This window comes from Brienomyrus brachyistius, chromosome 23, assembly GCF_023856365.1.
Source record: "Brienomyrus brachyistius isolate T26 chromosome 23, BBRACH_0.4, whole genome shotgun sequence".
NCBI lineage: Eukaryota > Metazoa > Chordata > Actinopteri > Osteoglossiformes > Mormyridae > Brienomyrus > Brienomyrus brachyistius.
This window is the reverse complement of record NC_064555.1, coordinates 4,948,121-5,084,411: the sequence shown is the minus strand read 5'-3', so window position 1 is coordinate 5,084,411 and position 136,291 is coordinate 4,948,121. Positions and strand designations below refer to the sequence as shown.

Genomic DNA, 136,291 nt, shown 5'->3' with positions numbered 1-136,291 from the left:
TTGGGAAGATACTGTAGGTATTTTCTTTCACTGACTGGAATCCATTCAACACAGTAGAATGCAGGCAATATTATAATAATAATACCATAACATAATATAAGAATATCATATAATCATTTGTAGGATGGTTCAGAGGGAAGATGGACATTGTTCCTAAGACAGGGAATACTAGGGCTCACAGTCCATCAGCATCAGCATCCATCAGCATCACAATTCATCAGCATCTCCATCAGCATCGCCGCCTCCATCAGTATCACTGTATCTATCAGCATCACTGTATCTATCAGCATCACTGTCTCCATCAGCATCAGAGTCTCCATCAGCATCACTGTATCTATCAGCATCACCGTCTCCATCAGCATCACTGTATCTATCAGCATCACCGTCTCCATCAGCATCACCGTATCTATCAGCATCACCGTCTCCATCAACATCACAGTCTCCATCAGCATCACTGTATCTATCAGCATCACTGTCTCCATCAGCATCACTGTATCTATCAGTATCACCATCTCCATCAGCATCACCGTCTCCATCAACATCACTGTATCTATCAGCATCACTGTATCTATCAGCATCACCGTCTCCATCAGCATCACTGTATCCATCAGCATCACTGTATCTATCAGCATCACCGTCTCCATCAACATCACCGTCTCCATCAGCATCACCGTCTCCATCAGCATCACTGTATCTATCAGTATCATCGTCTCCATCAGCATCACCGTCTCCATCAGCATCACTGTATCTATCAGCATCACTGTATCTATCAGCATCACCATCTCCATCAGCATCACTGTATCTATCAGCATCACCGTCTCCATCAGCATCACTGTATCTATCAGCATCACCATCTCCATCAGCATCACTGTATCTATCAGCATCATTGTATCTATCAGCATCACCATCTCCATCAGCATCACTGTATCTATCAGCATCACTGTATCTATCAGCATCACCGTCTCCATCAGCATCACTGTATCTATCAGCATCACTGTATCTATCAACATCACCATCTCCATCAGCAAAACTGTCTCCATCAACATCACCGTCTCCATCAGCATCACCGTCTCCATCAACATCACCGTCTCCATCAGCATCACTGTATCTATCAGTTTCACCATCTCCATCAACATCACCATCTCCATCAGCATCACCGTCTCCATCAGCATCACTGTATCTATCAGCATCACAGTCCACTAGAAACACACCCAGTGCCTGACCTCAAGACTGAATGAGACATTTCACAGGTGAATTACGGTGCCCACATTCACCACCATGAATGAGAATAATCGTAGAAGTAAGTATGAGCTGAAAATGGGAAATGGAATGGCTCTGCTAACAGATGAAGGTCTGACATCTGTAAGCCACTAGGAGAGATCACTAGCACCTCTCTGTCCTGGATGTTCCTGCCGCATTTCTAAACAGCAACGACAGATGGAACCCGAGTCTTTTGTCTTTAGGTGGATCTGCGGGTGATCCGTGACACACGCTGAATCTGGATGCGGTCACAGCGGCGGCACCGCCGTTGCAGGTAACCCCGCCCACGCCCTGCCCCGAATATCAGAGCCACTTGTGCACAAAATGGCAGGCGGCGCAGGATACGTTGGCCGGCGGCGCAGAGGAGCTCCATCTGCGTCCTCCAGGGCCCAGTGGTCTTGGACTCCTGCCACGGGAGCCGTCGTGCCGCACGAGGACACAGGAGAACGAGGAGACAAGCTGTCTCTCTGCTTTTTTTAAATGTGGGACGAACGCATGGAGCTGAACAGCTGCTCGCTCTGCATCGGTAGCACTTATGTTTTCAGTTTATTTGTTCTCTTGCTTTATTATTATGGTCTCCCGCACCTGGGAGAAGAGTCTTTTTCCGCTCCTGACGTGGCTTTGACTGGCGATGACGGATGGCAATGTTCATGTGCCATCATAACGAACTCCGAACTACCAACCAAATAAAGACGGAGTCACAACAACGAATCCCGTGACATAATTAAATGATAGGTGTCATTTAGAGAATCCCACACAGCAATAGAGAGCAGCTATGTCCCAGTGGGTGAAATGTCGAGTTTGATGAGTCAGAGATTTTGTTTTTTTTTTTTCTTCCGTTTTGTACATATTGAGTGTTTTATCTGGTCAGAGACAGGAGATTCCTCACAGCAGTACCCATGGAGCCGCTTGTCCAGCCTGCAGTTTACTGGCACAGTAAGTGAACTCAGTATCAAAATCTTGGCACAAGGGGGTGAATGTGCTTCTAAGTGACTGATTCTGTATTCCTGTTTGTGCTGTGATTCGAAATCTGTTCCCTGTCCAGAGGAGACGATGAGTAGAATATGGTTTCCCTGCCCTTATTTATCGACTGTCTTGGTTCTGTTTTCTCACTGCTATTTCTGCTGCGTGAATTTGCTTGTTGTAGGACTCCCCACAATGGTGTTGCCTGTCCTCCATACCCATGCAATCTATAGTACTGTAGTATTTACTATACTGTAGTGCCGGTATAGTACTATCTGGTTGCTCTCCAAAACATAAGCACCAGTGAACGTCTCTCAGGCAGTATATATACATTGTGTAGAGCTTATGCTGTTCCGCATGGGAATGCTGAACGCCGGTCCAGAATTGGGCACACGGGCTAGGTTCCGATCTGTCTCGGAGAAAAAGTATCTAGTTTTTCCAGGTCACATGACTTCTAGCTGATAATGTTGAGACTGGTGACAGTAAAATGAGACTCTCACATTGTTCTTATGAGAAATTGTCCCACAAAAGGCTCAGATCGCTTCTGGGTTTGGACTCTTACTTTATCTCCACTTCCATTATTTATGGTTATTTGAGATTATTAGATTATTATGTTATCGCATCTGCCACATCCCCAGGGACTGCCTACAGTACATAGACCTCAACAGTATCTCATGTGAATAATTGATCTATCATCTTTGAATCTCCTGTTCATTAGGTTTTTTTAGTCTAGATTTAGGGCTTTGTGCTTCCTGTTTACAGGGTTTCTAAGAAGGTCAAGGCTTTGGTTCGCATGCCTGTTGAAGTTGAGGCCACCTTCATCCGCCCACTTTGCCCGTGTGATCTGTTGACATGGTAACAATCACTCAGTATCGATACGCAGCCGACAGAAAATGACCCACTAACACAAGGGTCTTTAAACCAGGACCACAGTGAGACAATATTCACCTCATCAGTCCAATCAGGGATACTGGTGCCCCTAAGCATGCTGGGAAATCATTAATGTGATGACCAGAGAGTTTACATGTGCAATGCCCAGTCCTCAAGGTGGAAACTCACACCATTGTCCTCCACAACAGCTGGAGTTAAAGCATGTGATTGTTCAGTAGTTTAGACCTGGAAAGCATCAGATGAAGACAAACCAGGACAATCATGATTCGCCCATAATTCTGTCCCCGTTTAGTCTTTAGAGCAGAAATCGTATTCTGTCAATACCAGACGCAGGACGTGATGCTTGGAAAGGGGACCAAGCGGTATTAAGGATAAAAATGAGGTTGCATATTAATAGCTTACAGTTCTAATCAAGTGTTGGGTATTTTATTAATTATTCCACATCCTTTAATTACAGTGACCAGCTGCAGAAATCCTCCTGCCAGCAGCAAGATGATCTTCATTCTCAAACTGTTTAGCAAGCCGTCAAAAATGCACAAGAATGGCTTCAGAGAGCAAAAGAAGCCTTCAAACACCGGAGGAGGGTCTTCTGTGTTACACAGCTTCATCCTGCACAAATTCCCTCTTAATTAAAGTGAATGAATAGTGAGGTTTGAAGTCGGCACGGGGCATCGGCTCAGGAAGGTGATTGTGTTGGGGCTGAATAGACGTTTTGCCGTCTGCACGGCCAGATCTGACGGCACAAAGGTGCCGTGACCTCATGGACTGCCTGAGCATTGCAGTCCGGCATCGGCTTTTCTTACTGAGGACGCCGGGTTTTAAAAAGGCTTCATACCAAACGTGTCAGAGGTGTTTGGTCCTGGGAGACGGGCCACGTCTTTTTAATGAGGGTCAACCGGTTGACGTATATGTGTCATGGTTTTGAGGGACTGCGATGTCACTCATTATATTTTCCCCGCAGTAAAGGCCTGTATGAATGAACGTAGAGCCTCTTCTTGAGAATCAGTGTTTATGGCCTCAAATAAATAAATTGGCGGTAAGAACAGATTGATAAATACAGGCAAGGGGAGGAATTTCAGAGTGTGTGCAGGGCAGGGGAAATGTGGTCAATTAGCAAGCTCATTATGCATCAGAGGAGCTGGGACATGGAAGGAGAGGCATCTGTGTGCTGTGATTGTCAGTTGCTTGAAAGCCCCCCCCCCCCCCCAGGGCGTCCAATGTGCCCTCTGTACACAGTGGTTGCGGCCAAGTAGAGAAATAAAATGGTGTAGAGGGGACTTTATAAAAGTAAGCCTCTCGACTGCCCCCCTGCCCAAAGTGTCCTTTCTCATCTTTTGTCTCACCCTCTTTCTATAACCCCCCCCCCCTTTGAATTTATCTGTTTCATTTTGGTTGGGGTTGAGGTTAGGGTTAGGGTGCAGGTAAAGGATGGCCCTTTAAAACAGCCTTCTAATGTAACCCTCTGCGTTTATGATGGTACCGCCGTTAATTACAAAGCACCTTTACCAAAATCGCACCGCTGTACTGGTGCTCAGTCCCCCCCCCCCCCCCCCCCCCCCCCCGCCATCAAACTAAAGTGAAATCATATTTGCTTGGATGCTTTATATGCCATCATTTGATAGATTTGATAAACACACAGCCAGCCTCCTTTGTTTAGGGACGCTAACAGGACATGTGGGGCAAAATGCAGAGACACCTCTGACACATACATCCAGCATTTTTCAGCAAAGACTGAAACAGGAGGTAAATTTACTCCTGGGGCATCCAGGAGAGGAAACAGCAACTTCCCCGAAAACACAGCGAGAGCGGAAAGCGCCCTGCGCAAGGGGCCCTGGCAGAGACCTCACAGACAAACAGCACAATGACCCCCCCCCCCCAACACCCCGAGTCCCGACAAGCTCCCTCCCCCCGCCAGGACGACCAGCCCAACAATGTCCGCATCAACACAGAGATGGGATCTCGGAGAGATCATACATAAAGCGTGCTTAGAAATTACATGCAGTCACATCTATCCCGCTCGCCATTTCATTCAAGGAAGATCGTGTAAATGTTGGCTTTTTCCACTGTTGAATTTACACTGATTTAAACAACTTGTGGTGCACATAGTGGAGCAGTAAAAAATGTCACAGTTAATATTTTGTAAACATCTCTCATCCTTCTCTTTTCTCTTCCTTGAAAAAAAAAACGCTGAAAAGTCACAAAGTGCCCAGCAGGAAAGTGAGTTTCCTTTTCAGGAAAAGGAGGCCTGCAGCTTGTTTTCTTGGTTTTTTTCCTGCTTTTTCTTACACATCCAGATTTTCACACACAGCCTGTTGTATGTTATGCTGTCAAAACAGTGCGAGTCTCGGTGAAGGGGAATTAATTGCGGAAAAAGCTTGAGAATGTGGCCCCGTGTTCTGCTGGAGCGGCGGCTTGGCAGATTGGAGCTGGAGACAGCTGTGGGGGAGGACAGCCAGCCAATCCATCCTTCTGTGAGGCGGAAGCGCAGCCACACACGCGCCTATAGCTGCAGAACAACAAAGGAATTCTCGGAAATTTGGAATTCTGAACCGCTGAGAGAGAGAGTGGGAAAGCATGCACTTTGGGATGAAGACGAATAGATATCTGTCTCACTGCTATTTGTTTCATGATATTTTGTAGTGCGTTATTTGTGTGTTTTTATTTTTTGGGGGGGGGGGGGGTATGTATTTATTACAAAAACCTGTTAGTTTGACGTTGTGGGGACCATTTTCTCAGTTCCCACAAAAGGGAAATTCAGTTTTATAAAAATCTGCCACTGCAATCAAAAAACTAAAAATGGCGAAAGTGTTATATTTTGCTTGGTTGCATACGGTTATGTTTAAGGTTGGGTAGGGGTCAAGGTTGCCATTTTTGGGAATAGGGTTTTTCCCATTGAAATGAATGGATGGTCCCCACAAAGATATGAATACAAATGTGTGTGTGTGTGTGTGTATGTATAAATAAAATGGTATATTTAATGGTATGTTTATCTATTAATATGTATTTAGTGTTATTCATGTACAGAACTCACATGTCCCCTATTAGATGTTTAATTTGAGTGCCCTATGTTAGAGCAGAACTTAGTCATGCTGATTATGTTCTGGAAATTTGAATAATGATTTTGCCATTGTTTTTATGTTGTCTTACAGCCAGAAGTTTGTCCTTTTTTCGTGCCTCTGTTGATGTGATAGTTTCAGACCTCAGATCGGCTCGTCACACTGGGGATTTGTCGCTCGTGTGAACTCGTAAGGAGCTGATGATCTCTCCGTGGGGAGACATGCTGGCTCAGGTGCTCCCTGAGGAACCTGCTGCAGATCCGCATCCCGGACTCTGAAAGTACCAGGTCCTGCCGCTCGGCGTGACGCTAAATGTTAACCGGTTTAACCCTCATCGTCAGCTGGGCAGGTCTGCGGTGAAGCTTGTCATTTCCGTGTCATGGCAAATGTGTCGGAAACGCGATGGCTGGTGCCTGGTCTGCTGGCTGCAGTGACCCGGCTCGTGTCGCTGCTGTGCACCGCCTGTGCGTGTGGATGAGCGTGTGCCCTGCAATGGACTGTTTTTTCATCCAGGGTGCCCCCCCCACCCCTCCCGCCCTGGGATAGGCTCTAGGCCTCCTCATGACCCTCCACTAAATACATTTTTGGATAATATAATAATACATTGAGAATTTAACGAATTTATTAAAATTATTTGTGGGAGAGAGCACATGCTCACCTCCCAGCATGCACTGTAGCCCCACGCAGGAATCTCAGCCTCAGTGACACGGGGATCCTCACCTCCCAGCATGCACTGTGGCCCCAAACAGTAACCTCAGCCTCAGTGACACGGGGATCCTCACCTCCCAGCATGCACTGTGGCCCCACACAGTAACCTCAGCCTCAGTGACATGGAGATCCTCACCTCCCAGCATGCACTGTGGCCCCACGCAGGAACCTCAGCCTCAGTGACACGGAGATCCTCACCTCCCAGCATGCACTGTGGCCCCATGCAGGAACCTCCCCTCCCAGCATGCTTAGCAAACAGTGTGAGACTCACAGTGTTCTGCAGGGGGCTCCCAAAGATCTCCCAGCCATCTGACCTGAAAGGCATGGCCCCTTAGGAGCAGCTCTTGATATGAACTAAGTACGGCACATTGAATCCATCTCCATCATCTGGGTCCACTGTGTGAAAATTGCGACACACAGAGTACGTATATGTACATATATGGAGGATGGTCACATGGCAAAATGGCGGCGTGAATGGATGTGGTTCTTAAAGTGAGTATCACATGAAATCATCAATATCAAATAATATTATTAATTGTTATTATCATTAAATCATTAATATCAAATAAATATTGAAGGGATCTGATATTTTGAAAGTGGAAGCCTGTAAAACTGTCACAAAGCTACGGTGAGAAGTTTTAAATGCTGGGGCCCTCTGTTCTTTGGGGGGGGGGGGGGGGGTGTTGCCACAGAGATGGACACACGCCCTGCCTCAAACCCGGAAACCCGTTATTACACTGTTCACTGCAACACAAGTATGGTTACAAGCCAGCAGAGACACGGCTGCTGCAGGGACAGGGTGACTCACTGCTGTTTGCGGAGTTAATCGTCTCCTGAGGGGGCTGCGGGCAGCAAAAGTTAACATTTGTACTTTCAGAGGTTTTCAGCACCTGCAATGAGCCGTGAAATTGCTGCATGCTGCTGAAAGCAGCAGCTAATGAAAGCGGGAGGGGCCCAAGGTCCTGCAGGCGGGCAGGGGGCCAGGGAGACAGGGGGCCGGGGGCCAGGAAGGTGGGGAGCCGAGGGACAGGGAGGTGGATGGGCAGAGGACCAGGGAGGTGGGCATACAGGGGGCCAGGGAGGTGGGCAGGCTGAGGGCCCAGGAGGTGGAAGCCAGGGAGAAGGGCATGCAGAGGGCCAGGGAGGTGGGGGCTAGAGATGTGGGCAGGCCTGGGGCCAGGGAGGTGGGCATGCAGGTGGCCAGGGATGTGGGAGCCAGGGAGGAGGGCATGTAGGGGCCCAGGGAGGTGGGGGCTAGGGAGGTGGGCAGGCAGGGGGCCAGGGAGGTGGGTAGACCGAGGCCAGGAAGGTGGGGGCCAGGGAGGTAGGCATGCAGGTGGCCAAGGAGGGGGGGCCATGGAGGTTGGGGCCACGGAGGAGGTCAAGCAGGTGGCCAGGGAGGTGGGGAGCCAGTGTGTATAGGGAGCCAGTGTGTATAGGGAGCCAGTGTGTATAGGGAGCCAGTGTGTATAGGGAGCCAGTGTGTATAGGGAGCCAGTGTGTATAGGGAGCCAGTGTGTATAGGGAGCCAGTGTGTATAGGGAGCCAGTGTGTATAGGGAGCCAGGTAGGCTGGGGTCAGAGCAGTGGGGAGGTGGGGTCTGCACCCAAAGCCCGGTGAATGAATCGTGGGTGAGCCGCGCTGCAGACCTCATTCTGCTATTCTCCTCCGAAGTGTGAGGACAGAGGTGCAACCGAAAGTACATTACAGAGCAGAGCGCACATGCTGAAACGAGCATTAAATCTGCTCCCCCAAAGCGAGAGAATGAGACCAGCATGGAGCAGGTGGCTGTCTCAGTCTGGGGACGCAACTTCATTAAGGCTGCGGAAAGTCAGTCGATCCGTATGGATCCCTGCTTCTTTACGGGCTGAGTAATGCTTCCTCAAGCCCGGGGTCGGCCAGAGACGTCACCTGTCATCGCTAATGGACGCGCTAATTGGGTCTGTTGATCGCGCTGTTAATGTGTTAATTGCTTTTAAATGCGCGCAGCTCTGAGAGGGAGTATAAACACCGTCGTCGGGTCGAGCCGGGAATGAAGAAGTCTGGGATCAGTGGAAATGAATACGGAATGAGTTCGAGGCATGATTTAGCGGACGGCACCGAGTGGCTCATTAATACAGGCTGCGGGGGGTCTAATAAATGCTAATAATTTGAGAGACAGGCTACGGAATCCTCTCTGCACGGCTCCGTCGTGCTGAAGGTGATTGATGAGTGACAGAGCAATTACTCACCGGGGAAAAGAGGCGTCATGTTGGTCTCTGCAAAGAAACGACGCCCGTTTCGAACGACTAAATAATGTGCTCCGTATCTTTTGGATTCATACTGCAGCGACTGAGCCCATCGCCTCTTGATGAGGGCTTTCACCGCGCTCATTAGTGCGTGTCCCTCGCCGCTGCGTAATTATCACCGGCTCGGCCCTCACTTGTTAGTGGTACCCCCCCCCTCCCCACACACCGGGGTACCCCCCCTCACCAGAACGTTGACTCGGTATGGAGGACCCCCGGCTACGGGCAGCTGGGACTGGACAGCATCTCACCGCCCAGAAGTAGCAGCTCAGACTGTTTGCATTCACAGAGATGCATCCATAGGCTGTGCTGGAAGGTTCTGGTTGGTCCAGGTTCACTGTAACTATAATAACACAGTTAGACAGATGGAAACAGCATGAGTAATAGCAGCAGAATTTTAGAATGTCTGACTAATTAAGTCTAAATTTAAGCCTCGTCATACTGGGACATAGCATGCCCTCTTCTATGCAGTCCCAAGATATTTTTTGTGTAAATGCTGCTTTTATAAGGTGTTACATATCGACATAACACAGTATAAAGGAGAGACAGCACACATAGGGAGTCACACTTCAGAGCACTGGACCTGGCCCAGTCTGGCTCGGTGTGGTCTGGGATGGGTCACATCTGTTCTTGAAGGTTCTCAACGCCGATAAAGAAAAACTGATACCCTTAAAAGGGCTAACAGGGGAGATCACAGATGACGGATTCACCCATCAGAGGACTCCTAATATTTATGATGTAATAAAGGGATGACGATGCAATTAAGGGGTGATGACAAAATAAAGGGATATTGATAAAATAAAGCGTGGTGACGTGATAAAGGGACTGTGACATAATAAAGGGACAGTGATGTAATAAAGGGACTGTGACATAATAAAGGGACAGTGATGTAATAAAGGGACTGTGACATAATAAAGGGACAGTGATGTAATAAAAGGACAGTGATGTAATAAAGGGACAGTGATACAGAGGGACAGTTGTTAAGGTACAAGCCGGGGAATCAGGCACAGGAGTCGTGATGTTGTGTAAACACAGGATTTAATACGGACATACGCACTTAGAAACATCCAACGTTAATGACCGGACGGGGAAATATACTCGAACGCGGACTTAAATATACAGAACTAATTAACAAGACAGGAAACAGGTGGTGACATCGGGATTCCACACGACGTAAATGAGGGGGAGTGGTGCACGGGAGGAGCAGACGATCGGATCATGACCGACAGTGATATATTAATGGGACAGTGGCACGATAAGGGGCAGTGATGTAATAGTGGCACAGTGTCATGATGAAGGGACAGTGATGTAATAATGGGACAGTGACATGATAAAGGGATGATGATGTAATAATGGGACAGTGACATGATAAAGGGACGGTGATGTAATAATGGGACAGTGACATGATAAAGGGATGATGATGTAATAATGGGACAGTGACATGATAAAGGGACAGTGATGTAATAGTGAGGCAATGACATGATGAAAGGACCGTGATGTAATAATGGGACGGGCACATGATAAAGGGATGATGATGTAATAATGGGACAGTGACATGATAAAGGGATGATGATGTAATAATGGGACAGTGACATGATAAAGGGATGATGATGTAATAATGGGACGGGGACGGCTGAATTGTTGTGAGAAGGAGGGCAAAGGTAGCGGCAAGGTTTAGGGACACCTTCCCTTCTGCTGGGAGGATGCTGTCCGTCGTGGCGTCACGTGGATGTAAAGCTCGCTGACCGGGTGTGTATCTCCGGGGGGGGGGGGAGTTACCGTGCGCCGTACCTCTCAGCGTGTCTGCTGTTAGTAATAATGCATTTGTGGCGGCCTTTTCCATGGTGTGAGAGCAGAGCCGCTCGCCAACGGCGCGTCCTGGGGACACAGTCACCTCTATTCCAGCCTGCGATGTACCCTGGCAAGATCGAGGGAACATAACAACAATGGGCTGCCAAGGAGAGAGAGCGAGGTGTGAAGCGTTGCTGTTTTCTGAATTAAGTGCACTGTGACTGCGGAGGCTGCGTTCATGGCTAAATAGCATGTGCTAATAAATTAACGGCGCGGAGATGCCGTGTTCAAGGAACGTGATTAAGATCAGGTTCACCGTGCCAGATTCGCAGATTAAACCAAGCCGATGGGAGGGGGCCGGGGGGGGGGGGGGGGGCTGTGGGCTCCTTGTGGAGACCGAAACATTTATCATTGCACTTTAACTTGGCTAATAACGTCGCCACGCGCTTTTTATGTTTTATTTTGTGTTATTTCTTAACAGGTTTTTGGAGTTTAACATCTGTAACACATTTCTGCGTATCTGTGATCATGTTAATATCGAGAAGTTGCCCAAGGCCCCCGGAGGAATCTGAAACAAAGATTCTGCACATGTGACGAGGTACAAACAATGGCTTTTTAAAATGCTTTTTTTAAACAGGCAGAAGAGGCTCCTCTCTGGCCAGGGATAACGTGGCTTCACAGTGACATTTCCTAATGTCTTTTTCTGTGTCCTGGAGCCGTTGCGATCGCCTCCATCTGTGCCTGATATGATCATTTGGACGACTGTGATCATTTGGACTCTGCTCTGTCTGATGTGTTAATTCAGAGGCCAGAGGTCGTCCCGGGAGCCACCGCTCCAGCGTGTGAAGTGTGTCTGTCGCCTGTTACACGCCTCATCTTAAAAACGCCTCACATTTTCATTTGAAGGTGCTTCTGTTTTTTTCCCCCCACAACACTGATGATTAGAATTCCTAAAAATGTATTTTTCTTGAGAATGGGTTATTTTTTGCACTAATGAGCAAATTGTGATTTGCGTTTGTGTTTTGGGTATATAAGGCTCCGGAAGGGTTGCACGTCTATCGCACGTGTTTTACATGTGGCAGTCGAAGCGCCCCCCAGTGGACAACTTGCTTCACTTCCCTCTGAGCCTGAGTGGAAGCTTCCGCCACATAGAGTGACACTTCAGGTCATGGTCTCCATGGGGGCCCCTCGGGGGGGGGGGGGGGGGGGTGAGGCCACGGCACGGTGCCATGGCGCTGGGTGGAGCCGCGTTCCGGTCCGCCACGTCCTGAGCGTCTCTAGCAAGGTCCCACTGGGACGCAGTGAGCATTATCTCCACTTCCTAATGAAGAACTGTACAGTTTCTATCAAAGTCAGATGGGGGCGCCGCCTTGGCGGACGTATCCTTTTCGAAAAGCTGTCATGATAACGGGATCTCTGCTGAGGGAGGGGCAGGCAGCTGGCAGGAGGGGGCGTGCGGGTTCGCAGATCTGCATGAGGACTCCCTCTCGCTTTATCTGCCGCTTCCCGCTCTCCTCCTGACAGCCCTAATGGTCCAAGGCGGCACGTGACCGCAGACGGCAGGCCGGAGATCAGCTGCAGATGACTACATTTCAGCTTCCTGTTGCTGAATTGGGAATATCCTCTCAGCATGTCGGAACACGCCAGGGTCATTCATGTGGACTTTAATCACTTTCACTAGTCGCGTTGATTACTCAGAAGCTCCAAAGTGGCTAATTAAGTCAGTATTAAAGCCGCTGGCCTTTCTCAGCCCTCTTAACCTGCTTGCTGGGTGATGTAGATACACATCCCCCAAAAACACACAAGACCATCCATTCACAGGTCATGCTGTGGAGAAACAGGAAAATGGACATAAATAAGCGTATGGGATTTGCTGTGGCTCACCCCTAATACCCAATCCAGTTACAGTGTAATACTCAGGCAGGTTACACTGTAATACTTGGTTTGGGGTAGTCTATAATATGCAGTAATACGCATTTGGATTACACTGTAATATGCAGAAGTACCTGATTGAGTGACTTTGTAATATGGTATAATAATTCGTCGGGTTACACTGTATTATTCTGTAATACCTGCTCAGGTTTCACTGTAATATGTAATGGCCTTTTGGGTTATGCTGTGATATGCTGTAATACCTGGCCAGATTACACTGCAATATGTTGTGACATCCAATCCGGTTACACTGTAATATGCTTTTATACCTGGTCAGATTACATTATAATATGCTGTAATACACTGTAATATCCAGTCCGGTTACGCTGTAATATGCTGTTATACCTGGTCAGGTTAGGCTGTAATATGCTGTTATACCTGGTCAGGTTAGGCTGTAATATGCTTTAATACCCAGTTGGATTACACTGTAATATGCTGTAATACGCAATCCGGTTGCACTGTAATATGCTGTAATACCAGTTCAGGTTACACTGTAATATCCTGTAATACCCAGTCGGATTGCACTGTAATATGCTGTAATACCCGATCTGGCTACATTGTAATATGCTGTAATACCTAGTCGGATTACACTGTAATATGCTGTAATACCCGATCGGGCTACACTGTAATATGGAGTAATACCCAATCCGGTTACACTGTAATTTGCTGTAATACCCGATCAGGTTACACAGTAATATGCAGTAATACCCGATCCTCTTACACTGTAATATACTGTAATGCCAGTTCGGGTTATACTGTACTATGTTGTAATACCCGGGCTGGTTACTCTATATAATGCTGTAATACCTGGTCCAGTTATGCTGTAATATGCTTTAATAGCAAGTTTGGGTTTCACTGTAGTATGCTGTAATAGCTGGATCAGGTTACACTGTAGTACCCGGTTTGGGTTACGTGGGACGTGGGAAGGCAGCTCTCTTGCTTTGTGCCGTCTGTCAGGAGCAGAGCAGGTCTCAGGCCTGGCGTCAGTTTCAGGCCCCATCCTGTCCCAGTGACGGACTTGGCATCAGTGCCGGAGCAGGCTGCCTCTCAGCGGATCAAAGGGGCTCCTAGCAGGAGGATCGGTCAGAGAGGAACACCGGTCACTGTAACCGAGGCCCGGTGGCCTGAGAACAGCGCGGTCCAGTGCATACACGCAGCCGGAGAGCATCGATCAGCCTAGGCCGTGTAGTGTCGGGAAGTGTTTAAAAGATTATAAAGTCCGACCCAGAGAGGCAGGATGGGGGCATGACCACAGTGACGGGGCGAAGGCTAACGGACCAGCAGCGCAGTAAATGCGCGTCTCTGAGCCATTCCCTTGCACGCAGTTCATGCGCATTGAGCACATCATGCCCACTGAAGCGAGGGCAGTGGACCGACTCCAAGCAAAATTCAGGTGAGGAAATGAGAGGATGAGGAACAGGAGGGGGAGGAATTTCATACCCCTACATGCCCCCCCCTCGCCCGCCCCCCCCAGTTTGGGATTAAAAAGCATCATCCCTCTACCCTCCATTTCACGTCTTTTCTGAATGCAGAGACACCAGTACAAAATAACCTTTCCCTTCGGCCCTGCCATCAGCCGACCTGCTCCCCCCTCCCACTATTGCCCGGCTGCTGGTTTCATTTCTGCACTGGAATGCACTGTCCCTAAACACGTGACACCACTAGATAGTAAAAAGAGACTTAAGTGGAAAATGGCCTTCGTGCACATTTTCCATGTTCTGTCAGATCTCTCTGCCGGTGAAGATGAAGGTCAGCTGATCTGCTGGTCTGGTTCATCACCCCACCCATCCGCTTTCCTTACATGCTCCAAACCACATGGTGCCAGAGCATCGCCCCGATTGGACGAGCCACCCTCCCAGCACTGAAGCCAACTGACACACCCCAGCTGACTGTCATGACACGGGGAAGATAAATTCATCATCTGAGGTGCAGCTAGAAGCTTTCGGAGCTCAAAAGGCTGCCTGTCAGCCCCGAAGCGACCGATCGAACCAGAAATCAGCTAACGGTTCTTGAAGCTAATGAAAAACAGACCCCCCCCCCCCATGAGCTAAATACTGTACAGTGAGGTCCCAGATCCTCAGCTTCCTAGGATGGGTGAGGCGAGCCCCTGGCCCAAGGCCCAGCGTGGGCAGTGTGGCTGATTGAGGAGCCTGTCTGAGTCAACCATGACGAGAAGCTGGTCCCACAGCAGTGTGAATATTCATGCATCCGAGCCGCCCATGTGGACGCACACGTATCACATGGATAAGCGCCAGCGTGGACATAAACGCATCCATTCTTTCATTTGCTAGAACCGCTCATCCATATGAGAGCCGTGATGAGGCTGGAGCCGGTCCCAGGCGGCGCTGGGCACACGGACATCGGAGGGCGCTCTTGCACACACGGAGGCATGAAGACGCACAGAACCCGTGCAGAGAGAATTTACAGATGCCAGTTTGACTAGTTTTGGTCGTCCATTTTGGTCAGCGCCCTCTGATTGGCTGATAGCACCGCAGTGGGATCAGCTGTGTTTACGACAGGCAGCATGGGTGTGTCATGGAACTTGGGCAGGGTGCTGTCCTCCTCACACACCCCCCCGGAGTCCGCAAAGTGCCGCCTCGTCGCTGCTCCTTCTCGTATTTCTTAAAAACTGATTGAGCCCTTGTATTATATGAAGCTATTTGTTTACCCAGGATGGTAATTAGTTAACGTAATTACAGCAATGACAGTTGCTAAATTGTTTTTAAAGCATTACCCTGTGTCTGTGCCAGAAGATTGCAGCACATTTTATAGGATTTAGGCAATTTGCTGGGAAACTGCCCACCCTGGGGCCAGTGTAGGATTTTCGAACTACAAAGCAGCCATTTTATGCACGAGAGCTCTTCTGAAAATGTCTGTTAATTTGCACTAATTGCCGAGGTGGCGGTCTTTGGAGGGGTTGCTACCGATAGCAATTCTAGGAGGATCAGCGTGAGGTTTGAAAACAGCGTCAGTGTTTATGCTTTGTGTTTGCGGAGGACAGCTTGTGTAGCAGGAATCCCCGCTTCGTGTTTCAAGGAAGCAAAACGCTAGCGACGACGAGCCGCTAATCACGCAGACGATGCGCATCTGAGCGCATTTTTAAGAAGTCAGGAACACAGCCGTGAGCACAGGGCTCACTTTGTGTGTCCTTTTGCAGCCTTTCTTACTAACTGATCCATCCATTTTTTTGTAACTGATTTTCTAGTTGAAATCATGAAGGTTCAGGTAAACATAGGAAATAAGGAACAGCGCCCCCTGGAGGGCCCGACTGTAAACACACTCACTAGTAATAATGTTCTATTATTTCCAAACATCATTTGCTGCTGAATTCTGGGAGCTTCCCTTGACTTGGCGTTTCCGGCGACACCGAGGATGCGAAACTGTAAATAAGTGAGCCTGTAAAAATGCCCTTGTCCTCCTCACATTCTCACTCAATGCACCCTCACGTAATTGCTTAATTAGCACCTAGCAATTATGCAGAGATGGTTTTTTTTGTTGCCTGAAATCCCCTTGAAATTATGCAGGATTAAATAAAGTTTAGCCGTCTTGGAGCAGGCATGAGTAATTTAATTGCATCTCAATCCATTAATTAGCATGCAACCTACTTATTAGATGCATGTATTAATTAAAGGGCAGCTCTGATAAGGTGAGCGAGACACAAACGAAAAACAATGAACGCAGGAGCGGGTCTCTTGATACTGCCTGCCGGCACAGGAGAAGGGTCGTTACGATGTGATGTGTCTTTATACTTTCATCTGAAAGAAAGTACATTTTTAATCCACCAGGGAATTACTACAGTTTGCTGACTGAAATCTGCAAACTGATTTCAAAGGAGCGGATAATGTGATCGTCCTTCTGTGCCGAGATGCATTTGAATCGCTGTACTTTCAGACAAATAAGCCTTAGTAAGAGCAGGCAGCCTGTCAGTGCGGCTCGGCTGTATGGCTAGTAGTCATGGCGTATCTCAATCAAATCCCCCCATCAGACACCATAAGACTGTCCCTGACTAGCGTCTCTAGGCGGATGGGCATGCAGAACCAGGGCTGGTCGAAGCCCACAAGTGATAAACCAGTGCAGACTGCGGGAGAGAGACGCCGTCGTCGTCGTTCCATAAACGCAGGTGTGGCTGAGAGAGAAAGAGCTTCGGTGTAGCGTGTTTTCAAGCGACGTTTTTCACACGTGCAGAAAATCTGCGCAGGCGCGCATTTCCCGTGACACAGTGCAGACAGCAAACAACCGGTGGTCCGACCTGCCGGTGAAGCGGGGAGAGAGGACAAGTGACAGGTTGTACCGGCTGCTCGTCGCCAGGCATCTCTGTCAGCGCTGAGGCACGTTTCTGTGGTCTCACCTCACTACGGCGCGCTGCGTAAACAGTGCAGGTCGGAACCCACGGTGCGTTTGGCGTAACCGTGCGTTTTGGACAGCGTAATCCTTCGTGATTCCATCAAGCAGCCCCATTTCCACTCTGATACCTCCATGCCTAAAACAGTCTGAGCTGGAGATGAACACAGTGGCATGTAATATGCATGACAGTCCTTTGAAAGACCAAAGTATACGGTCTGCATTTTCGGTGCGGGTTGGAGGTGGACACAGGGTCATGCGTATTTGAGTCCCGCATCAACTTGACAAACCGTCAAAGCACAGCCTCTTTACCTCCAAAGATTTTCACGGACCTTATTTTATTGCAGTCCTGTAAAGATAGATAGAGTTTTTCCTGTATGACTGAAACGTCCCATGTCTTTGGACCAAAGGTTCCAGAAGGTGCCGTTTATTTCACAGTGAAATTTAGCTCCAACACAGGTGTCTCGCGGTATTTCAGCGGGCAGAGCTGTAGCCTCACAGTTTAATACCTCCACTCACTGAAGGAATGTCAGATCACATGATCCTGCATGTCCCTCTTTGGTGATCCAGAGTGAATTACCGTTTACACTGCGCCATATTACCTGAAGGTTTTCCAGCACAGACATCCTGCTTCAGGACGCCCAGTGCGGCTTCCCTCTGCCGCAGGATTTCATCATGTTGCATCTTACAGGTCCTTAGAGTATGGAGAACTGAGCTGGCAGGACTTTCCAAACCCACCCGATTCGTCATACACAGGAGTATTCGGCTCCCAGCGATATATCAGCAGGACACTGCACAGCGAGCCTCTGTACACACCCCACACTGCACGCCTCGATGATCCAAGGTGCGCGTATCCAGCTCCTGTGTGGTCTGTCTGACATGCCCACGGTCTCTGCGTAATCCAGGTCTCTCCTCACTCTGATCGGCTTTTTCTTCCCAAACAAATGCAGTACATTTGTAAGTAAAAGGTATAAAGACATACACAGATAAGATCTGCTCCAAGCACTGGAGGTCTGAGATAACACTGAATGCTGGAGTGGATTAAGAGCAATAAACACTACAGTGTTTACTAAGCATAAGCTTGTAGAGTGATTGCTTCAAAAAAAAAGGCATTGGAATAATAATTTAATTAGAAAAGAATGAGGTTTCTTTGTTGACGCGCTCCTCTCGTGAGAAAACCTCCATGAAGCTTTGACAAGAATCCAGGCCTCGCTCTTCTCCCAGAGCAAAACTGACTGATTGTGTCCCAGTGCGATCTGAGCTGCTGCACTTCTAGCCGATGGATGTGATGATTTTCAACAAAGGTGACATTAATAAGGGAAACGCTTGCGCCAAACTCCATGTAATCAGTAAGTGATCCCGATATTTAACCCTCAGAAATGCAAAAACTTTAGCTTGATATGAAAAAGTATTTATTTAACGTTTACACTGCAAGCTTTTCTAACACACGCTGAACAGGCCCCAATAATAATGTTTTAATTGAATTTTAACTTAAGATCTTGGAAGAAAATTAGAGACACATTTTAATTGAATGGCTGGATCATGCAGCACCTGGACCATTATAAATCATTCAGTATCACTTTAACAAAAGTGCCTGTGCGTTTGAGCACTTTACCAATACAGGGGTTAGTCGCGTCTGCCTTCTGATAACTGTTAATAAATTACCCGAATTTCACAGCTAATGGCTACCCGCCTGCTTGAGGGAGATATCATTGTGTGTCATGAATATTTTGATTCTGTGATTAGATTGAAACGCGCTGAATTCCTAAACAGCCACAGTGATCATTAACAGGCCGCTTCTGCAAATAAATGCCACGCCACAGAAACCCACTGATACGCAGCAGCCGCCGGGAGTTTGTCTTCATTTCCCCCCTAATATTTCCCTAACATAAAAAACTGAAGATGATAAAGATAACAATGAGTGTAGGTTTTCAAAGACTTCACTAAGCATATACCTTTGCAGTCTAGACTGCGATCCATGCTGCAATTTCATTGGATGAGGGTGCGACTGAAGGCGAGGTCACTCGATTCATTTCATTTTGCGTTACATTTTATTTAATTACGAGACAGTTTTATCCAAAGTGACATATGATTGAGAACACAGGGTCGTTCCCAGTTCCTGGAGCAATTGTGGGTTAAGCATTTTGCTCAAGGACACAGAAGTGAAAGCATTCAGCCTACCCTGGGATTTGAACCAGCAACCTTCCAGCTACAGTCACACATTACCCTACCATGCATATTGTGTTATTCGATTCCACAGATAGTTCACTCATATTCTGATGTTGTACCCCAAACTCTGTCACTTCCAAGGAAAATCTGGTTATGTTTTCCCGTCTGACTCCGCCTACTCTGACCTAACTCCGCTCGGTGGTCTTAGGCTTGGCTTCCCCATATGGATCTATTACATCAACAGGGGAGGACTGGCAATAAAAAACAGCCAGGGAATTTGCTGCTGACTGTAGCAGAGGTTCCCCTGGGTATATTTTGCTGCTCAACCAGTTGCTTATTTAATATAAATTAATATATAAAATATATAATGCATCAATTAATTGGTTGGTCCTTACAAGACCAACACACTGGCAAAAATTCCCCAACTTCCTGATGTCCTATTTGTGTCTGTATACCAGTCTCCACCCTGATTCCCAGTGAAGCTAATGATTCCCAGTGAAGCTTTTGATTCCCAGTGAAGCTTCTGATTCCCAGTGAAGCTCCTGATTCCCAGTGAAGCTTCTGATTCCCAGTGAAACTCCTGATTCCCAGTGAAACTCCTGATTCCCAGTGAAGCTTCTGATTCCCAGTGAAACTCCTGATTCCCAGTGAAGCTCCTGATTCCCAGTGAAGCTCCTGATTCCCAGTGAAACTCCTGATTCCCAGTGAAGCTCCTGATTCCCAGTGAAGCTCCTGATTCCCAGTGAAGCTCCTGATTCCCCTTTCCATCCCTGTATTCTGTGCTTCTGTCTGGCATTCGACCCCAAGCAGATCTGACTAATGTAAAACAATTAAAAATAAACTAAATCAAAGCATGTACCTTTCCTCTGTTATAGTCGGCGATAGGATAGGAGGTTGTGTTGCTCATGAAATGTGCGTTTACGTAGAAAAAAACTAGATGGACGCAATTAACAAACTAAAGAGGGCTGAAAGTGAGACACACAAACACAGGCATGTAGAAACACAGAAGGTAGATTTAATTATTTAGCATATGTCCCAGTGGGGCTCTTGACGTATACTTTGTTCTAGAACATAGGAGCCCCTCGTTGGACTCACTGACACCACAATCACATTGTTTAGATGCTCTGTCTTTAATCAGGTGTGCATGTGAAGGCCAGGGTGATCCATGAGTCCTCAACTATATAGGATGGGTGGCATTCCTGGGGGGGGACACTGCCGAGGGCCTGGGGGGGGCGAGGGGAATGGCGGGCCGTCTTTCTGAAGCCTGGGCCTACTTCACGAGTTGCTCATTAGTGAACGGTGAGAGGAGAGCCTGCAGATGGCTGTCAGTGGATTACAGAAAACTACCTCTGTGAGGCACATCACTTGAGCTCCCAGTGTTCTTACATCATCATGCAAAACACCCATTATGCATCTCTTTGGGGGGGCGAGGGGGGGGGGCAGATCATTGAGGTCTGTAATCGAAATAATCACCTGTACAACAGTAACAGCATTTCTGTATTTTTCTGTTTCACGTGATGAATACCTTGGCGTAAAACAGGAAGTCCAGCTGCCACACACAGGAAGTGAGGTCAAAGTGCCTTCTAGGCTACATTAATAGCATAGCCTCCATCCACAGGAAGGCTCACTCACTCAGGATAGAGGGTTCATGTCCAGCCATTGAGAGACTAGTAAGCAGTTTGAAATAAAGATTGAAATGAAGCATTTATTAGGGTTAAATAGGGCCAGCTGGGCAGTCTCGGAGGGGTTTGGTGAATCTGAGGCATGCTCAAGGGGGCATAATTCTTTAAGTTTGTGCTTTCTTAGTACGGCTTTTGTGTTTTCTGTGTGTGAAGAGGGCTATCCCAGTCTCATGATTGCTGTTTTCTTAATTGCCATCTCATTCTTTCTTGCCAATGCAGTGGATCGGCAGCCCCGAACTGGCACAGTGACACACAGCGATGCCTCATTGCCGAGCGCAGTCCGTCTGCTTCCAGTTCAGTGCTGCATTGTGATTCCGCGCTCACTGGGCTTGTACATACGGAGCCTCAGAGGAAAGAGAATGTTCACCTTTTAGAACACACCGATTAAACGTGACAGATTCATCAAAACAATGACAATTTCTTTTATAAAAAAATGAAAAGAGAAGGAGAAAAGAGCACTTTGGGATAAAGGGCAGTAGCTTTAAATGTTATCAGCGTGCTTTGAGAATGGATCATTACCAGAGAAACTGAGAGGAGAATCCATGCTAGATCAGAAGAATGGGAGGCGTCCTGCAGACAAAGTGTGTCAGTCAGCCCTAAAATGTAGCTGTCACTGAGACATGTTTCTGCAAGACAGAAATACAACTTTCATCAAGCTAGCAGACAGGATACACCAGCATTCATGAATCTGCCTTCGCCTTTGCGTTCTGTAACACACATCGCTAATGGCGACAATTTGTTACTTTGTAGATGACAGGTGAATGATGCCATTGTGTCTGTTTGGCCAGAGTTTGGTTCATAAGCTCTAGCTGTTCAGCACCATAGCTGCCAAATTGCTTGCCTCATTAATTGACACATCTTCCTACTACATACTACATTCTTCTTGTTATGCCTATAGCCTAAATAGAGCTGAAGGGGTAGTTAATTTCCTGAAATGTTGAATATTAGGATATCTAGAGTAAATCAGTTTGAGTTGAAAATGTTCAAAGCACTTATTCTGCTGAATGATAGATGGAGTCTGTCCAACGTGCGCCCCTAGTGGCGGGTGTGTGTAACAGCAGCAGTGAGTGTCAAGGTGAACAGGTGGGGAAGGTTCCTGGGTTTTTATCCATTATCCCGAGGTGTTCCTGCCAGGGACAGGGAATGCCCCCCCCTGTGTTTTGCTCTATGTTTTTTTATTATTATTATTTTTGCCGATTACGAATACAGGAACCTATAAAGCGCAGTTCGATGCGGATCTGGACGCTATTTCGGCGAGTTGATGTTACAGTCAGAACAAGTGGACCGAGATGATGCGGAGACGTTTTGATGAATGACTCGCCGCGCATCCCTCTGCGGGAGCGGGCTGCAAGCTGCTCTCCTCCATCACGCTTCCTGAGTGGAGCGGCTCCAGAGCCCCGGTCACCGGACGGCAGATCCGCGTACCGCGCCGTGCGGCGAGCCGCTGGAAGGCGGCGGACGCCCGGTGAGATGTTTCCCCGAAAGCTGTTTGAGGGGGCGGAGGAGCGCAGCGCAAAGCGCCCGTCCTGCTGCTTGACGGCCGCATCCAAAGCTCCCGGCGCGCGTCCCCCGCTGCGTTAATACGTTTGACCCTAGCTTAATTGAAATAAAACATTATCATCCGCCAGACGAGAAGAAAGAGGCAGTTTGAGAATCATTCCAACTAATCGCTAATTAAGACTCGGAAAAAAACAACGATAAACCCGAGGAAAAAAAAGTCCTGTTTGTGGGAAGAGAAGGCAGGCTGATGATAAAGCGGATGACCGAAGGAGCAGGGCGTGGAGGACGCTACAAGCCGGGCTTCCCTGCAACCTGCCTGGCCTTCAATAAAAATACATGCTGCTGGTCTGATAACACATCATAACACTTTTATGTCATTGTGTAGAACATAACATTCCTTACAGAGTAAATACACTGAGTTCTCCCACAAGACGGGCAGTTTAAGGACAGCATTAATGTATATGATTTCCTGCTTGGGGGCACGGACCAGGCATATTTGGATTTAAATGGCTCTGTCTTTAAGCCCCGTTATTGTATGAAGCTACAGAACAGGGGCTGTCCGGTGATGCATTCTGCAAAGTGCAAAAGACTGCATGGCGTGGTTTGCCTTTGAAAGGGGCCCTTTGTCCTGTTGCACGCACGTTCACTCTCATTCTCTCCGGGGATGACAGGAGTGGTCCTCAGGATTTAAACACTGGAAGTCCCTGAAGTTTGGTAGAGGCTTCGGGCCTAGTTCTGTCTGTCAAAGTAAATTTTCCATTTGTAGTCTTGGTTCTGTGATACATTTGCACAGTTTTGTCTTCTAGTGCTGTTCTCATGGTCCCTGTTTCTTGAGTCCTCTCCTAACACTCCACAACTGCCAGTTATCGACACTCGAGTCCTCTTCCTGCACACTTTGTTCTGGAAGCTCCCCGCCAGTCAGCAGCCCAAAATCCCAGAGGTCACATGTTTCCTGCACTGTCCCGTCCAATGGACTCGGGGACTATGGGGCAGAATCCTGGTGTGTCAGTTTGGCCTGGGGTGGGCTTTGCTTCTGTGCTTTCTAAAACTATGGAGCAATGAAGCATCTTTATTGATCTCTCTGAGCCCAGCTTGCCAGCAGTCCATTAGAAATACGTGACATCTTGAGACTGCTGGTAATTTACATTGAAAAAAAGAACCCACACAACGGGACAGAATTTCGACTGTGGGAAACGATTTACAACATCAAATGAGAATGTATATATAGATTTAAATCGAGTTACTGAACTAATTGTATAGTGTAGTGTAAAATTTGAACACGGTTTATGTTAAATCTTTGGAATTTTGCTCTTACATCAGCCTGTGGTTTTTAGAGCAGTCGCATATATACATGTGAATGAATCCGGTAAGAACAAACAGCCCGCAGGTCTCTCTTGATGACTGTACCTCATCTGCTAATGAATACAGTGAATAACTATCCTGAAATTCTGCGTGTCTTCAAGGGAAAAGAGTAAGTAAAAGCTTCCAAAAATACGTGCAACACAAACAGCGTCTGGAAAGATGAAGGCTTTGCTGTTGTCCAAATTTTCAGCACAATGTAGATCGCAGCAAAACGATGCAGGAGTTTAAATAAAGCCCGCTTAAGAAGCCGGTGGCGGGACTGAAGATCAGAGTCCATTTCCTCAGAGAGTGTCTGTCTAGCTGGGAATCTGCTGTCTTCGGTGCCATGCATTAACTTATCAGTCTTACTAATTAGTTGGACTGACACGTTCCTCTGGGGATGTCGAGTCGGTATGAGGGTGTGAAACATGCTGTTCCAATGAGCGAGGACAAAAAATGTGCATTTTCCTTTCTTCCTAAAAACCCTGCGGAACCAGGAAGACTGAGCCTGTGGACTGTGTAACACAGCGTGATGCTGAGCTACCATGCAGGAATTACACTCCAGACCATCTTCATTACTGTTTCAGACTAATATTTGTGTTGTGGAACAGATTAATTAAATCATTTTGGATCGTTATCCTCGTCTTGTTGTTTTTATCATCAGAATAATACTGTAGCTGTAAGCATTTTTAATATTTTCAATACATACAGTTTTGTAGCTGACACCTTCTGGTGTCTGTGTTTCAAGATTTTGGCAGTAATATTAAAATCCAAACAAAAATCCTTCCTTAGTCGCGAATCCTCCTACAGAAATCTTGTAACAGTACTTGTAATGTGTATCTATTTCTTGGCAAGAGTTTTGTCATTTATTTTGCATAAGTTACAGTTAGATTGGAATGTCACTGCAAAATAAATAAATAAAACCTTTTATTCTTCCACGTTGTATTTGGACAATGAGCTCCAAGGACATGTCACCGCGATCATTTTGTTACTTGTTATGTAGAGCAGGCTGCAGTATTGCCCAATTTTTAGTTTTTTCTTCAGATGTACGGATTTAACACTCTCCAGTTCCTACCGATGCCAGATTTGTGATACGATTTTTAACATGTATTTGTTTCTGTACATATGTATTTTTTATTTGTAATTGTAATAATTGGCCGATTCAGTAAATAAAAATTAATAAGAATGTTTTCCGTATTTTGGAATTTCACAGCTTGAACTGAAACCTGAGTTCCTTTTCAATAATGCCATCTAGTGGTGATACAAAATAATTCCATTATAAATTTAGTTTGTAGAACGCAAATCAAGAATATCAGGAGAAAAGCGTTTGTCATGAACGTGAAATAACGTGACGTGAGAAACTCTTTACATCCGTGTGTTTGTTCGTTTAGAGCCCTCAATACTTCATCTTCACAAGTTATTGGAACAGTATTTATCATGTGTACCAAACCCGGAAGAGTCAGGCAATAGCCTTATTTTTAAAGTATACAACCGGAAATGAAACTTTCCTCAAGATACGGGGAAAGCTTTTTACCTTTGTAATATGGTTCCTGGCCTTGTGCATTCAGGACACTTCCTCCTTCAGAAAGGGGGACATACAGACGCTGAGAGAACGTGAGGTAAAAGAAGTCACCACTGGGAGTGCGCGAGTTACGCGGACACTAACAAAAACACGCACCCTGGAGGCCTAGACTGACCCTTTCTTTGTGAGGTTTAAAGGCGTAAAAAGCTGCCCATCTTGAAAGCCTAGGTTTGCCGCTACTACATAATAAACCATTCTAAACACAAGCAATCCTCACAGCTTATTACTGATGTTCCGAACACTTCTATTATTCTGAAATGTAGATCACACGCTATCTGATTAGATTTTCTTCTGTCAGTGCAGCACAGGGGCCCAGTGGGGAGGTCTGGGGTCTCACTACTCCAGCTATGTGTGGAGTTCGGATGTTCTCATCGTGCTTCTGAAGATAAAATGGTGCAATAGTGATAAAAGACCTTCCAAACTACAAAAAAATGTGTCTGTGTGCCATTCGGAAAAGCATGTAGATTGATCTACTTTTGTAACATATCTAGTTGTGCACATGTGCATAATCGTTGTCTTGTTTAAATTGACAGCTAAAATGAATAACTTTTGTTTCACAGACTCAAAACTCTCATTCAGCACTAAACAAATGCTATAACTTGTTTAACTTTAATTGCCTGTTGTCAAAATTAGACAGTTACAGGAATTTACTTTTTATTTGTTTATAAAAAAAAAAAACCCTCTCACCGCATGGTTTTGTATCCCACCTTCAATTCTGTGTTTGTGGAGTTTGCTTCTTCTCCGAGTTCTGCTAATTAATATCTTTAAATTGCCTATAGTGAGTGATTATATGTATGCTTGTTTTTACCCTGCGATGGACCTGCATCCTTTACAGTGTGTCCCCTCCATTTCCTCCTCTCGGATAGGCTCCAGGCTCGCTGTAACCCTGTGCCGGATAAGTGTTTATGGAATATGGATCGATTGATGTAGATTAATTATCTTTGAAAGGACCGAACATATTGTTAAAATGGTGTCATTTGAGTTCCAAACACCACCATTACCCAGGGACGGATTATGGGTTGTGTGGGCCCCTGGGCAAAACGTTCGCGAGGTCCCCCCCCCCCACCACCACCAGCACCACCACCACAACCACCACAATTCAAGGGCCCTTGGCAGCCAAACGCCCTCCCTATAGGTTCAGGAGCCCTTGTAGGCAGAGGATCAAAGAATGTAGGCCCTCTAAAATAGACAAACGAAAATACATTGTTGATAAGCATTGCAAATTGTTTTGGGCTAGGGGCCACACGGGCCCCCTGCACCCCAAGGGCCCCTGGGCAGCAGCCCCGCTGGCCCGGTCCGTAATCCGTCCCTGCCATTACCCTTTATAGAAATTAGGATCTATGATCTGTGGGTAGCTTCGGTGGGGAACCTACCTTATGATCTAGCCTATTGTGAGCTGGATATAATTTCAACTGGTTCGGTAAAATAGCTGTTGAAATTGATTAAACCGTTGTAATGGCTTTGGCGAAAAGTATTAGCATATTGTTGTGTGAAATAAAGTCCACTAGGTGTCAGTGTTTTGCCTAGAAATGCGTAGTGCCATGTGAGTAAATTAATTGCTGTTTTTGGGGAAAAAGAAAGATTTGACAGGAAATACGTATTTTAAAAATCATGACAGATGTTTGGTGCTATTTTTTGGCAACAGTTGTTATATCATTAAACAGTTCTCATTGTGGGTCACCGATATATTGCTCTTTTCTTTTCCTTGTTTATATAAAACAAATGATTTCCCCACGTTTTATGCACACTTTACCGATCGGAGTTAAATTATTAACTGAATCTGTCGGTGGAAGCTGTGTGAACAGCAGGATGTTTTTCAGTATTTAAACTGCCGCATGGTCCGCAGTGTGAATGGCGAGATGTACGCATCCCACTCACCTCCTTACTGTCTCCAAGACAACCGGCTATTTGTGCCGCTGAGGGCTTTTCGTCACACTCACATCCTGAATTTGTCACGTATTTGCTGGCCACATCTAGTCAATAACCTGCTGTCCCTAAATAACGTAAGTACTGTATCAGCCTAACCATTTATGCATACTGAAGCCATAAGAGGAAACGCCGACCCTCTCCGTGTATAAAAAGTAACTGCTTCATGAAAGACGCAACAGTTAATCCAGTGCTTTATTAAATAAGTATAAGTACACCTGAATATACTTGTACACATTACTACAAGTGTAAGATACTTTGGATAAAAAGTAAAAGACAGTAGCAACATTCTCAGCATCTGCAGAAGACAGTGATGCAGTTTTAATCATACCCCTAATGTAAACACTTACTGCGCTCTTAATTGCTCCGTACAGTGCGGATAAAGCGTTCCGACTATCATTCATTTAAAAGACGTGCCATTTAAAACGATGCTTAATATAAAACACCTTTCATTAAAATGTCTCTTCCTTACTGGTTCTTGTTTCACGTTGTTCTAAAGGTGTGACAATGCCAGAATTGCGACAAATAATTCCCATTTTTCTGATAAATGCATCATCACTGGAACCGACCACACACAGCTAATTAAGTGCAGTTTCTCCGCATGCCTCGGAAAACCTCATCCGCACTACGTTCTTCTTCACAACACCCCCACCGGGCTTTTCATTGTAGCTGATTTTTCTGATGATGTGCATAGTTTCCATGTATTAGGGTGATGTGAATCTATAGATTGTAATACATTGGTTCGATAGTTACGCAGCGATATTTACTTTGTTCTCAAAATGCTTAATAAAATAATTTAAATATAATAAGACATTTGGACGTTCTTGCTTTTATTTAAATGAAGACAATTTCATATTTGAGAAGTTATAATTATGGGCGACGTTTTTCAAGTGGTAAAATATCGCAGTTAAAAGATGGATAGTTTCAGTTACAACGCGACTCAACTTAATGTTCGTGTGTCCATTAATAATTAACATTACGCTATATACAACATTTAATACACAGTAAGGTTAAATGTTGCTACCTCGTCAAACAGCATATATTTGCTTCTGAAGACTTGTGGCTCTAGCTGTGAAAACACATTTTACTTTCATTTTCATCGAAAGGGATACGTTTGAAAATAATCACACAACGCCTGCACCTCACATAAATAAATTATACAATATTAATTAGTTTTCATTGCTAACTTTATTGTCTGCTCCATGCCATTAACACAAGTTCTGTATGTCATGCTGAAAGGTAACAACATCTGTCAGAACACAAAAGAGCATTATTATAGATGTGTATATTCATTTATTGGAAGAAAAATGCGTTGTCGCAAAATATTGCACATTTTTATCCGGCTGACGTCAGGCAGTCAGAAATTATTATCGACCGTTATAGACACAGATACACCTTGAGATGCTTAAATGCTAAACGTCTTTGAAACTATTATTAGTGAATATTTTATATATATATATATATATATATATATATATATATATATATATATATATATATATATATATATATATATATATATATATATATATAATGAGAATACTGTACCATTTCTGCGTTCATATTAATGGAGTCACTGTTTGTAAGTTTAGCAGCCTGTACGTTCAAGGTTTTCTTAACTTTGTTTCTGCACAACGTACGTATTCACAACTTACTTTTCCATTAAAGTGAAAAGAAAATACGAAAGAGCATTTTTATGCCACGAATCAACCAATTTCTATCGATTTACTTTATGTAAAAGATTGCATAACCCTTCAGCGTGTGTATGTGTAGCTGTTTGTCGAGGAAAAAATATTATCTGCAAAAGACAGACATTTTTGGATATTTTACTCTTTTTTAAATCTGGCATAACAGAAATCATACGCTGAAATAATAATAAAACGGGCTTTTCCTTCATGCGTCGTGCCTGCGTGCGTGGAGCCCCATGGGCCCGCGCATTGGGGGGCGCATGTCTGACGTCGGATGACCCGCCGCCCCCGGAGTGCGGAGGGGGCTGAGAGGCAGTCGGGCTTCAGGTACCCGGCTGTAACAACACGCAGCCGCGCGGCCCCGGTTACCATGGCTCTCGGTCCCGCGCCCGGGTTCTGAAGCGCGAGCCGAAGCGGGCTGAATCCTCGCCGCCGTGAGCCGCACAGCTGGCGCGTTCCGGTCGCGAGCTGCACGACCGCTTCTCTCCCGTCGCCGGACAGGGCTGGTAGACTGCTAAGCGGCTAACTGGCTAACCGAACGGCTAGCTAGCTAGCCGCGTAGCCGGCGAGCCGTGTGGACCATCTCCGAAAAACGAAGAAAAGAGAGAGAGCTATTTCGTGGTTGGCGGTTGCGAAAGGGGGGGTTCAGTCGCAGGCAGTCCGTTAGCATGCGGCTCTGTGTTTAAAGGTACAGCCGGCTAGCCGCTACCCGTCATGGTAGCTCAGACCGAGTGAGGGAGCAGCGAGTAGCCAGCCGGCTAACACAAAGAGGCTGCGGAGCCTTTGTCTCTCCTCACTTCGAGCTGGCCGCAGTTGGAGGACTGTAAACCTGAATTGGTCTGTCGGTTCGTAAGGTTCGCAGATTGTCTCGATGCCGTTAAGATCGTCGTGATAGCTCCGGTCAGTTTTATCGGCGTTACGGTAGTTTGTGCTCAACTAGCTGGCTAGCTGGCAGTCTGCGGGGGTCTTTGTGTGAACAGCTGCGTATTTGCCAGCTGGCGGGGCTAATAGAGCATTGCTCCGGATAAATACGCTCTTTACCACATAGACACACTTGCTGGATACATGTTAGGTCGGGAAACACGTTACAAAATTGACGTTTTTTCTTCACAGAAATATCGTGTCACAGTAGCTCAAAAACAGTAGCATTAGCCCAGCTAGTGGGCACCCGTGCACGGTGCGTAGGACTTGGTGTTTATACCAGGTCCAAAAGTGGGTCCTGCGCAGCGTCGCTCTCCCCTTGCCCTTAGCACTACGGGTTTTGGTCTTAGTGCGGTCTCACTCCCTGGGTGCTTATCGGTTCGCCTGGAAGTTCAGGTCTCCGAGCAGACCCCCCCCCCCATCTGTTGCTGTCATGGCCTTCGAGCGGAGTCCCGTTCGGGGCTGTGCTGGGCACCTCTGGCTCCTGATCGCCGCCGCCACCACCTTCGCCGGTAAGCGGGTCTCTTTTCTCAGTGAATAGGGAAGTCACATCGTGTAGGTGTGTGAGGAAAATGTTAGGATAGAAATTAGCTTCAAGTTTCTGTTAGATATTCGGTTTTTGGTTAATTACAACGATCGTTTTATGTACCGATTTCCTTCTGATAGTTATGCTTGTGTGACCTGGTTGCTGTGATTATTAACACAGCTGAAGTGCTCCCGTATGTAGTAGGTATGGGACGGTGTCTCTTACAGTGGTTATCCCTGTAAAATTAATACAACTTCTGTTTTCTCAGATGAAATGTAGTTTTACGTTGTGAAGTGTTGCATCTGGCTTGACTGTCCTTGTGGTTTTCTGGTCATATATTTTTAAGTGGTATTACCAGTGACCTGATTAAAGGAGACGTTTCCTGTCCAGAAGACTGCATTCAGCCAGCGGTTACAGTGTGATCCTCTGTGTTCGTAGTCTGGAGTATTTTGGTCCCGCACAAGTTTTAGATGGAGGCAGGGAGTCCTGAATTTAAAAAAGTGTGTCAGCACTGCGTTGATCCCTGTAAGACAATGGCTTTTGGGGCACAGAAAGTTGTGCAGCTTCTGTGCAGTACAGAGAGCCTCACCACTGATGACACAGCTCGCCCCGACAGTCACCCATCATGCATAATTGAGGGTCCAATGGAAAGCCAGCGTCAGGGGACAGGCTGCAGCTGCTGCCCACTCTCAGATTTGCAAACTAGCCTGGGGAGAAAAACTCATTCCGTTATATGTAGGAAGAGCAGAAAAAAAGAGACCATCATGTAACAAACATCACACCACAGTACTTATTAACAACTGAAACGGCTCCACCCCTTTTATCTGAAAGACAATTAATTGTCTTGCTGTCAGCATGTGACCACACTAATTTATAGTAGTTTTGGTGGCAGTGTACCTTAAACCAGCCTCTCCTATTTGGCTGAATAAAAAGGCCCAGTAATAAAGGGTTTTGGCAAGCAGAGCTGGCTTTATGATAAGTATGAAAAGTGAGCTTGATGGAGCAGGCTGCAGTCTCAGGCCTGCTTTGTGGATTGCCATCTGCTGTCACATGTGGAAGAATCTGAGGTCAGTCTCCCCGCGGGGGGGCAGTATTAGTGGCGTGTGCCTGACCGACGTACCGCGGCTACAGCGCCTTGCCAGTCCCGCACTGAAATAGGTGTCAGAAATATCAGACACCTAATAAATTCACAGTAACTGACACATCGGAAGTGCTTCATGGCTGTCCAGAATTGATAAAAAATGCATCCATCGGAATTCTTTGGTATCGGCAGTGATGCAGATGCAGTTCTGCAGTGCATGTGTGGTTTCTCTTACAGTTCTGCACCATGTCTGAGCCCAAAGGGAGCAAACACAGGTGTTCTGTCACGTGTAACTGCATGCGATCTCATGCCTCTGTGTGTCGAATGCCAGGTGTGCTGGTATTTTAACTTTTAACTGAAAATGAAGCCTGAACATGCTTTGTTTAGATGTCATTTCTCTCTCTCTCTCTCTCTCTCCCCCCCCCCCCCCCCCCCCCCCCAGGGAATGCCATTTGTGCTCAGCACAATGACAACGTGTACGTGTCAGGCCTCTCCAGTGGTAAGTGAGACTCACAGTGTCTGTCAAGCTAATCGAGTGTTACATGACGAAACACCAGTCCCAACAGGCATGTTTTGGCTAATGTGTACAGGCATTATCATTGTTGTGGACTTTTATGATTTCGCAGAATTTAGTTTGCACCAATAGCGACCCCATAGTTTTCCCTCTGGTGCTGCTAGCTGAATCAGACCCGGCCTAGTTTACCTTGTAACCTGGGCTTAAGTACAACAGTAGCTCACTCGAGATGTGGGTACCCCTTGAGCCTTATGTGTTTCCCTGGTGCTGTGTGTCTGTCTGCAGCTTGCGGAGACGTGGCCGAGCAAATAAGGGCTTCGAGTGGGGTGATCACGAGTCCAGGCTGGCCCTTCGAGTACCCATCCAGAATTAACTGCAGCTGGAACATCCGTGCCAACCCTGGGGAGATCATCACCATCAGGTGTGCTATCGGTGGGCCGTCCCGGTCAGCCAGTCATCTCGCCCGCTTGCTCAGCGTCTGGTGTCCTCACGATGTCCTCTGGAGACTGCACTGTGGCCAAGGCGTCTGTTACATATCATCTGGGCTGCGTATTGACGCTACCCGTCACTGATATGCTTCGTTATCCCTATGTTGTGTCCATGGTTACCACCACAGAAATAGTGCCTTTGCGTCGCAGGAAGTGATTTTTTTTTTGGCATTGAAAGTGTAATTGAAAGCATGATGTAAGTGCAGCAGTAGAGGGTAGATTTATTTAATAAAGTCATCTGCGACGTGCACTAAGTATATTTTCGTGCTGTTGAGCGTAATATGAGTGTGACGTGCGTCTGGCTGCTGTACTCTAGGACAGAACATGCGTCACCTTCTGGCGGACATGCTCACGCTTGAATTCTGGTTCCTTCCGCAGCTTCCAGGACTTTGAGGTCCAGAGTTCTCGCCGCTGCGGGTCTGACTGGGTCTCCATCGGTACATACAAGAACCTGGACGGCTACCGAGCTTGTGGCTCCTCCATCCCGGCCCCATACATCTCCTCCCAGGACCACGTGTGGATCAAGTTCCACTCCGATGACAACCTGACCGGGAAGGGTTTCAGGCTGGCTTATGTAACAGGTGGGGAGGGGGCACTTGGTGTCAGCAGGGTGGCATCGTCCTATGACAAGTGGATGATAGTCAGGTCCTTTATACTCCTGCACTCGGACTAGGCCTCATGATTACAAAACAACAACACGTTATTTCATGCCGCATTTGTGAGAAGTTTACTTCATTTGTGAGTCAGACAAGAGAAAAGGTCATTATTCTTCTGAGGTGGGAAAAGTAAGATGGAGAATTTTACAGCTGCACAGCCGTTTAATCTATTCCTGGCCTGGGCTGCTGAGGAGGCAGAGAATCCTTCATCTGCCTGGCAGTTTGTGGCCCCTTTTCCTGCTGAAATATCATTAGCACCACAGATTTACTGTTGGTGTCGTTCTCTGTTTCTTTGCACATTCATTAGGCTTAAATAAGGGCCTTTTCCTTCCTTATTTGATAATACTGTGCTAATGGTTTCCCCCTCCTCACAGCTCCACTTGAGAGCAGAGTAAATATCTCCCAACTCCTGTAGCCTCAGCCAGATGTGAGCTGTGCTCTGACCTGTCCTTAAGCAGACAAGAGCAGGCGCTCGCTTACCAGTCATCCGGGGAGAGCTGGCTCTGTCAGCACACGCGGTTTCCCTGCTAGTGTACAGTAACGTACTCGCTGTCCTTCCAGGCCGCCCGGAGGAGGTCAGCTGTGACTCGGATCAGTTCCACTGCGCCAACGGGAAGTGCATCCCGCAGAGTTGGAAGTGTAACACCATGGATGAGTGTGGCGACGACTCCGACGAGGAGCTCTGTGCCCCCACCGACCCGTCGGCCACCTTCTCCTTCCAGCCCTGCGCCTACAACCAGTTCCCATGCCTGTCCCGCTACACGCGCATCTACACCTGCCTGCCCGAGTCGCTCAAGTGCGATGGCAGCATCGACTGCCAGGACCTGGGTGACGAGATTGACTGCGACGTGCCCACGTGCGGCGAGTGGCTGCGTAACTTCTATGGCACCTTCAGCTCGCCCAACTACCCTGATTTCTACCCACCAGGCAGCAACTGTACCTGGCTCATCGACACGGGCGACCACCGCAAGGTCCTGCTGCGCTTCACCGACTTTAAACTGGACGGCACGGGCTACGGCGACTTTGTCAAGATCTACGATGGGCTGGAGGACAACCCGCGTCGTCTTCTGCGGGTGCTCACCGCCTTCGATTCGCGTGCGCCTGTCGCCGTGGTGTCATCCTCCGGACAGCTACGTGTCCACTTCTACGCGGACAAGATCAATGCAGCGCGGGGTTTCAACGTCACCTACCAAGTGGATGGCTTTTGCTTGCCCTGGGAGATTCCCTGCGGAGGTGACTGGGGATGCTACACGGAGCAGCAGCGCTGCGACGGCTTTTGGCACTGCCCCAACGGCCGCGACGAGCTCAACTGCAGCTCCTGCCGGGAGGATGAGTTCCCGTGCTCGCGTAACGGCGCCTGCTACCCCCGGTCTGACCGCTGCAACTATCAGAACCGCTGCCCCAATGGCTCGGACGAGAAGAACTGCTTCTTTTGCCAACCGGGCAACTTCCACTGCAAAAACCACCGATGTGTGTTCGAGAGCTGGGTGTGCGATGCGCAGGATGACTGCGGCGACGGCAGCGACGAGGAGAGCTGCCCTGTCATCGTGCCGACGCGTGTCATCACTGCCGCTGTTATCGGGAGCCTCATCTGTGGCCTGTTGCTGGTCATCGCCCTGGGCTGCACCTGCAAGCTCTACTCACTCCGTATGTTTGAGAGAAGGTATGCGCAGGCGTACACCCATGTGCACACGTGCATGCACACGTGGCCCGCCAAGTGCATCTCAGGCAGCAAGTGACTACACCATAGACAGGCCCCTGAAATAGAAATACTAGGTTTATGTAACGCGTCACTCCGGGTTAAATGATCCGTGCCATCCTCCGCATGTCTGTCCTGGGGATTTACTGTTTGTTTCCCTGCTCTGCTCTAAGATGCACCAAGCCTCCAGCCTGCTGCTCTTCTTTTTATTTATCTGGATTGAGCCTATTGTACTTTTCTTGTCTGGTTTCAATTTAATGGAAGCTAGCTGTAGACCCAGTCAGCTGACCCTGTGACTCTCTGGTCATGTGCTCAGGTCTTTTGAGACCCAGCTGTCGCGGGTGGAGGCGGAACTTCTGAGAAGGGAGGCTCCACCGTCTTATGGCCAGCTGATCGCCCAGGGCCTCATCCCTCCTGTGGAGGACTTCCCAGTGTGCTCTGGTAACCAGGTGAGCTGGTCGCGTAGGCCTTCCTCCTCCTGCTGTGACCGTGTCTGGGGCTGCCCCTGAATTTCTCCTTTCTTCCAGGCTTCCGTCTTGGAGAACCTGAGGCTGGCTGTTCGTTCTCAGCTGGGCTTCACCTCCATCAGACTCCCCACCTCTGGTCGCCATGGCAACCTCTGGAGGCGTCTGTTCAACTTCACCCGTTCGCCGCGCTCTGGCTCTCTGGCGCTGGTTTCGGCCGACGCAGAGGCCGCCGCCGGGAGCTCGGCCCGTGAGCCGGAGCGGACCGGGCCCCTGCGGAGCCTACTGCCCCTTGACTCAGATGACACAGACACAGAGAGCGACCGGCGGGATGCTCCCGGCGCTGTGGGTGGCCTCGTGGCTCCACTGCCCCATAAGACACCCCCTGTATCTGCTGTGGAGGCCATCGTGTCTGTGTCAGCAAGCACTGCTGACCCCCCGAGGGTGGCCGGCCCAGGGGAGACTGCAGTGGAGAGCGGCCCCGCGGAGCCCCCTTCTGGCATCCCTGGGAGGAGCCAGCTCAGCAGTGCACTAAGCCGGGTCACGCGCAGCTTGCGCTGGGTCCGTTTCTCCTTGGGTCGTTCCGGAGGCGGCGGCCAGAACCGCAGCCCACTACGGCACCTGGACCACGGCAGTGGTGCTGGCACCGGCCACGAAGAGGAGGACGACGTGGAGATGCTCATCCCCGTGTCAGACGGTACCTCTGACAGTGACTTGAGTGAGTGCTCCCGGCCGCTGCTGGAGCCCGGGGCCCTGTCGGCCCCCCTGGTGCCCCCCGCTGCCACTGGCATGCAGAGGGTAAGGCCGCCCGGTCGTGACGGGCCCTGCGAACACTGTGGCATGGTCCACACCGCACGTATCCCGGATGCCTGCCTGCAGGCCATCCCCAAGACTGAGACAAGCGATGATGAGGCGTTGCTGCTGTGCTAGGGCACCCCCATCGCCCCCAAAGTCCCCCGCCGTCAGGGAGGCATCACGGTTTCTGCCTTTTGAAATTTTACGTGCAACGTTCTTCACAACAAAAGCCAGCGGTCCCTAACGCGACCGGTACACATCACACGCGGTACGTTCCTGTCCTGAGATGCCCCCACCCCTGCAGAGGGCCCACTGCCTGTGCGGTCGCACACACCCGGTCACAAAGATGTCATCGACCGGCTGAGAAATGTGCCACACAGATAATGTCAGATGAAAGCAGATCCCCCAATTTCTCACCTTTATTCAGTTGATTCATGGCTTTTATTTCTTGCCCGTTATTGTTTGGAGAGTTGCCAGCGAAAGGGATCCGAGGGATAATTGGGGAAACCCTCGCAACGTGTGACGTTCACTGACCTTTATTGTATTTATTGTTTTGTTACTGAAAGCTTTGGTAACCTTGATGTTTTGGTACGGAAATGATTTGTGTGCGTATTTATTTGTTTTAATTTTGGTAGCTGTTATTTGGGAAGCATGTTAAATTGTCTTGTGCATTTTCGTTAAGTGATATATTGAACAAATATATATGTGACTGTTTACTGCACTAAAAACAGCTATAATAAAACGTACTCTGCCCGTGTGCCTCGCGGTGCCTTTCTTTGCTTGCGCGTGACGTTATCAGGCCGGACGCACACATGCGTCACTGTGTGCTGTTCCACTGCTTTCAGAACTTAACCCTCCTCATCGCTGCGTCTGACTTTTTTTTTTTTCCTGAATTTTCTTCAAGCTGCGTATGCTCAAAGTTCCTTCTTTCCGAGAAGGCAAGCTTTTGCCCTCTGGAGGTGGAAAAAAGAACTGTAACATTTGGCTGTAGCGGCGGTGTTGTGGATTCAGGGCTTCGAGTGTGTGCTGAGGCAGGGGGGCGGTCACTCTGGGACAGCAGCCACACCCCCCCCCAGCTCTTCCTCCCCCATGTAAAGAACGGAATGCATCAGATTGCAGGTTTCTGCCCCTGACTTTTAATAAGCACTGTCTTGCGTCAGAGGTACAGATGGTCCGTTTAACTTCCAGTTGAGTAGCTGTGCCATAGAGGGGCAGTAAGAAACAGGGTTTTACACTCCCTGCCCTATGGTATTTTCTGAGCTCAAGTGCTACGGACAGCAGCCTTCGACTTGGACCTGGACTTGGACCAGCACTTGTCACATCCAGTCTGTATGATGGGTACATTTTGATCTCATCCAGGAAAACATCCAGCAAGGTGCACTAATCGGATTAAGAGCTTATGGAATGTTATGTGGGACGTCAGGTGTGCTGGGGACTGACCTATGCTGCCAGGACTTGCTCACAGGTACCTGAGACTCCTTTTACGCTCGTGAAACACCTAAACCTATTCATGAAGTCCATAAACTGTGTGTGTGTGTGTGTGTGTATGAGTAAACGTAAATTCCAAAAAACAAGCTTCGCTGTAAGGTGGCTGATAACATCTTAGCCAATGAGGCAATGAGTTTACAGCAGTGATTTATTTCCTTCAGCAGTAAAATGTCATGAGAGCGTATTCTACACTGTTTTGGGCCTTTTCTGGATTCTCTAACTCTCTCTCTCTCTCTCTCTCTCTCTCTCATGCCGTAGCATATCGCGAGGGACACCCGATCTCTGCCCGCTCTGTGTCCCGGTCACACGGCTGTAGGATGGGCGTGTGGAAGGCACCACGTGTTACAGGCTGCACCGCTTGTCCGCCGCAGCGCGGACACAGGTAGGTCAAGGCTGCTGCGTGGGCACATCTTTATACTTCATTAATATGTGGAAGAAGAGCTCAGCAGACGAGGGACCAATAAGACTTTGAACACAGAGAACAGACCAATTGGGTTTTACCTCTTTGCTGAAGCCTCGCCTACCTTGCCATGTAAAGTCCTGCCTCAAGTCCAGGCTTCCAGAGATTCATCAATATCTTTTTCACTGACTGTGTGAATGAGTCAATTAAAGCATCCATTCGTCCATCTTCCAAAGGCCTTTCCTGGTCAGGGTCGCGACCTGGAGCCTATCCCAAGTGACACAGGGAACAGAGTCTATTGCTGGTCCACATAGATGCAGACACAAAATTGTACGCTGGAGGCAATTTAGAAAATTCTGACTAAACTAACTGCATGTCTTGACTGGAGGAGGAAACCGACAAAACAAAGGCTGAACAAGCAAGCTCACAGCACAGAGCGGAGGCAGGATTTGAACTCCAAAGCCTTGAGGTCTGAAGCCACGGTACCAGCCTCCCATTAAAGCAACTGATCATTACTGAGACAGAGAGCCATGGTCTCCATGGTTACAATAGCCCAGCACAGGAAGCCGGTGGAGAGCAGAGTGATGGATGTGGTCTCCTAGCACTCTCAAACGACTCACCCCAACAGCAGAAGACAGACAAGCATATTTTTATGGCTTGTTGGTCTGAACACGTCCTTCCTACTGAACACATAGATGTGCATAAATGTACAGATATTTACCATCAGTCGGGCTGCTTTATACCATTATTATATACACATCTGTGATAATTGCAGAAATGATCGTTTCCCCAGTGGAAATGGTTCTGACTGAAAGGCACTGTGGCTGCGAGACCCTTCAGCTGGACTTAAACAAGACCTATTTTACAGCTCAGTGTGTCTCAGCTTATCTACCCGGAACACAGCCTATCAAAGCCTTACTTATTCTTACTTACGGAATTATAAACTAGTTTAAGGGCAGATGATCTAAAACAGAATCCATTTATTTGCCGTAACTGGCTGTTCTCTCTCCAGTAGGGGACACCGAGTGCCTTAGTGTGGCTTGCCTCTGAGCATGCTCAGTGCGGCAGCATGATGGGTGTTTAGCTCAGTGCTGCCCTCTAGGGCAACCACTGAGTAACTTTTCTGCAGTACCAAGCAGCCTGTCTGTGGACAGAGCTGCTTAACAGAAATGTATGGTATGTGACTGGGAACACCTGTCCATTGCAGGGCACACACACTAATAGACTCCCCACTTCCCATAAGCACGTGCTTGGACTGGTACAGTGGCAGCTCGTGGTTCTATGACCTAAACCACACCTGCAGTCAGGAGCTGTGGGTGATGAACAAGGTCACAATTACAAGTGGCCAAAATGAGGCTTTTTGATGCCGTGTCAGGTTTCCGCAGCGTGGAGGCACCTCAGAATGAAGCTCCTGCTCCTTGTAGTCGTAGGGATTCCACTTGGTCAGCTTCCAAGGCAGCTGCTCCTGGCTTAGCCCACTGGGTGGAGGCCCCGGGGGCAGACCCAGCATAATGGAAGGATTATATCTCCCAGCTGGCTTGGAAGCCCATGAAGGAGTTAGAGTGTGGGACCTTGGAAAAAGTGGTCTGCTCTGACCTCCTCAGCATGATACTGACTAGCAGGGATGTAGGGATGGATAACGGCATGGCAGCATAGTTGGGTTTCCTTTATTGCTTCATGTTGCATATATCTAGTGAGGAGCTTGAATTTGTATTGATTTCTGTATACAAAAGATAGTAAATTTGTCTTTAAGGAAACTCACGCTAGATGGCAGCACTCGCACACATAATGCAAATGTGCACAAACTATAATGCTCGACATTGAAAGTCTTTCCCATTTTAATGTAAATATATGGTTTTAAGTATTCAATACCTGGTGATATTTATATTGTATTTATGCAGTAGCTATGCATTATGTGTATCTAACACACACTCACACACATACACACACTGTCTGAAGTTAATTCTTTATTCCTTATTAATTTTTATGTACGAGCGCATCTGGGCGTGGCCATTCAGACAATGAGGAAACTGTCGGCATGTGATCGATAAGGCCGACGAATTCATGCTAACACAGATGTGCATTTTGAGCTTCTTTTTTTGTCTTCCGGAAACCCTCTGACTTGTGTGTCACCATATTAGAACAGCATAAATCGTACTTACGCTTGACAACATCAGGGTCGCCACCTCTCGCGCATCTGCCGTGACACTCATTCTTTCAGATTCTCAAACTAAGAAATACGGCAAATCTGCATTGTTCCATTATAAGCCTATAATTACATCAAAACTGCTGGGGTAGTTTGCAAACCATACACATTACCTGCAAGGTAATGAAACATGTAAATGAGTGCACAGACTTCTCTCGAATTGAAAATCGTATGCCAGCCAGCTGACCAAAGTTGGCAACCCTGACAATATTAACAATCGTTTATCCAGTACAGGGTGGTAGCGGGAGGTAGCCTGGGACAGAAGGCAGTTTCTGTTATATTTCGATTTTTATTTGAATTTGAAAAATAACGTACATGAATATTTTTTATTCAGACATACTGTAGACATGGCCTTGGCGGGAACACATTTGTGCTACAAAAAGGCGTTTGAAATGGCAAATAACACTTCCATTTTCTCTTGAGTCATGATTCATATCCCAATAGGGAAAAATGCAGTTCATCACCAAATCACACTGAGAACGTCAGTTGATGTGCACAGTTCCAGACAACAACATTATTTTTAGAAGAACAAAGTTTGCAGTGTGCTTCCCCAAGCCATAACTGATTTTATTTTTCAATAAAGTAAAACAACGTCTCTGTTTTATTTAAAATGCTTTATCTTTTTCGGTGTTTGTATTTCCCATTTAAGGAAAGCTTTAATAAATACATTTCATTATGTAGTGGTTTTTCTGAAAAATAAATAAATAGCAAATAAAATTTATTTTTAAAATAAGGAACTTGAAGTAAATGTTTTGTAGCAGTTTCCTGTTTTGAAGTCAGATGTATGGCGTCAGTCTGAGCGGCACGAGACACTGCATTCCCTCCTGTTATGGAGGGTTTCACCTCAACCTGCCACCAGATGGAGCTGATGTCTCTTTCAAGACCTGTTTTACCATAACTGCAAGCCACAGCTCTTCAGGCTGACTTGGGTAAAAGGACAAAACGCTTCTCTTTTACTTATCTGTTTTAGACCAGAATGATATCATGATACATGGAGGTGAAATTAAATCAGGATGCATTATGGGAAAATCACGAGGTATGGAGATGAAATCATGATGCACTATGGGTAAATCATTAAACATGCAGGTGAAATGAAATCATGATGCATTGTGGAGAAATCATTACACATGGAACTGAATTGAAATCGTAATGCATTATGGTAGAATCATGACATGTGCAGGTAAAATTAAATCATGATACAATATTGTAAATCATGCTACATGCAGGTGAAATGAAATCGTGATGTATAATTGTCAAATGAAGTCATGGCATGTCACGCTGTAAATGATATCATGATATCAAACATAGAGTTAAAACATTTCCTTGGGTGTCTGAACTGTTTGCCCACAAACCATGAGCCACTGATTTTCTGCAGAATTTAATTCAAGGTGAAGGAGTGATGTAGCTTACATGCACTGTACACCAAACTGTAACAATGCAAAATATCCCCTCTATCAAAACATGCGGATTTACTCTTAGGGAGCCCAAGGCGAATTTCAAAGAAAAGAACAGAAAACATTTCAACATGCTTGTTAAACGAAACAAAGCCCATTTAAAAAAAGTCGTAACAGAGAGGTGTGATATAACATACAGCCCTGACAGATCTCTGCGTATCTGGGGGAAATTGATAGAGGGAGCCAGAGAGTCTGGGGGGGGGGGGGCACCCAGGGTTGGGGCAGGGTGTACAATTTGCACAATAGTGTTTGTGGTCATAAGGCTTGCACCTTTACAGTGAAATAAATACGTTACATTTATTTTCATCTTCTCTTTGTCACATGAACAAGTACTTTTTTTTTCTTGAATACAACCTAAGAAGTTTTCCTGCAGATTCCCTTAGAGGATCGCCTGTAAAAATACAGACTAACGAACGACCGCTAGGGCGACTGACGCGGTCCCTCACCCCGCTGCCGTGAAAACCATGCACTAGTCAAATTCATCTTTAAAAACAATATAAACGGTTGAAAATGGCTGATCTTTGTTTCCTTTTTCTGCAAGTTGCAGCTTCAAGAAAATATTTTTTTTTTCAGCTTCAGTAAATTTGTGTCCATGCAAAAAAAGGTCCTTTTCGAACACAGAAACTGAGATCAGAGGGTGACTTCAGCGCCGAGTCGGATGCCCTAGCAGCGCTCTTCATTGAGCTCGTGTGCGTGTGTTTGGAGGTAACGGGCCTCTGCCTCTCCTTCCTAACTTGGCAGTCTGCCGTTGGCCCGCTGTTGGTCGTTTATTGGCATGGCATCACCAAGCATCTGGTAAGAAACACAATCACCCCCCTCCCCCCACTGGGTACAGCGTGGACGCAGACAAAAAGGAAACAGACAAAAAAACAAAAACGAAAAACACAAACAACTGCTTGCTTTTGTTCAAAAAAGATCATCTGTAGAGTCACTTCTCAGCAGTATTTTATGCTATTTTTCTCCATGGCTTGAGATTGTGATGAAACTTCACTCTGGTCCGGGCCCCTTGCAGCCTGCTACTCGCTGTAAGGACGCTCAGAGCTCCATGTTCACCGAAGACACCCCAGCGTCCCTAGAAACAAGCTCAGAAGACATGACGTGGAGCATGCAGTGTGACACAGCGGCGGGCCGCCCGCTCCCATGCTGCTAGCCGCTAACGCTCTACCCGTCCTCGCACTGCTATGACCTGGCAACTGGCGCCAACGAGCTGTCCAGGGACGTCTGGGAGGCACCCCGGGTTAAAGGTGCCAGCGTCGAATCCACCAAAGACGACGGGGGGAAGAGTTTGAACCAGCCAATCACCATGTTGGACAGGTCTAAATCATCTAAAAGTATCTGGACGGCTCCCATGAATGATTTATGGTCCATGCGTCCATAGTCTCCCCACACAATTATCTGTCAAGAAAAACAGAGGAAGGTGTTGTATTTACATTTATAACACATACAGCATTGCATGTCCATCATGTTCAGGTGATTGATTATTTACTGATTTATATATAGCTATATTAGCAGCTCTCTTAGGTTCTGATCAGGCGCACTGGCCATACCTGCAGGACTTTCCCTGATGGGCCTTCTTGAAAAGACAGCTGCTGCTGGTAGAGCGGCTCCAGGGTTTTTCTCGCTGTCTTCGTCTTCTTTTTGGCAATACAGGCTCCGTTTAGCATCAGGTACACTTTAACGTAGGGCGCTGTGAGAGGAAAAACAAGCACAGAGACGGTGGGTAGATGGGTGAGATACAAGTGAGGAGCAGGGAAGAGATGTGTGAGAGGCGGGGTGAGGGGTGGGGTGGGATGGGGTGGGGCGGAGTTAGAGGCGGGGAAGTGATATGTGAGGGGTGGGGTGAGGGGCGGAGTAAAGGTCAGGGAAGACATGCAAGGGGTGGGGCGAGGGGTTGGGGTGGGGCAGAGTTAGAGGGGGAAGAGATATGTGAGGGGCGGGGTGAGAGGAGGGGTGGGGGTGGAGTTAGAGGCGGGGAAGAGATATGCGAGGGGTGAGGGGTAAGATGTGTGAGGGGTAGAGTAAGCGGTGCGAGAGGCATGGAGGAGATGGGTGAGGAGTGGCTGAGGAGCTAGCTGTCACTGGACAGCCCTGTAGCACATGGGTCACCGTTTACCACGAATCACCTCCTCGGTAATTTCACCAGGCGACTCCATATATCAACAGCACAGACAGAAAAATGCACACATGCACGTATACTCAGTACACTGACTTAGACAGGAATAAATTCCTAGAGGGAAGGTACCCATTTTCCGAGCAAAGACAAATGCTTATTACATACGTATGGCGATAACTCAATCATAATACGCATATATCCCTTAGTGCATATACAAGGCAGCTGACTCACCTGGCAGTGCCTTGGACCCAGGCTTCCCCACAAGCCCCCGAGCCCGGATCACCTCTACCTCCAGCATGCCGTTCTTCACCACAATGCCAATCTGGATGTCTCCTGCGGGGAACAGTGTCCGGCAGACATCTCATTTTCATTTGCTCTCAGCTTCTGCGTCCTATGAACTGTGAATTTCAGCACTTACCCATGGGGGGCGTGGCCAGTGTCTGCCTCCCGACAATCTGGGCGGGGCCTAACCCATCCAGGAAGTCGCTGAACTGGCTGTCGGATGAAAGCCTCACGTTGGGGAAGATGAGGCTGTGAGTGAGAAGAATGAACAAGATGTACCTTGGACGGAGACCACCAGGAGTAGTGCGGCAGGGTGGGGAGATGTGAAAGCGGTGGACTGGCACGCTTACTTTCCCTCAGAGCTGAAGCTGTTCATGCTTCCGTCGTTGGACTCACGGCTGGCCTGTCTGGTCATGCGGTTTCTCATCTCCACCGCAAGCCCCGTCTCCACGCTCCTCTGCACGTTGCTGTGCGACTTCTTCCCACCTTCTGTTGAGAGACAGGAGAGGTGGCTGAAATCGTCTGAGTCTCCACCCACATTCAGCTGGATAAATCACTGAGTCTCCACCCACATTCAGCTGGATAAATCACTGAGCCTCCACCCACATTCAGCTGGATCACTCACTGAGGCTCCACCCACATTCACCTGGCTATATCATTGAGTCTCCATCCATGTTCAACTGGATAAATCACTTGTCTCAGCTATCACCGAGAGGGAGGTTTAACTGCAAAAGCTTATCCAGATCTAAAAATCCATCCCCACATAATTAACAGACAACTGAAAATGAACAGTGAATAAAATGTCTGGGATTAAATGTGAAATTTTTCGTAAAAACGTCTGAGTGACCTTTGCATGTGACCTTCCTAGTCACTGCATCACTGGGAACCAAACTGGTTCCACTAGCTTCTACAAAGACAGATTGCTTACCGGGTCCTTTTTTCAATGCATGAACACATTTTGGAAGGAGGTCCACAATGAGCAACTTCTACTCTGTTATGACAGGAAATCAACAATGACGTTCTAATGAAAGCTGATAATGCAGCCATTGGACCTGGCTACCACCTGCTTGCAGCAGCTGCTGTTGCTCTCGGTTAGCGGATCCAGGAAGTACAGTACAGGAAGAGTTTCTTTACCATGCAGAACATGAGCTTCTTCACTGTTATTACTCTCAATCTCACAGTCAACACACTCCACATTCAGTAGTCTGGAAGCTCCTATGATTTATATAGACTGATGACCCAAACCGTTATGACCAACCGCTGTGTATTGAATAATGTTGATTATCTAGTAAAGAAATATCCGATTGTAAGCTAAGCTTCAGCACTCATAGTCAACAGCGAAGGCTATCCCGTCTGGGTCGAGCCAACAGAGGAGCTACTGTGCCATAAATGGCAGATAATTTTGATGATCACAAAAGTAATGTGTCACGACACACAGGGAGTCGAGCCTTGTTGTGGGACAGTCCTAATTCACATCTCACATTGATGAGTTTGGGATTGACGTCGCATCGATGTCGGGGATGTTTTTCCCTCCTCAGACCATTCTCAATAGGAACTCACCACGGCTGACTGTGAGCACGGCTGACTGTGAGCACGGCTGACTGTGAGCACTCTGCAAGCCGTGCCGTTTCAGAGATGCTCTGACGCAGTCGTCTGGCCACAATGATCTGGCCCTTGTCAGAACCTTGTTAGGTTACCATCTAATATATCCCAGAGCTTGATATGTGCCACTTTTACGAGATAGTCAACATCATTTACTTCCCAGGCGGGTGGTCATAATGTGTTTGCTCATTACTATATTTTATTAAACATGACTTTTTAAAAGATACCTTTAAAAAAAGATTTAAATGGTTTATTTCATAGTGTTACACACAAACCACACAGCACGCTCTGCCAGTGTTACACTGTAACCACACAGTGCACTCGCCAGTGTTACACACTAACCACACAGCATGCTCTGCCAGTGTTACACACTCCCTACACAGTGCACTCTGCCAGGGTACACACTAACCACATAGCACACTCTGTCACTGTTGCACACTCCACAGACAGAACACTCTGCCAGCATTATACACTATCCACATGACACACTCCGCCACTCTTACGCACTGCCAACATAGCACACACTGCCAGTGTTACACACTAACCACAAAGCACACTCTGCTGGTGTCCCATACTCCCAACACAACACCTTAATCCCATACAGTGGCAGTTAGACGTTGCTATGTAAAAGCACAAATTAGGCACGCATCTTGTCTTGTGTCTATGAAGATCATATTTATGCATCAAACATTAACACATGGTATTTCCGTTATGCGCTATTTCATGCCAAGAGCAACACAACGCAGGATTCTCTTGCCTTCCTCTGTCACCAAACCGGAATAGCTCCACAAAGCACAGCAGATAGCTGCACCCCTAACCAGAGCCCTGGGAGGAAGGAGGTCACAGGAGGGTTCTTACCTTCGTCTTCCTCGTCGAAGGAATTCATACAGGGAATGTAAACGGCAAGTGCCTCGAAAGAGGCAGACAGGCTGTGTCGGCTCGGGGTGCGATGTATGCGTGTGCCAGCGAGTCCCTGCCTGCCCATTCCAAACCTCCCGGGGACCTTGCAGAGCCGGAACGCTGTCAACTCAACCGAGAGGCCAGCTCCAAACTCTGGCGGTCTTACCGCTCTGTGTCTGTGCCGGGCTCCACCGCGCTCTGCTTACTACTGCCTCTCCATGCTCTGCCCCACTCCCCTCCCCCTCAGCAAAGAGATTGGCTATAGGTGGGGCTCTTGGGGCCGACGATTCCCTTCTCAGCAGCCAATCACACTGTGCTTAGCCAACTGGTAACCAATCAGCCACCACAAGGAGGTCTGCCTGGAGATATGCCTCCGTTCTAGCTCCTGTGGTGAACTCAGCTGTCTAACCAGAGATCTTCAACAAGTCCTGCACTGGTGGAGAAGTTTACATTTCCCTGTCACCAGTGAAAGCCCCCCTTTTCACGCTACCACCTTCTTTTTCATGTCACAGCAAACAGTCAACCATAAACTGAAAGAAAGAAAAGCTGGAAAGATGTTATGACAGCCAGTATCAAAAACACTGCAATTGATTTTATAGCATCCCCAGTCTGAATGTGATGGATCACCTGTGGTCAAATGGGTGTTCCTGGGATGGATGGGATTGAGCATCTGACACTTCTATGAATAATCACAGGGAAGTAGAGGTTTCTGCCATAATGGCTTTGATAAATATGTATGTGGCATTTTCAAGCAGTTTGTGCAACGGTCCCAACAGCCACACCTATCGTGCCCCAGCAGCCAAAAAGCCACAAAGTACTGATCAGGTCTCGCTGAAGAATGACAGAGAAGGAGAGAATAATAAGGTACTTTTAGAAGATGTGTGTTGATTTTCTGAATGAAAATGAATCGTGCAGGTGGAACAAATCAAAATGAAATCAAGGCGGGCATTTCACAGGAGGGATAAGGATCCACGGAGCACCAGAAAACGGAGGCGTCGTCTCAGTTTGCTCTCTCTTCTGAGATCAGAAGAACCAAAGCGGAAAGTTACTCATGTAAGTGGGACACGAGTCGATGTGGGGTATTAGAAGCTAAAAATATAACATCATCAAACAGGATAATCAAAGTGTATTTCACATGCTTTCACCTGTGTGCAGACCGGTGCGTTCCGTGGCCATGACGTTGGCATTGGTATGATGACCTGTGTGCAGACCGGTGCGTTCCATGGCTGTGACATTGGCATTGGTACGATGACCTGTGTGCAGACCGGTGCGTTCTGTGGCCGTGACGTTGGCACCGGTATGATGACCTGTGTGCAGACCGGTGCGTTCTGTGGCCATGACGTTGGCATTGGTATGATGACCTGTGTGCAGACCGGTGCGTTCTGTGGCCGTGACGTTGGCACTGGTATGATGACCTGTGTACAGACCGGTGCGTTCTGTGGCCATGACGTTGGCACCGGTATGATGACCTGTGTGCAGACCGGTGCGTTCCATGGCTGTGACGTTGGCATTGGTATGATGACCTGTGTGCAGACCGGTGCGTTCCATGGCTGTGACGTTGGCATTGGTATGATGACCTGTGTACAGACCGGTGCGTTCTGTGGCCATGACGTTGGCATTGGTATGATGACCTGTGTACAGACCGGTGCGTTCTGTGGCCATGACGTTGGCATTGGTATGATGACCTGTGAACAGACCGGTGCGTTCCATGGCCATGACGTTGGCATTGGTATGATGACCTGTGTGCAGACCGGTGCGTTCTGTGGCCATGACGTTGGCATTGGTATGATGACCTGTGTGCAGACCGGTGCGTTCTGTGGCCATGACGTTGGCACCGGTATGATGACCTGTGTGCAGACCGGTGCGTTCCATGGCCGTGACGTTGGCACCGGTATGATGACCTGTGTGCAGACCGGTGCGTTCCATGGCCGTGACGTTGGCATTGGTACGATGACCCATCTTTGTTGGGCTTCATGGGTCAAGCAGCTCCTCTCTCATTTGTAATTATGGACTTTTTTCGATGACTGCAAGCTATTTCTGGGCACATCTTGGGTGTCAAGGACAATACAAAGAGGATAATTGAAAAATAATGACAAGAAAGGGGAGACGATGATGATCTTCAGCGCATGTTAGGCAAGTTAAGTGGTTCAAGGTGAATGATGAGTTTGACAGCTGGGGGAGGAGCTGCCACAGATAGGAAAATTATATGTGACTGTGTGGCACAATTCCGTATGAAACGAGGCCCCCGCTCTCATAAAGATCACCCCACCATCGCTGCCATCACTGGGCAGCCAAGAGGAGCACGATGTTCCACATCCTTTCAGAAGAAGGGAGGGTCATTCTCCAAGGAAGCAAATGAATAAGGTCTTCAAGTGAAAGGTCTATCACTGCCAGCTAGTACTCTGGAGACAGGAAGTGAAGAAGAAGGAGGCAGACTGAACCTTTTGGGGCCACGTAGTGTTTTGCAGGTGCCAGTTCTTCACGCAGAGTGCTGGAGTTTGTCATCCATGGTCTCTCATCGACATTAAACAAAATGTAGAAATATATAAATCTACTACCTTACAGATAATCAGTCTAACGTTTCAAGTCATATTTCTGGAACACGGATAATGAATGGAATGTGAGTACAGAGCAGGACAGTGAGGTTGAAAGAAGGTTCTGAGTTTCTTCGAAGCGTATATAAGGGGAGTAGGCCCAATTCCCCAGGTTGCAGGGCCTCTCAAAGGAGATCCACTTCACCTTGCAAGGTTAAAATTATGCAGAAGTATTTAGAGAGCCAGTCGCTATCAAATGAAAAAGCATTTGGACCTTTTCCTCTTGAAAAGACTTCAAAGGACCCATTCCTCAATCAACAACCAACACGGCAGCCTGAAGTGCTTATAAGTTAAATGATTTTCAGTAAGAGGTGCTGCTCACTTACATCTCAGGTAAGCTGAGGAGCAAGAAAGTCCATCGGCTGCCCACTGCGTGGCCAATGCAGAGTCAAGGACTGATTGATCTAAAAGGTGTTTCTCTCCCACTTTGACACACATAAACCTGATACAATAACTGTTAGCACCGTCCCGGCTCAGCCGGCAGAACAATGCAAAGAATTGCAGCATCACACCCCAGAATATCGGAGAAGGTTCTTCAGCCAAAGTGTCATGCTGATGGACGGCAGCCGGGCCCCGAGGCGGGTCGGCTGCCACCGGCCGTATAAACACTGCTTTCAAATGTTTTACAGATGCTTGCACCATCAAACTCTTTTGACATCCTCGGACTAAGGACGTCCGTTTCCCAGAAGCAGGAGTCTTTAATGTTCACTTTTTTGTACATACATACCAGTGACAAGAAAATCCGTGTTAAGCGAAGTTGTCCAGCAGACATGGAGGCTGATATACAGACTCAGAAAGCCCTTAAGCCAAAGGCTTCAGATGAATTCACCTGTTTAAACATATTTTAGGGGCAGAACAGGGACCTTCCCGTAACAAAAACACTGGCAATTCTAACAGACCTTTGTGAGGATTCAGAGCACCGTGACCCAGTACTGGATAAGTGGTTATGGGTCAGGCAGGGCTGGCCATCTGGCATATGGGCCATTGGGGTTGGGAGCTGGCAAAAACCAGGGAGCCTCGCCCTCCAATAGGCAAATTTTATCATAGGTAGGCAGGGCAAAAGTCCAGGAGTTTTTAATCCCAGTCCAGCCCTAGTTATAGGATCCAGATGTACAGTAAAAGCACAAACTCAGTTAACGAACAGCTCTTTGACATCGCAGAGTGTATATGAACGCTGCTCCGTGCGTTAAGTTAAGGTGGAATTCGGGGAAGCTTGGTGCCCATGCATTTTTAACGCCGGCAGCACTGATCTCTCTTTTCATCGCAGGATACGCCATGGTTTTCACTTTCTCAGGAAAGACTGACCGTACATAATTAATATGTGTGGTGAAGATGCAGAGAAACATGCAAAAGCGCCCCCATGTTTTCCAGGCAAATTTCCCACAAGCTGCGCATCTGTTACCGGAAACATTACAATTTTTTTCCCTTCACGTTTCATTTCTTTAGCAGCCGTTTCTTCCAAAGCGACATACATTTGTTTGAGAACGCAGAGTTAGCCAGTCCGGGGAGTTACTGGGGGTTAAGGGTCTGGTACAGGGGTCCTCTGGCGAAATCACTCTGCCGACTTTGGGATATGAACCAGCGACCTGAAGCACACACCAGGATCATGGTCTGGCGGGCCTGGCTGTGATTAAAGGTATTTTATTAGCATTCAAAAGGAAGGTCCGCTTCAAAATCTCCAAACCCCAAGATCGGGGTCATTCTCAGGTCAAAGTCACTTATAGAGCCGCTTGCGTATTGACACCTCAGAATCACAGCAAAACACAGGCAGCTTCCATACTGTGCTGAGTAGGAATTATCCACCAGTATATTTACTGCCTACTCAAGCATGACTAACCCCAAGTTACTGCAGGTCTAATTAACACGACCGATTGTGCAGGTGTGCATCCTTTCTCCTCCCATAACCTAGATCCCGAGGACCTCGTCAAGCACGTATACAACAGTTTGACAAAGCTGAAGGCGACAACCTGAAGATCGCAGATATCACAAAGAGATATCAATGCAGGTTTACATTAAATGCAAGGCTGTCAGGTGGTCGGTGAGTGACACGAAATCCATCGTTGCAGTAGCTCGGCATTTTCAGACGGACATCCTGAAGATTGGTTAGAGTCCCAGGGAGACTACGGTATGGAATCTGTCAGAGTAAATGACTATACGGACATGCAGCAGGCTGGTGAGCAGCTAGTACATCAGCTTCTCCACCTAGCATGTACTTTCCAATGACAATGCTAAGTTTAAACAATGAGCAGCAAACATTAACAATACAGGGCGTCACAGACTTACTAATTTATTGACCATGGATGCTCTTGGTTGCTTAATGAACTTATTACTTATACTATTATTATTATCCTCTCTAGAGAAAAGGTTCTGCCAGATATCTAAGCATGAAATTGTGTATCTTTCCAGAAGAAATTTAATATTCAGGTTGCAGTGTTACCCTGGAAATGGAGCAAACGTAGCTCTCAAACAACCATGACATAGTTTTGCTGTAAATCGCAGCAGTTCTTCTTACTGTGCGGGTTTCTCAGCCCGGGATGAAGATCCTTATAGTCACTTCACTAGTGCTTAAATTCTCTCCCCCCAATTGCTCATACAGCCCATGGAAATTCCTGTCTTCCACGTATAGATCCTGCTCACATCCTGATGCTACATCTAGGCTGCGGTCTGTATAAACGATCCTAGCCCATGTTAAAGCAACCTCTCAGTTTACAACAGGAGATAAAAGTGATGTAAACATAACATGAAACACTGCACACTAAAACTGGACACCTGGTACGTGGCAATTTCATACATTGCTATTTATACAACTGTGACGTGAATCACAAGACTGAGCGAATGACTGTTTGCCCTCAGTGAATGTTAACATGGGCCCTTCATCAATCCCAGCCTGGAACGACACGGTGCGATGAAGTCACTGACCTGTGGGGCTGTGTGGGTCTGTGCACTGTCATGCAGGAGCAAGATGTATCACCAGATCTGAACTGTCCTTCTCTGGAGCTTTTCAGACTCACTAAGGGGTCAAGCATCATTAACCCAAAGTGCTCCTGTTTAATTAACAACATCACTCATTTTATTCGCATTTTATTCCGATCATATTAACGGAAACTCATACACTAAGAAAACTTGTAACTACAGCTCAAGGTAGCTAGACTGCCCGAAGAGACGTTTTCCCAGAGGAATTCCAGGTCTGGAATAATCCGATTAAATGAGACTGAGCGTGAGGATCTGTGCTCTCCGCAGACGGCTGGCCGGGCCCTCTGGGTGAAGCTGCTGAAGTAGGCCACAGCTCAGCCTGCTCTCACAGGCTCTGCTGGAACTTTTTCTGGGACAGACATTTCTGAGGTGACCCAGCTTCTACTTATGTGTCCGACAGCATCGGCGCGCAATCAGATTTTAAGGAGTGATAACGAACGAGAACAAGAGCAAAACTTGCTCTGACTACGGCGTATAATCATTTAATCATCTAATTTCAACCTCAAAACACATTTCCTGACATTATAGTTCCCTGTCTTTCATTCCGGTTGTTTTTCATGTATTTCATGCTAAGAACTCTGAGTAAACTACATCAGCTTACTGGTGGGCGTCGATTGAAAAATTCAGAAATTTCACATGAGATTTCAGATTTCATCACCTACAGTGTGAGACATGTCGTGTTGTACACTACAGGTTTAATTTTCCAAACAGGTTTCAGGTTCTACACCACCATCGCATTCTAGTGTGATCCTACTATCGTTCTCACAATCTATATCAGTTTCTACACGACTGTTGGCCTCAGGTTTTCCTCCACCGATGGTTTCATGTTCTAACCCACGGTTGTTCTCATGCTGGACACCACTTTTGGTTTTTGGTTCTACATCGCTGATGATTTCATGTTCTACATCACCATTGGTCTATTAGTTCTATACTGCTGTTGGTCTCAGGTTCTCCATCGCCTTTGGTCTCGGGTTCTCCAGTGCCTTTGGTTTCATGTTCTACATCACCATTGGTCTATCGGTTCTATACTGCTGTTGGTCTCAGGTTCTCCATCGCCTTTGGTCTCGGGTTCTCCAGTGCCTTTGGTTTCAGGTCCATCGCCATGCCTTTCAGGCTACCATGTGCACCCTGAGCTCGAGCTGTGCCGCCCCCTACCTGTTTGGCTGAGCTGCGACGTGCTCCGGCTCTTCCGCGACAGGCCCACCATCGCCCCGATTTTGGCCCCGAGGCTGGAGCGTCTCTTCTTCTCCTCCTCATCTGCGCCGCCCAGCGCCGTGTCTGACTGGCTGCCGTCATGCCGCTCCAGGCGGTACATGTCGCCACCGATGCTGGTGCTCTTCGTCATGTTGGCCCCAGACGCACCCGCCTGCCTGTTTTTCATTTTGGATGCAAAGTCACTGTCAGCAATGATGGGATAAAGGAAAAATAAAGGAGGGGGTGGGTGGGGGGTCAGAGGAAGAGAAGGACAGGGATATGGAGACAGATGGGGGAGGATAGGGGCAGGAAAGATACGAGATTTCAGCTGAAGGAGCGTGGACTACAGGATAGGCTGGTCATGGTGCAGGGGTGCAGGGATGCAGGGATGCGGGGATGCAGGCAGGACCGAGAGACTCTGTGGACATGCAGACTAATGTGCATCCTTTCAACATGGACCTCCTTGACTGAGCATTCCAGCACCCCCCCCCCCCCCCCAATAGCAAGAAGGGGGAACCATCCAGTTACTCAGTATTTACATACAGCTAGGAGTGAAACCAGCTGACGTGAAGCTAACGTAGAAACCTACATCATACCTTTAAGACGGACTCTAATGAGAACTTATGCCCAGGAGACAGGCAGGGTGAAAATAGGTTCCACTTATTATTTTTAAATCACAGGAGAAAAAGGTGTTAGGTAACTGTGATCACCTCCAAGCTGAAGGCCTCTACTGTCACAGACCTCCTCTAACAAGGAGGACTGCTGACTGATTCATTTGCACAGAAATAAGGTCCCTGTTAGGGGGCCCAAGATGGCAGGTGTGACTCTGACACCCCACTCATTACCGCAGAGATGCCAGATTGGTGGGAGGTGATGACGCAGCTGTGAGGAAGACGCATTCATATGGGAGAAAGACAGCTGAGAAACACAGACATCCATATTCACCTTTCCTGTGCAAGGTCATCTAATGGGAAATTGCACCCTGGACAGGATGCCAGCCCCCCACACACAGCACACAGCACATAATGCATGCCAGCGTTCCATATCCTCAAGATGTTTACACAAACACAGGCAGAACATGCAAACTCCACATGCAGACCTTGGGTCCAACGCAAAACACTGGAATGCTACTCACCCTAAGTGAAAGTACACAACACAAAACAGACAGGAAAGACATGGCTGCCCTTTTAGGGCCAGGTGGCGCTTTTCAGGAGACGGGATTCCCGATACGTGGGGAGAGACTGAAGCCATCTGATAACTATCATGAGCAGTCGTGTCTGAGAAACATCAAGGTGAGCCAGTGGTACTACAACAGTGGGCTGCAATTCTGAGTGGTACCAGAAGGTTACGGGTTTCATTCTCCAACACAGCAGGAAAACTTGTTTCCCAGCTCAACAAAAGGGAGAATTGTACGTGCACCATTCTCCCACCATCAAATGTGAGTTTCTGCAGGCCAGCAATTTGAAGGGCAGGGTTTCACTGGAAGATCTTAGAAATAACAAACCAAATGTCCTTCAAAGTATGGTAAAAAAAAATACTGATCCAGTCCTACTGAGAATCTGTGGAAAGATTTCTAGTCTGCTGCCAAGCACCTCCATGGACTCGAGCCAACCTGCTGGGCACAATTGGCGAGAAAGATTGCCTGCTGGACAGAGTGGAGACCAGGCATCTGTGCGGCTATGCTCTGCCTGGCTAGCATGGCTACCCCAAGCACCTAGGTCTAGACGTTCTGGCATTGCTGTGCTTGCATGAGGGCAGCACTTTGACACCTACAAACCACTATTCAGGTCAAGGTGTGCAGCATTTAAACAGCCTGCACACAACATGGGAAAATGGAATTGTTAAGCTAAAGGTTTTATTATGTATGGTATCTTATTGGTGTATTATTTGCTCTCATCCTGGTACCTCTTCCATCAGTCACTGTGACCTTGTTCTCAGGACCCAAGATCTGCAGAAGACAGTGACTCTGCTTTTTTCTGAAGCACTGCTGAAGCAGAAGAGCTGGTAACCATAGCCAAAGATAGTGCTGAGAAGGTCTTCATCAAAACCACAGTGATACGAAAACAAAAAAAAGCAAGACTGAGCCCTGCTCTGTATGTCTAGGTACGAGTCCCAAGCAAAAGGTGCTTATCTGGGACCATTAAGGACCATTGTGCTGTTCTTCAGCAGCACTGAACGGTGAGGAAAAGTTCATCTGACTCTGAATGGGGCAAGGTAAACATTCCTCTTTTTGGCACCGCTATCTTGCGGTTCCATCAGTAATATCACAATAGAGAGTGAAACAGGTGGGCGTCAGACTGGCAAGCGCTCATACACTATAGATTAAGAGTTAAAGCCATGAGGTTAACAGTCCGTTCCCAGGAAAACCATAATAAACACAGCAGCTAGACAATCCCTCAGTAATTCAACTCACGTAGAGGCAGTCAACAAGTCAAGCCAAAGACTATTGCATGTTTAAAACATGCATTTCCATGTCCAATGAGGAAGAGATGTCTCTGTCTCTCAAACCAGCGGTTTGCATTCATCCATCCATCCACCCATCCATTTTCTAAACTGCTTATCCTACTGGGTCGCGGGGGGTCCGGAGCCTATCCCGGAAGCAATGGGCACAAGGCAGGGAACAACCCAGGATGGGGGGCCAGCCCATCGCAGGGCACACTCACACACCATTCATTCACACATGCACACCTACGGGCAATTTAGCAAGTCCAATTAGCCTCAGCATGTTTTTGGACTGTGGGGGGAAACCGGAGTACCCGGAGGAAACCCCACGACGACATGGGGAGAACATGCAAACTCCACACACACGTGACCCAGGCGGAGACTCGAACCCGGGTCCCAGAGGTGTGAGGCAACAGTGCTAATCACTGCACCACCATGCCACCCCCCCTCACCCTAACCACTGCACCACCATGCCGCCCCCCCTCACCCTAACCACTGCACCACCATGCCCCCCCTCACCCTAACCACTGCACCACCATGCCGCCTGGACTGCATTCACTAAAGTTCAATTAGGCATCGAGAAAAAGAGAAACATGTGAAACCATTAAAAACCTCAAAGTTCTATTTCACAATAGAAGTCACAGGAAGTTTACTGGAATCTACTAATTGGGTTGCAACTGATGAAGATCAATGCAAGAGCCAGTTCTGCATCATCTTCTACTGTCCATGAGAGCTGTAGGGGTGAAGAATCTCTCACTGAGGAGAAAAGCCAAACCTACTGATGTCGGAACAGTTTGACAACTTACACGCCACAGGCAGAAACGATGCCCTGGCCTCCCTCGTGGATCAATGCACCTCATTTCCTATTACTGCACTTAACCTAAGAAGCACTGCGACAGCCAGTGGCATTCAGACATTCCCCAGGGCACTGACGCCAACCTCCAGACAGAAGATTAGTCTTCCGTTGGCGTGAGGGAACACAGTGTGATCTCGGTAGAGTTCTCAAAATCGGCCACAAATCAAGACAAACACAAATCAGCTAATTGCAAGCACAGGTCCCCATTGACACTTTCAGCACTTGCACTTGCAAAAATTGAGTCACATTCGGTACTAGATAGATGCACCTAACAAAGCTGGTCCTATCCAGTATTAGATAGGTGCACCTAACAAAGCTGGTCCTATCCAGTACTAGCTAGGTGCACCTGAAAAAGTGGGTCCTAAATGGTACTAACTAGGTTACTGAATAAAGTGGGTCATATCAAGCATTAACTAGGTGTACCTAATAAAGTGAGTCCTACCCAGTACTAGCTAGATGTAGGGTACCTAATAAAATGGATAAAATGAAGGGGCTGCCCTCAGATATGAAAATCTCAGACCACCGACATGTTGACCAGTGAAGCAGTGATGCACATCAGCGTTGCATTGGTGATGGCGAGTTTATGCAAGTAGGGAGTGCAAAGCGTGCGAGTAAGGAACTATGCAGGGCAGCTAGGAGGGTAGGGCACATTGGACTGTTTTGTTTGCAAGGCACAAAATCTGAGTTTAACTCATTTACAGGGTCCAATGAAATGGCAATGATCATTTTTAAAAAGTTACACTTCAATTTGAACTCAGTCATCTTCATGAATAAAGACTGACTAGCTATGCACCAATGACAGAGAGAAGAACTTATGAATCATAACTGGCCTTCAGTCACAGTTTTTGCCAAAAATAAGGAAACGCTGCAATGATTTGAGTTGGAAACTCATTGTCACATCATATCCTTTATGTTGCACTAATGGGACTTCAGTATATATAACACGAGGCCTTCAGTATATATTTTTAATTAAAATTGATGTTGCGGACAGGAAACGGGAGCCCAGTGAACACAATTTGGACTTACAGTCGTTTTCGTTCGTATGTCTGAAAGTTTGTAAGTTGAACATTCCTAAGTAGTGGAGCGTCTGTACTCAGAGAAAAGGTTGCTGGCTCCCTGTTCCTAAGAGAGGACTTCAGTAAATGAGGGCACAGTGTACAGGGAGGGTTTTGGGGAGGTATGGGCTGGATTTTACCTGACGTCGTTCTCTGAGAACCTCCTCTGTAAAAGCCCTTCTTCACCCTCCTCGTCTTGAGGCTCCACCTGCCCCCCCTCCCCTGTCACTGCCCCCTTGCCACCCTCGTCTTTATCGGTCCTGTCGCCTTCCTCCTCGACCACCTCAGCCAAACCCTCATCTCCATCTTTTGACTGGCTTTTGTCCTGCAGGGCTTGGGATCGACTGAAGACACACGGGTGTGTGAATGAGAGGCATGCAAGACAGAGGAAGAAACAGGATCACAGACAGACAGGATCACAGACAGACAGCATCTCGACGGGCGTATAGAACCACGCCGAACATGGCAACACGGGAGGAATGGAATGATCTACCACAAACAGAAGTGACATCGCAACAAACATGCAAAACTGGGATGCAACTGAGGAGATACACATCTCCACAAGCTCCACAGACCTGCTGAAATGCTAGGAGAGAAGGAGTCATTGTAAATAACACTCACAAGCAGCAGTCTAGTACCAGTCCCGGGCAAACCGCTGGGGCTCGTTAAACTGAGATTTCATTTGTAGTCTTAGCAGAGCCAAACCTGAACCTCTCTGGGGCCATGAGAAATGACGAGGCCCAGTTCGAACACTTCCTCAGCGTTGAGGTCTGACCCGACCCTCGTGTACTGGTTTGCCCGTGACTAGCCTGGCAGCTGTGCATGCGGGAGCCCACCTGATCTTGCGGTTGCCCCGAGGTCGCTCAGACTGGACGGACATGTAGCTGGCGCTGCTGAAGCGAGAAGCGCTGCTGGTCCTTGACAGGGCGGACGCATCGCTCACATCGCTGTCCGACGACTTGGCGGAGAGATTGTCGGAGCCCCGGTGAGCATCGCGTCCGGCCCTCTGCAAGATACATGCCACTTTAATACGCAACACTGAAGTACAAATTTTTTTGTAGCAACTGATTAACAACTTTTTAAAATTTGAATTCACTTTAGAATTCAATTCAATTGAATTTTATTCATAGCGCCGTCATTGTTATTGTCAAAAAACACTTTACATATAACCGGCCCGAACCCCCACCAGCAAGCAGGATGCATCAGCTAGATAATATATGTTTAAATTCGGGATTTCAGGATTTCCAGTGCAGATCTCAAGAGCAAAACCTTTAAAAATTCATCTTTGGCTGATGGGTCCCCAGAGTACAGTGCAAATAATGACATCACTGGAAAGAAGACAATGAAGAGCCGAGAGAAAAGCTGCCCCTCCAATTAAACAGTCTGTTTGAACAATTAAACACGTACGTGACATCAGTTCATACATACGATACGATATTAATTGGTGGTGCAACACTTAGTGTAAATAATGAAAGCCCAGAGTGTGAGAGCGCCCCCAAGAGGCAGGGAGGCTACAGAATCCTTAGAGGGTGATGCACTGCAATTTCCCAGTCTGCCAGTGTGCTAACAAAGAACTACTGTCACTGGCCCCATCCAGCGATGTGCAGCGTCAATGCGTAAAGCGCGTGGTTCAACACCCCCTTATACGAGGGGAGGCCCCGACTTGCCTGTTCCAGCCGTGAATCAGAACCAGCAACCTGCTTGTACTTGTTCATCTTCATCTGCCGTGCACGCTCCTCCACGTCCATGGCACCTGACGGGGGTCAGAAGCAGGAGGATGGTGACAAAGTGCCCAGACGGTCACCTACGTCGGGACGGAGCGCTCGCACCCCCGAGGGAGGAGCCAAAGCTGGACTTCCTTCTACCGAGTCCCTCAGACTGAATCTGAGACTTATATTTGACCTCATTTGAGGTTGAGGGTGTGAAACACGCTGTCTGAATGGTAAGAGAAACAACCAGCAGATCTCACCCTGCCCTGGATTAACAGGCATTACAGCTCTATGGTCAGTATTTGACCTCTGACATCTGACATCACAACACACAGGTCAGTGTAAGCCACCGGTGATTCTATAAGATTAAAAACATAATAATCACAGAGATATCAAAGAATCCAGCCAGACATGAGCTGACCACAGGTCCAGCACTGCTCGCAGAGCTGAGATCTTGTCCAGAGTGAAGGCATTGAGAAATCATGCAGCAGATCAGTAGGACTCAACGGCCACTCTGTCTCTCTACTTCGGCAATTTTTGGTCACCAAAAAGGATCGTTTCACAAAACTGTTGCAAAAATGGGGACAGAAGACATCCCCACAGGAAACTCAGAAATAATTTCCTTTCTTTTATGTTTTGGACCAATGCAAAGTTAAGCAAGCGACACACTTAACCCACCCGCACTGTTACAAAGGGACTCTGTGTGCTTTTACCAAAGTAACAACTTTTGATATGAAAGCACCCTGTAACCCTGAGTAGAATTAAGGGCTGGTTAATGTCCAAGTCTAGAAAGACGTCTAGCAGTCCTAAAAACATCACCAGCACCAGAATGACAGACAGGAAATGCCAGCGTTTTCTGTTGTTGAAAAGAGGAATGACCACCCGTTTGTGGACGTCCAACACACTGGGCCACAAATTATGGCTTGCGCTGTTTACCAGCAAAGACGTCCATATTATCATAAAAAATCAGGGCACAGCGAGCAAACTGTACCCTGTACCCTTACGTCAATCTTTCTGGCTGATATGAAGATGTGTTTGCTTGTACGTGGGTTGGGGGCCATTCCGGAATGCACTTATCGATTCCGATCCAAATCAGGAACTGGAGTTGGGACTGGAAAAAAACGATGGGGAATCGAATTGGAACTGAATACGAATTTCAGGGAGATTTAAAGTCCAACTCCTGTTCCATTTCCTGGTTTGGACCATACCTGACGAATGCATTCTGGAATGCAACCCCGGTTTGTACCACAAAAAAAATTCTACTGTTCCTGTTCATTTCAGGCTCTCGCCAAGGAAATTTCACATGTTTTGTATCAATCCTCAAAACCACAGAGAAACACAGAATCCTTCTCATAAGAGGTTGCTCACTCGTATTTTGTGTTTAGCCTCATTTTACTATATTTGACTAAATTCGGGGGGAATTTACAAAACACCTGTGTACATTTAGCTGCTTAGATGGTATTTTTATCCGAAGCGAGTTGCCATTTGCAAACATTGACACAGCTGGACGTGTTTACTGTTCTAAATTGGGTTGGTTAATCAGCTCGGCTGTGCTACCTTGAGCTCCCCCGGGCCCAGCTCCAGACCTACACTGTACTGGGTGCTGCCCTGCAGGCCGTGTCAACCTGCCAGAGACAGAGCATCACACTGGGGGCGTATTATCCTCCCGTCACCCCGCTCTACTCACTACCACAGGACCCGAGAGGGCCTACCTGCATCTCCATTCTCTGGCTCCACCTCCTCTCTCTCTACGTGTTTTTTTATGATGGAGAAGCAAAAGTGAAGAAAAAAAAACACAGCAATGAAATACGAAAAATGAACAGCATGGAACGCCAGCTACACCAATCAGTTCCTATCCTCTCCTGGTCTACACCAATCAGTTCCTGTCCTATTCTGGCCTATACCTATCAGTTCCTATCCCCTCCTGGTCTACACCAATCAGTTCCTGTCCTATTCCGGCCTATACCTATCAGTTCCTGTCCTCTCATGGTCTACACCAATCAGTTCCTGTCCTATTCTGGCCTATAAACGAAAGACAGACATTGATCTAGGCAGATTTCAAAATTGTTTGATGGACCATTACAAACGTTTCTCCTCTGGTTTTACCTTCACATTTTTTCCTAATTATTTAATGAAAACCAACTTATCACAATGGGCAGTTTGGCAAAAGGCCCAAAACGGCTGCCTCTATCTGTGTAATTAACTGAAATTCCTAATGTTCAAGGTATTAATTTAACTTCATTCTATACAGGGGAACTGAATCCAGAATTCAGTATCGTATTACGTCTGAGTGTGTCCTGAAGGCAGCATCAACAGGACACACAGAGCAGGAATTCATTGGGGTTTTCATTAGGCATCAATGAATCCATGTCACAAGCTGTGAAGTGAATAAATGTTTATCCACTAAGTTGACTGCTATGCTGCTGAAGCGACGGAACACAGGAATATGAGGATATGGGGCAAGGCACTGCACCAATACATCAGAGCGCAACCGAAAGGGGACACCCGGTGGTCTAAGAGGAGAACTGCTACTAGTTTCTGTGAAAATGCAAAATAGTACACCAGACAAACAAGCTGTTTACCACAAAACCATGAAATATGTTAATGCCCTAGATCAAACCGACAAAAAAGCCAGTGACCGCACAACCAATTTCCCACACTGATTCTTTCTGGTCTCCACCCTGTGCTACTTCTCACTTGCGCTAATCCATTCCTCACACGCTCCTCTAATTAAACCGTCTCCCCATTTGCGAGTTCATAATGCCACTGGGAGCTTGCGTCTCACTTTAATAACACGACATGCCCAGTTAGGCACAGCGCTGTGGCCAGGACAGGCTGTTTTCGTAAGAGGGTCATTGCAGCAGAAAGCCCTGCTTTTAAAGTAGCGATCGATAGCGCCTGACCCAGCGCGATGTATAAATTCAGGTTTTCCCTGTGCCTGATACTCACTCCCCTGCATTAGGACCCCGAAGCAGCTCTGATATCAGCTGCAAAGACACCCCCAGGTGAGCATCTAACCTGCCCCCTACAGGCAGATGGCAGGCCTAACATTTACCTGCAGAGAGGTTTGGCTGGGACTGAAATTCTCCTTCGCAACGTCGTGGTGTTCATTTGCATAAACCACTTTAATTAGAACAGTTTCGTGCTAGTTCCTAGTAGGATTACTGGCATGCTAAGTGAATATGACCATCCTTGCATATTACTCAGGTAGGTGGGTCATGTTTTAACGAACAGGCCAGTAAGGACAGCACTGAGGTGACTAGAGCAATGCTATGAAAACAGTGGAGGTTTAATCAGAAGGACGTGACAGAGAGCCCATCAATGCAAAGGAATAAAGGATTAGGAGAAGGAACAACTCTGAGGAAGAAGGTCGGCATGTGAGCAGAACAGGGGAGGACAGCTGAAGGGGGGACGCTCGAGGGGGCGGCACACAGTGGGTCAGAGGGGCTGCCCCAGGCCCGAGGGAAGCTGGGCTTGTCGGCCCCCCTGCCAGGGCACCCTACCGTTCACTTTTATCTGCTGGTCCTCCCAGGTGACTTCTAGTGCAAACCAGAGGAAAAAGTGGGTGAAACGTTGCGGAGGTGACACACACACACACACACACACACACACACACACACACACACACACACACACACACACATGCACACACACATGCACACACACACACACACACACACACATACATGCACACACACACACACACGCACACGCGCATAAGCAGCACACCGAAGTACCGAGTAACACCGCAATAAGAAGGTCGCATTTTAAAATGTGCATTAAAAAAAGCACTCCTGGATAATCTGCAACTGCAACATGACGGTCTCATCCTGCAACTTTCTAATTACCGTAACGTTTTTAAATCAAGCTTCTTACTTTTTTCATTTACCTTTATTTACCCAGGCAAGACAGATTAAGAACATGTTTCTTATTTACAACTGTGGCCTTACAACTTTCTCTATGGCAAATTATTTAGGGTCAGTACGGTTGCACAACTGAAAGAAAACAGCAGGGAATGCAACAATGTATAAATACTGATACAGAAAATACAGCTAACAGGACAGTGGTCATTTCCGCAGCCAGCTAACAGACTGATAGCTGATTCTTCGTCAGACCTGTAGGAGGTTTCATTCCTTGTGCAGCTTTAACGCAAACAGCTCTTGCACCATCTGCAGGTCAACAGCTGAATATGTGTAGCATAAAGCTCACATTTTCTATACTGTACTATTTTCATTGTGTCAAAGATTGCACCTAACACTGTCACTCCACAGCAGCACATGCCAAGGCACACGCAGGGTCACGCGTTTGTACTTCAAACCTTCGCTCCACTCCAGCACATGCTAATGCTAATGAGCCACACAGGGTCACATGTCCACATTTCACACCATCCACAGCAAGACATGCTAAAGCACACGCAGTCACGAGTTTGCACCTCACAGCCTTACTCTTCAGCAGCACACGCTAATGCTAACGCACACTCAGGGGTCTTGATTTTGCTCACTTGCCTTTTCTGCCATTAACAGGGGGAGCCTGAGGCATCTCCACAGTGTCTTTGGGGCCGTTGGGATCAGTGAAATGACAGGATGTTACTGGATGGATGGGTAGGCAAACAAACGCACAGCTAATGGATAAATGCACACATGAAATCACATATACATGTCTGTTTAACTAATCCTTACATCCCAATTTAACTCAAAAACACTTGATAGTTAAATAAATTTTTCTCATGAAGATGCTTCCACAAGGTCTGTTCCTCTGGGTTTATGATACAAATGCAAGAACTCCACTTTATCACTCTTTGTAAAGCAGGGGTGTCAAACTCCAGTCCTGGGGGGGCCAAAGCCCTGTATATCTTTAGTTATTTCCCTGTTCCACCATAAATGACTCAGCTCATGAGCTGTGTGGTAATTAGCACAAGGAGCTCAATCAGGTGTGTTAAATGAGGGGAAACCCAAATATGTGCAGGGCTCCGGCCCCCCAGGACTGGAGTTTGACATCTGTGTTCTAAAGGTTCCACAGTAGAATGTGCCACGGTGGAACCTAAGCTGTACCTAAAAGGCTGTCAGCTTAAATGCCAGGTGTAGAATTGCTACAGAAAACTATTTGTGATCTGAATCATCAGGAGTAACGATTTAACAGATTATTCCTCACAGAAATAGCTGCTTGTTACACATCCACAAGTTACAAAAACAGTTAATAAAACTTAAAAGGAAACAGGTGCACCAAAATCCACCAGAAAATCACATCTTGCTGTAACACCAGCAAATCTAAAACCTGGTCTGATATCAGTCAATCCAAGACCAACAGCAGAGTTTGGGGTGGCCAAGTTGTCTGGGCAGTTGTGAGGGGATGGGATATTTCATAGCGCACACCTGGATGAGATGCCTGCCGTGAGAATGATTTGGGGCCCACAACCTCCACCACTGCCTCCAGTGCAGGACAGGTTAGACAGTGCAGGACAATGGAAGAGTGGACTGAAGCAGAGGACTCTCTGAACCAGGGATGGACATACTGGCTCCAAAGTAACAGGGTTTGAGATGTTTTACTCCTTGGATAACCATTGGAAACATAATACAACTATAATAAACATCCTAAAATCATTATTTCACATGAATTTAGGTGTTTAACTTTCCTCTGAAAGAGCCCCAGAATACCACAACAAGAGAATTATTCCTGAAATATAGCACTACGCCATCACATATTGAGGATGGCATCTTTAAGGTCATTTATGCTATAAAAAATTTTTTATTCCTTAAAATGTGCTAGCTCACATGCCATAAAAGCTGGGCTATTTCGCAAAACCACAATCTGAGCTTTCCGACAAACTCCTAAAGGCTTTATGGTCAACGCTGGGACATGTAGAAAATGATAAAACGTTAGAAAGAAAAACCAAATTGAAAATAATAAGGCAAAAGTGGCAACAAGGAACAAGGCAGAACTAAAGCAGACCGCCAGACAAAAGGTGAACACACTGCAGATTGGCGCACTCACTCAGGGAACGTCTGTAAAGATGCCTGAGCACCATTACACTCTGCAAACTGGTGAGAGAGAAACTAGTGAGAGAGATGAAAAACGTCACGCCTAAGACGCGGACTACAGAGCGAGGAAGATGGAGTCTCATTCCAGGAGTCTCAGCAAATCTAAAACCCTGACCGTCGGCTACAAACCTTCACGGGGCTCTAGTCCTTCTTCTCCATCTTCTGGGAAAGAATGAAAAAGGAACCAAAGCAGAAATGTCAAATAAAAAAAGGTAATGATCGGATCATAACACCTAATAAGGGCGTAATAGTCCAAATGGGAAGGCTCTTTAAATACACATACCTACTCAATGTAAAAGGAAATCAACCATGCTTAACAGAGGTATAATCTATGTCATTGTGTCCAAGACTCGCAGGAGACAGACTAACAGGAACCGGTCTCTGACTCCCACCACCTTTCCATAGAACAATTTGCCACCCGTGTTCTACAATAACCCCTGTCCGTTGCTAGGATCTTAAACCATCTAAGGCTTAGAACAGAGTGCCTTAGGGTTCGCAAACTGAGAACATGGTTATTAAAACATCTGAGCTAAATGTATCATTCGGGGCTCGTTCAGATTCATTCTGGGCTTCAGCCCCCAAGCTTGTGATGCATCTGGATTAACCTTAAACTATCACCTGTCTTTCTGCCAAAAGACCATCGATTACAGAGCAGTCGATTAAGAACAGTACTGAGTATGAGACTTGGGACTCTGGCAGTGTTTGTTAACCCTGGATGTGCTCTTTGAGGACTCCGAGTGCAGGACACTGACCCTCGTTCCATCATGAGCAAACATCTCCACATCTCCACCTCGTCGGTGCACGAAGACGGACATACAACTCACTTCTCTCCAGCGTGCCCTTGCACGGGAGCTGTGGCAGCTGCCGTCCTCTCCGAGTGGACACGGGGGTGCCAGTGGGGCTGATTTGGACCCCCCCGCCTCGAGGCTGAGCCCTGTGGGACACAGAGCAGTTAATGTTTGTGACGTGAGAAAGGCAGATGCAGGCTGTGACAAACTGAGGCAGCGTGGTTAGGGTGCAATCCTGACTCTCCAAGAGCCCTGGGCTGTGTGGGCATTCTGGGAAAATCGCCGGAAGGCGGGCATGTATGCGTGTGTCTCCCACAAAAACGGCCATGACAGGCGTGTCAGAGGAACGGCACAGAACATTCCCTTGTCACTTTGCCCTAAGATCCACACTGAAACAGCCAGTAAACAGAAGCACTCTGACAGAGAGAACAGGCTGGCCAGCAGAGCTCGGTCGGCATGCACACGCGGCACGGTCACGTATCCACACACGACACAGGGATACTCCACACCGTGAGCTTATAAACGAGAGCGTATGCAGCTGGTGAAGAATGGATGCTTATGGAGAAATGAAGAAAACCATGAAGTTACGACACACTGGCCTTCGCAGCACTGTCAGTGCGATGGACCGGCTTTTATCTCGCAGATTTGCTGACGTACTCCCAGCCCAGCGCTGACCGAGGTCGGGGCGCCACCCACCGCTTTCAAACACAGCGGCCACGCTTCACCGCCCCCGCCCCATGACACGTAAATCACTGCAAAGGATATGGGGGGTTGGGGGGGCGTGATGGGGAGGGGGGGGTCAGCGGCCGCCACGGTCTAAATGGCAGAGCACAGATTAGACACCAGAAAAGCTGCAGATGAAGGACAACAGTGCAAATCAACAGACGGGAAAAGAACAAAAGGGGGATGCTGTTAGACCATCAAACCGACCGTGTTAGTAAAGGAAAACAATGGCAGGCGGCGTCACACCATTATATCCGGGCAGAATATAAGTAGTGTGTCTAAAACAAAAGTCAGTTAATATCCACTCCCTCGTCTAGAGATGGAACCCAAGGTACACGCGCCCCCCCACCCCGGGAAGAAATTTGCAAGGTGAGGGAGGAGCTCTGGAGAAGGGGATGAGGCTGGACTGATGGGTCACCTCAGTAAAGCAGGTGAGGGAGGGGCAGATCTTCCGGACGGTAAGGAAGGCATGGACCTCATGAAGCTCGAGTCGGAGCGCTCGGTGGACCGCGAGCGGGGGGCGGGCCGCTCCATCGTGGGCCTCTGGTCCGCGGACCTGGACCTGTGATACTCATGCCTGTCCAGCGCTCGGTACGTCCTGCAATGTTAGTCAGAGAAGCCACTCAGCATGGCCACCCGGCAGCAGGAAGTGGACTCGGGGGCAGGGGATTGTGGGTAAGGGGGACATTAGCTAGGATTATGGTACACATGGAGGCGTCTGCAACTCGAACAGTCACAGGAGATGCTTAACGTTCCTGTAGAGGAGAGAATATACTGGTTAAACTGTGCAACACAGAGTTGAGATCAGTCCATCCATAACTCTGCAGGGCGGGGTGTCACTGTGAGGCATCTCCAGAACAGTCTGCCATCAGGGGATTCATTCAGTACACCGGAGAAAGACCAACAAAACAGGAAGCGTGCTTTGGCACATGGAGATGTCCAGGCTTTGGATGGGTCTGTCAGAGACCCAGGAGCCGTACGGATCCGTGAGCATGAAAGATAAAATATGACACTGATCCACAGGGCGGCGCTGTTCTGGATTCATAAGTGCATAACAAGCAGATTAGCAGAAGAAATAAGAAATACACATTTGTAGGATACAAAGAGCTTTTCTCCGCAAACAGAAAACAGTTAAATTCCATGTTAGTTGTGCAAGATGGCCGCTGCACTGAATCTTATAGCAGCCGAGATGTTTCTGCCGTGACATTCCTGTCCCAGAATGCCATGCCACGGAAGGGAGGAGAAAAGCATATGATGATTCATGACTGAATGATCATGGAGCAGCATGGAGTCTCCATACTTTTGTGGGTTATGCCCTTTTACTATTCAAAGGGCAGCAGTGACGAGGCATTGCCGGTCCAAGACCACGCGGAGCCTTAGGTAAGCCTCATTACCAGGACCTCCCCCTCCTGGCAAGCTTCACCATCGCTGCCCCCCGCAGCTCCAAGGACCACCATCCCATCCGAGATACAGTGAAATCAGCAGGCTAAGTCAGCGACCCCTCAGAAGATGGTACTCTAGGCAGCCGCCTATGTCACCTAATGGGTTGATCGGCACTGGCACCAAAGCAGTATGATTCACAGGAATCTCTAACGATGCAGAGTGACAGAGAAGCCCTCAGCAGCCATCCAGTGACCATCCAGTGCCCATACAGTGGTCACATCAACAAAGATATACCTATACTAGCAGAAAGGGGAAGGGTTGATGTGCTCCTACGCAAGGTCCTTCTAGGTATTTTTGTCTAATGTAGATATAGATTATAGATAGAATTTCATCACATTTTTAGCAGAAAAACTACTAAGCACCAGGGGAGCAATAATATATTAAAGGATCCCTTCTGACTAGAGAACTACACAACATGATCTACTCCAGGGATAGGAGACCCTGATCCTGGAGTGCCAGTATCCAGCAGGTTTTCCATCCTACCAGGTCTCTGATGAAGCATACCTGATCTCAGGCAGATAGTAACTCATCAGGTAGGATAGATAACCAGCTGGATACTGTGCCCTCCAGGATCACAGATGCCTACCCATGGTCCACTCTACTGAGTGTTGACTGATTACCTCTTCTCCTCCTCCTGGGACACTGGTGTAGATGGAAATGCTAGTATTTGGTCCTCTCTTTGCAGAAAAAAAAATGCAAGATTCAGAAGAAAGCAGCTTTTTTTTTTACAGTAATACACCCGACAGCCAACATGCCTCTACTGCTTGATGACCTACTGAAGAGTAAGTATTTGTTTGAGTGACTGAGGTTGTTTGTTAAATCGGTAGCACTTTTCTTGAGGGAGCACAAATAACACAGTACTAAGTTCTTACTTATGTACTAATTAACCACAAACTAAGTCTTAGTTACACAGTGATCCCATGTTAATTCATCATTAATGAATCGTGGCATATTTTTTTTTCTCAAGATATTACAATATTTACTACTATATCTGTTAACACTGTAAACGTTTGTGAACTACTGAAGGAACAAGTACTGAATTACACAAGTGAAATACTGATCATCGTTAATCATTAATGAACCGTGACACATCTTTTATCTCAAGTAGCTACTATATTTGTTCATGATTGGTACTTCAGTAGTGACTGAGTAACTAATCAGTATTTGTGCCCCCTGAAAGTGTTACTATGAATACAATACCACAAGCAGGAGTAATTAGCACAATGACTGCGAAGTCATACTGCTGCGTAGGTTTGTTGGACCATCTCGCAGTACACACTAGCTCCATGTGACCCTACGTCTACCATCACGCAGAGCTAGGAGAGCCCCGCTCAGCCCCACGTACCTCTCCGTGTCCGTGGACGGCTGTATCTCTATGCGTGGGCACTTCCTGCTAAACAAACCAAGCATTTAGACGTCTGTTCACAGCATTGTTTCCTGTGCTAAATGCAGATCAGTGAGTCCACCGTTCATCATCGGAGTGTCTTCTGGGTAAGGAATCGATAAGCTGCTTTATATACATCCTGTTATTCATCTTCTGGTTAGCTCCTCGTTTTTTAGCCTAATACCCCCCCCCCCCTTTAACGTTAACGTTCACGTTCATTTTTTTTTATTCTCCTTCGCGACGTCTCAGGAGCGAGCTAATTTGCCACTTCCCTGCCAGTTATACCAGTATAACTGTGCATGTGACAAATTGTCAGGGTGCTGCCCTGTCATTTGCCTGCCTGCCAGCAGATGTCACTGTTCACCCCTTTCTTAGTGTTTGAGTCTTGTGAGTTGTAAATTGATCCACACCTGCTTCTAATTGCCCCTCGTCTTTAGTGTTTATTTGCTTGTATTTGGCCCACACCTGTCCCTCGCCTTGCCCTCATTATCTGTGTATATATGTGCCTGTCCTTGCTCTTGCTTTTCAAATGGTCATTGTTTTTGCAGCTGTTGTTGCCCTGTGTTACTACGATTGTTCCCTGCCTTCATTTTTTTTTGTCAGTTACCTGCTTTGATTTAGACCCCCTGTGGTTCCTTTTGTTTCTTGTTTGAGGTAAAATGAAGTCCCTTGTTTCAGCCACTATGTGGATCTTCCTTTACTCCTTCACCATTTCCCACCGTAAGACAAGTAAAATCCTGAACATAAGGTCTATGCTTCACACACCTTCTAACTGGGAGTACAGAGCACCTAAGGTAACCCTCTAATCCAGGGGTGGCCAATCTTATCCGCAAAGGGCCGGTGAGTATGCGAGTTTTCACTGCAACTCCCTAATTAGATTACTAATTAGAGGATTGGCTGAAGAGTCCTCACACCTGGGTTTGACCGGCTGACCTAAAGGTTACCCCAAAAAGCCGCATATACACCGGCTCTTTACGGATACGATTGGCCAGTCCTGCCTTAATCCATGTTCAACCTCCATCCTCTAAGAGAAGCACGTGGCTACTGCCACCAAACCACACTGCTGCTCCCTGAAAACACTCACCTGGAGTCCTCACACATCCCATTTGGCACAGGGTTGGGACCATTGTGAGCTCTTTAGAGAGACGGAGGAACATCACAGGAGGAAATGGGTGCATGTTCCCTCCATGACGAAACTAAGCACAAAAAATCTAACGCTACTGTACAGACCACACAGTACAGCAGACTACGCAGACACTGATGGCATCTTAAATGCACCAACATGGAGATGCTGTTTGCTATCCAGAATTTACACGCCTACCTTCCTGGCCCAGAATGCCAAAGATGGTTCCAGCTAATCTAAATCAGTTTCTGCAGACTACACTAAAATCTACCCTTTAAAGAAGGATTCCTTGGGATGAGGTACCTTTCAGGAGGATCATACACGTCGTTGTAGACAACAGAAGATCTTCTCTCTCGTGTAATCCTCCTGATCAAGGGACGGAAAGCACACCCCAATCTTAGCCATCGTGCGACACTGCTGCCGTCATCTACATCTCTAAGTAAAACCCTAAATGCTACCTATTACTAAATACTATCCAATACTGCTCCCATCGGAACTCGACTTCAGTCCTAATTCAACCTTAAGCTGCTGAGCTGAAAATCATGATGCATACAGCTTCATAAGACCTACAATGCCTGTTACTGTCCCTTGGCGCAAAGACACACGGCTTGTTCTTTTCAACAGGCATCAGCAGAATTCATCTCCAGTAACCAAAGCTTCCCAGTTGCCATGAGTCCTAAAGGTCTGCGGTGGCATATGGATCTGGGGTGAAGTTCCCGAAGCCCTCTTAATGCTACGTCGTTCGTAAGTTCTGTGTTAAAAAGTAGAACTTACGAATGACGTAACGTTTAAAAAGGCTTCGGGAAATGCATCCCTGACAGGTCAAAGAGCGGCTTAGTGGGACAGAGTGGAAACTGGTAGGTCAGACAGTGTATGGGAGGGAGGACCTGCTAGCAAACACACACTGACTGAGATCCAGTAGCCAAACATCAAATTGTCCCCACAGATGAAAGTCTGCATTGCCCAGATGGGAGATGGGTAAGTACATCTGGTGCTGACACCTGACGTTACCCAGCAAGTAGAAGACATCACACTGCATCACCAGCCATGTTAGACAATCTACAAAACAGCACGATTCAGAGCAGAGTGCTGCAACAGCCGGGCCGGGCTTCTACCTCTGCAGGTCACCATACGCCCCATCCGAATAGGTGCGGGACATCCTAGCGGAACGCAGTAACCTGACCGCATCCTCTCGATAGATGGGGTACATGACATCACCGCTGCTGCTGCTGCCAGAAAGATTTCAGATCTGGTCAGTTTTTAATGGAGAAATGAATGATATGCATGAATGTGTGACAGGTGATGGACCCGGCACTGGACGCTCAGGGGTTGCAGAATCATTACTCTCCCCCCCCCCGAAATAGAAAAGTCAGAGCAGCTTAAAACAGGGGATACAAAGGACACACAACAGGGTAAGAGGCCTACTGTAATAGAGCCAAAGCACCAGCACCCTGAAACTGCGGGGCGAGGCGGAACCTTCCGTAACACATGGCTGAAAACTCAGCAGGGTTTCCGAGGACCACCAGCTACTTTTGTTTTGAAAAACAACAAGGAGAGAGTCCAACAGGACCCAGCAGCCACGGCGACTAACAGCTTTTTGGCACCGATCATGCAGTGGTGTGGCGTCGAGATCTTCGACACGATGCAATAAGTGTTCCACAAGCCCTTGCAGTTCGAGGGAGCACAAAAATCACAGAAGCAAACCACGCACACCCCTTACCTGGTCCCGGCGGGACGAGGAGAACACAAAGTGTGGTAGGAACTCTGGTGGTTATTTGACCTCCGGCAGAGAATCAAATACTTCCAGAAAGCAGACTATTGGACTGGGATGTCAATGGCAATGACAGCAGACTGGGGGGCTCAGGCTGGAGGGATGGATGGGATGGGGTTGTAGTCACAGCCCACGTGATGTTCATGAGAATGGAAAGCATGTGCTTTGATTGGAGAACTACATGCTATGTTGTTAGCCTTGAGTATGGCTTTATACTGGATGATTTATTTGCATTAAAGTAGGGGGGATTGTAAAAGCATTGTGGGCCCCCCTCTCGAGAAAAGTCCAAAAAGTTCAAATTGTCCTGATGCCGCAGGTTCGGAGGCGTCAATGCCATTGAGTGCAGTCGCAAGAGGGGCGGGGCCGGTCGGTGTGAGACCTCAAACGGGCCTGAGGGGTGGGGGCCACAGACAAGCACTCGTACACTGACTGCAGGGCGACATCTACCTGGGGTCCTGTGGATGATGATAGACAGGCTGTCTGTGTCTGGACCGAGGAGGGAGCGTAAGATAGTGGCTGCAACAGAGAGATGGGTGAGGAGAGGTGTTAAGCACCAGGGTTCTGAGGGTGGTCCCCAGGGGCGGGGCCAGCGTGAGGGATGGGGCCAGCTATGGGACAGGGTCAGTGTGAGGGGTGTGGTTAGTGTGAGGGGCGGGGTCAGTGTGAGGGGTGTGGTTAGTGTGAGGGGCAGGGCCAGCGTGAGGGGTGGGGCCAGCTGTGGGACAGGGCCAGTGTGAGGGGTGGGGCCAGCTATGGGACAGGGTCAGTGTGAGGGGTGTGGTTAGTGTGAGGGGCGGGGCCAGTGTGAGGGGTGTGGTCAGTGTGAGGGGCATGGTTAGTGTGAGGGGCATGGTTAGTGTGAGGGGCAGGGCCAGCGTGAGGGGTGGGGCCAGCTGTGGGACAGGGCCAGTGTGAGGGGTATGGTTAGTGTGAGGGGCGGGGCCAGTGTGAGGGGTGAGGTCAGCTGTGGGACAGGGCCAGTGTGAGGGGTGTGGTCAGTGTGAGGGGTGTGGTCAGCGTTAGGGGTGGAGCAAACCTCTATGCCTGAGAAGAGGTCACCAGAGTGCTGTGAGGGCAACCTTCTGCAAGAGGCATTGCCGCCATAAGGGGCACAGCCAAGGTATAGGGTAGAGTGAGCCACTTCTCACAAGCAGGAGTTAAGGTGATGAACGTATGAGAGATGGACACCCTGGTTCTGAGCAACTTCTCTTACAGCATGACACACAGGTCATTCACCAATGATTTAATATGGTCATGTGACATCAATGCGTGATGTTTGAAGAGATGTTCGGAGTGAGGAGCTGTGATGGTCAAAAGAACATCCAGGTGACTTTAAGGAAGGAGACCTGAGTGGTTAACAACCTGACAAGGGCATGTACGAACTTAATGCAGAGTCAGAGCGGCCATGTCAGTGACCTCTGACCCTGGAGAAAAGCCTGGAAGATATAGAAGGTGCATGTTGACGTGTTAGCATCCGGACATGTCCTCCAACAGCTGCGATGAGGACATGAAATTCCCCATGAAGAGAGTAATAACGGCTGAAACTGGTGTTTAAGGTTTGTTGGGGTGAGCATGTATGCTGGGGGCGTACCTGTCGGGGGAATAGCGGTCCTCTGCCAAGCGGTGCCGGTCCACACGACTGGTGGTGTTAAACTGCGATGGGCCACCGCGCGAGTCATGGTCCAAACTCCGGCTGTGGGGCACAGCACCACATCCACAGCGGCCCTTTTTATCTCACTAACAGGTCCTGTCTTACCAACGCTACAGGTGCTCAGAAACTTAGCTGAGCAGTTTAAGACATGAACCAATTACTGATGAGGGGACCTGCGGTCACAGGACAGACAGGGAAAACCTGACACCCCCAAGGGCTGCTCACCTGTGGGGTGGTGGGACGCTGGGCGACCGTGACCGAACCCGGTTCATTTCCGCTGATCGTGAGGAGTGGTTGGATGACATCACCTGTTCGGGAACGGACAGAGTGGAACTGCGGAGGTCCCTTCCGTTGTGTCTGTTGTCTGGGGAGAGAAACGAGGCAGGGAATGCTGAGTAAGTGAATCCATGTGCCCTGGATGTGAGAGCAGGGAATGCTGGGTAAATAGTTGTGGAATATCCCAGCTACTCCTACTTGCTGGTCAACCTCTTCCTCTTTTACTTTCAACCTTTCCAAGCACCAAGATTTTCTCGTCATATTCCCAGAGCAAGACGGCTTCTACTTAGCCATCTGTGCTTCAAGAGAAAGTTCAGGCTCAGTTTTATCAGGAATCCATTTAACTTCCTTGAATCCAACGTTTTCTTGAAAGTCTTCGCTACTGCCATAGTTCAACAGCGTCAATCACCCGCCTTTTCTGCTTCCTCACTGCCCCAGATTTCACATCAATAAAGATCAGAAAGATGCGAAATCATCTTTGTTCTTACAACTGCTTCACTGCTTCTGATTATTTTTCCTAGGTCCATCATCATGCAAAGTTATACAAAGATAAAGAGTATTAACTAGAACACGGATCAGTGTTCAGGCTGCACCTGCCTCATGACATATACTTGCCATAAAGACTCTGCTTTACTGAAACACTGACTAGATTAGCAGCTCTTGAAAAATAGTGGTTGACATAAGTGGTTGGTTGATTACATCAAATGATCACGCGATTTTCGGTGAGGTGACTGCATGCTCCACTAGGGCTGAAATGTCAGCGTAAGGTCAGTAATGTCTCACACAGTGTGCGGCGGGGATCTTACCCAATACGACGCCGATGCCATCCTCACAATCGTAGTCAGAGATTTCACTGTCACTGACTCGCTGCGACCCTGGGACAGGCAGAGGGGGGATCCAGTAACTGTCAGCAAGGAGCGACGAAGGTGGGACACTCACCGCAAGCAACCAATCAGCACACGGGGGCTGAGACCGACAGCCAATCACAACAAAATCATCACGGCAGCAGGAGGGACCTCTGTCAGCTGCTGTTCACCACGGCTTTACATGTAAAAGTTACACGTGTGGCTTTGTGAGGTGCACATATGTAGTTTAATGGAGGCTTACTGTACATCGGCATGTAAACCGAGATAAAAAGCAGCATCACAGAGAAGGTGCAGCTTATTTAAGCACAGAAAGAGTCTCAGAGTACAGGTAGAGCATGGGGTGCCCACACTGGTTGGGGGTCAGAGGGGCAGGGGGGGGGCACTTCAGACATGTACTGCCACAGTATTAAAACACCATCTTTTCAGTGGATCAGGATGCAAAGCAGAGGCAGCTCTGGGCTATAATTTGGGGAGGACGAGGGCAGGGATGTGGGGGGGGGGCTGTCAACCCAACACCCGGAACGTTACCTGAGTTGTACATATAAGGAGCCTTATCTGTAAAAATAAAACGAGTAGCGAGGATAAGAAAAGTGGAGGGACACAAACTGCTTTTTTCAACGACAAACACTAAACACGAGGCCTACAAACATAAACCACAAACGGTCGTTTCCATTCTCCGACTCCAGGTAAAGCACTTCGTCCTTTTTTCCGGAAGGGACCGCGGCATGGATGCTCGGCGAGGCGCCCAGCAGTACTTAATGCGCTCATGCAGTTACTGGCAAGGAACTGTGGGTAGAAAGCTGTCACCATGACTCCCTAGGTCCCCCGCAGACTCCCCTACGCGCGGTGGGCACCAGAGTGGGGCACGGCTGTTAATGCGACAGGCTGCAACGTACTCTGCAGCCTGCGGGTGGGGCTCCCTCCCTGCGTCAGCCTGCGCTGCAGGTACGGTGACGGGTTGGGCAGCGGGATCGACGACACGTCGTGCGTCTGCAGCTTGTACCAGTGTGGCTGGTCGTCCAGGAGCGCCGTCTCCAGCTCGATCAGGATCTGCCGACAGAGGAGGAGGGCTGGCTCCGCAAGGGCTTATGGGTAACTGGGACAGAACTTTGCAGAAGTACAGATGCGTGTGACGCACAGCAGAGACAAGGGTGGGGTTTCCTACCTCTCCCAGAAACTCACTCTCCTCCTCGCGAGCGCAGGCCTGGTCCCAGACCGTGACCTCCAGCATCCGCTCGCGGAATTCCCGCCGGTGCACCGGCGAGTATATGAACGTCTGGCTCCACCGCGGGTCCTGCGACTTCTTCACCGTCTTCGTCCTCCTCTTGCTCTTATCACTGGAGAATCCGTAAAAAACATCAATCCCCCCCCCCACCGAGTGTGACATTTCCAACGCATGGGTGTGTGCTCGCCTTGAGAGTGATTACAGGTGAGTGGATACTGTCCCCTAGATGTACGCAGACGAGTGAGTGGCTTGTTGTTACAGCTGTGTCATCAGCGGAAAAACAGCTTAGCATTTCCAGCAGGCTGCATCCCAAAGGAATGACAACCATTAACCAATGAACCCAAACATGCCATGGATAATGTGCAGCTTGTCATAAAACTTTCTGGAATTGGCATCCCCAGCTTCCTCACTTGCCTTCTGTCAGGGAGGAAGTAAATCTTCACGTAGGGGTTTCTGGGCCTGCCGTCCTCCCTCGAGGGCAGGTCTTTGGCCCCCAGAATTGTGACGATGAGCTGATGGCCTACCTTGTCATACCACAGCTTTACCTGCAGAACAAGACAAGCGGCCCCGCCAGGTCACAGCGTGACGCAGGAGGTAGAGGGTCACCTGATGGTCAGCTGGGGGGGGGGGCTGCAGCTGTCCCCTAACCACTCAACATCAGTAAAACACCGCCTCACATAATTTCAGTCCATCAGCGACGGAATTATCGCAAAGCAAAAGAGTAGCGTTGGCAGCTCTCTTGTTCTCAAAAATCACTGGTAAGAGGTAATAGATAGATCTAGAATAGATCTCTACCCCGACCCCAAAACTCCCAGCTGCCACAGTGCATGTAAGACAGAGGGTCCTATCTGTAGTGTCAGACCTTAACACAAGATCAAAATGAAAATCAATCAGGTCACAATCACAGGAAGCAAACACACGATGCAAACCAAGCAGGAGTAACCTCACGACACAGCACCATACCCTCAAGCTCCTACGACCACTGAGGGGGAAGAAGGGGCAAGTGTGACCTCACAGGTCATGTGACGAGTTCACAGACATGTGACGTAGCAGATGGGACACCTCCCAAGACAGTAGCAGCTCTGAGGCCATCTGCATAGTGAGGGACAGTAGAGACTTTGCTAGGTCTACAAACATGCAGCAAACCGCAACAGACCGGCTACGAATCGGGGCCACACGCTTTAGGGGATGGGGTCAAGGGTCAAACAAATTGTACCACAGTGCTTGTCATACTGGACTTATGGTGCAGTGGGTAGCTGGAGGTCAACACCATTGTGTGAAAAGCAAAACTGACCCATAACACTTTAAATAAGGCCTGTTTTGGTCCCGCTGGAATGGAATGTGTACACAGATGGGTTCCCTGTGGGCATGTGTGTTTGTTAATCACTTAATTGCTCCACAAACGAGCTGCAATGCTGAAAAGGGAAAGTAAGCTTCAGCCACCTGTCTGAAACCACATCCACCTCTCCGTTTAACTTCACACACACAGCTCTGAGCTTTTCTGTTGTTCAGATATAGAGACGGGGAATGCCGGATCTGCATGTGTGGTTCCCCCCGTCCATCGTGTAGGACGTTGTGTCACGGTCTGGGCCTGCGCCCCTGGTGCTCCCCGCCATCACTCGTTCCTTCAACGCCGTTCCTTCAGCTTTACGGCTGACTGGGCAGCCCTTCACACTTCAGAGAGATAATGAGCCAACAAAACCCGCCGAAGAAGGAAAGCGAAGGAAGGAAGAAGAACTCGAGCTAATGACCTCGGCCTCCAGACCAGTGCAGCAAAGCCCCAAGCCCCCGACTTCTCTGGGAGCTGCTGCAGAAGATCTAGAAGGCCATGTCAAGTGATCTCCTGCAGAAGCTGGATCAGCAAATCCCTTATGTTTTGAAGGTGGCATCAAAGGGATATGGGAGCAGTTTTATGGAATCTGAAAGATTCTTGCCCTGGTGCTGTGCTTTCTAATGCCATGTAAAGCACAGTGAAATTCCAGACTTTCACCTGCTTCCGCCTGCTTGCGATGGGTCTGCGTGTTTCTGTTGTCAACACAGACGGTGTAAGAGTTGCCTTTCTTCTGTTAAAATAGGAAAGGACATGTGACATTATGCCCAGACACCTCCAGCTGTCAGCATCTGCATGGTGTTCTGCTCGGGGGTTTTGGACCAGCATCTCCTTCCCAGAGAGCATGCCTGCTCCGAAAGCAGCGGTGGCAGGTTCTCCACAGATGCCAGATCCCCAGAAGGAGTGAGTAACCCAATGGATTAGCCATTAACCAGAGATCACTAATTACCAAAACTAGCATGTCACCCATAACATTAAGAGGTACAATTTGTTGAACACAAACAATTGAATTCACTTCACTGGAAAATGCAGTCTTCAAGAGACGGACGGTAAACGCTACATACCTTTTCACTGTAACATGGAACCCAGCTATTGTTTTGAAAATCCAAGAATATCCCATTCAGAAGCTGAGTATTAACATCCCGTCTTGCAAGGGAGATTTTCATTCATTAAAAAAATCACCACACTACCAGTCAAAAGCACTCGCTGGGATTCTGCATGTCACATGTGCATGTTACTCACTTAACATTTACTAAAAACACAATCAATATTCTTTGCTAACAAATAAATTTACAGTATGTTCACCGTCTGAGTAGCTTTATTAACAAGAAAACGTCATATATTTGATTTATCAAAGTAACTTTCTCTAGCAGTTAAACCAACAAAGAAAATTTGACGCATTTTCTCTACAGGGGATAAAAAGTTAACTGGTGCATTTAAAGTTAAAGGGCAGCCTAGAATTTGACTCTGCCATCAACCAGTTATTAACAAGAATTAAAAATCAGCAGTTTATCGATGGAAAAGCGGTACTGTACAAACAAGTGGTGTGCAAAAGCTTTTGACTGGTAGTGTACATGCAATATAATAAAAAATCTGGAATGAAGTGGATTGAGGGGCCAGCAGACCGGTGTTTCATGTTACACGGAAGAGCGGGAGTGCATTCGTCCCAGGCGACTTCACGAGCTGTTTAAGGAGACAGCTGACCCCGGGGCCCCCAGAGCAGAGCTCTCTCTGTCCCGGTGTCCCTGCCGCCACGGCCGGCTGTCTTCCTAAACTGCTGTCTGTGGATCGGGTGGCCGGTCGGTCATGCAGATCATCCAAGCAGAACAGCGTGAAACATCACTCTAACAACAGTGACGACAGCAAATACCAGACAGTACCACACTCAGACTCGGAGGGTAACAGCTACTGCCATTTCCCCACTATGCATTTTCCAAAAATGCAAAAGAAAGAGAGAGATAGAGACAGAGAGAGAGGGAGAGGCAGAAATGGGGAGACACTCCTGTCAGTCAGATAGAAGCTGTTACCTGGACCCTAGGGAGACAAGGCGTGCCTCTTCTGTTAAGGCTTTGGCTCTGGGTAAGCAAAATTTAAAAAGAAACATACAATAAAACAAAAGTGGATGGAACCGGAGCAGGCAAGTATAAGGCAGCCCAGGAGGAGCCTGCCCCTCCCTTTATGAACGGCTGCTGGAATGTACCATCATATGGGAGGGGGGAGGGTTACTGATGGAGGAAGGGACCAGTTCAATGCAGGTCTCACGTGCTGAATACAGAACTAACTACATCACGGGTACCACAACACACATGGAAACAGTATCTCAGCAACACACTCAGTCTAAGATGGTATTTCAGCAAGAATCAACAATCATGAATTTTTATTGCCATTGTATATAACCAACAGATTCATCTGGAAACAGTATCTCACCAACATACTCAGCTGGAGACAATATCTCACCAACATACTCAGCTGGAGACAGTATCGCAGCAACATACTCAGCTGGAGACAGTATCGCAGCAACATACTCAGCTGGAGACAGTATCTCACCAACATACTCAGCTGGAGACAGTATCTCACCAACATACTTAGCTGGAGACAGTATCGCAGCAACAGACTCATCTGGAGACAGTATCTCACCAACGTACTCAGCTGGAGACAGTATCGCGGCAACATACTCAGCTGGAGACAGTATCTCACCAACATACTCAGCTGGAGACAGTATCTCACCAACATACTCAGCTGGAGACAGTATCGCAGCAACAGACTCAGCTGGAGACAGTATCTCACCAACATACTCAGCTGGAGACAGTATCTCACCAACGTACTCAGCTGGAGACAGTATCGCAGCAACATACTCAGCTAGAGACAGTATCTCACCAACATACTCAGCTGGAGACAGTATCTCACCAACGTACTCAGCTGGAGACAGTATCTCACCAACAGACTCATCTGGAGACAGTATCTCACCAACATACTCAGCTGGAGACAGTATCTCACCAAAATACTCAGCTGGAGACAGTATCCAGGCAACACACTCATTTAGAGACAGTATCTCAGCAGCATACTCAGCTGGAGACAGTATCTCACCAACGTACTCAGCTGGAGACAGTATCTCACCAACAGACTCATCTGGAGACAGTATCTCACCAACATACTCAGCTGGAGACAGTATCTCACCAAAATACTCAGCTGGAGACAGTATCCAGGCAACACACTCATTTAGAGACAGTATCTCAGCAGCATACTCAGCTGGAGACAGTATCTCACCAACGTACTCAGCTGGAGACAGTATCTCACCAACATACTCAGCTGGAGACAGTATCTCACCAACATACTCAGCTGGAGACAGTATCTCACCAACATACTCAGCTGGAGACAGTATCGCAGCAACAGACTCATCTGGAGACAGAATCTCACCAATATACTCAGCTGGAGACAGTATCGCAGCAACATACTCAGCTGGAGACAGTATCTCACTAACGTACTCAGCTGGAGACAGTATCTCACCAACAGACTCATCTGGAGACAGTATCTCACCAAAATACTCAGCTGGAGACAGTATCCAGGCAACACACTCATTTAGAGACAGTATCTCAGCAACGCGCTCAGTCGGAGACAGTATTTCAGCAAGAATAAACAATCATGAATTTTTATTGCTATTGTATATAACCAACAGATTCATCTGGAGACAGTATCGCAGCAACACACTCATCAGGAGACAGTATCTCAGCAACACGCTCATCTGGAGACAGTATCCAGGCAACACAGTCATCTGAAGACTGTATCTCAGCAAAGCCTATTTCCTGTGTTACAAACACATTCAGCAGCATCAGAATAAGAGACCTTCCTAGATGCTGGCTGCTTTCCACGGTCTATTACTGAAAGCAGCATGTCGCTTCCCGTTAACGCCCACGCTACCGGAGCGTCCGCTAGGATAACCCGCAGTGCCATGGGGCCAGATCCAAAAGCACATTCCTGCCGCATCCCGCACACGGTAACACGATGCACGTCCCCGCCGTACGCTGGAGCACCTCCAGCTGGCCTGGCCTCATGCCGCGGGGGACAGCATCCAGGCCGGTATCAAATCCTGAGCAGCATGGGGCTGGGATTCCACCAAGGGGAGGTGTGTCCCTCAACCGGGACACGGGCTCTGCGCATCGGCCTTCCGAAGTGGCTTTCACCATGAAAAGGACAAATTCCCCTTATGGGATCATCGGCCAGCTCACACACTGCCTCTTCAAAAACGATTCATATCGTTTTTAGAAGCACTCAGATACAGTGGCACAAGAAAGTTTCTGAACGCATCTGAATTTTCTCTATTTCTGCATAAATATGACCTAAAATGTGATCAGATTTTCACAGATTTGTGACGCTGGATCATTTTTCCCAAAAAGAGAGAAGATTTATGCAGAAATACAGACAATTCTAAAGGGTCCACATACTTTCTCAGGGGGTCATTTTTCATAAATTTTAACATGAAGACACATGATCCAGGATGGAGACTAACTTTAAACTATTTTCACCCAGAGTGGGGAGTCAGTGTCCTCCGTAGCGTGGACAGGTGCATTGTGGGTACTCACCGAGAGCTGCCCGGACAGGTGCTGCGGGGCATCTCGCAACATGCCGGGGCTCATGGGAGACGTGACAGAGATGGAAGGGCGGTCCATCTTCTGTGACTCGAAGGAGCTGGAACCTGCAGGGACAGGCAGGTGGACCAATAAAATCACGCCGCCTTCAATAAGGCATGAACTGAGAGAAAAGGCTAATCTGCAGCTAGCAGACACTGGATCCAGTTCTGCTGTTTGAAAACCCCAGAAAGGCTTTGCAGTGATGTGATCACACTTACTCGATTCCAGTTGTGCATGAGTGCCATCCGTTATTCGGGGAACATCTCTGTAAATGACAAAAACACAGAGCTTTATTGACTCACAAAGACCCTCAGCTCATATATCTATTATCTGCACAGCCCACGTAAAATTTAGCAAATGCTTTTATCCAATGCACCAAGCATTTACTTTTTTATTTCAGGGAAAGCAGGGTCAAACACTCCATGTCGAAATTACCCCATGGATATAAGTCTTTTCCAACACACAGATTTACCCCAACAACCGTCTGACCAGAAGTACAGCATCCTAAGCCACCGAGCCACACACCTTCATCACTCTAAATAGAGCATCTAATAGAGCGTCTTTCACCTAAGAAACAGCCCACTAGGGGTCTACGTCACCAGCTGATGGAGGCAGGACTTACCCCATGGGCCGTGAGACGACCAGCTCCACCTGCGGCTCGGGCTTGGACTCTAAGATGATGTTGTAAACTTCCTTAAACGTGGCTCCTTCCAGAAGCCTCCCATTCCACTCGAGGACCTGATCCCCTGCAGCCCAAGAAAGTCGGTGACATCAAAGGTCCAAACTAAAACACCAATGAGATCTCAGTGGATCATATGAAAGTAAATGGCAAAACCGTCTGGGAAAAAAGAATTAGGGAGAGCATCCTGGCCTAAAGCTGTGAGCCTCAGGCCTGTTCAGCTCATCGCAATGAACTCGCTTTTGTTCTAATTCGGTGGAATAATGCGTTATAATGCTTACCGACAGGAACGCATTACATAGAGAAGGACAAACCTTCTGGGATTGTGTGAATCAGCCTGGGAGGGGGGATCACAGGTACCTGGTCGCAGGTGCCCCACAGTATCTGCCAGACTTCCTCTCTTCACCTTCGTGATGAAGGCACACAGCCGCCCAGATTCTGTCATCTTCCCTCCAACCACCTCAAGGAAGTTACAAAAGGCCATGAAAACTCCCCAATGCGCCGATCGGGAAACTTCAACAAGCGCCGGTTTCTCTGCAAAACTCTGCCGTCGTCCAGATAAACCCACTGCCTGACTCTCATGTGAGTCATAAACAGTGAAACATTTACAGTGAAGTAGAAGGTATAAGCCACAGCTTGATGATGATGATGATGATGATGATGATGAATGCAGTCTCACCTTCAGTCCCAGCAGTGCCCCCGTGTCCCTGGGCACCCTCCCGTCCTTCATCCGCTTGTTCAGTAAAACCCGTCCGATCAGCCTCTCTCCGTCTTTGGACGGCTGCCATGTTACTGGATGCTGTGGGGTGAACAGGGTAACACGTGATGCGTTTAAGGGGCAGAGAGCCACTATTACCACCTTAGACAGAAGTACTTCCAATGCCTAACAAAATATGTCCACTAGGTGGTGACACCAAAGTGGAGCTGGCCTTGTGGGAAACAAGTCCCCCGAACTAGTGATTGGCAAATGAAGCTTCATTACTATCTTTGGGGCTCTTTTTAACATCTAGTGGGCTCAGAAAATACAGCGAATGGTTCATGAAGCCTCCTTTGCCCATCACTACCCCAAACTCCTTACTTGTCACCTATTTCCTGTCCCATTTAACTAGGTCTGTCTATTAGCGAAGGGCCTGAAGCAGGTGGGAAATGAGAGATGAAAACCAGGAGGTACAAACAAGAAAATGAAACATGAGAGAGTGACAAAGGCAGGAAAAATGGCACGAGCGAAGGGGAACGAAAGAGAAACAGCTTTGCTGGATAAGGGCCACCCTCGGTCTCAGTGGACAGATAGAGGGAGGGGGGCCGTGAAGGGGCATTTGTGGGCACGTACCCGCAGCGGAGCCTTTAGCCTTTAGCAAAAGGCCCCCGAAACGCACCCTGCACTCTCAACTCACAAAAGGCTTAAGCCGAGCCTGATGCCGAATTCCTACTTGAGAGATTTTCTTTTTCTCCGTTGACTGCCCCCTAGAGGCTCAAACGAATGGCGAAAGGGAAAAAAACAGACACACATGTGAAGAGAAAGCAATGACATGAAATGCTGCCTCACCAGGGTCATGGAGGAGGAGTCACCGCCGGGCCAGAGCACGTGCTCCCAGTGGCCGTCCACGTCTCCTGTGGGGACAGACGGACAGCGGATGTCAGCTTACACCTTAAGCCACAGTATATTCAATGCTATTTACACACACACACACACACACACACAGCAAAGGTCACACTCATCTCTTTTTGCATCACCGCTGGTCCAGTTATCAGCCAACACAACACCAGGCCCTTAGACTAGGAGGATGGGGGGTGGGGGTGCAAAATCAGACCGTGCAGTCACATTAAGGGGACTATCTACATAAGAGGGTCTATTATTCCTGGGGACCCACTGAGAAAGTCAGGGTCACACTCTCCCCTCAGATGCTTCACAAACAAAATAAATAGCTAGAGAACAGAGTCAGATGATCACAGCTAGCTGGCCAGCAGAACACGCTGCTTCAGCATCTCCTAAATAAGGAATGTGTTTATTTAATATTTAGTGTGGCAACTGTTTGCGGGAAAACCTTTGGAGTCCCACGCAAATGCATGGTTGGAGTGGTGGTAAAATCTGCCATGGGCTACTTGCAAAATTCATCAGTTTCCAGCAACAATTCATACATCTAGAGGGAAGCGCCCCTGGGAAGATATGGGTAATAAAAGGCCAAGTATTCAATGGCTGGGGACTTCAAAGAGCTGCATCACCCCAATCCTGCAGGGGGAGCAAGAGAGCTGGAAACCGAGGAGCGCTAAGGACAGATTCATTAGGTGAGGCTGCATTTGAGCACTCAGCTGGGAGCACTCACATGCTGCACGCTCGCTTGTATAATTAAGGCCGCTTAAATCATTGAAGGAGCCGGCAGGGGGACAGGAGAGAAGAGGAGAGGAGATAAACAGCAAGGCAAGGAGAAGGGAGAAGAAGCCAGGCGAGCTGAGGAGAGGAGAGGAGAGGAGAGGAGAGGAGATAAACAGCAAGGCAAGGAGAAGGGAGAAGAAGCCAGGCGAGCTGAGGAAAAGAGAGGAGAGGAGAGGAGAGGAGAAGAGAGGAGATAAACAGCAAGGCAAGGAGAAGGGAGAAGAAGCCAGGCGAGCTGAGGAAAAGAGAGGAGAGGAGAGGAGAGGCTGCACTGGGAGGCTACAGTCAACAGCAGCAGATTACCTTGATCTCGTGTCATACAAAGGAACAGGAGCTAACTAGTACAGGAACTAACCCCAATTAAGGTAGCGGAGGCGGGGATCTTCCCCTCAAAAATTTCACTAACTGAAACCAAGTGTTTCAGGCCCAGCTCTCAAGTGGCTGATCCACACACTACACTGAGGAAGGCAAAAGGTCTCGCCTGCTCCTGTTTAGCTGGTATAAAAAACTAGTCACTGTATGTTACTCTGCTCTGTTCTCTAACTAATTATCCTGGTTAGGGTCATGGTAGGGGGACCTGGAGCCTGTTCCAGGTACTGTAGCACACGGCTGAGGACACCCTGGATGGGATGCCAGTCCACTGCAGGACACATGCACAATATGGGCAATTTAGAGACTCCAGTTCCTTTAGGCACTGGAGGACCTTTTGGCCTCCAGGAGGAAACAAGAGTAGGTAGAGGATCCCATCCTGGGACGGGAGAAACTTTACACACACGGAGCGGAGGCGGGATTCAAATCCCCTGCTGGAGATGTGAGCGTGCTGCCCACTGGGGCGTCCAATCGCAGGCATTTCCCACAGTAATTAAAAGGCAGCCGCTGTGAGCAATGAGGTCACTTCCCACTACAGCTCATGCTTCCGTCCCTTGCAGCACCACCCAGGGTCGCCTGAGTATGGCAGCCCTGAACCAGAGGGTTTAATGACATGCTGATGTGGAAATTTTGGCCAATAATCGATACATCTTTGTCTAACAATAACTTCTGAACTCCACAAATCTGTAGCGAAACTGACATTGATGTCATTACTTATGGCACTTTTCCACTGTTACCAAGAACTGAGCCGTACCTGAGCTGTACCCCAACCTGGCACTTTTCCACTGCCACCAAGAACCGAGCCGTACCAGAGCTGTACCCCAAACTGGCACTTTTCCACTGCCACCGAGAACCGAGCCGTACCAGAGCTGTACCCCAAACTGGCACTTTTCCACTGTCACCGAGAACCGAGCCATACCAGAGCTGTACCCCAAACTGGCACTTTTCCGCTGCCACCGAGAACCAAGCTGAACCAGTGCTGTACCCCAAAGTGGCACTTTTCCACTGCCACCAAGAACTGAGCTGAACCGGTGCCGTACCTCAAACTGGCACTTTTCCACTGTCCCCAATAACTGAGCCGTACCAGAGCTGTACCGCAAACTGGGGCTTTTCCACTGTCACCAAGAACTGAGCCGTACCTGAGCTGTACCCCAACCTGGCACTTTTCCACTGCCACCGAGAACTGAGCTGAACCAGTGCTGTACCCCAAACTGGCACTTTTCCACTGCCACCGAGAACCGAGCCGTACCAGAGCTGTACCGCAACTAATTACAATTAGTCTCAGTCTTTAAATCTCAACTGAAGAACTATTACTTCAGTTTAACTTACCTGCAACTAAACATATAACACACCATAACTATGGCTGTTGGTGCTGCTGTACACACCATTATTATCCACTATACTTGTCCGTTAATGCGTCTATGCATGTTCTGACCATCCATGCTCTCTGCTTTCCTTCCCACATGTCCAGATGGTGCCTGGGGTGGGCAGCATCCAAGCTGGAGTCCTGGTTCAGTCCCATGGGGGAGTGACATTGTGAATGTGACTTACGAACTGCATCATTGTGGATGCAGCCTTCAATCTGACACCCATCACAGGCTGGTATGAAGACCTGACTCAGTGACGGACTTTGACCTTCACCACCGGCTACACCTTGCTTTTAGCAAGCAGACCCACTCTTTCCTACAATGTTAGCATGTCCAGATGGGATTGGGCAGCCATTGACCATGTAGCCCCAGAAGCTTTATTTCTCCATACTTGGGAGTTCCTCTCCTCCATTATCATCTGACTATCTTTCTTTCATTTCTTTGTCCTCCCTTTTCCCTGCTTTTGTATTACTCTGCATTAGGGATGTTATAATGCATTATAACACATCCATGTAAAGCACCTTGGGGAGATTCTGTTGTGAAAGGCGCTATATAAAAATTGAATTGAACTGAATTTAAATTATGCGAAGGAAAAAGCGTATATTCTATATATTATTTATTATTATTAGCTTTGCGATGTATTGATGCATTTCCCCATAACACGGTGATTCTCACAGACGTGCCAGCAGAAATTAGCACACAGTAAAAAAAAAAAAGAATTTGTACATAGTAAATCATAATGTAATCACAGTAAATCATATATCATAGTGTTTTAAATCACTGTTGCTTTCCAATCACCGCCTTTACCGAGTCAACCCTTCAGTGGAAAACCGAAGCGAGCCGGAACTGTGCTGTAACTAGTCTCTCTTTGTGCTACGGCTCAGGTACGGGACGGTGGAAAAGCGCATTTATTAAGTTCCTGTGAATGCATGCAGCAACCACATCATATAATTGAGGCAGGGAGACATCAGTAGCACCGACTTGGGAGAGTGTAGGTTCTGAGAGGTGAATGAGCTGACAAAATCCTTCGTCCTCCACTACAAAAAAATGGCTGATGGTCCAATGCGATCATCTCTGGTATTTTAGTAGCTATGTGTTTAGCTCTGTACTCTGCTAGCTTTTGATATCAAAAAAAGTCTCAATATCAACCAGTAATACTGACCAAGACTGACACATCGGAACAATGTTGATGGCTTGATTTTTAAGGAACACTGACCAATGCCGATACGTTAACCATTTACAGATTTAGCGGGCACTTTTGTACAAAGCGATGTACAGATGAGTTATCCAAAATATCGTGCATCTCTAATAGGACTGGCAACAAAACCAACTGAAGGCGTCATTTGTTAATGCAGCCAGATCAGCTGTATTTAGCTGCATATCGTACCTGGCACCTGCCACGTCTTCCTGTAGGGGGCGTCAGAGACCACGAAGACTGTCACAGCATTTTATTATACGGCAGTCATAATAATAATGTAATCATCCACAAACGTGTATGTTTATATGGCGCTTTGAAATATGTCAGTCCCTCTAATATGAGTATCCCCAGATTACTGCAAGGGGGAGCAAAAATGTGGACCTTCTGGCAGGGATCTGAGAGGGAGCAAAAACGTGTGCAGAGTCACTGCTGGAGCCACAGAGCATGGCAAACCCAGCACTCCGCTATGTGAAGTGCTTACAGCCAACGCTTTAAGAGGAGAGACACGTGAGCGCAGCCACAGATGCTTTTGTCCAAAGCGACTCCCGGCTGAGAAAACAGGGTCAACAATAGGGGCAGGACAACTGTCTTGCTCAAAAGGTGAAGTCATTATACTAGGATTTGAACCTGGTACCTTCCGATCAAAGCAGCATAAGTTCCGGAAGCCATGTTTATAGTTTTCATTCAGTTATACTGTAGTTTTTGATTTTATTTTCGTATCTCACCTTATTTCAGTTTATCAAACTATTCCGTTATAGTTTTAGTTTGCGTTCACAATAATAATCCTGGCTCAGAGGGCCCCACTAGGGTCAAGCCCTCCTGAAGCCCAACCCCCCCCCCCCCCCAGGTGTCCATCCAGCACATGCTCACTCTGATTGGTGAATCTGGCCGACGGAAGCAAGCCTACCTTTCTCGCTGTAAGACTCGCTCTCGAACTCAATGTCGTCGCAGCTGGTGTACTCGGGGGTGGTGGCCAGCTCGTCCTCCGAGCTGCTGAAGGACGTTTGCCTCATCCTGCCCCCCCTCCTGCCTCTGTGCGGGCGGGGCGGAGGGGGACGTACCGACTCAGACTGGTCCGAGCTGAGCGAGTCGTTGCGCGGCACGCCATCGGCGTGGTCAGCCCGGGGTCGCCGCAGGGCCGCACCAGGGTCCAGGTGATGCCGGCGGTCGGAGGGGTGTGGCGAGGGGGGGCTGCGTTCCGATGTTCTCTCGGTAGAGCGACGCCGCACCAGGGGCCCATGCGGCTCATCCAGCTCAGTGTAGGCTAGCGACACGTCGCTATGGCGACGCTCATGCCGCGCCCGCGACACCTCGGCCTGCATGCGCATCTGCTCCTCGTACGGCTGTGGCTTCACTGGGTAGCGCGCCAAGTTGGGGTCGCTACGGTAACGTGCCTGGTACTCCTCCTGGCGACGCCGCTGCACCTCGTAGTCGCTCTGCGGCCCGCCTAACTCTTCGTCCAGGGGGGAATCCTGTGAGTGCCAGCGCCCCCAGCGGTCCTGGTACTCCCTGCGGCCCCTGTCCACGTCCTCGTACATCCGAGAACCTCGGTAGGGGCCCCGACCCCCGTAGTCAGACGGTGACCTGGGCCGCCCCCCTTCCCCTGGGGCATACTGCAAGGTATCTGCCCTCCCCTCCCTTTGGTCGTATTTTTGGTTTGGATCCCTGGATGCTGACGGGCTTCTGTTCCTGTCAATCAAAGAGAGACAGCCAGTGAGGAGATGGGGCGGGCTGCTATCTGTTACCACACAGTAAACAAACAGCTGTTTCTGGTACTTGATACCCTGGTACTTTAACAGTTAAATACATCTCTGAGTAGTTGCTGTGCTCCCTGACACTAATGTTATCTAACCCACAGTACCGACATCACATCTAGTCATGTGGCCATCGTGTCATTACACATGTAAGAAAACTGCACTTGGGCTCAGCGCCCCCTGTTGGCCTTCTCTAGAGGTACAGCACAGGTCCAGCATCCAGATTGCAACCTGAGTCAGCACGATATCTAGCACAGCGGAGACAGCTAAGTAGCCTGGCTGTGGGCCCTGGTGACTGGCAGGTGTCCCACACAGACCTGGGTGACAGTGACACAGTTCACAGCCTCCGTGGAGGATGAAGGATGTGTACGTAACAGCCATATGCTCTGTGCTCTCTGGCGCTACACAGCAGCCTTGGCAGGGCTAAAGAAAAAATGACACCGTGCAGATTATAAGATTTAAAGCACAATTAATGCTCTTTGTGTTTGACCTGCGATTCGCGGACGATCAAGGTACCAGCCTGCACGCATTTTAACTAAGGGAATTTAAAAAGATGGTTCTCGTGAAGATAAGGTCTGTCTCAAACGGCGGAATCCGGGTTGTGCCTCGTCGCATTTTCAATTATTCATCAAAATCTAACATTAGCTCACATTTTCACCCTAAAAAGGTAATGCATTCTTCATCCGGCACATTCCAAGAATATCCGAGACGGCCATCCTTCATGTCAACCTGCCGCCGAACCACAGCATGATCCAAGTCACGGGTCTGAACCTGCGACCCCCAGCCGCCATCGCATCTCCTGCCCAAGTGGGACTTGGCGAGTAGCATTTACATTTTGAACTTAGCTTAGCGCTTTCTGTCGACTCCTTGTTAGGATACATCAGTAATTATTCCCAGTGCCGATTTTCAGCTAGAAAACTGATCCAGGTACGACAGAGTAACCCGACCACCATCATTTACTGCCCACATTTACCTTCCATCTGGCAAATGCGTAGATTTTTGGTTGATTTAAAGTGACTAGACTCTGTGAATCTGTGAGGCGCTGAGAGTACAGGCACTTCTCGCCTGTCCTCGTACAGGCAGAGACGACACCAGCATCTCCAAGGAGGACGTGTCCATGACGATGTGTCCCCCCTCCGCTGTATAGTTACCTCCCTGCAGGCTCAGCTTGGTCCTCCACAGTACACCCCCCCCCCACCACTGCCAACACCCTCTCCCTTCCTTTCTCCCCTCTGCTCCCCTTATGTACTCACACTCTCTCCCGCTGTCCTCATTTCTCTCTGAACCGGGCTCTGACCTGCTAAATACATCGTTTCGGATGAAATAGCAAACACCGGAAAACCGGAAAACAAAAGCTCTGATTGCCTGTGCCCCATGGCCCTGCAGCATTCCTGAGCTACAGCTAGGGGGCGACCTGCCCCGCAGAAGACCGTCGACATGTCGCTACACACGTTTCTCTGCACGTAGCGGTGGCTTCAAACGTGATTTTCATGAGATTAGCGCAAGGAACGCGTACGCTAAGCATACCCGAAGCTAGCACGAACCAGCCGTCAGCATAGAGGAGCACAGCGCTCCCTGCAGGCCAGAGATGTACCTGTACACCAGCCACTGCACTTCCGGGGATCGCCGGGCATCTTGTGCAGGCCGACGCATCAAATCTCAGCGGCGGCCAAAGCCGCATCCAGCGCCTGGGGAGAGTCACGTCCACTGCAGTGCGAGCCGGACGGGCCAGCAGGTCGGGCTCTAACTGGCATGACACTGGGGCCGGCTGCCACGGAGATCCTCCAAAGCAGGGTGAGCCGCCGCAAGGCATGCTGGGAGCTCAGTGCAGGGTCACACCATAATGCAGTTACCATGGGCCGTATTTAGCTGGAGGTCAGGCGAGACTTTAGGCTGCAAGGAGGATTATGGGACTTAGCTGATTAGCGACTGGCTGCCAGTTACCAGGCGGCAAAGGCAGCAGCCACACTGGAACCCCTACACTACAGGCTCATTATCCCTCATCCTGCCAACGCAACATTTAACTGACCCAAGAACACAAAAAAGCACAACCAAGAAGCCGACACTATCCTGTACCACCTCCGACGAGAAAGGAACAGAACCGGTGCCAAACGGAACGGCGCCAACGAGGTCTCCACCTAGGCACTGGAGGGCGAAGCGTTTATGCCGGCCCAGATTAGCGCAGAACAGGGAGAAAGAAAGTCGCTGATTAAATGTGATTAAGAAGGGATGGCTCCGTCCCAGAAGGGGGCGCTCATGGCTCTCCGCCCGACATGAGGGGCCAATCAGGGAGCGGGACTTTACAGGAAGAGGAAGTCAGAAGTCTGCCCAACAGAGGACACATGTCTGTCATTGGTTGACTAGGGTAGAGGGTGGGGGCGCTCAGAGACACATATGGTCAGTGGCACAGCAGGGATTTGCCCAGAAGTGAAAGCTCCACCCAGAGCAGCCGGGTGATTGTCTGCTCCTTTCCAGAAAAATCCATCAAATCCACTCTATTTGGCTGTTAACTCAGCTCTCTTTCCCTATATATTTTAGCTTGATAAAGGAATTTCACAATTTTTCCCCCTTTTATGAAGTAGCCTTATTGTGCTGAAGGTTAATAGTTATAATCTGAGGATGGGACCTGAAGACAGACTTCAGCAGAACAGTGATCTCACTAGTCAGACACACGCAGGCGCATAGGGGACAGCCCCAGAGTTCAGCCGTAGGACTCCAGGCATCGGTCCAAAGAGCCTTCCAGATGGAAGCCGCAAGAGACACCGCGATACCGTATGTTTCAAGCAGCATCATCCACCACTAAGCACATCGCCACCTGCAGGCTGGCCCCTACAATTACATTTGTATAATTCTCCAGAGCCAAGAATGATCAGAACTGGGTGCATTTTTTTGCTTTTGTCAGAAGATAAACTGAGTGCTTACAACTGAGAACAAGCATGGTGTTGCAGATTTCCAGTGTTTATTTAGACTATCAAATCAACCGGATGACAAGTTGATTTGCCCGTCGAATCAGCAGAAGCAGTGATAATGATATGATTCATTGACAAGACAGATTAAACCAAGCAGCCATCCATCAACCAGCTGCTTATGCAATACAGGGTGGTAGAAAAGTCAGAAAAATAATGATCTAATAACGATATTGTGTGGGGAGACCGTCCCAAGTGGCTACCATCCCCCCCCCCCAGTGACACATTGGCACCCCCCAGCTGTCAGGCGGCCTCAGAATCAGGTGCCTCCCACACATCAGCTGTATCACCCTGCTCCCGGAGCCAGCGCCCCCCCCCCCCTCCCCAGCACCTCCATAAACGGAGGGCTCATTTTCACATGCTAATATGTAAGGTGTGAGAGACTGCAGATGGCACCCAGAGCCTCGGCATGGTTTAAAACGCCACGATTATTCCAACTTATATTCTCACGCAGCCGTACAGAATCTATGTAAAACACTACAGCCCCACAAACCTGGATGTAAAAATAGTGATTGTTATTTATCATACATATAATAATAAGGCGTTAAGCATATCCCACTGCCAGAGAACAACCAGCATAGAAATAGGAAATCAGAGTAGAGTAGCAATGCTTTATTAATCCCCTTGTGGAAATTCTCGTTTCCCCGTCTTGTTCTCCGGGTGACACATATATGCAAGGACAGCAGACTTAGGGTCACAGTGACGGATCCGGCCACTTTGTGACTTCCAGGGAGCTGGGGGTTAAGAGCTTTGTTCAAGAGCCCACGGACACAAGACTGCCGCCAAGACTGGGCTTGAACAGGCAACCTTCTGAGCACAGGCTCCGAGGCTTAGCCTGCCGAGCGGCCCCAACACATGACAACTTATTTAATACAATTTAGGGTCACCACTTGATGTGACTGCAGGAGGAAACCCACATGCACCAGGAGGTCGTGTGAATTATACCCTCAATCTCTGTTCACTAGACCCACTTTAAAACCCGCATTTACTCACAAATTTACGATTTTGAATGCTGGCTAGCAAACATCAGCTATTCACTGATGACTTTAAAGTTAGATAAATATACATCAGAGCTTGTCTTTCCGTCCTGTTTTCTGGGTTGAAGCTGTATCATCGGGCCAAGATGACAGCCATACACCTATCCGCCTTCTCACTTAGCGTCACGATGCTGGCTCATGGAGTTCACCTGCACGGATTCCAGCGTTTACCAGTTCTGGGGCGGATCATCGAGAAGAATCACACTGAGCAGTAGTGACATAGCCAGCCTGAGGCTGGTCTAGAGACCATCGAGAAGAACCACCCTGACCAATCAGTCATGCAGCCATCCAGAGGTTGGTCTGGAGGCCATTAAGAAGAACCGCCCAGCCTAAGGGATCGACCTGCCTGGGGCCCCTGAAGGAGTCACATGTTTTGAAGTTTCACCATGAGGAGACCCTACAAAACTAAAGCACCCATTCCAGGCCCCCCGGCCCCCCGCAGCTTCTCACCTCTCAAGGGGGGATTCATCCAGACCAGTGTGTCTCAGCACAGAGCCGTTTTTGAGGGAATCCTGCCGGTGCGGCCCGGACGGCCGGCCTCTGTCCGGCGCCGACCCGTCTCCTGACTGGCCCTGCAGCTTGGCCTTCTTCTGCTGTGGCACCTCCTCCAGCCGTTGTCCCCAGGGCCCCTCAGTGCTGCCCGGGAGCTGCGGCCCACTGGAACCCCTGCTGTAGAACCAGGCCCCCGACTTGGTGAGGATTTCCTGTTGCTTTCGGCACAAGTTGCACACCCACATCACCTGTGTACAAAGGGGGGGGAGTTTAGCCTCCAAATGGACAACTTGCTTGCATCGTGTCATCATTCATTACAGTCATGCAAATACATTTAGAATAAAACATCAAGACTACAACCAGGAAAACAGATTAGGGACTACATCTTATCCCAGCATCCCCCAAGGGGCCTGCCTGCCTCTGTTATACTGTATGTGTGTTTAGGGAATCTGAAGTGCTGTTGAGTTTGAAACCAGAGCAGGTGGTGTCTTTCACAGCAAACAGGATGTTATCTAACCAGTGTACATGTCAGTGCTGAGGCCTGTAGACAGAAAAAGTCCTGGCTGTGATACGATACTCCTACAGTACCCCTAACGATACTACAAACCTCGGTACTTGTAACAATGCTTCAAATCATAATACTCCCAACAATACTCCAAACCACAATGCTCCCAACAATACTCGAGACCACGATACTCAAAATAGCCCTCCAAACCACAACAATCCCATTGATACTCTACACTATAATACTCCCCAAAATACTAAAATGACGATACTCCAAATGATACGCTCAAACCACAACACTCTAAATGCACTTCAGCCTACCATACTCTACTGGTATCAGTATTCAGCATTTTTATATGTGGAAGTGCCAGTTATGGACACTGAGCACCTCCGCAAAGCAATAATGTCAGTCAAAGGAGAACATGGTGAGTGATAACAGACAGTGCGACAGGTCACACTCAGACGTCAAGCCAGAAATAAGCACATGCTGAATTCGCGACCACCCGGTATCGTGAGAATCGGCATTAACAGACAAGGTCACAGTCTTTGGGCAAAGATCCAAGACAGAATGGACAGCAAACTGATGGCTTTCTGAAAGGGTGTGGACACTGTGACAGATTGCCTTCTTTCTCCGCCTTTGGGTACAGTCAACCCATTAAACGCACAATAAGGCGGGAACAGAATCACCGGGCGGAAACCCTTCCCTTCCCCAACACCACAACAAGTAGAGCTCAGCTGGTCCAAGTACACCTGTGCTGCTGGCACTATGACCCTGAAGTTACCTCCTCCCGGGTTTGCAAGCCGACAGCAGAACTTCATCAGGTAAGAAGCCTCATGAAGCAGCCAGAGGGCACCCTGGAGACGACAGCCTCATTCTCTGCACAGAAACGTACTGCACACATCGCTTGGACCACATTACAGACCGAACACATACGGGAATAATTCACAGGCATTGTGCTGTAGTAATAACCACATTTGACCAATTAAATGCGTCCATTTCAGCGCAACAATAAAGTGAGAAACTCACCCTGACAATGAACAAAAACCAGGTGGCATGGAATGTAAATTAGGGTCTACGTGGGTTTAACAAAAACAGGGTGGAGGCAAAAAATAAATCTGGCGCAAGCATCAGATCACCGAAAGAGTAGAATGGAGGCTGAGGCCAGCCGTTAAGGACTGGGCATGTTTAGGAGCAGGGTGTGGCTCAGCGAGTCTGGCTGCCATGCCTGTGAGCAGAAAGTCATTGGTTCAAATCCCAGAGTCAGCAGAGTGGTTTTACTGTTGGACCCTTGAGCAAAACCTTTAATCCTGAATTGCTCCAGGGATTGGCTGATCCTGCCTTCCAAAAATGTCGCCTTGGATAAAAGCGTCTGCTAAATATTTTAAATCTACTGGGGCAAGTGAAAGGAGGGAAGGTCTCATATAAGGACCAAGGATATCACCCCCCCCCCCCCCCCAACCCTGTCTCAAAAAAATTTTAATTTATAAATAATAATTGTACTATTAGCCGAACACTGTGGTTTTCATTTGGGCTTCCGGACCAGGATAAAGGTGCCCAGCTAGATGCCTGAAAAGCAGGACCCATCAGCCAGGTGCGTGTGTGCGGTATCACCCCCGCGGTGTCGCGGCGGGCGGGCTGGCCGTGTTCACGCCGTCTCACCCGCTCCACACGTGGCCCATGAAAATTTTATGAGCTGCTAATTTTAGAGGGGAGCAGCTGAATGGACCACAGACACCTCCGAGTTTAAGATCCACGTTCGAAGACATCCATAATTAAGAAGTTGATGCTTATACCCAAGTAGGTACGACCCCATCCGAGCCTTTACAGAGGTCACTGGTAAATGCCCTGTTAAATGAACTGTTAAAGCACGAATCCATTCATTGTTCATGAATATAAATCAACATCATTATCAGATTGCTCAATTTGCACTTATAATTGTACTCAAAATAACATATGTTCCATTCATACAATCCTACATTTTACCATTTTATTAAAGATAGATTTCGAAACTGTGATTGCAAATATAACCTTTATTAAATTGGACTGTGGTTGTTTACGTGTAAACGCAGTGTTTTCGCTTGAAATGTCCGGTTGTATTTTCATATCTAATCGACCTAATTTTGATTTAATCCGAATGTGGACATACATAAAGCAGAAACTCATTATTGTATTATACTTTTAAAGGATTATATTCAGGTTGAAGTCAAGGCACTGGGTAGGTTACATTGAGTCTGTATTTCATGAAAAAACGCTTCATTTTTAATTACGTGATCGCTCTTAAAATTTCCCTTTTCCGATGCGTTAAAAAATAAATTATATTTGTGAGATCACTTAATTATTCGCCCGTCGGAACAATACAAATACATACAATAGTACGATCGCGTCCAATAGACTAATAGGCCTATATTAATCAAACTATTTGCAAATTATTCTTATTTCACATACCACTACTAGCTAATAACTACTAAATATACAACGTTTTATGTGAAGACAATAATAAAGAGAACGAATGAAATACCCAGACAATAAGCGAAATAATTTACGCAACAAAAATCAGTTTTGTAATTGGATAAAAATTCTGCATGGATGTCTCTATACATATTTCGCATTAAAGCCCAGTTTAAAACAGAATACATGCACGGTGACCCATTCTCACTGCATCTCCTTACATGACGCCGGCGGCTCCATGCTGCCTCCCCCGGGAGGGATCCCCGAGCTTCACCGCGGGCTGGGAGACGCTTAGTGCCGCGGACAGCTCCAGGCGCTTCTCACGGCTCTCAAAGCACAGTCACTCCGGCTCAAAGGAGGTCTGTATCACCCCTGACTACAATTCAGTCTCATAAGCAACAAAAACCGCGACTTTAACACTAGAAAATAATCCAGATGAAGGCACCTTGCAAGACTTTATGCATTGTTGCCTACTGATAAGCAATATATTGTAAGCAAGAGGGACCGTAGTAATGTTTTCTGTATTCGTCTATTACTAGTTATGTCCTCATCTATAATAGATGGCGTTACTAGTCTGCCAGTGAAGCCAAGTGCAGCTCATTAAGATTGCAGAGCGTCCCTCGCAATGCCAAGCGATCCAGGTCCCCCAACAAAACGCCTGTGGACAGCGAGGTTTCCGCTCCACATCCACGCGTAAAAGACGGAAGAAACGCGGCTCATAATAGCTAGGGGGGGGGGGGGGGGGGGGCTGCCCGTCGTCTGTACGTGTGGACGTCTCGCTTCCACATTCCCACAGCGTTTATCGTGTTTCTGTTCCAGTTCCTTTTTGTCTTTGTTAGATTCGTTAGATGTTTTCGTGCAGAAACCTGTGCACTGTAATTAAACTTTATTGATTGTAAACCATTCACTACGTCCAGAGAGAGAGAGGTGCCATCTATTTCTAAGCTATAGCAGCGATTCTCTGAACCACACACGCAACTTGTCTTTCAATGTCTTTCGTTTGTACTGCACATTCAGAGGCGATTCTAGGATTTGACCCTGATGGGGACTCAACTCCTAAGAAATACAGCACAAAATCGCTAAATTGATTTAGAATAATAATTTTTCATTGGGGAATGAGACAAAAATAGGGTCTGGGGTCTAAAATTGCCTATATTGCACATGACATAAAATTGAAAATGAAAGGTAGCGAGTCTAGATGCAATGAGTCAGGGATGTAAGTTCGGGATGATGCAGCCTGATGCAGGGTGACCACAGCACCTCCTCGCTGTTCGGGCCTGGAATCACAGAGCTGCCCCGTTTTCAGAATCCCTCATCAAACAACCTGCTTCTTTTACTGTATATATAAACCGCTAACCACCGATAATCGAACCGTTTGACAGACGCAAACAGCTGTCCAGACAGATAGTTTTATTGCGCAGTGAGCCAGGATGTTGCTCTCAACTGAAATCAAGCACACAATCCTAAGGAAGCCTAACTAGATAATTCAATAAGTTCTCTTCAACATTTCCACCTAATACACGTTGTTTCTGACCACACATGAAGGTAGCAGGATTCCTGCACAACGCAAGGAATTTGAATTGCTACAGTATGCGCAATATTCAGTGACTGACACTAAGGACTGCAATATTTATGGCAGTTCAAAGAACACGATCTGTCTCTAAGCACAGGATAGACAGAACGCACTGCTTTACCAAGTGTGAAACGGGCCAGAACCGACCCATTTGAGAGCGACACCAACTGTGTTCATTTATAGATGCGTTTCCAGATTTTTCCTCGAAGACAATTAACACGATGTCACTTTCTGAACTCACAAAGGGCGCAGTGACACTGTCAGATTAAGTCGTATTAGGATTTGGTGTGGAAGAGTCTTCCCCCATGGAAACACTGAGTGCTGATGATGATTGGAGGAAGTTACAGAACATTCTAGAAAAAAACACCTGAAACTTGTAGAACACAGCGGTCCCACGTCCTTGAAGTTCATCTTGCCGTGTGCTGAACGGGGGCACACACACAGACACATTAGCCACTTAGGGCCTGAAAGAGAATCGTGTCATTCAGCACCGCTGCAAGGCAACCCAATCCACGGCCCACCGGACCGCGGGGACACGTGCCCGGCAACCGGTAACATGGCTCAGCACCATCTTGCCCATCTGGTCGGCGGATATCGACTCGATATCCGGCCGTACGGCCAGGGCTCCATGGGACAGGAAGGGACAGGAATGAGTCCCAGCAAGTCAGCAGGGCTTTTAAAAATGCATTTACGGCCGTCCCAGACAGCAGCAAAAGAAATGCTTTTAAAAATTCAGGAGATAAACGATGATCGTCTATCATGCATTCAGCATGAATGATTATTGCGCAGACTTATGGGTTTTGAGAGCTGACCCGTCTCACGCCTCGCACTGCGCCCTCTGTATCACACAGGGGTAACGTTACCCTGCTCAGAAAGGTCCAGCGCAGACTGAGTGAGCGCCATTCCTTGGTGCTGCACCCAGGGGGCGCCAAAGTCAAGAGTGACTGCTGGTACCTTCTTTTTACCTTTGGTAGACAGCTGTATCTATCTCTTATAAAGCGCAGGAACACGCAACTCGCATCTTTACTGACAATTGTAATTGCCAATGTTTAGTATTCTGATAACGTGACCCCAGAGGTTTAGATTTTATCACAGAGATGTGACTGCAGACCCAACATCCATTCAGGAGACAATCTGCCAGCATCTTTAGCAAACTCATGGAAGATCAAACGCCACCACAGGGCTGACAGAAAGAGGGGGCTATAGGGATGCTGGTTCACCTAAAGCACACATTATTACTGGGCAGAGATCAGATCCAACAACATGCAGGTATGAATCTCAGCTCAGTTTGCGCCTGGATGCACCGACAGCCCTGAGGCAACATTAGCTGTGTGTTTTGCTAATTTCAACTGGATTTTGACGCTGACTGTCAGTATGTCTGTATTGCAGGGGTGAGTGAAACAAATACATTCATTAGGGAGACAGACACATAGACAAGAAGATATAAACAAAGGAGAAAAGGAGAGTCGCTAACCACTTTGTCCTCCTGTTAGGTCCCCGGTGGCATGGAGGCAGCAGAAGAAGGGGGAGGGGAGCAGAGAGGGAGCAGCGTGAATGAAATCAGCACGTTTGGACACGTCATTCTGTGACACAGCAGAGAGCGAGCGGCTGAGAAGCTGGTTTCAGCAGAAATCGGTTACATGATGATCGCAGTATTGAGAAGGGAATAAAGAGGAGAGAGAGGGCCTGCAACAGTGCAGCAGAAAGGCATTCTGGGTATGTATGCATTCTATGAGGCTGGCTCCCCCATGTGGCCACTCACAGATTGTACTAAGGAAACATTTGTTTTATTTATAATGTAAATCTAAATAATGTATATCAATCAAATGGTGACACAGAGGGGAAATATTCTCTCTTCTTTATCCTGAAATGTACACCGTATAAGTCAAACGGTTCAAACATCAAGGGCACATTTTCTGGATTATGCTAAAGGACAGGAAGCCGCAACCTATCGGGCATGAACGCAGACAAAAAAACAAGGCCGAACATGTGTGCAGGTCAGGAATCAAAATGAAAATGTCCACGGAGCAGAATCAGCCGAGCGACTCGTTCTGGAAAGCTCAGTCGAGTCAGCCCTGGCCAGTCTCCGAGACAATCCTTACTATTTATAGGCTAATTGTACATTTAAAAAATATTATTTAAAGAGGAGTTTCGCAGTGGAAGATAGGTGTTTCAACCTGGATTTAAAAGGTTGTTGCATTCACAAAGATAATTAAATCAAATTTAATGTCTGTGTAATTTTATTGTGAGTAGAGACACAGTGATATAATTGACCCTTGAGATCTTATGACGTCAAGTTTGAGTTTTTAGGTCCATTTTGTAAAAACTCCGACAATAAAGTCTACATTTTCTAAACCATCTCTAGCTATTCCAGCAGTGTTTGCTATATTGAATGTTCAGTCAGTCAAAGAACAGGAAACACAAGAAGCACCAATCGGAAACGGCTTTGTCTGTGATGTCACTTCCGGGTGGGCGGATGTTATTAGCATATGTACTCATCTGCACCAACACATTAAGTTTCCAGTACAGTAAATCACAATGAGATATTTAAAGATGTTGTTTGCTTGAACTAAATCACTGGGAATGTCTACGGGCAGCTTTTCACCAATCTGGAGATTGAAGATGGACTGGAGAGAGAGGCCATTTATCATGGGTTCAAGCTGTGAAGGAGGACGAGGCAGGCAGAAGGTGAGCATGGTGAGGTCCAGCTCTGAGGCGGAGTGGAATCGGAGAATGCAAGGGGGTGAGCTGGAGCAAGCCAGGAGGGGGTGGAGTCAGAGGAGCAGGTGGGAGGGGCATGGAGTGGGATGGAGCAAGGGGGTGGGGTGAGGTGGAGCAGCCTTCCTACCTTGTTCGAGCGCAGAGCCACTCGACCCCCACATCGTGCACAGAACTTAGTTTGGCAATAAGAACAGATGTGGCCACATCCATCGGCGAACTTGGTTTTGTGGCAGATGCCGCAGGTCGGCGTGTCGCCCTTCTGCTCCGGCTTCAGCTGGGCCTCCTCCCCTAGCTTCTTAACCTGGTCCTTGTACATCTCAAACTGCTGATGCAGCTTCCTGCAGGGGGCACCGGGGGAGCAGTGTCAGGGTAAGACGTCCACACGCGTACACAGGCGCACGCACACCTACGCACGAGTCTCCTTCGAATGCCACTAGTGCCTCAAAACCTCATTCCAGCAAAACTCAGGGCCTGATTAAAAAGTGAAATTAAAGGCTTTTTTTAGCCATTACTGGTGTAAAAGAGTGTTTGATTTGAGGGAGCGTCCAGACGCTGTCCGTTTCTTATGATATGCTTTTCAAAATCCACCCTCACGGTGGGAGAAAACCCTGTAAACAGACAGAAGACAAACAACTGATCTGGAGAAGGGAATGAGCGCATTTCCCAGCACGCACTGCAGAGGGCAGGCCTGCCCATTCATCTCATTTTTACACACAGGTCATCTCGACATGCTCATTTACAGCGTGAGATAGAGGAAACGGCATAACTAGCATACACATAACTAACACCGTAACTCTTTTGTCTCTTTTAGCAGGTAAAACAGATCTTAAAACATCACACACCCTTTTCCTGGACGGATAACACAAAAGATTCTCAGTTTTGAGTCTCTGTGCTGCACTGGAGTTTGTAGGTATATATAATTCAACCCCTCCCCCACTCCTACACTATGATGTAAAGTGGAGTTGGTGTGAATGGACAGCATGTAAGTCATCGGAAGGGTGCAGCTCACTCTGCCTGTGTCTCCCTCTGCCCTCTTGCATCCTGCAAAGGTACTGACCCAGCAGAACCCGCCCTGGCTGGGTGAGAGTGGACAGAACACAGCAAACCTAACATTTCCTGAGAGACGTCGCTCTCATCGCGAGGCGGCCTTGATGATGACATCATGCAGGCAAAGATCAAAGACTCGTCTGGTTCATTTCTGGATGTGGAGGATCTGATGAGTAGATGTGAGTAAGTGGGATGTGCAGAGCAGTTTAGGGACTCCACATCTGACCTGGACATTACTTAGCGAGATATTATTCATTCGAAAGGAATCTGGCAGCATGTGGCAGCAAGACAATCGCGCAGTTTAGCTCTTTCAGAAGGGAAATGGCACGCGTCAAACACAAAGCACGCATTGGTAATGACACTGTGAAATTCCATATACACCTCATCCAAGCATAAAAGTGTGATTGGTGCTGCTAAAAATCGGATGGTGGCATGATAATAACGGGAGAGAGAGAGGGTGAGGCTTAGGATCATAAAAACTGAAGGTAGTACACTGAGTACTAGGGCTGGGGAGCTAACTAGTTTCGGGGTTCAGACATACAGGTGCTGCCCCCTTGTGGAGGGCTCTGTATGTGGAAGCTCTCAGGCAACACAGCGGATGTGTTTTGACAGTCCTACTTACAGTTCTGGCTCCTTCTCGACTGGGGACTTTTGCTGGGGCTGAAGAACGTTATTTACCAGCTCGGCGATCCCACTAAAGGGAAGCCACCTGTCCAAACAAGCAGACGATAGGTCCTGAGACACGCCCACACCTCCCCCAGGCACTGCCGGGCCAGGTCACATGGCAGGGGTAGGGTTAGTCAGGAGGCCAGGAACGACAGCGGAAACGGAGGCAGCGGAGGAGGGGGGAAGCGGAAGCTGTAAGGCGAGGGCCGGGGGGGGGCCAAGGGGCCGGGGGCCAGGGGCTGGGGGCGATTCATGTGTTCGCTGGACTGCTTCTAGTTTTTCTTGGCCAATTTCAGTTGGTAAACAAAGGAAAGCAAAGTGTAACCAGCTCACACGTGGATGCTGTAAGAGACCGGGTGTAGCTCTTACAAGCCAATCAGGCAGCAGATGATGCACAGCGATATCGGGGTAAGAGAGACCACCCCCCATACCTGAGGAGGCCACGGGAATGACAGGGCACAAAGCGGCAGACAGGCGTGTCTGAGCCTAGAGCATTCTGGGTAATCTGTTACTTACTGTGCTGACTGTGGCTTTGAATCTTCTTTGTCCCTAGAAAGGGAAGTTTGCACAGTTCAGTGCACACACACACACACACACACACACACACACGGTGAAAGGTTGAAGAGCACAGTAATGACACGAAACCAGGGAAAAACCAGGAATAACAAGGCATAACCAAGGATATCGTCACAGCGCTGTGACGGTTCTGCGTCATGGCTGGGCGGGACTCTGACACCCTTAAATGGAAATCTGCAGGCTTTTCAGTCACAAAAAAAAGAAAAGAAAAATATAAGATCACCATGGCAATGGGTGCCGCCAGTTACCACTGGGGGGAAACCTTAGCAACCAGGCTGCAGTCACATACATTTGGTACAGGAGCAGTCGGAAGCTACTGTCACTGAAGCAGGAGTGACAGAATCATCCCCTAACCGTCCGCTCGGTGTGAGGGAGCAGGAGCCACCTTGGCGGTAGGCAGACAGCTTCACTTCAGACTGTCACAACCAGCGCGTGTCATGGTTACCAGCCATGAGGAGGCACCATCATGGTTTGGGGTTCCGTCCCCCTGGTGATCATGCATGGCTCTACTTCATGAGGGACAACAGATGTGTTCGAATCCACCAAGTCACCCCCTCCCCCGATGCCTTAACCTCACACTGCCTCCCTGGACTGAGGTTCTGTCACCTCATCGAAGTTCTAATAGAATAACAAAATGCTTCTATCCCAGCGGTTCTCCACCTTTTTTGCACCACGACCCAGTTTTTACCACACCAGCTCAGTCGCGACCCTATATCAAGTACAGGTCTAAATTAACGCTATGATCAAGTACGCAGTGCACTATGCAATTTACGCCAATCAATGCCCATTGCAGAAATGTGATTGGATGTGCCAGTGAATTTTTAATTAAGCATCTGAGGTTTGGCTTCTTGGATTGGTTGAGCATTCAGTAGTTTTGCGCTAAGCGGTTGCAGATCCAAGACCGATTTATATAGGCTAATTCTAGGATTGGAACTGGGGAATCTGATCGTGGATCAGCAGCAGGGCTTGCTGGTTTTAAAATGCTTACATTTCCAACTCTGCCTCGCAACCCTTTCAAAACTGTTGGGTTGCGACCCATAGGTTGAGAATCGCTGTTCTAGGCCACTGACTTCCACGACTTAAATCTCTGATCCTAATTCTTTATCTCCGAGAGCAAAAATCAGGGTGTCAATCAATTGTCTCCACATGAGGGGGGGGGGGCTACGAGCACTATTTTTTTTTCCAATCCACAGACTTTATTTCTGAGGAGCATCTCTGCAAAAAACAGAATATCACACTCTGTACTTGTGCTAGATTTAGATTCTTGCCAAGTTTTGAGTGGCCCTGGACCCCTTGATATGAAATCCCTTTCAGAACAAAGGACAGAGAAGGAAAACAGCAGTTCTATGAACCTGAATCCAATATCTAAGACCACACGTGGATATTGGCCTGACAGTTTATATCCACTAGGTGGCAATAAACCAAAAATTCTCTCTTTACATCAACAAAGTGTACCCTCTTCGGCTCTGTGGCAGCCTTACATTCATCTGCTCCGTCATTTCAAACAAGCCACTGAGATTTAGCAACTGGTAATTTGACTGGAGGATCAAGCCCTACACGCCTCATTCTGATCTTCCTGTATGTCAAACCTGTCATGGCATCCAATCAACACTCCCAGAAAGTGACAGTGGTCAGTGAAGAAGACCCCTGAACCACCCCGTCTTAAGGAAGGACATCACGCTGGATGTGAAGACCATGGAGCGATGTCTCTCAGCACAACGCTGAGATGCAAGCCTCTGAATAGAAGGTTCTTAAAAGGCTCAGAGGTTACTGGTATGGTCACACTGAGCATCACGTTCCTCAAACACTAAGAATCGTGTTCCCCCAAACGCCGGGCATCACCTTCCCCCAAACGTGGAATCTCGTTCCCCAAACACAGGGAATTGTGTTCCCCAAACCGCAGGAATCATGTTCCCCAAACCCCAGGAATTGTGTTCCCCAAACCGCGGGAATCATGTTCCCCAAACCCCAGGAATCATGTTCCTCAAATGCCAGGAATCGTGTTCCCCAAACCGCAGGAATCGTGTTCCCCAAACCCCAGGAATTGTGTTCCCCAAACCGCAGGAATCGTGTTCCCCAAACCGCAGGAATCATGTTCCCCAAACCCCAGGAATCATGTTCCCCAAACCCCAGGAATTGTGTTCCCCAAACCGCAGGAATCGTGTTCCCCAAACTCCAGGAATTGTGTTCCCCAAACCGCAGGAATCGTGTTCCCCAAACCCCAGGAATCGTGTTCCCCAAACCCCAGGAATTGTGTTCCCCAAACCCCAGGAATTGTGTTCCCCAAACCCCAGGAATTATGTTCCCCAAACCGCAGGAATCGTGTTCCCCAAACCCCAGGAATCATGTTCCTCAAATGCCAGGAATCTCGATCTTCGAACACTGGGCATCACGTTCCCCAAACCTCAGAAATCGTGTTTCTTAAACTCACTCCTCAAATGTTAGGGATTGACTTGCCCAAACGTGAGGATTTGCATCCCCAACACCAAGCATTACATTCCCCAAATGCTGTGAATCTTCTTCCCCAAAGACTGAGCACCACATTCCCCCAACACTGCTGTACTACCATAACATCAACCTGCTTCAGTACATCAAAGGTATGATTTGATCTGATCATAAGATTAGCCTAATCTGGCAGCTTAGAGGAACACCCCCCAGGCATGCCGCTTTCCGAGGTCAAGGTCAGAGCAAAGCCTGAGGCCCCAGGGGCTGCTGGCTTCGATTCCAGGAGCTGCAACTTCCTGTTAATGCAGGAAGCAGCCAGATTGGGCCTCAAAGCATCGGGCACTGTTTGTTTTCAATGTTTGTGGTAGCCAATTCACACTCACTCTTATTACCAAACAGATGTCATTTATATACCTATGAAGTATATTACTCACTAACCATATATATATATATAACATCTATAACACAATGTGCAACATGCTCTGTTCCTAACACACAACCTGATGTGCAGTTTAATTAGCCAATTCATAATTAGCCTTTTTCGGGATGCCCTACTCCTTGCATCAACTGCAGCTCACAGCCAGGTTTATAATACCTGGATGTGTGTCCAGATCGCACAGGCTGACAGCTGCTTGCAGCTGAAAGCGATCGGCAGCTACTTAACCTGCCCGGGGCGAGGAAGCATATGCAGTCACGTCATGTGGAGGGAGGGGGAAAGGCACACAGGTGTCCCTTGGGGCATCACAAGACCAGCCAGAGGAAGCTGGGGCAAACTGAGTCAAATGAGTCAAATCAAACTCTCATTTACTACAGGCTTTGACTGATGTATGCATCATAAATATCCAATCCAAAGTGCAAGGTATCCATCCCACTGATACTTCAGAGATATCCAATCCAAAGTGCAAGGTATCCATCCCACTGATACCTCAGAGATACCCAATCCAAAGTGCAAGGTATCCATCCCACTGATACTTCAGAGATATCCAATCCAAAGTGCAAGGTATCCATCCCACTGATACCTCAGAGATACCCAATCCAAAGTGCAAGGTATCCATCCCACTGATACCTCAGAGATATCCAATCCAAAGTGCAAGGTATCCATCCCACTGATACCTCAGAGATATCCAATCCAAAGTGCAAGGTATCCATCCCACTGATACCTCAGAGATATCCAATCCAAAGTGCAAGGTATCCATCTCACTAATGCCTCAGAGATATCCAACCCAAACTGTGAGGTATCTATTCCACTAGTACCTCAGAGATATCCAATCCAAACTGTGAGGTATCCATCCCACTAATACCTCAGAGATATCCAATCTAAACTACGAGGAAGCCGTCCTCACTCAGAGAGGACCTGCAGTGACCCAGATGGTCCACAGAACTGACCACAGACAAGAAGCGGTGATCTCAGCCCATAAAGCGCTGCTATGAAGCTGAGGGCATGTGCAGCTCTGTGGGGGACAGCCGGTCATGTGAGCTCACTATGATGGGAAATACCAGTGCTTAGCCTTCCTAATGACTGATGACAAATTTGTTTTTTAATCACTGCATATTAGAATGCATGTAGCATCTCTGGTCGTACGTAGGAAATCTGTAAATAAAAATATTATTCGATTTACAGTTATCTCCAAAAAAGTTGCCATTTCCGGGTCTTTTTCAAGGACAGAGAGTAGCATGAGTGAGCGCTTAGGGGAAAAGCCTGTCGCTGGGCAGGAAGAGAGCCGCCCGCACCCAGCACCCGCATGATCACCTGACCTGTCAAAGGAGACGCTAAAAGCCCGAGAAGCAGCCATTAGCCAGCTGCCGTTTGCTCCCACGGAAACACACAAATGCTCTTTTAATTTAGCAGCGGCTCCTGGTGACCGGCACCGAGGCCACCCAGAGCCGCACCTGGTGCAAGCGGGCGTGCAAGCGGGCAGTGCAGGGAGGGCGGGCGGAGAGGAAAGGGCAGGCGGAGTGGAGAGCCGGCCAGCTGGCACACTGGCACGGCCCGGACACCATTTAACACTTACGGTGATCCCACGGGGGCCGCAAGGGAGCTGATTGGAGGCAGGGGGAGATGGGGGGCTGGAGGGAGCTGATTGAGAGGACGGGGAAAGGTTCGGAGGTCAGGGAGAAAGACAGGGGGAGTCAGTGGGAGCTGGAGGGGAAGGAGAAGAGGCCAGCAGGAGGCGAGGGGAGCTGGGGGATGGAAGAGAAGGTCAGGGGGAGATGGTGGGATTAGGGAAGTTTAAGAGGAGACAGAGGAGAGCAGGGGGGAACCATGGAAATTGGGGAGGACGCAAGGGGGAGCCTGTGGGGACAGGGGAGGTCAGAGAGGAGGCCAGGAGGAACCAAAGGGAGTTGGGAGGAGCTACGTAGGAGGCCTGAGGGGTGGGGTGGGTCGGGGGAGCTTGGAATATCCACACTGCCATTAGCAGGTCCATCTTGGCTGAATACTGGGATTCAAATGACCAACACAAATCACAAAAAAACGACGTGTCACTTAATTACTTTATAAGCAGATATCATATTTTCACACCTCCTCCAGCTTCATGTAGTTGACGTTCAGACTGTGCCCAAAACGATCATATGCTATTCCTCTCTATTTTGATGGAGCTGACATGTAGTGATGATATTCACACCTACACAAGCTGCTCAGACAGAAATCTCAGCCTCAGCATGTGAACGCGGACCGAAGACCGACCCACCGCCGCTCGAGCCGCTCGTCCAGCTGCACACGCCGCTGTCTGGTCCCTGCTTCCGCTGGCAACATATCAAAATCCATAGACACCCTCTGTGTCAATCTCCCTTCCACATGGCCAAACGCCCTGTACACCAGATGGACTTCGTGCCGTAGATGGAGCAGGCCACAGGCAGAGCTACTGATCAGCCGAGGAACTGTGGTCTGTGCCGCATACGGGACTGTAGTTTGCACTGTGGTCCGGACTGCTCTTCCTGCAGACGAGACCCATCACACAGGATCCAGCAGAATCCATATCTATGCAGGTCAGGATGGATCATGAGAGTCTGACTCAACAGGACCGAAGGCCATAGCTCTGAGCCGTCCAGGATATTTTCAAGTGGATCACAGACCTTGGTTCCAAAATGCCATTTTGTGCTTCTTAAATCAAACATTGGGAAGCCAGCCAGGGCTCCCCTGACGCAAACACAACACAGCACCCAATGCTTCAAACACTGTCCGCTAATAATAGGCTGATATACAATTAACCCTCAGATTAATTCACGCCATACCAAGGGCAGGTTTCCCCAGGGGCATATTGACAAAATCAAAACTGAGAATTGATCCTTAAAAATAAAGCTTGCCAAACAAGTACTAAAAAAACAACTCTACTCTTCCATCCAATCACTATCAATAATCAAGCAAAAAGGATGGAAATCTAGAAACTCTCCCAGGGTGTTAGGCAGCCCCACACCCTAGAGGGGGCGCCGTAGTGCACTCACACGTCTTCACCCTGATAAATGGGGCGATCCTACAGACTCGTCACATACAACCACCATGCTGAGCCACCCTCAAAGGTTTTAAAGATTGTGCTTTGAGAACGTCACCCCCTGCAGTCCAGGAAACAACAAGGATGGTTCATGCACCTGTAAATTGATTCAATGATGCCCTTTGAGTCACCCTCAAAGCCTCACAGCCACGTACCAGGATGTTACGAAGAAGGGAAGATCACCTGGTGGTGGACCTCAGCTTCACATGACGGTCAGTGAAGGAAGGTGAGGAGACAATGGCTGTTGCCACCAATTACGGCTGTATAGGCAACAGTAGTGTTTGGAAGCACTAAAACCATGCATTTATGGGGGCCCCCTGTTGGCCATAAACAGTCATTACACTATATATTAAATAAATAAAGCAACTGACCAGTGGCTGCATTAAACATAATGGTGCAATCATGATCCTTTGCATCAGTATTTCATGGCAAATGCCTTTGGGTTTATATCTTCCTATGTATGTCTGCAGGTAACCGAGGAAAGAAAGGAAAAATCAGCAGGTTCAGTAGGAGAGTCTCACGGGGCAAGAAAGGAGAATGTTTGATGGCTCTGGTGCCACAAGATGGGCTCAGAACCTTCCGGATCAGTCAGCCGTGAGTGATGGAGCACTTGCTGTCTCCAGTTACCTTTGCTGTGCGTATTTCTGTGAGGTTGTACAATAAGCATAAGCACACTATGTTTTATATCACCTTTCTTACAATAATGATTTCTGATTTTCCTTCATAAAAGAGAAAGCCTGATGCTGAATGAGACCATATGGAAGCAGTGTCTTCTATGATGTACGAAGGTCCCCGTTAAGGGCGAGGCCTTTACCTGCTCTACCCCATCAAAGAAGGGTTAGGGTCAGGGGGTTAGAGGTTAGCGTTAAGGGTTAGGGTTAACCTTAACACTATTATCAAAGAAGGTCACTGCTGGAGTTGAAGGATCCAGGCAGTCACTTCAGCCATGATGATTCACAGAGGATGGGCTGAGGTGGCCCACGTCAACACACTGCTGAGTAACACGGACCCAGAAATCTGCTCACAACCTTCTGAAAAATCATCTAGCAGTGTTCAGCATCCACTACTTCAAGCTGCTTGGCCCCACGCTGAGAAGGGGCTGAGCAAATATTCACTCAGCATCGGCTCCTCGGCCTAAGGTGAGAGCAGGTTCTCTAGAAGAAGCATCGCTGTATGTCTCTTTCTGTGCCCGTGCTTCTGCTGCAGTGAGGAATGCAGGTCCGGGTCTGGACAGTCTGCCTCTCACTCCTTCACACGCCTTTGATTCAACTCCAGCTGTCCATTTGTGGTTTCCGACCACACTGAGTGAAGTAGCCTTTGAAAAATGAACAAGAGGATAACAGAAACCCAGCAATTAATGGCAAGTGTGTCATTCTGCAAGATAAAGAGGGAGAGTCTGCTGGCCGGCTTTCGTTTTTTTCGCAGAGATGCGCTCTCGTAATGAGAGTCCACCATCGTGGCATCACTTTGCTATGACTGAGGCAGCCTTGAAGGGCCAGGCCTGCAGGCACACGGGGCTGGTCTACGCGTTGGTAGCTGTGCTCAGGTGCCGAGGGGAAGCTCATTTTCTCCCAGCAGTGTAAGGTCATAAGATAGTGAGGGAGATGTTTCTCTGGAGACATGGGTAACCGAAGCAGCACCTTAAACACACCAAAGATGTTACATGATATTTCATGAAGCTGCAAGTGTCACAGTAACAAAATGAAAGAATGCTGTCCAATGTAACCCACCTTACCCATCAAACCCTATCCTATCCAACCCATCTTACCCATCAAACCCTATCCCATCCAACCCATCTTACCCATCAAACCCTATCCTATCCAACCCATCTTACCCATCAAACCCTATCCTATCCAACCCACCTTACCCATCAAACCCTATCCTATCCAACCCATCTTACCCATCAAACCCTATCCTATCCAACCCATCTTACCCATCAAACCCTATCCTATCCAACCCACCTTACCCATCAAACCCTATCCTATCCAACCCACCTTACCCATCAAACCCTATCCTATCCAACCCATCTTACCCATCAAACCCTATCCTATCCAACCCACCTTACCCATCAAACCCTATCCTATCCAACCCATCTTACCCATCAAACCCTATCCTATCCAACCCACCTTACCCATCAAACCCTATCCTATCCAACCCACCTTACCCATCAAACCCTATCCCATCCAACCCATCTTACCCATCAAACCCTATCCTATCCAACCCACCTTACCCATCAAACCCTATCCCATCCAACCCATCTTACCCATCAAACCCTGTCCCATCTGACACATTTAACCCATCAAACTTTGTCCCATCTAACCCATCAATCCTGATCCCATCAAACCTATAAAATCCTGCCCTATCAAAACCTTAAAGCTCAATCAGGATCTTTGTTGTAAATCTATATACAAATATATTTCATGCAAATATGTAGCACTTACAGTAATACTAACAGTCACGTTATATTGTTATGGAGAAACTAGAGCATGAGACCCCAAACCTGCATGAATTTACATTTATCGGATGATATCTGTGAAATGAGGCTTTTAAAATTATGCTGTCAGTCTGTCTTAAAATTAATGTTATTATTTGTCCAGCATACATCAAGCAAAGTGTCAATGACAGTTGTGCTACTGTTTGTTCAACTGGATATTGTTGACTGAAATAAGTCAGATCGAGTATTGACTCTAAGATACAACAGTGGTGTCCCATGGGATTTGCTATGATGACCGAGAAGTCTTTACAGTCTAAACGCTTAGACCTCCAAGAAGCTCAGGAGCAAAGGTGCCGTGAATGCCTGCCAGGTATTTTTATTAAGACTTGAAACTGCTTTTTACCAGTGACCGTGGAGGTTCAGACCAGGTTAACTTAAGAAACATATAAGAATCTATGATACCAAGCCTGACTCACTCGGTACACTTCACGAGTGCAGCGTAAATGCTCAGCCGTACAGGCAGGAAACGCTTCCTGACCTTTCAGCTAAAAATCCTAACCGTGAAACTTCGAAAGACACAAACCCACTGGAATGGCAGAATCTGGCTACCGAGTGCCCACCGTTCATAAGTCCCATCTACTCATTTCCTAACAGGTTCAAATGTAATGAATGACTCGTAACAAAACGGAAAAAAATGAATGAATATACCAATACAGTAGGATACGCGCATCTTGTGCAACATTAAGGTGTAACGCAGATCAAGTGCAGTAAAAATATCATCTACTGAGCATTCATCGCCGTTAATTTTTAATAATTTCATTTTTAATAATGGCATGCAAAGTAAGAAATACGTTGGTATTGGCGTCTTTCAATTACAATCAAAAATAACTCTGATCAAAAGCTGATTATAAAATCTGATTATTTTCGTCTTGTCTGACATAATTTAACAGAAGTTATCAGCGCTAATAAAGCCTTTTGCATGATTCTGGTCAAAATGAGGAATTATTCAGTCGGTCGCATCTGTAGTCGTGGTATTAAAGCCGATGAAATTTTATCCAGAATGCGCCGCTAAGATATGTGAAGCGACTCCACCTTAAAACGGAACGGACAGCGCCGTGGTTCTGAAAGCGCACCGGGAGACGCGCAGGAGCGCCGCTCATAGCCATCATCATCATCATCATCAACAACACCCTCATCACCATAACAATAATGATAATAATAATAATACACAGCGTTCATGCCCCTAACCCCAGGGCAGCTCCTTCGAGAGCATATCAACGTGCTATCACCCGCAATAAAAGGGGGACTTGATAGGATTTCTAAGCGAAGATGGCGGCCGTTGCTTCCCCAACCCAAAGGCATCAGAAAAGCCAGTGTATGTGCGCTGGGAAGGGGTGCAGCACATCGCATCTGCACACTGAAATGCAGCGGGGCTGCGCCATCAGTGCCAATTAAGAAGCGTGTGTCTCCCCCCCCCACACACACACACACACGCGCGCGCGCCTGTCCCCAGCTGTGTGGCAGGGCATCATTGCCAAGCTGGGGCATCGGCACGGAGCTGGCACCGCAGACGCGTTTCCATGCCGGATTCAACACGCTCCTCGGACCTTGAGACCCGGACAGAGGAGCTGCGGCGACCCGACAATCACTGCAGCAAAGCTGCCGGGGTTCAGTGCGAGCAGCACACAGCTTACTTCAGCATGGACTGCTCCTTCTCCTCCTCCTTCTTCTGCCGGTCCATGACGGCCAGAATGATCTTCCTCTCCTCCTCGGTGAGGTGGCTGAGGTCCGGCATCTCCGGCAGGACGGCAGCCGCAGGAGGAGCGGCGGGGCCGCCCCGGGGCCCGGGCGGAGCAGACATCTTTAGATCGGACTGCGAAACGATCAGCCATTTAAAACATGGAATTCAAGAAAAACATTTTTAAAATAATGAATAATTAAATGTAACATAATCCCCATATTTTCACGGCGTTCTGCTGTCAAACAACAATTCCCAAACAGCTCTGATTGTAAGAAACAATCGCCGTGTTTATCATTTGTTTATCAAATATTGATTTTTTTTCCCACGTACTGAGTCGGACATATGTGTGCGCATATCACACGCATGATTAATGCACGCAAAATGTAACATCAGCTGGAGCATGGATACGCACGGTCGGGGTAAGCACCTCTCACTTAACGCCGCCCCCACCCCCCTTACACCAAATCTGTGTCTTTCCAGGTAACTGGAAGCCAGCGAAATGATGGCAGAAAATCAGGATTTCATTCACATCCACATGGCATTAAAGGCGAGCACAGTACCCGTTGTAGATGATCTGCATGGACAGCGCGGCTTCCCCTATGTGGAAAAGCATTAAAAAGGACACGCACGTCGCTGGCAGCTGTGAGAACCGCTCGGTGCTGCATATGCAGGCATTTAAAACGAGCCCTTACCTTTTATTTGCCACTCATGGTAAATCCCGTCTAGCCCATCACCGTCCTCCCTTATTTGCACTCTGCGGCGGTCGCCTTTTGGTCCCTTTTCATCGCCTCCTCGCCGATTTCCTCCTGCTGTCTCTTATCCCGCTCGTTAATTCTTGGATACTTCTTAAACGCACAAAAATGGATGCAAAGAAAAAAAAATAAAAAAAATCCCGACAAGGCAGGTAGGCGGAGCGATGGAGAGCCGCCGGAGGGGGCTGAGCGGCTCCCGGGGAGGCGAGCGGAAGAGCAGAGCCGCGGCTCCTTCTTTGACAGGCGGGGCGATCGCACTGAAAACGCGGACTGGACGAGCCATGCAGGTGTAGGAAATGTAGAAGCCGCTTTGTCAAAGCGCCATATGTATATAGGCCTATATATACCCGGCCACCGTAAAAGCTCATCAGGACGCGAATAGCCGGCACATTGTCCCTATTTAACCGCGAAGCCTGCTCGGAGTTCCACTTACTGGACCGTATATCATCTTCATGACGTGACTAATCAATTCAGGATGTGTTTGCGCTTGAACCTCTTTATTTCACTAGCTCAGTGTTATATTCCCCTTATGTTTTGTTCCAATTCCGAGCAAAGACCAGTGAAGCCATAACCTGCAAAAGCAGATTTTGTCCATTTACGTCACTGCCTCACTGCATGTTGTACTTCTTACAGGTTTCAGAAGCATTATTCATTTTAAACTGTATGATGCCTAAATTGAAGCAGCGCTGGAAATATCCTCCTGTGCCAAAATGGGTAGATTGTCTTTAGTGGGATTTAATCATCCAGTTAATAATTTTGTGTTGAAATTCAAACACACCGCTTAATTGCCTATACCTCGCCTTACTACCATCACTCAAAAGCCAGCCGGACATTTCAGTCATCCACTTTAGGAAAATGTTGCTCGACATCGTTCAACCGGTTGTAAAGACGGCAGTAAAAGGTCGAGAACCGATTATTCTAACACGTTCAGTCGGTTTGCTCGTTATTGCCTTCAGTAATTGCGATTATAAAGATGAGTATACAAGGTATTGATAGGAATATATACAACTGACAGCCTCACACTCTGGCTAAGCTGTATGTAGTAATTCAGCAAAATTACCACACACACATGGCTGCTGCATGACCTCATTGACTGCACGTATACAGTATACCAATAAATATATTTCATGGTCCCATGTAGGTATATTGATCTCCATACATGTATATTTCGAGGTATCAAGCTCATCCTCTTCGAAATGCACAAGCCAGGTCTGGTTATGTGAATTCAGAGATCGAGCGATGGTGTGTACAGTAATTTCAAAATGATTCAAATAACGATTCTGGAAACGAGCACGATTTAAGAGCCCGTCCGAGAAGCCTCATGGGGCTTTTACTATAATTAAAAGCAATGATTTTTAAATTTAATTTGCTTAAGAAAAAGCAGATAGTTGCTGATCTTGTTGAAGCAGACTGCTTCCCTTGACAAAACAAGAGTTTGCACTCGTTAAAAAAGTTACTCGCAGAGATCGATGCAACATCCCAAGTTTAACGATGGCGACAATGATTGTTGGTTTTTTATGCTCCTGGATTCGAAGGCAAATGTTGTTTTCGAATAAATACTTAATAAATAAATACATACATACATAAACTTATCATTTACAAATACGACTCTGTTTAATATGCAAAAGACTTTTATCCATCCACCTTCCAAGCACTTATCCAGTAAAGGTGCATGGGGTCCGATGAAGTTGAGACAGAGCGCTGATGCAGCGTAGGACAAATACACACACACACACACACACACACACGTTTGTGTTCATGTCTGTGGGGAGTGTCAAAAAAATCTAATTCCAGCAATAACAACCGTATATTGTTTCCATATACAGAGCTAGATCTGTATATGTATTTTTAAAGCATTAATTAGCTCGTGGGAAAATACACATTATCACATATTAAAATATATACGTTAATTAAAATATATGTCGTGTAACAGCATTTCAGAATTCCAATTGCCGCTCGTTGGCACCACCTATTGGGAAGTTAAGACATTACATTCAAAATACATCGTGTTTTCATTATGATCTACATTTTTTCTGTTTCCGTGGGTAAGTCTTACACTAAACCATTATTTCTTTATAAGCGCGGTTAGTTTTAACTCCTCCTAAACATCTCATGGACCCTGCATTCAAACAAGGCTTTATGTATAATTAAATAAATTATTTGTAAACCTTTTACATTTTACATAACCGGGTACAGCCATCCTTAGCTATAGACTTTTCTATTACACGTTTCACTCCACACCGTTATAATGGGCGTATAACGCGAAAAACATTAATATTACCATCGAGTTATTTTGATTTCGCAGTCGATGCTTATTTAGATTGATGTGACCATCTACCGGTGTGGAAGAGTAACTGCAGTCAAACGGTATAAAAGATTGAGGGATGTGTTTCATATTTTGTTTAACTCCAGTTTGCGTGGTGAATTCATAGTAGCCTACTGTAAAATTAAAAGACGAGAGGGTGGGAAATTACATGTAAAAAGCAAAAGTATTTTTGAAAATGAGTTTCTATAATTACACCAAAATATACTGTTTATTACGTGCTCATCATGTATGAAAAACACAAAAATGTGGACCCTTTGATATTGTGATACTAGTTATAATTGATCTTCATAATGGGTAAGGAAGTTTTCGCGCTGCACTGTGGGATATGTAGTTCGGCATGACGTCGCACTGTTTTTCGCCTTGCTGATGCGCTGTCAAGCTTGCAATGCCGCGGTTTGGGCTTTGCGTGGAACGAAGGTGATACATGCTGATCTGCTCAGCGCCGCGTACATAGTGTTTCGGGTTTGACCGGCGCCGGTTCTGCAGCTGATCACTCGATATGTGCTTCGGTGCAGAATAGCGCAGTGCCAGCAGTGTTTCTCTTCCTCTCCAACCTCCGATGCCTCTTCAGCCATGTGCGGCACGAAAATCTGGCTGCGGGGGAGTGGCGGCCACTTCATTGCTTCATCCTTTGGACCTTGTCAGAATCAGACTCGCAGGTGTATGGTTTTCATTGCCTTGCAGCTGCAATGACATGGTGTACATAAGTGACAGATGGCTGGCTGTAAGCACTCGGATTAATACCCATCTGCCAGAGGTTTATTGTTAAAGGCTCCGGGAAAACCCGCTTATCTTCAGTGTAGCTCAGTCGCACTTCACTCTATGTGTTATAAGTGTTTCTATAAGTGCTTATAAGTGCTTTGTAACTTTGCGGCGAGTGAAGGACTGGAGCTGAGACCGCAGTACAATGGCAATATTCTTTAAGAGCATCTGGCGACTGGAGGGAATCCGAGGGCTGTACCAAGGTGTGACCCCCCCCCAACATAGTGGAGCTGGCGCATCCTGCGGTCTGTGTTTTCTCTCGTGAGTGGCATGTCAGGACAAGTTTTGTACAGGTGTCTTGTACACTGCCTGAGCAAGTGAGGGATAGGCATGGAGGACGGCAATGAGTACATGGTGTTTGGCTTCCTGCGTGCGGGACGCGTTCCAGTCTCTTAATGAATGGAGTCTGATTGGGCTGGGCTTTGATGTAACAATACTTTCAAGTAGCAGATTCTGTACGGGGAGCTTTTTACGTACGTAGGAATAAAAATGATGTGCCTTAATCTTCTCATTACTTTAAGTGGAAATTAGTGGGAGAACATTTTAAATTGAATTCGAGGAAGCACTTCCTTACACAGCATGTAGAGTATGGAATAGTCTCCCTGCTAGTGTAGCGCAAGCTAAAACCCTGGGTTTCTTTAAATCAGAGCTAGATAAGATTCTAACAGCTCTGAGCTATTAGTTAAGTTCTCCCCAAACGAGCTTGATGGGCCGAATGGCCTCCTCTCGTTTGCAAATTTCTTATGTTCTTACGTTCCACCTAATGTAACAGCACATATCACTATTGCTATACTTTATTAGCAGACATCTTTTGAGAACTGGGCATTTTAAGGTCTGTAGTCCACATGCCTGCTCATTCCTGACATCTCAGCACAGGGACCGAGCAGCAGTGGCTGTTTATGTGGTACATTGCAATGACAGATCTGCTTTATTGGTGTATTCTGTTGTAAATAAAGGTCTTGTGTTTATGAAATTCTCTTTGTTGATATTATTAATTTACAATTCACACTATTATGTGACCTTTAAAATCTTTTAAAAATGACCGCCATTTCTACAGTGCTGCTTGATTGTCTGAGAGCAGCTGATGTATTGCAGCAGCATGCATGACATATTCGGGCTCCTCTTGTCAGAGAAGGTGAGGCTTTCAGAAAGATGGGACCCACGCTGCACTGTACAGTACAGGAATCACTTTCAGTGTCATGGTGATTTCTAGAAAAGGATGCAGCTGCCTGAGGAAAAATGGAAAGGAATGTCAATTTATTAAATACTCATTTATTCTAAACAGGAATGGTCAAATTTCAGCAGAAGTGAGAATTTAAAGGGAAAATCAAATAAGCACAATGTAAGACAAAATTTAGTACATAAAAAATCAGAGAAAATAATATTATGACATGACAGGGGGAGGGGGCATGGTGGTGCAGTGGTTAGCACTGTTGCCTCACACCTCTGGGACCCGGGTTTGAGTCTCTGCCTGGGTCACATGTGTGCGGAGTTTGCATGTTCTCCCCATGTCGTCGTGGGGTTTCCTCCAGGTACTCCGGTTTCCCCCCACAGTCCAAAAACATGCTGAGGCTAATTGGACTTGCTAAATTGCCCATAGGTGTGCATGTGTGAGTGTGCCCTGCGATGGGCTGGCCCCCCATCCTGGGTTGTTCCCTGCCTCGTGCCCATTGCTTCCGGGATAGGCTCCGGACCCCCCGCGACCCAATAGGATAAGCAGTTTGGAAAATGGATGGATGGATGGATGACAGGGGGAGGTTTTAGAAACTATGAGACGTTAAAAGAGGATCCCCAAAGTTCATTGGCTGGAGTTACCTCAGTACAGTGCCTTGAAGTATTTTTAGAAGAACTGGGTCAGTGAGGTATCAGTGTCCCCTCAGCAGACCAGGACTGTGGAATTAGCCTCTAGTCTGCTGGATCGGAGATGCTCTGATGATCAGGTGATCTGATGACCGGAGATGCTTTGAAGATCAGCTGAATAAAAACCCAAACTCAGCCCAACTACAAGAACAGGAAATAAACTGACATTTAAGCAGAGGTTAGAGAAGAGTTCCACGTGCTGTTAAACTCATGATTTGACTGATGCACTGTTTGGCACTTTGGTGAGGATCACTTCACCAGTGGGCTTCTTGTTTGCAAACATTGTATTTGAACACAGATCTCCAGTGTCCCTATCTGCAGTGTCCTCTTCTCCCGTCCTCTTTTCAGACGTCACAACACTCCGACAAACTCACTGGGAGTCATGGAGACATGCCTGGCCCTGCAGTATAATGCCGCTCCCTCCAGGGGGCAGTACAGAGACATGCTAGATGCTCTCGTGAAAATACACCATCCTGAGGGTCTTCCTGGTCTATACATGGTAGGGTCTGCATCGCATCTCATTTTCATATTCATCTAAGTTCCCTTTAGGCAGCAGTTTCAAATCACAGTTTTGAACAGCCCCCTGGAAACTTTACACTCGTTTTGAAATCCCTTCTTGGCCAGTGTAGCATGCCTGACAGTTAGTGATAAGTTATGTTTATTTAACAGAAATGAGAGCATGATGAATGGAGACTGACTTTCCATAATCATTTTTCCAGCCAATCCGTGACCGGATCTTCACAAATTTAAGTTGTTTAACGGCAGAGTTGATTTGCATAATGGGTGGAAGTGTCATTCTTTATGTAGCGCTGGTGGGCGTGGCTGCCGGGGAGGATACTACCATGTTCCGGCCTCTCCTGAGCTTCAGGATCTCTCAGGTGGGGGCCATGCAGGCACTGTAACAGGCCACCTTGCTCTTTCTTTGCTCAGAGTCCATGGGAACATATCACCATGGCAGCCATATCGAAAATATCTGCCCTAACAGGTGATCCATGTGTGTCTACAGGACAAGCGCAACACCTACAGCGGCACCGAGGACCTCCTGAGGAGGACATGGAGGCAGGTTGGGCTCATTGGTGCCAAGGATCAGTACTTGCTCCCCAGCTCCGTGAACAGCCTTGTAATGACTTGAGTGACTTCTACCAGATTTAGCCGTTTTGGGGTAAGTTGATGATAGACTCTGATGTGAGGCAGTGCCAAAGCTCACATCCATGTCTGCACAAGGGTTTGTTTGATTACAGCTTCTCTCCCCTTAGGAATGAGGTTGCCATTGGATTTCGCAAAAGGATCATCCCCACCTTGTTCAGAGTCACCCCTGCCTGCTGCTTCACCATCATCATCTATGAAAACAACTTCAGGTTCCTGCTCGTGAACTAAGAGGATATTCGTGTGGAGCCCCAGAGTCCTAAAGGGAGCGTCCTGGGCAAGGTGAGATCTGAAGTACTGCTTCACAGCCCTAGTCCTGGTTGCTGTGGTTACTGTACCCGGCTGACAACACTTGTGCGGTGCTGAGACAACGTTAGTCTCTCGTCTTTTTTAGCTGGAAAACCTGCACTTCCTCCCTGCCGTGAGAGCTGCGATTCTGCTGTATATTGTGTGAGCTTGTTGTGGAAAGATCTCCTAAAGCCTTGATGATGGGCTGACAGACACACTGAAGATAAACTCTCAGCTACACTGCAGCACACACAGTGCCATCCACAGGCAAACAAAAGTGTCTTTTGTTCAGTAACTTAGTGTAAAATAGGATGGAATGCAGTATATTTTAGGGTTTGAACTAGAGGGCACTGAGACAGCTCATGTACATATACAAGTGCAGGTCACTTTATGGAAAATACTGATAAGTCACCCACCTAAGGGGCAAATGGCAGTTTGCACGATCCCGAGGGACAAGACCTCAGAGTCCTCCTGAGGGCTGCATGATGTTATTATGGGCTTTGGTGAAAATGACCATGTGGGACCTGCATTTCTGTGTTGCGTATTGCACAGGAGAACATGCACAATTCTGCATTTGGGGATTAGGGAGTGTCGTGCTGATGGCCCCTGCGTGGATGCAGATGTGCATGGCGACCAGTAGGTGGCAGCAGATGCTCTCCGTTTCTAGGTTAACTCCACGCTAAAGTGATCTCTGAGCGAACTGAATGCAAGAGGACTGTGTATGAGAAGATGAAGTACCATCAGCTGACATGGCTCAGTCTTACTGTAAAATTAATCTATAATACTATATATGTATATTATATTGTTTCTGAAATACAATAAACAGAAAGCTGTACTACAGTGAAATTGCTGAATGTCCGTTGTGTGTCCATCTGGATGGATTGTCTGGAGAAAGGTAACACAGGCAAACCCGCACATACGTGTGTGTTGTTAAAAAGTGTTCCAGAGGTTGCCGCCTGCCTGCTAGAACACACCAGGGGTTGCTAATCAGCTCTGGCCTTCATATCCCTACCCAGGCTGTCAGTGAGACACAGAATGGGCTGGACAGGGCCGCTGCGTGACAATGCCTCTGCTCCTTTAATCAGGGGGTAATGAGCGCTTCTGAGTTCAGTACCTAAAAACATGATCGGAGCAGAACCGGCTGTTCAAAGTCCGGTTCAGAGGCTGGAGACTCGTCTGAGGCAGGATGGGGTCTGACAGGAAAAAAAAGCAGGATAGTGATTCATAACATTTTAATGATGAATACATATTTATGAGGCAGGAGGAGGTGGGCGTGCAGGTCTTTGAGCAGCAGATGCCGAGTTATTCCTCAGAACACCACCGTGAGTCCTGCTCTGAGCCCCCAAAGCATCATGCATGTTTCCCTCTGGGTCCAATTAGCCCGTTGGTGCAGCCAGGCCCGGCCTCTTTAGCCGTGATCCAAGCAGACGAACCTCAGAGTCTGACCCGGCTGCTCCCAATTACCATCCTACCACCGTGAGAGGAGCTGGGCCCGGTCTAAAGGCGACATGAAAGCAGGCAGACGGGGAATCCCAGCCCCGAGGCCAAGCCATAGACGCGAGAGCATCTCAGGCTGATGTCCATGCGCCTCGTCAGTCACGACGGAAATATGCCAGCAAAAACGGAACAAGGCTCCGTGTCAAGAGGATTTAAACACTTGCCTTCTACCCAGATTACATCAGCAGTTTCTTAAATGTCGTCATTAACTTAAGAATTCAAATTCACTTTTTTCCCCACCGGTGCACAATTTAATTAGAGTAATTATTTGTTCATTACAGATATTGGTTCTGCCGAGGGTGTGTGTGTGTGTGTGTGTGTGAGGTGCAGCTATACCTTACATTGTGGGGATCAAATGACCCCACAATGTGATAAAAACCTGTTATTCTGCTGTTGTGGGGATGGTTACTTATGGTTAAGGTTGTCACTGTTCGGAATATGGCTTTGCCCATAGGAAAGAATCGACAGGTCTCTCACTCTCACTCTCACTGGTATACAGTCCCGGATGTCCACCTCCCTTACGCAGAGGGTAACAAATGCGGTCATTCCAAACATCTGACAAATAACAGTCCACGAGCATAAAAACCTCGGAGGTGCGATCCTATCACGAACACAAACATCTGTATTTTTATTTCTCGTGATGGTTTAATTTGTAGGGGTTAGCAGGCTGCAGAGATTGCATGCAATAACATTAGAGGTCTTCGCCTTTGTAAACATTACTGGGTAGTATGCTGAGTGCATGAAGTATGTAAGTACAGCAGGGGGCGTCCTGGGGTACGGAGAGCGGACGGGCTATCACTAGAAGGAATTACAGACCCCATCAGCCATTGTGTCCATCAGAGGCATTTTCTCTGGGGTTTATACACATCTGGGAAGCACAGGAACACTTCAGCTGTACCTAGTACACGTGGTGAAGTATCCCCTTGATTGGTTTGAATGACAGTACGATGGTACATCTGTATCCACTGGCTCTCCTGTTTTATTCTCATGGTAACCCTACCTCGATAGCCTGCAGATGTTGGGCATGCTGTAGCAGCAGATAATCTCCTTGAAGGTCTTCCTCATCTCCTGGCTACGGAAAGCGTAGATGAGCGGGTCGATGACGGAGTTACACATGATCAGGATGAGGTACATGTGGAAGTGAGACATGTAGCAGACGCAGTAGAGGTTCCTGGGGCAGGAGATCATGAGGATCAGGTGGAGGAAGAAGGGGGACCAGCAGACGATGAAGATGCCCAGGAGGATGGTGAGCGTGATGGCACCTTTCATGCTGGTCCGCTGGTGGACGGCGTTCTGGCCAGGCATGGCGGCGATGCGCTTGACGTGGGATCGAGCCAGCATGAACATGTGACTGTAGAGGGAGGCCATCAATAGGAGCATGGCAAAAAACATGGACACCAGGCAGATGATGACGGGCGTGCTGTCCGAGTAGATGATGAAGACGATGCCGCAGCCTGTGCAGAAGGTCCAGATGCCGGTGATGATGAAGGTCGCCCGCCGGACGGTCATGATGTTGTGGTACCGCAGGGCGTAGAAGATGGTGACGTAGCGGTCCACGGCGATGGCCAGCAGGCTGCACATGGAGGCTACCACGGAGATGCAGATCATGGAATCGAAGACGTTGTCCATCTGCCGGATGAAGTGGTCGCTCACCACCAGCTGGCCGTTGTTGAGGAGGTAGATGATTATGGTCTCCAAGGCGTTGGAGACACTTACCAGCATATCTGCCACGGCCAAGCTGCACACGAACAGGTACATGGGCGAGTGCAGGTTCTGGTTCTTGACGACGGCGCAGATAACAAGGATGTTGGCGAGAAGACTGACAAGGCCCAGGCTGAGGAACACCTCCGTGGTGATGGTAAGCTGTTCACAGGCCTTGGGCTTGGCCCCGCTGTGAGGGCCAGCATTATTGGTGGAGACTGAGCTAATATTGGGGATGAGAGTCAGCCTCGATGGACCCACAGAAGTGTTCATCATGCCTTGATTTGGGTGGTATCTGCTACTTCTGAGCCAGCTAAAAACACCTCTATTCCTGTGCAGAAGGAGAATATGATTGTGACGGGAATTAGAATTCCGCCAAAATAATACGTACCCTGCTTATCAACACAATGTTACTCTAAGAAGCACTTTGCCGTATATTAGTTACTAATGTACTTTCCATGGAACGGAATAGATGCTGCTGGAAACCACGCAAGGTAAGAGACAGTAGTAACAGAGGGTGATGCGCTTCAAATCACTGCAGTGCAATCCATGGTTTAATGGTCCTTCATGAAAGGTGCTCAAAAGGTCTACTTGGATTTCACCGACATTTCAGTGGAACTGTGGGACTATTCTGCGGGCACAGTAAGGATGCTCATCTGTGCTCATGATCTGCTTCACCCGCGGGCTTCCTGTCTGCGACGTAATGACAGGAATCACGGCATTCAGACAGGCATCACAGCTATCTGACCACAGGCAGAGGTACCCACTTGCCGTGCCCGTCTATGATCCCACCTCCCATTCACACCTCATGAACTTACCCATCAGAGTGTCCTGCCCAATCAGCCTTCTGTGATTTAGCTGGGCTCCTCAGTCCAGGCTTAATTTCTGCCGGGAATTACCAGTAGATTGAGCAAAGAAATGAAAAAGAAATTAAGATTAAAGTAGATTTAGTTTTTTAATATAAGCAAAGTTTTTCCCTTTACATATCATCTGAATCATTGCAAAGACACAATGTTCTTTGGCTCTTGTACCAATCTGATCTGAGTTTTTACCTCAAAACAGCACAAATTGATACTTAGTGATGTTCGTGCATTAATCATTGCACAACAATCTACAATTATTAGTTTTTATTAGTAAGATTGCTGGGAACTGACAGATTCCCACGACTAATTGATATTATGTAACCCTTTTTTTAAAAAAAAATAAATTAAAAAAAAAGAAGTCGCATTAATGCATTTTATGCCTTTGCTAAAAATCCTAACAATTACTGGTGGATGGCTTCTCATGCACTTCTGGACGCTTCCCGTCCTGCGTTACGGGTGACGACGGCAGCGCGAGAACCGGCTGTGCACAAGCATGCAAAGAGTGCGCACTGACGCCCATACATGAGGGAACACACAGCAGCCTATGGAAATTCACCATGACAGAACCGACAGAAATGCTGTCAGAAAGAGACAAACAGCCAAGAACATAAGCACACAAGCCTGAAACAGAAACGCACGAAATGAAATGGAAAAAAAACATCAGATGCACGAGATCGCACCAGCAATGAAGAGGAACAGGACAGCATGTCTACGTTCCTCCGTGATAAATTGCCTGAAATCAAATTTCCTCAAGAAGAAATTTTCCAGGAAACCAAAACATTCTCTCTTGAAAGGTCTGAACAATTAACAGTGTATTGGAGCAGTTAGGGAGCATAATTTTCATCACTTAAATGCCTACAATCAATAGGAACACATTATCGGTTTTCAGAAGAGCAGCTGTGCTCTGCTTAACAATTTTAAAAAGGATTAAAAACAGCAGACATTTAATAACCAGGAAGACGAAGTCAGTGGGGGTGGATAAATCCGACCTAAAACACTGCACGTCACACACTTTAAAGGATACCGAAGAAGGAACTAGCTTTCGGCTGCCTGAATTCATATATTTATAATGCTTCACCCAACAATCATCACTGGAGGTTCTGCATAAAAGGTTGGGAGCTTCGTTAGATACTGAAATGAAATCAAAGTCAGTCTGTTCAATTTAAAGTAATAGAATGTTATTCACTACACTACAATTCTGGCAGATGTTTATTGGCATATGGCTAATTTAGACACGGGTAGCGATAATATTTTTAATAAATTATAGGCTACATCCTTAACAAAATACCACTGAAATATGATACATGAATATGTGGATTCTACAGAAAATAGTCTAGCAGGATGTTTACTGCTTTTGGTTCAATTGCTGTCTTTCACGCCCTTGGATCACATCTTTCATCACCATCTCTCCCGGCTTGGTGCGTAGTCTGTGGGAAAGAAGCTGGAATGGGTAACTGGGGAAGACGGCACCAGGGCCGGCAAATGCCAATCAAGCGACCTCGACAAAAAGTTGGAAACTCTGCCTCCTCTTGAGCAAGAAAAGGAGGATTGCGGGTCACATCACAGTGTAGCATTCCCGCTAAAGCAAAGGCCGTCGTCGGCCATGTTGGTGCATAGTTTCCTGTCTGGCGCATGGTATTATGTACATACGATCGGCAATGTTTTGCCGCGTTTATCATAGCTGGGTGTGCTGTTGTTGGCTGTAGCAACAGCAGCTTTCGGGACAAAGGTAAATGATCCTTCAGAATTCCCAAAATTGTGAAAATATCTTAACAGTGCCACAGTTTACGGAGATTGCCTTGTAAATGGTAAGAATATCCCATGATCAGCGGGGTGGTTGATCTGAAGCTAGGGATCTGTGCCAGAGATCGGAAAGTCACTGGTTTGAATGAAAGTAGTGATCCTCCTCCATTGGGCCCTCGACCAAGGCCCTTAGCCTGCAGTTGCTTCATCCTGGGTATGATGTTAATCTACATCCAGCCCTATAAGGAGGTCCTCCACTTTACAGGGAAATTTGGGAGTTGGTGGCAGGATTGGCACTCCAGCCACTGGAAAAATCTCAGACTTCTCCATTTGGACTAGCATGATGCCGAGGTATCGCCCGCTATACGGCTACACTCAGGCTCTCATCCCTGAGGCCGGTTTGTCGTGTGGTGGGTGCAGCAACGAGCCATCATCAGCACATGCTCCTTACCTCCACCTCAAACGGGGGCTGCCAGCGGTGAGGCTCACTTAGAGCACCACACATTGGCAAGGACCGGTACTGATGAACTTGAGGGAGCACAAATAATGTAGTAGTACACCCTCTAATCTATTAATTATCCAGAAACTGTGTTAGTTACGTGCTGATCCAATGTTTGTTATTCATTAATTGATCATAACATTTAATGTATTTCATAGAGTTACTATATTTGTTAATGACTTTCACTTCAGTCGTAAATAAGTTACTATGTTACTTGTGCCCCCTCAAGTTACGTGTTGCCTAGTGATTTAATATAATTGCTAAATTATTCAATTAAAACTTTTACTATTGCCGCCACCCCACCCGGTCGGCAACTTTTATTTTCGCCCCCCCCCCACCTAGGATAGCATCTCGCTAACTCCACTTGTACTAAAACCTGGCTATATAAACACTCTTCATAAGTCTTCTCGAGAATTGTTCCTGATACGGCAGCCATCCATTCAAAGAATGGCTGCAATTAATCTCTGATTGCCTAACTGCGAAGTCCGACACAGCCTCGCCTTTCGTTCCCAAACAGCCACCGCTTATATAAGCAACGAAACTGATTACGCAGTATGCAAATATGGGAATGTGTCTCTCTACTCCGAAATTACTGATCCAATTACGACACCCCGTCCCCCCCAAAGCCGTTACTTCCTTCACTGCTTCTTCAAAAACGTCACCCTGTTATACTGCACGTCAGTGTGAGAACAAGTGATCCGTTTTAAAAAGCACAAAAACTCAAGCGCGATACTTGAATTATTAGTCCAATGTTATTAGTCCCCCCCACGAAAGTGGCGGACAGCGCCCATCCTGATACGGCTCGGTGCGGGTCTGTCAGTTTGTAGCAAAACCAGTGTAACTAAAACAGGAGTCCAATTAGCAACCCGATTTAACGAGGTTAGGAAGTCAGTGACTTTATGATGCCGGACTCCTAACATAATGAGGCGCAACTGGTACTAAGCACACAAACGATCCATTACGACGGTTCATACAAATCTATGGTTCAGTTATATAAATCTATTAAAACACATTTTAACGTTTCATTATTTGCTAATTAGTAATACACTGCTATCATATATCAGTTCGGAGTCCTACCCTCGCCACTTGCGGCGCGTTTCCCCTGGAGCCACCGGCAGCTGCGGGATCCTCAGTCAGGCGCTGGCGTCACTGAGCCCGTCAGCTGCGGGACGCGCGGCTCCACCATTTATACTCCAGCTATAAACCTGACCACCGCCCCCAAGCTGCTCCCACTCTTGGCTCTAATCCTAAAACGCTTTGGTGGCTAATACACCCTTATTTATGGTGTTCACCGGCATTTACCTCGCTCGTTATTTTCGTCGAAAGTTAACGATTTTTCTTTGCAGCAGACTATCATCCCGTCCGCTTGATGCTCTAATTTCATGTAGATTAATATTGCATACTGCATATGAACAGTATCAACATCGTTCACATTTGCAATTATAGATCCATCTTTTTTGAGAAGTTTTAAACATGGGACGACTTATATTAGGGCGAGGGAAGGCAGCAACCTGAGACCCCTGAAAACTAGAAAACTACCAAAACTAACAAACACGTCGTCATATGTAAACTATAATACCAGTGGCAGAACAAGCAATTGTATTTTATTTTACAAAATGGCAAAATGAACAGACAAAATATTAACACAGATCTAATTTCCATAATAATTAACGGTTTAATCATTCTTATCATTCGTGACATTAGTCACAGATGTGGCGTAACAGCAGCCAGATTCTGTTTGAAATACAAACTTTTTTTTTTTAATGGCTGTCACGTGGGAGGTGAAGTGACCTTGTGTAATTACTCAGAATCAGATAGAAAAAATACATGCGATTATTTTGAGAGGAATTAAATTACCCAGCCCTTACAGCAATAAAAATGACATGCTGTCCAAGAAACAAAAATATCAATACATTTATTAAACAAAATGCCCAAGAACAAGGTGTGAGAGAAAAATTGAACATGAGGTGTGTTTTTCTTAACTATGTTTTAGATAAACTTCTTTTGAAATGCATTTTTTCATATATTGTTGCAAGAACGCCTGGGTGACAGACAGCTGTCACTCACGAGACAGGCTAAAAGAGAATTGAGGTTTGAGCTAAGGGTTGCATTCATGTTTTGGAACACAGTAAATACAGTCTTGGGGACAAAGGTGCGAGCGTCGAGCACACTTAGCAGAAAAGACAGAGGTCATGCAAAAGTGTAGACACCCCCGCACGTGCCCCAGGCCTGCAGTATGAAGTATACATGCTTGCAAACTGCATAAAGCATATGTGTTACAAAGTGCACAACCTACCCTAACCAGTTTGATCTGGTTGAGAGGAAGGGGCGAGAACTGTGTGTGTACCCCTATAAAGGTTATGTTGACCAGGAAGTTTTTTGAGCATTACCACGGAGACATCATCGAAGTGCTTCCTCCCTGAACTCAGCAATACAGTCATACTCTAAAGCACCGACTGATAAATTTCTACCACAACAGACTTACCTTCTCACTCCATCAGATACTTCGTCTATGACGACTCTTGACACAAGCGGACAGCAAAGAACAACTGTGTTAAAACGTGTCCTGTCGCAAATATATTTTTAATGAATTATAGTAGTATAATGTTTATGAATTTAATATTTATGTAGTGTATGTGTTGAGGCTTCTCAAATGTTGAAATTTGGTTGTGTAATGAACTGTCTCACTGGCGTAGAGCAACTTTGAAGCATAAAAAATATAAAAATCAAACAAATCATGAGGGAAATGTGTTACTTAATCATACATCAGCTGTGTTAATGCACATGCAGACCCTTGGAGCTCATATTTCATGCATGTTTTATACCCCACAAGTTCTTTGCTATGGTTTCCCAGTCCAAGTGAGCCGTGACCCATATGATGCAGTTCAGTTCCTGTCTGTTTCTCATTTTTATGATGAAAAGGAAGTCGCAGAGCACTTATTTTTAAAATTACATTTCCAAACATGAAGATGTACTGGTTTGATACAACCATTTGTAGCTATAAATATCTGTCTTGGATAAAATCTTGAAAATTGACAAAGCAGTAATTCAAAGTATGTATTCTCAACTTTCTCTGTCCCACTGAGTGACTGAGGCCACTGACTCATTGTAATTAAATAACCTGTCACGTCCAGGACAGGAAACAGGCGAAGGGAGCCGAGGACACGAATGAACGGCATTTATTCCGGGCTGACATACTCCAAAACACACAACAGCATCAGTAACATCAATGACCGGACTGGGGAAAACATACCTAACACAGACTTAAATACACTGGACTAATGACAGCAACAAGAAACAGCTGGTAAACATGGGGATTCCACATGGGATAGACACACACACACACACAAGGGCAGAATTATTAACCCTTTATGAAATTTAAAGTTTTTGTGAAAATTCTTCCAAGTGCTTTTTTAACAGAGCAAGGCATTTTCGACGTAGCATTTCTAAACATACTAGCTTTCTTTAGGAAGCATAAATATTTAACAGAATTATTTCAGAAAAAAAAAATACCAGGGTGAATATTATTAGCACCCTGTAAAATGGACCTTTATATCAAGCTATAGCTCTGCTGTCCCATGTTCTGCTTTAACTTTGTAATGCTCAAAGCTTGTAAAATCAACGTACACCTGAGTGTTATCTTCCGAGTAAGTATGCAGTTACGTGGAAGAGGATTTGTAGCAGCAAGGGTCTGAGCTATCACTTGGGAAAGCATCATGCCAAACACAAAAGAAATCAGTTTAGACTTCAGAAAAAGAATTTTTGGCGCTCGCAAAGCAGGAGACGGACATGCAAAGTTATCACAGCGTTTCCAGGTGTCAAGAACTGGAGTGAGAAGTATCATCAAGAAATTCCAAGAGAGCCACACAGTACAGAAGAAGCCAGGCAGAGGTAGGAAGCAAAAGATTTCAAAGACTCTGGAAAGAAAAGTAGTGAGAGGTGTGTCTAAAGACACCAGAACAGTTGGCAAGACACTAGTGTATGACTTAGCCAAGCCGGGAACTGTGGTCTCAAAGAAGACCCTAAACCCTGCACAGAAGGGCTGCAGACCAAGAAAAACTCTACTTCTGTAGAAGAGATACCTACAAGCCAGACTGAAGTATGCTAAAGACAACCTGGAAAAAGATTATGCATGGAAGCGCATCCTTTGCTCAGATACGAGTAAATAAGAGCTTTCTGGCTATAAAGATGCTGCTTATGTTTGGAGAAAGAAGGGAGAGGCATACAAGCCAAAGAACAGCGTCCCCACAGTTAATTACAGTGGTGGGAGTATCGTGCTGTGGGGACGCTTCAGTGCCTCTGGAACTGGGAATCTTGTCATAGTGGAAGGAAGCATAACGAAAGAAGTATATGTGAAGGATGAATGAAAACCTCAAGCGGTCTGCAGCAAAGCTGGGTCTGAGTCGTCGCTTTGTCTTCTAACACAGCAACACCCCAAAACTTGGGATTGGGATTGTTTTGGAGACGTCTGTGAGACGACTGTAGGCTGTTATCCAGCAAATAGGATTTACAATTGACAATTAGCATAAAACAATGTAACGCTTTACATTAACTGCACCTTTATAATGCTTTTACATTGCATTCATAAAACGTTCAGTATACGTTCATAATGTATTCATTAAGTATGTATACCTTAACATCCTAACATCCCTTAACAGCTGTAATATGTAGTGCGTATACAGTATATACAGTGAGGGAAATAATTATTTGACCCCCTGCTGAATTCTTTAGTTGACCCATTAATAAAGAAATGAGAAGTCTGTAATTTCACTGGTATGTTTATTTAAATGGCAAAAGATAGATTATTAACAAAACAAGCAAGAAGAAATCATTACGTAACAGTTACAAACCAATTTGTCATTTATCTAGGGAAATAAGTATTTGATCCCTTAGAACACATGCTTTAGTACTCGGTGGAATAACCATTGTTTGCAAGCACAGCCATCCATCCATCCATCCATCCATCCATCTATCTATCTATCTAATCTTCCATTCTGCCTGTCTGGTACTGAGTTGTGATGGGACCGAAGATAGGCCAAGTCTAATCAAAGTCTATTTCACTTTCCGTATTTATGAGACATTCATATTACTTTGTATTCTATCCACAGTCTCCTTGGACATGACTAACAGACCTGATCAAGGGCCATTTATGCTGTTGCTGGAAGACAATAACGAAGGCAAGGTTCACGGAGATGGAGGAGAACAGTGGGGGGTTGGAGGTGTCTCTCCAGTGCCTTTGCTCTTCGCGTGATTCCTGCATTTTAGACAGTTAGGCGTATGATCTCTAGACCCATCATCAAACATCATTACACCTCTAGGAACGACCGGCAATGCTGACGGATGCATCGATTCAGGGCCTTGTCGATAGCAGCTGATCTTTCGTAAGAAGAATCTCCATTTCTCTGACACTTAATGTGTTTGATTTGCACTGGATCAATGTGCTCTCCGCTGGTGAAAAGGGCAAATCCCACTACTGCACAATATAAAGCCAGTCAATGTAAAGCCAGTCAAAGGGCCAGATTGACCCTGTGTAAGGCTTCATTACAGCTGTACACAGTGGCCCACTTAAGGAAATCTGCTATACAACATAAAGCATCAAAGGACACCCTCTCAGATGTGCAGCATCAAACTGAAAATGAGGAGAAATGCATGCTTCATAATTACCCATAATGCACAGCTAGAGGAATTGAGATTGCCCACCCCACCCCACCCCACCCCACCCAACCCCCCAGCTGGAAATTTTGGTTACAACACAAGCGAAATCGGCCGCTGGAATTTGTGTCTCCAAAACTGTGGAATGAGCTGCGTGTTCATTGGGCACCAACACTTTTCACATTTAAAGTTTGTTTGAAAACTCATTTTTTATTCTTTGGCTGTTAATTCAGTAAAGACGCTTGATCCATTGTCTTTGGCAGTTTTAAGTGTTTTGGTTTTTACTGTTTTGATTGTACAGCACTTTATTTCAACTGCGCTTGTGTGAAATGTGCTTTACAAATAAATTGAACTTTAACCACTGGGGGGGGAGGAGGCATCAGGGTTGGGTGGGGGTTACGTTGGTCACATGCAGTCCCCCTGCTTTCCTCTTTCCTTGAACCACCAGGGGCAGCATCATGTCAGCCTGCTTATGAATTCTGTTTTTCGCTCTTGGACGTCCATTTCTCAGTACTAAAGGTCCTTGAGTTTTACCAGGAAAATAATGTTCAAAAACCTTATTTATATAGCATCGGGTTTTCATTCAGGATTACAGTCAAAATTAAAATGACCTCAGCCAAAGCAGGCAAGCATCATTCCCAGCAGGATTAAGCCTTGAGGCGGCTGTTGTCCTTTAATAGAATAATACACGTTTCCGATTTTTGCCTGTAAAGTGGAGGCAGGAGCTTTGGGGAGGATCAGGGCTTCATCTGCGCTGCCCCAAGGCGACCTGAGGTCCCCTCCTAAGATCCTGTACAGAGATCTATTGAGGAACATGCCATTTTCAGATGGAAGTTATGAGTTTGTAATGAGGGAAATGATGGGCTTGGTCAGCTTGCCCCTGTGATGTCTGGAGTCAGGGAGCACGTGGCTCAGCAGGTCAGGTCTCTGCCAGTGATCAGATGGTTGGCGTTTTGAACCATATCATCTGCAGAAAAGTCACATAACCCCCTGAAATGCTCGACGGGGGCTGGATAAATGGCGAACCCTGCAGTGCCTGTATTCAAATTCCCAGTGTACTTGTGTAAATTAAGCATCATGTTAAAGTCACTTTTAAGTACTGTTTACCGTAAGCGTTTACCGGTTGCTTGTTATTCTCTGTAATACAAAATGACAGTCCAATGTAAACCTGATGCCATAATTAAGATAACGACTCATCGTCTGTTCCCTACACTTGCATGATTAACCGGACAGATGACTCAGAGCCCCACACATGCAGCCTGATTTCACGGTTCAGAAGTGGCGAGTCCACAAAGCGCAGCCCCACCATTCCTGCAGTATGTCTTACAGTGACCTGGACGGTCGACAGGCACAGAAGCGGCCGCAGAAAGACCTCCATCTCCCTCCAGTGCAGATGTTCCTCTCATCCATGGACTTCACAGCAGCCCGGCTTAATTGAATTGCATTTTGCATCCCGCATAAGCCCTGGCATGGTCTGCTTAGCTCCTCCTTGGGTTACTGGAGTGATAAAAGTAATTACTGGAGGTGGGCCACACCTACACTGCCTTAACAGCGTCACACAAAGCATTTGTTTGCTTCTAGGACTGGTATGATAACCCCTGGACCAGCCACTGTCATTCCTCCATGAAGCCTCTGGTTCCTGGCTCTTCTAAGCGCAATTTTCAGGCACGGCTGCCATCGGCCTCCGGTGCAAAGCGGCTTAACTCCTCCATAACAGCTACTCCAGCATAGCGCCCACGTCAACAGCCTCGATTCGGATTCAGTGAAGTTTCCACTCAGTCTGAAGTCTCTGATGTGCAGGACAGGGCTCTTGATCACCCTGCCAGAACTACCCACTCCATATGCCAAGACACAGATGCGTTCAGCGGCTGCGCAGAAATCCAATCACGGCCTTATCCACCGAATGGAGAATGAGCAGTTTGTCTTACCCTCCCTGACAACCTTCCCAGGTACAAACATTTCATCAGATTTGTATCTAACAACCAGGTTTATTACCGTTAACAAAAACAATAAGAAAACAATTTTGTAAAATGAAATTAATTATAACTGAATGAAAACTATAAATACTGCTTCTGAAACTAACTAATCTGAAATAAAAAACATTTGCCATTACTATGTTTAAATAATATTTTGCTAAAGTAATGATTTATTTACCTTTAATGATCAGTTATAACATTAGAACATAATGTCTTCATGAAGGATCCTCAAAAAAAATCACACATAAAACTACTCATCAAATTTCAGTCTATCCCTAGAAAAAAATTTCTGCAACTAAAACATAAAACTAAATAGAAATATTTTTAAAATAAAACTAATGAAACCACACTATCTAAAACTAAACTGGATTTCAAATGAAACTTAATATAAAAGCAAATTTCAAAATCAAAATATAATAGCACTGATAACTATGCCGTCACATCAAGGCTGTGTGAGGAATTGCACCTACAAGACCCTGGTTTAAATTCTTACACAAAATCCCTCATCAATCTAATCTCAAACGGCCAAAATGATAAACGGGATGTTATTAAAAAGAAATGCGACAAGCT

The 136,291-nt window shown here is 47.4% G+C and overlaps 4 protein-coding genes across 14 annotated transcripts; 1 reads left to right on the top strand and 3 right to left on the bottom strand.

Annotated features, from left to right (window-relative positions):
• Positions 1–29,363: 29,363 nt before the first annotated feature.
• Positions 29,364–37,012, top strand: lrp12 (low density lipoprotein receptor-related protein 12). Its single transcript, XM_048993376.1, has 7 exons — positions 29,364–30,548; positions 32,086–32,142; positions 32,443–32,578; positions 33,024–33,226; positions 33,863–34,964; positions 35,317–35,449; positions 35,528–37,012. The coding sequence occupies exons 1-7, from the start codon at positions 30,470–30,472 to the stop codon at positions 36,392–36,394; spliced, it is 2,577 nt and encodes an 858-aa protein (XP_048849333.1). The 5' UTR covers positions 29,364–30,469; the 3' UTR covers positions 36,395–37,012.
• Positions 37,013–40,622: 3,610 nt separating this feature from the next.
• On the bottom strand, positions 40,623–115,604 carry rims2b (regulating synaptic membrane exocytosis 2b). 6 transcript variants are annotated; one of them, XM_048993370.1, is made up of 31 exons: positions 115,349–115,604; positions 114,610–114,788; positions 102,384–102,594; positions 94,968–95,257; positions 89,668–90,449; positions 84,999–85,063; positions 84,132–84,251; positions 83,813–83,912; positions 83,396–83,519; positions 82,992–83,038; positions 82,726–82,838; positions 80,173–80,220; positions 77,230–77,360; positions 76,756–76,927; positions 76,487–76,640; positions 76,119–76,145; positions 75,531–75,599; positions 74,674–74,812; positions 74,389–74,490; positions 73,245–73,313; positions 67,495–67,674; positions 66,390–66,499; positions 65,695–65,727; positions 59,486–59,571; positions 58,655–58,824; positions 53,427–53,668; positions 44,553–44,691; positions 44,339–44,451; positions 44,152–44,253; positions 43,355–43,494; positions 40,623–43,202 (listed from the first exon to the last, which is right to left on the bottom strand). In XM_048993370.1, the coding sequence occupies exons 2-31, from the start codon at positions 114,774–114,776 to the stop codon at positions 42,987–42,989; spliced, it is 4,461 nt and encodes a 1,486-aa protein (XP_048849327.1). In that variant the 5' UTR covers positions 114,777–114,788; positions 115,349–115,604; the 3' UTR covers positions 40,623–42,986. The 6 variants fall into 6 exon arrangements, with proteins under 6 accessions (XP_048849327.1, XP_048849328.1, XP_048849329.1 ...); XM_048993371.1 differs by lacking the exon at positions 73,245–73,313 and having other exon boundaries at positions 115,349–115,603; XM_048993372.1 differs by lacking the exons at positions 73,245–73,313; positions 76,119–76,145 and having other exon boundaries at positions 115,349–115,602.
• On the bottom strand, positions 47,783–48,663 carry LOC125719003 (uncharacterized). 5 transcript variants are annotated; one of them, XM_048993384.1, is made up of 2 exons: positions 48,012–48,663; positions 47,783–47,849 (listed from the first exon to the last, which is right to left on the bottom strand). In XM_048993384.1, the coding sequence occupies exons 1-2, from the start codon at positions 48,661–48,663 to the stop codon at positions 47,836–47,838; spliced, it is 666 nt and encodes a 221-aa protein (XP_048849341.1). In that variant the 3' UTR covers positions 47,783–47,835. The 5 variants fall into 5 exon arrangements, with proteins under 5 accessions (XP_048849341.1, XP_048849339.1, XP_048849338.1 ...); XM_048993382.1 differs by having other exon boundaries at positions 47,836–48,227; positions 48,336–48,663; XM_048993381.1 differs by having other exon boundaries at positions 47,836–48,335; positions 48,390–48,663.
• Positions 115,605–122,878: 7,274 nt separating the features above from the next.
• On the bottom strand, positions 122,879–129,303 carry mc5ra (melanocortin 5a receptor). Of its 2 annotated transcripts, XM_048993379.1 has the most exons (4): positions 129,171–129,303; positions 125,807–125,873; positions 125,004–125,319; positions 122,879–124,916 (listed from the first exon to the last, which is right to left on the bottom strand). In XM_048993379.1, the coding sequence occupies exons 3-4, from the start codon at positions 125,262–125,264 to the stop codon at positions 124,284–124,286; spliced, it is 894 nt and encodes a 297-aa protein (XP_048849336.1). In that variant the 5' UTR covers positions 125,265–125,319; positions 125,807–125,873; positions 129,171–129,303; the 3' UTR covers positions 122,879–124,283. The 2 variants fall into 2 exon arrangements, with proteins under 2 accessions (XP_048849336.1, XP_048849335.1); XM_048993378.1 differs by having other exon boundaries at positions 122,879–125,319.
• Positions 129,304–136,291: the final 6,988 nt, after the last annotated feature.

Coding starts and splice junctions, on each gene's coding strand:
- lrp12 (XM_048993376.1), top strand. CDS start 30,470: ATGGCCTTCGAGCGGAGTCCCGTTCGGGGCTGTGCTGGGCACCTCTGG. Junction 32,143..32,442: donor CGTGTCAGGCCTCTCCAGTG/GTAAGTGAGACT, acceptor GTCTGTCTGCAG/CTTGCGGAGACGTGGCCGAG. Junction 34,965..35,316: donor CTCCGTATGTTTGAGAGAAG/GTATGCGCAGGC, acceptor TCATGTGCTCAG/GTCTTTTGAGACCCAGCTGT.
- LOC125719003 (XM_048993381.1), bottom strand. CDS start 48,663: ATGGGTCATCGTACCAATGCCAACGTCACGGCCATGGAACGCACCGGT. Junction 48,336..48,389: donor ACGCACCGGTCTGTTCACAG/GTCATCATACCA, acceptor GTCTGTACACAG/GTCATCATACCAATGCCAAC.
- rims2b (XM_048993370.1), bottom strand. CDS start 114,776: ATGTCTGCTCCGCCCGGGCCCCGGGGCGGCCCCGCCGCTCCTCCTGCG. Junction 44,692..53,426: donor GTCGCAGCTCAGCCAAACAG/GTAGGGGGCGGC, acceptor GTCTCTCAACAG/AAGGTGGGAAGAAGTCGCAC. Junction 44,452..44,552: donor AGCTTCAGCTCTGAGGGAAA/GTAAGCGTGCCA, acceptor TCTCACTCACAG/CCTCATCTTCCCCAACGTGA.
- mc5ra (XM_048993378.1), bottom strand. CDS start 125,264: ATGATGAACACTTCTGTGGGTCCATCGAGGCTGACTCTCATCCCCAAT.